This window comes from Sycon ciliatum, chromosome 1 (assembly GCF_964019385.1).
Source record: "Sycon ciliatum chromosome 1, ocSycCili1.1, whole genome shotgun sequence".
NCBI classification, from domain to species: domain Eukaryota; kingdom Metazoa; phylum Porifera; class Calcarea; order Leucosolenida; family Sycettidae; genus Sycon; species Sycon ciliatum.
This window is the reverse complement of record NC_088643.1, coordinates 89,453,420-89,580,038: the sequence shown is the minus strand read 5'-3', so window position 1 is coordinate 89,580,038 and position 126,619 is coordinate 89,453,420. Positions and strand designations below refer to the sequence as shown.

General features: G+C 47.2%; 7 protein-coding genes, 2 long non-coding RNA genes and 2 other non-coding genes across 13 annotated transcripts in view; 5 read left to right on the top strand and 6 right to left on the bottom strand.

Annotated features, from left to right (window-relative positions):
• The window catches only part of LOC135806316 (transmembrane protein 127-like), a 6,254-nt gene extending 1,084 nt beyond the window's left edge, over nucleotides 1-5,170 (top strand). The window contains exons 2-3 of the mRNA XM_065320485.1: nucleotides 1,966-2,130; nucleotides 4,158-5,170. Of these exons, the coding sequence (XP_065176557.1) occupies nucleotides 1,966-2,130; nucleotides 4,158-4,450 (458 nt within the window). The 3' untranslated portion in view covers nucleotides 4,451-5,170. The remainder of the gene's footprint in view (nucleotides 1-1,965; nucleotides 2,131-4,157) is intronic.
• Nucleotides 5,171-5,971: 801 nt separating this feature from the next.
• Nucleotides 5,972-9,187, top strand: LOC135806314 (cholinesterase-like). The gene is made up of 2 exons (XM_065320483.1): nucleotides 5,972-8,013; nucleotides 8,523-9,187. Exons 1-2 carry the CDS (start codon nucleotides 6,239-6,241, stop codon nucleotides 8,710-8,712), a joined length of 1,965 nt encoding a protein of 654 aa, XP_065176555.1. The 5' UTR covers nucleotides 5,972-6,238; the 3' UTR covers nucleotides 8,713-9,187.
• A 573-nt stretch (nucleotides 9,188-9,760) lies between these two features.
• On the bottom strand, nucleotides 9,761-19,016 carry LOC135806315 (aspartic and glutamic acid-rich protein-like). Its single transcript, XM_065320484.1, has 6 exons — nucleotides 18,304-19,016; nucleotides 16,316-17,694; nucleotides 15,530-15,680; nucleotides 12,318-12,419; nucleotides 11,576-11,719; nucleotides 9,761-10,897 (listed from the first exon to the last, which is right to left on the bottom strand). The coding sequence occupies exons 1-6, from the start codon at nucleotides 18,313-18,315 to the stop codon at nucleotides 10,805-10,807; spliced, it is 1,881 nt and encodes a 626-aa protein (XP_065176556.1). The 5' UTR covers nucleotides 18,316-19,016; the 3' UTR covers nucleotides 9,761-10,804.
• A 362-nt stretch (nucleotides 19,017-19,378) lies between these two features.
• Trnak-cuu (transfer RNA lysine (anticodon CUU)) lies at nucleotides 19,379-19,451 on the bottom strand. The gene has a single exon. It is a non-coding gene; the product is annotated as a tRNA-Lys (tRNA).
• Nucleotides 19,452-22,853: 3,402 nt separating this feature from the next.
• LOC135806313 (uncharacterized) lies at nucleotides 22,854-52,695 on the top strand. Its single transcript, XM_065320482.1, has 30 exons — nucleotides 22,854-23,197; nucleotides 24,056-24,217; nucleotides 25,828-25,983; nucleotides 26,933-27,055; nucleotides 27,551-27,718; nucleotides 27,941-28,498; nucleotides 28,768-28,914; nucleotides 29,411-29,484; nucleotides 29,809-29,974; nucleotides 30,753-30,876; nucleotides 31,072-31,281; nucleotides 31,964-32,161; nucleotides 32,684-33,216; nucleotides 33,619-33,804; nucleotides 35,372-35,478; nucleotides 41,150-41,417; nucleotides 42,264-42,480; nucleotides 42,650-42,872; nucleotides 45,176-45,371; nucleotides 46,209-46,308; nucleotides 46,700-46,900; nucleotides 47,288-47,410; nucleotides 47,942-47,996; nucleotides 48,321-48,371; nucleotides 48,643-48,715; nucleotides 48,956-49,120; nucleotides 49,424-49,558; nucleotides 49,891-50,106; nucleotides 51,268-51,354; nucleotides 51,991-52,695. Exons 1-30 carry the CDS (start codon nucleotides 23,132-23,134, stop codon nucleotides 52,183-52,185), a joined length of 5,283 nt encoding a protein of 1,760 aa, XP_065176554.1. The 5' UTR covers nucleotides 22,854-23,131; the 3' UTR covers nucleotides 52,186-52,695.
• LOC135807789 (U1 spliceosomal RNA) lies at nucleotides 44,014-44,176 on the top strand. The gene has a single exon (XR_010552046.1). It is a non-coding gene; the product is annotated as a U1 spliceosomal RNA (small nuclear RNA).
• A 6,848-nt stretch (nucleotides 52,696-59,543) lies between the features above and the next one.
• Nucleotides 59,544-103,056, bottom strand: LOC135806312 (uncharacterized). Of its 2 annotated transcripts, XM_065320481.1 has the most exons (21): nucleotides 102,811-103,056; nucleotides 102,240-102,573; nucleotides 101,496-101,757; nucleotides 101,042-101,080; nucleotides 100,130-100,647; nucleotides 99,350-99,545; nucleotides 98,610-98,837; nucleotides 97,767-97,886; nucleotides 97,180-97,271; nucleotides 87,472-87,549; nucleotides 67,606-67,717; nucleotides 66,856-66,932; nucleotides 66,200-66,274; nucleotides 65,356-65,426; nucleotides 65,010-65,080; nucleotides 64,130-64,250; nucleotides 63,780-63,834; nucleotides 63,165-63,260; nucleotides 62,415-62,460; nucleotides 61,281-61,383; nucleotides 59,544-60,336 (listed from the first exon to the last, which is right to left on the bottom strand). In XM_065320481.1, exons 2-21 carry the CDS (start codon nucleotides 102,384-102,386, stop codon nucleotides 60,237-60,239), a joined length of 2,607 nt encoding a protein of 868 aa, XP_065176553.1. In that variant the 5' UTR covers nucleotides 102,387-102,573; nucleotides 102,811-103,056; the 3' UTR covers nucleotides 59,544-60,236. The 2 variants fall into 2 exon arrangements, 1 of the variants encoding a protein (XP_065176553.1); XR_010551221.1 differs by lacking the exon at nucleotides 59,544-60,336 and having other exon boundaries at nucleotides 61,290-61,383; nucleotides 63,165-63,294.
• Nucleotides 80,297-86,527, bottom strand: LOC135806309 (uncharacterized). Of its 2 annotated transcripts, XM_065320477.1 has the most exons (5): nucleotides 83,814-86,527; nucleotides 83,070-83,606; nucleotides 82,569-82,871; nucleotides 81,726-82,373; nucleotides 80,297-81,272 (listed from the first exon to the last, which is right to left on the bottom strand). In XM_065320477.1, the coding sequence occupies exons 1-5, from the start codon at nucleotides 84,345-84,347 to the stop codon at nucleotides 80,484-80,486; spliced, it is 2,811 nt and encodes a 936-aa protein (XP_065176549.1). In that variant the 5' UTR covers nucleotides 84,348-86,527; the 3' UTR covers nucleotides 80,297-80,483. The 2 variants fall into 2 exon arrangements, with proteins under 2 accessions (XP_065176549.1, XP_065176548.1); XM_065320476.1 differs by having other exon boundaries at nucleotides 83,070-86,527.
• A 2,098-nt stretch (nucleotides 103,057-105,154) lies between the features above and the next one.
• On the top strand, nucleotides 105,155-113,468 carry LOC135806310 (uncharacterized). The gene is made up of 3 exons (XM_065320480.1): nucleotides 105,155-106,765; nucleotides 107,800-107,996; nucleotides 111,652-113,468. Exons 1-3 carry the CDS (start codon nucleotides 106,292-106,294, stop codon nucleotides 113,033-113,035), a joined length of 2,055 nt encoding a protein of 684 aa, XP_065176552.1. The 5' UTR covers nucleotides 105,155-106,291; the 3' UTR covers nucleotides 113,036-113,468.
• On the bottom strand, nucleotides 113,331-119,942 carry LOC135806311 (uncharacterized). The gene is made up of 2 exons (XR_010551220.1): nucleotides 119,114-119,942; nucleotides 113,331-113,693 (listed from the first exon to the last, which is right to left on the bottom strand). It is a non-coding gene; the product is annotated as an uncharacterized LOC135806311 (long non-coding RNA).
• A 752-nt stretch (nucleotides 119,943-120,694) lies between these two features.
• LOC135806308 (uncharacterized) lies at nucleotides 120,695-124,045 on the bottom strand. Its single transcript, XR_010551219.1, has 4 exons — nucleotides 123,882-124,045; nucleotides 123,027-123,149; nucleotides 121,984-122,084; nucleotides 120,695-121,106 (listed from the first exon to the last, which is right to left on the bottom strand). It is a non-coding gene; the product is annotated as an uncharacterized LOC135806308 (long non-coding RNA).
• Between the last annotated feature and the right edge of the window lie 2,574 nt (nucleotides 124,046-126,619).

Here is a 126,619-nt window from a genome sequence, read left to right as displayed (position 1 = left end):
ATTCACATGGCTTCGCCAGTTGTGTGGATTAGACAGTTATCTGGCGCTAGTCTTGATCTGTCTCATTCAGATCTTGTTCGCTATCGTTGCTATAAGAGAAAATCTGTGGGTGCACATCCAGTGCATTTGCAGATTTGCGTGCTTCTCTTGCGACGGGCGTATACATGGGACATGGTGTGTGTGTGAGAGAGAGAGAGAGAGTGTGTGCATATGTATGTGTGCACGTGTGTATGTGAATGCATGTGTGTGTGCGGGTGAGTGAGAGAATGTGTGTGTGTGTGTGTGTGTGTGAGGTGTGTGTGTGTGTGTGTGTGTGTGTGTGTGTGTGTGTGTGTGTGTGAGAGAGAGAGAGAGACAGAGAGAGAGAGTGTGTATGTGTGTGTGTGTGTGTGAGAGAGAGAGAGAGAGTGTGTGTGTGTGGACGTGTGTATGTGCACGTGTGCAGGCGTGTACGCAGGGTCACCTCTAGGGGGGTTTCCAACCGAATCGCAAACAATGACTCGTTTTAACCCTTTGTATTTTGTATTTGTATTTCTAAAGAGCCCTAGGAAATTTTCAAAATTATGCATTTTTTCGTGTTCTTTGGATCATAACTTCAGTTCTACTCACTCAATCTTCTTCATTATCTTAGGCTTCCTGGAAGTGGAAAGGTACCCTGGAGAGAATGAGGTCGACCATGATAGCCAGGACACAGTACAGCCATGTACATATCCAGCGCTATCTGCTATAGCTGTAGAGTGCAGCGACGGTGCGAAAAAATGCCCCAAACTGGGCCAAAGGCCCAAACGCGTCCTGCTCCAGCGATTTCGTTTTTCTTGATCGCAGAGTTTCGATTTTTTTGCTGTGTACTCTTGAAAATATCACAAGTGAAGCCTCTGCAAATTTGAGCAAGTCCGCGTACGCGTGACAACAAATCTCAAATTCTCGATACTCGAGTCGCACTGCGCGCTTTTGAAATTGCGAGATCGCGGCTCAACTCACGAACGATTTATCTCAAGAGACATTGCTCGCAGCGCGTCGCAAATTGTTTCAACCGACAGCTGAGAGTTTTCTATTCAACCTGGATATTTGGATCGTTGGATTTCAGCGAGATTTGACTGAGTTACGATCTGTTGAAGTTTTGCATTCTTGCCAGATCGATCGTGCCCTACCAAAATATGCCCAAAAGCGTTGCTCGTTTCGAACATTTGGGGGGTTTCCAGGCAACGGGAAACCCCCCTGCATACACGCCTGCGTGTGTGGGTGGGTGAGTGAGAGAATGTGTGTGTGTCTGTGTGTGTGTCTGTGTGTGTGTCCCATATGGTGCAGTGGTATGTGCAGCGATTTCCAATCGATAGGTTGCGGGTTCGATTCCCGACGATTATGGTCACACACGTCTTTCTTCTCTTTCTCAGACTCTTCCTGACTTTTCTTTCATTCTCCTGGGTGGTTACCAACAGCCAGTGTATGCCGGAGTATGTGGTGTGGTGTGTAGAAAAAGAAAAAAAGAAAAAAAGAAAAAATGGAAAAATGAAAAATAGGGATTCACTGGCCATAAAAAGTCACTTCAAACAGCTGTGTGGTGGATACCAGGCTAAAAATAGTGGCGGTCAATTCATCAGCCTTGCAAGCTGTTGAATGGTGTAATCCCAGCACAAGTTGCTATGTCTAAAAAAAACATAGCTGTTCGCTATCATCGCTCCCGCGATGGGCATGTCTGAGGTGTGTGTGTGTGTGTGTGTGTGTGTGCATCTCTGACAGTACCTCCCTTCGGGGAGCGGCGTGGCCATTTCTGGCAGCTGTCAGTAGTAGTAGTGTGTGGGGAGGGGGGAGAGAGAGAGAGAGAGAGAGAGAGAGAGAGAGAGAGAGAGAGAGAGCTGCACCCCACCCTCCTTTGGCTAGAACCCTGTATAATTTATCACCCTCAGCAGGATGTGTAATTCTGTGTGGTTATGCTTTTGCTTGTGTCACCTACTTTGCTTGTAGAACCGTTCAGCTCCAACACAGAGAACAAATACTTGGTGGCTGCGACCGTGTTCTGTTGTTTGCTGTCCTCGGTTTGGCTGCTAATGGCGTTCATCCTCAGCTCAGGCTATCCGCGCCAGCGATTGGCGTGTATGCGGCACAATGCGATTGGAAATATCCTGGGGGGTAAGTGTGAGCTGAGACAGTGGACTTTGCTGGTCAGGCTCAGTAGACAGTACACGTCTGATCTTATTCCCTTAGCGTCCAGGTGAAAAATGGTTATCAAGGCTTTCCTTGCAATTTCTGAGCAAGCATTTTACTTATACATAAAGCACCGAGAGTACTACTACATAGCGCGCATACTATCTACTCTCCATCAATTGCGCAATCTCCTGGGGACAAAGTGGCATAAGGGTTGGTTCACGCATCGCCGGTACGCGCCGAGAGTCACCGGCGGTGGGCTTCTTGCAACCACTCCCGGCGCATTGCGATGATATGAACGAGTGCAATCGTAACAAAATCATACGGTAAAAATCGCAAGGGATCGCCGGCAAAGTTGGGCAGTGCCCAACTCTTGCCATCTGCCCCAGCACCGATCCCGTACAAATTTGACCAAAAGTGGTTTGTGAACCGTTCGAACCAGTCATCGCCGGTGCCGGGACCCAGACTTTGTCAAAATGTCGTCCCAAATTGAAGCTAATGATGAGGACCGTTTGCCACTCTTGTAGTTGCTTCAACCCGTCCTTCTCGGATGATCTGCAATCTCCTGGGGACAAAGTGGCATAAGGGTTGGTTCACACATCGCCAAGAGTCACAGGCGGTGGGCTTCTTGCAACCACTCCCGGCGCATTGCGATGATATGAAAGAGTGCAATCGTAACGAAATCATGTGGTAAAAATCGCAAGGGATCGCCGGCAAAGTTGGGCAGTGCTCAACTCTTGCCATTTGCCCCAGCACCGATCCCGTACAAATTTGACCAAAAGTGGTTTGTGAACCGTTCGCACCAGTCATCGCCGGTGCCGGGACCCAGACTTTGTCAAAATTTCGTCCTAAATTGAAGCTAATGATGAGGACCGTTTGCCATTCTTGTAGTTACTTCAACCCGTCCTTGTCGGATGATCTGCTTGACTGTTGTGTAACTTATCAGACAAATACAATCGAAACCAATAAAAAAATACGGAAGATACATTGGCAAGTTCTAGTGACTTCATCAACGTTTGCACGCATAATTTCTACACCACCGCTTACTAGACTGTAATAATAGGTGTAGAAGTAGTTTCATGATCTCCAGTAAAAGGTAGCACCGAGTGGCCATCACCGAAAGACCTTGAACTACTGAAGAAACAAAGAATTCAAGCTTCAATTGGTAAACCTGTCGTAGCATTTGGGGCATTTTGGGCACATTCTGTACTACTTTGTAGTGGACTTGGTACTCGAACCGTATGTGGGACGAACCGGGAGCTGGCTCACCGCCGCTGCTTCCCGGCGCTGATTTTGCTTATGTGAACCAACCCTAACTTTTAAAAAATAGCACGGATGTGTAACTCGTGGATACAATGTACTGTGTGAGTGTACACAAATGCCCATACATGTATTACTCAAGCCTATCACGTATTACAAGTGTATGGGTTATAAGAAGTGTGACTCGCATCATGTGACAAACCAGTGCACCCGGGTATGATAGGTACGCAGAGTTGTACTCGAATCTGGGTTAGCTACAATTCTCTGCTTGTGTCTTTGCGCATCTTCTCTCGCGCAATCTACCGTATGTCCCCTTTTATAAGTCACAACCTATTTTTCAGGCCTGCGCCAAATTGTGTCAATACTTATATTTACGTGCCGGTATTGAACCATGCCAATTTATATTTGAGAATCTCTGTCATCGCAGCTCTGGAAAGGAATGTGCAGGCAGTTGGACGCTCTTGGGGGTTATGTCCTCTTGTTTGTGCTTACCTGGTAGCAATACCCATTCATGACAACATGGTTCCAGGCAGCTTCAATTGTATGTTTGTCATGTGTATTGCTGTGATGTATTTGGGTAACGGCAGGGCAGGGTCTCTGTTGGCCAGTTGCTCTTCCATCCATGCACGACTCCCACCTTGTCCGTCTCATTACAACTTGAAAAGGTGTTAAAGTGTTGAACTAGCATGTACAGTAGAAGTGATGGTGTTCCTTGCTGTCTTGTGTGATTCCTCTTGCGCTGGTGTTTGCAGTCCTGTGCAGTGTGATGGGCTGCAGCTTGTGGTTCTGGTGCACGAGCAACATCTCGCGGATCAGCGGGTACGAGGATCTGCGCTTCGATACCAGCTTCTACTTGGTGGTGTCCGCGGCTGCGTGTGCAGTGGTCGCAGGTGCTATAAATCTATTACGCTTCAAGCCCTACAGCCAAACCCATCGTAACCAAATGGCAAGTACGCTCAGTACCAGTGAAAACGCTATGCTAAATTTACTCGCTGAAGTCGAGGACAATACACAGAACAGCTCATTGCCATCTTATCAACCGTAAGCAAAGTGACTTTAAAATTAATAACCATGTTGGCAAAGGGCGAAATATGCCTCCCTCTTGAAGACTTTATTTAACAGATCTTCTACGTCTCTTCCTCGCTGCCGGATGGGTGTACTGTACCATCACCGGCTCCCTTTTATATCTGTTTTAGCTCAGCTGCTACTAGTGCTTAGTTTCTAGCTGTATTTGTGTGTTCATACTGTTTATAGTGTTTCTAGTGTGCTAGTGTGCATAGTACATGTGCCACCGCCGCTACTCACGTAGCGCACCGTACCTAGTACAGGGCCGCTGTGCGTGTTACAATGAGATTGAGTGGCCAGTCTGGCAGCATGCATGCAATGCGTACTGCGTAAGTTTGCCGCCACACATGCCCGCAGCGCGTACACAGGTGTGTGGTGTAAGAGTTTGCCTGGTTTAACACATGCCATTTTTCGGTGATGTCCACTTCCTTTTGGCGCTTTATGCGCCTCGATGCTATGCTATGTCCTTGGTGTACCTTTTGTGCCAATTTCGCCACGGCTTGACTCTTTGTGATTAGTATCATTTCTCCTAAGTTTCGTACACAAGACACATAGGATTACCAGTTTTATGCTAGTTTCTTTTGACCTATGGATTTTTTATATGTTTCTTCAGGCCCAGGCACTGAGCATATGTGATAGTTTCTGTGCAGCAGACATCTCATTCTGTACCTGATTTTCTACATGCAAAGCCTTTACTGCACTTCGCTTTGGTCTAGTTTGGAGTCAGTACCTTGGCTTAGGCTAGATCAGGGAGTACACTGTACTACATGTATATACGAAAATGTTGGCGCTGCACACTTTCGGCATTTCACGATTTTGGACATTTCGGCAGTGATGTATTTTCGGCACAGGATACTACATGTAATACATCACCAAAGCCGATGTGAAACATTTCATCAGCATTATCCAGGCGTTTTGGGCCGGTGCCGAATGACTGCTGATGAAATGTTTCACATCGGCTTTGGTGATGTACTAGTATCCTGTGCCGACAATAAATCACTGCCGAAATGTCCAAAATCGTGAAATGCCGAAAGTGTGCAGCGCCAACATTTTTGTATATACAGTCACGTCGTACTCCCTGATCTAGTAAGGGAGCATCTCATAAGTTCGCACTTTTTGACCCTTTGAGTCTTTTTGACACCCATCGCCGGAGGCGATTATAGCGATGCTACAGCAGAAGCCATAGCAGCGGTGTGCTGGGATTACACCATTCAACAGCTTGCAAGGCTGAAGAATTGACCGTCACTATTCCATCCACGCACATACACACACACACACACACACACGCGTCTTGGCTATGATTATTATTTATACTGCAAGACCAAGACTCAAATAAAAGAGTATACAAACCAGAGTGTGCAGCCAGCATCAGATTCTATGCTTCATTTTGGGGGGGAACTGTCACCAAATAATTAAATTTGCAAAATTGATTTTCTTTGCCTTGTGCATATGCCTTTACCATGCATGACCATATTTTGCCTTTTGGCTACTGATCACGATCGATGGTTTACACCAGGGAGTAGTAAAATACAACTCCCTGGTTTACACAGTCTGTACTTCGTTTTTCTCTGCGATAAGCGGATCCGCGGAAGGCTTGTGATGTTCAGCTACATAATTATTATTTTGAGTGACAAACGGTCGTTACCGCCCCCTAAATCCTAATGGTGTGTGGCTCACTGGGGCGGCTACACAGCTGGTGTTTGATGGGTAGAAAATACCTCTACCGCTAGCAACTACTGCATGCAAGAAAGCCTTTGAAGCGGTGAGTATGAATGGATATTTCGTGGCGTTCCTTGGCGTAGGGACAGCAGTCTTGGCTATCCTGTTTGTCGCCCTGGATGACCCTGGACACTCCCACGAGCCGGTGGCTGCCCACAGTACTAGGTGGAGCAAGCGAGTAGCTAATGCCCTGCTGGCTGATATGCAGGGGTCTTCCAAGGCGATACGGGCAAACTCCGTGGAGGTTCGGTGCCCGAGCGGTCTTGTATCTGGCGAGCGGGTGGGCGAAATGTTTGACTCATTCTACGACGTGCCATACGCCACAGCTGGAAGGTGGCAAGGTGCACGGGAGGTGCTGGCCTGGCACGAGCCTGTCGATGCAAGAAAGCCCAGTAAGTATTGTGTACAAGCATCCAACAGGGTGCATAAACCAATGGTGGACCGTGGATACACGCCACTGTCCACCGAGGATTGCTTGGTACTGAATATCCACCGCATGGCTCAGCATGCTCCCGAACACAGTGACGACTCATCCGGCGAGCTTGTTCCGGTTATGGTGTGGGTACATGGCGGTTCATTCAATCATGGAGTTGGATCTCTGTACGATGGAACTGCATTATCTGCAGGCAACGTTCTTGTCGTTACCGTCAACTATAGACTCGGTGTTCTTGGCTTCTTGAGACTGGATTCGAACACTGCACAGCAATCTAACAACAGTGATAATAGTGCGGGTCACAATGATTCACCAACATTGGCAAACTTTGCTCTGACGGATATCTCAGCAGCGTTGCACTGGATACAGCGTAACATTGCCGCGTTTGGCGGCGATCCAAAGAAGGTGACTTTGTTTGGTGAGTCAGCTGGCGGTGCACTCGTCGGCTGGATGTTGCTTGGCAAAGACCTGCTGCCCAGGGATATGATCAGGGGTGCAATCTTACAAAGTGGAACACCCAATGCACCGTGGGCTTGGAGATCCACGGAGAGGGCCGAATGGGACACTCAGCAACTGTCCGCTTTTCTCGACTGCAAACAGCAGACGCTCCAGAAGCGCAATGCTTGTTTGCGCAATAAAACAGCGAGTGAGGTCATGGAGGGACAAAACAGATTGCTGCAGAACTTGGACAAGGCATATGCACTACCAACCGCAGAAGTGGTTTTCGCATCTCCGATAATTGATAGATTAACAATTGAAAAGCCACCCGACGTTCTGATGGACTCACTCTCACATATGGACTTCCCAGTAGTCATCGGTCGCACCAAGCATGAAATGTCATTATTTGTTCTGAGACTGGCGGGGTTCGCAAAGCTCGTGGAACACGGCATGACTGCGTCAACGTGGTCTGAATTCATGGGTGACCGCCTGTCCTTGGCTCAGCCTCAACAGCACCCTTTCAGCATGCAGTTCCCCAAGCCAGTGTCTGCCGTGCTTCAAACCATTCTGAATGATGCTTACAGCCAGAGTGATGAGAATGATAATCTGTCTGACCAACAGCAGCAGCAGCAGCAGTTATCCAAGACTATATTAAGCCAGGTGATCACACTGTGGAGTGACACCATGTTCGCATGCCCTGCGTACGACATGGCACATGCATTGGACCAACGGCCTGGCAATGTTGTGTACAGCTACTGCTTCTCGTGGCAAGATGGCCGATTTCCAGCTTGGGCCGGTGCAGCACACACTGCTGAGCTCGACTTTGTGTTTGGAGCACCAATGATGCAGAAGACTGTATCGATCTACAACTACGATGACATTGATTTCGATAATGCCAGTATTGCCTTTAGCGAGCAGGTTATGGACCTGTGGACAGCCTTTACCAAGGACAGGTGAGACTTTTGTATTGTATTGTGTTGAGCAGTGTCCGCCGGACTAGTGGAGAGCACACACACACAGTGTAGTTGGTGTGCATTAGTTGTAAATGCCATGTAATGACCTGGGAATTCCTGCGAGTCTGAGCTGTTTGGCACCTCTTCCCCCCCCCCCCCCCCCCCCCATCCCAGTCCTACAGATGTTGTTTCTAAGTAGAATCCTGGTACACTGAGATACAAGTGGATACATACATGTCATGATGATTACATGTAGCTCGGTGTCACCTCAGATCAGCACAAGTAGTATTATCTCAGCGGGTTGAAGTAAAAATGATTCGCAGCCTTCGGCATTCCAGTCTAAGTGCATACATGCAGCATCAAGCTTACCAAGTCACCCCTTTCGCAGCCGCCAGATCGTTACCACATACTACGTTTCAGCCTAAGTGATATGAAATCATCTGATAATAAATAACTCGGCCTAACGATGTCTGTTTCTCTCTTTCTTTTCGTCTGCATCCAACCCGTAGCACATCATTCCAACAGAAGGTGGCATCCATCACTAAGCAAGAGTTGCCGGCACCAAGGAAAGAGCTAGACCTTGGTAATGATGGAGTGCGCCTTGTGACACCGACAGAGCTAGGGCGCCGGTGTAAGGTTTGGAAAGACATAGTTCATCCGCTGATAGGATTGCTGGATATAAAGCGCCCTGAGCCCTGACAGCTGCCTGCTTATGTCTTACACTGTGTATGATGCCGCAGTGGGCCTACTCTGAAGTCTAAACGATCAACATTAGTGACCTGTGACACAGTGCCCCTTTCCATCAGTGCCACTTCTGTTACGTCAGTTTTAGCCCCAAGTACATGACGTACATGTCAAAGACCCCCTTCAGTATGGAATTGACTGTGTGGCGAAATGTCCTTACATGGCAAAATTGCATACAAAAATATATAAATATATATTTTTATGGATGGCATCCGCGATCCGCACAATCAATTCAAGAATCTGTACCTGTTTCGAGTGCACGTACAGGTGCGCTCACCCGACCCAAAGTGCGAAACTGGCGCCCTGGACCAGTTCCGATTTCATCACTTTCATACATGCCATGCACCACGTGCCTGTTGTCAGGTCGTTGCCAGCATTTGGCCAATCAGAGCAGCACCGTACCCAGGTATTTTCAGTCGATTCTGCCCAGCTTGGTATGGTGTACCTGTGACCATCAGGAATGACCCCAGGCGTGCTACGTATTCTGATAGGAAGATACTACAATGGGAGCGTAATCTCAGCTGCATGTGTAATTAGTAAAGCAACACTGCTCCGAATAAGAAGACTTACTAGTACTTCAAAGTACTCCCCAAACCAGTAATGACTAGTAATTGATAACAATAATTGTTAGTCCCGACAGTACCGTACCGCCCACGATGCAACACTATCACAAAATACAATAACTGCAAGTAAATCAGATACAAAGTGTTCTATTATAACGTTAGTTCCTACTGATCTTGCTCCACCCTTCATTCATATGCAATGAAAATGAGTACTTTCCCCAGCGTAACACCATAGATTTTTTAGGCCGCTTCGCACTACGTACAAATCCACGATTTCGTGATGTTCCTGTACAAATCCCTATGGGAACCAGGGAGTAGTACAATGTACTACTCCCTGGTGGGAACGACGAAAAGCGTAAGTCCAGCACCCTATACACGACACGTTTTTACGGTTCTCGGCTGGGCGAGGATGCTACCCACGAAACTTAACAAGGAATGCATGAAAGCGCCACTGGGTTCAACAGCCTTATTCATGTACTTGTACCACCTTACGGTGCTGGCAATTACACTAGCCCACAACAAGAGTGGAAAATCAAATATCTTGAACAGCGTGAGCAAGCTGAACAACAGTGATTGGGCCACAGTATTGATCGTAGGTTCCCGTATCACAGTTAAAAAAAGAGCTTTGTTAGTTAAAAAAAATAGAAAACTAAAATCACCATAAAAATGAGCGGTGAGCAATGAAAGATCGCTAAAAATGAATGTGGTTTCAGAATAGGCCAGGTTTCAATCGTTATTGACTTATAGAAATAGGCCAGGTTTAAATCATCACGTGTTATAGAAATGATGCGGATAGTCGGCATGTGTTAAAAAAAGAGAATTAAAAAATAGATAGCCCCAAAAATATTCTTAAAAGTGGCACTGACTGATAAAACAGGTTTGACTACAGCCTCTAGGGGTGTGTGTGTGTGTGTGTGTGTGTGTGTGTGTGTGTGTGTGTATGTGTGTGTGTGTGTGTGTGTGTGTGTGTGTGTGTGTGTGTCCATGCAACATTAGGCAATGGTCAGAATCTTACCGTGTAGGTACACTGGCATTGTAGACATGATGTAGTACAGTGTAGTACAGTGTAGTACAGTGTAGTGCAGGTCTGTACGCCGGCATAGAATGTCTGTACGCCGGCATAGAATGTCTGTACGCCGGCATAGAATGATGCCCGCCCACTGAACTCCAGCAACCAGAACAGCGACAGCATACTGGTCCAGCCAGGTTCAACTTGAGACCAAGGATGAGTAAAACATGTTGCACAACACTCAGGTTAAACAGCCACCGAGGTTAAGGTAGTATTCAAACAGTTTCAGGGAGTAACAAAATAGCTGGGCGGCAAGCGCAACATTTAGTAAACTCGCCAATGACAACGCCACTCCACACCAGCGAGACAAACCCCATGCACCATGCACGGAGTGACCTGCCTTACTCTGGTGTGTATCAGTAGTACATCTCTCAGTCTCTCGCCAGTCTCTCTCTGTCTCTCACCAGTCTCTCTCTCAATTCACACCAGTAGATAGCTTGCTTAGAGATTGGCTGTACACCTGTACAGCATCAAGCTTTCTCTCCTCATCTTCCAGCGTATCAAGGAGCTGTGCAGAGAGCAGACACATGGGAAGCATGCCAGTTATAATAACAAAGAGATGTTATTTTGTTATCTAACTATGTGCGATGGTCTAGTAGATTTAGAACTTCTGTAAAGATTTAGATGATTGCTTGACCTTGTCCACCCCATACCCCATGGAGTCTATTACATTATTATATGCCACAGATTTAAATCGGAAAACCTGATTGCAGCCATGATGGCATCGCGCACAGCACATGCAATCGTATCACCTAGTTTCACACAGAAGCTGAGCTTGGCTCAACTTTCGCAATGCAAGGTGCGATAACGACCATGCCTTGAAGCAAAAGGTTTTTTTAGTTGATGAGATTTTTACAAGCAAGGGAACATAAACCCCGAGTCTGCAACTAATGAAGAAAGAGTCCATGCCCATGGCACATACAGTGTTTGTTGAGGTAATAGTGACCTTTCCTTCATCTCACACCAGGTTAATTGGCTATTTCACCGTATCACAAAGGTAATTCCTGTTGCGCATTGCCGCTTGTTGTACATGTACAAAAGGTGAACAGTTGAACATGCATGCAAATTTCCTATTATCACCTTGGTGATGCGGTGATTTGATCCATTCCTGTATTTTCGCAGGAGCGCACATACTGAGTAAATGGTGCAGAGATACTGAGCCTGTGAACTAGCAATGACAACCTACCTCCTCTGCCATCTTCTCATCGTGGTGGTGCGCCTGTGCTGCTTGGGTTGACGGTTTACTGGCTGCAAGGGTGTCCAGAGATGACTTGATAGTGTCGAGGAGAAATTGCCGACTAGACTGTAAAGATTTGACCTTGGCTGCGATCTGTATTGCAGCCAAGACGCAGGAACAGAAACACAGAGAGAAGAAGTAGAAGCGCTGGCCAAAAAAACATCGTAGCACGATGCACAACAATTCAGGTGCCTGCGTACCCACATACCCACACACACACACACCCATGCAAGGCCCACTTTGAAAGGTAGCACAAGTACAAGACGCATGCAGGGCTGGTTCATAATTATACAGAAACGTAAGAAAAATGATAGTGGAATTTTCTGATTTGGGGCCGGTCTTTTAACTACCACCTGTCACAAACAAACGCCACATCGTTTCAGGGCGTTTGCAGGGATTTTTTTCAAATTGGGTGAGAATTCAATTATTTAGGGCATGGCGCAAACTGGCTACTATGGGCCTCGGCCAGTATCGCCGAAAATATGCTATGCTCGTGCAAAGCCTGCTGTGTCTCTCGCAGCTAGAGCACTGGGACTTTGATGCTGTTTGCTGATATTTAAAAATAAGATTTGTTGTTCACTAGAGCACATTACGATCAGGTGGACCAGTGACTCTGAGCTCTGCTCATGACACCTAAACAAGGTCGAAACAGCTAGCTGTCAGGAGATAGAGTAGGACAAATGCTACATACCGCCTCAGGTGACATTGCAGCATCAGCAGCTAGGGTTCTAGACTTGGAAGTCCTAACTGCTATGGGACTATTTGACGGCGAAGGCGCTGCATGCCTTGTAACCTAGCAGGACGGACAAACAAACCAAATTTACACAGACACTGTAAGAGTTGAATCTCTATCGGGGCACAAAGTCTAACGATCTAACGAGAATAAAATCTAAGAAACGTTACTAGTATGCTATTTCTTAGTAGAGGAATATAAGATGGGCGTGTAATGGCAGGGTCGTTAAACTTTGTGCCCACTATTATTATTAAAAGTGTGACAAAATTGCAAATCGTTAAACTTTAGACTCGTTACACTTTCAATTCTTACAGCAACGAGAAAGTGACACACCAACTTGTGCAACAATAAAATGTCAGCTTGGTCCAATGGTCATGTGATACAGGACTATGTCATCCATCAAGGGGTGCACGATCATTCAAAACATGACTGCATTTCATCCAACAAGGGGTCCAGAGGCATGCTGCATGCCAACTAACGTTAGGTAGGGAGTGGAAGAAATACCGTATTTCCCCGAATATAAGTCGCACCTTTTTACACTAAAATTCAAGGGTAAAAAAGGGGTGCGACTTACAATTGAGTGTGACTTACTGCTGAAGTCAATATATCAAATCAATATTGCTCAAACCTGAAAATGGGTGTGCGACTTATGCCGTAAAGTACTGTTGATCCGCCCCCTGTCGATTTTCCACCTGTGAAGCGACTTCGGCGTATACAACGAAATACGATGTTTAACCGACGCATGCACTGCTGTACACCAATACGTGCCAATCCAGGATGAAAATGTGCACAATCCAGCACATCGAGTCTGATCCTCGACGTTGTTGTACATCGTACTGCACTTCACAGCCTTGATCTAATCCCCGCCCCCTGCCGAAAACCCAGCTGGGAAGCGACATGGCGTGGTGGGCGGATCAACGGTACTTTACGGTAATCGGGGAAATACAGTAGTAGCCACGGTAGAAAGAAGCACGGGGTCTTCCAGTCAATTATTTCATAGACCACAGAAAGAGGAGTACAATTTCAGTGCATGGTGTATGCAGGTGGAATCCTGATAATTCGAATTTGGCTTAATTCGAACATCCCGCTTAATTCGAAGTTTTTCCAGGACTCGTTTCTGTCAATACGATTCCCACATAAATTTTTCTGATAATTCGAACCTCGAACCAGACATATCCGGTTAATTCGAAGTTCCACGGATTCCACTTACATAGAAAATGTGTGCGATTTGTGCTGATAATTCGAAGTTAGCAAAGTGTAATTCGAAGTTCACTGTACACTGTACTGGTCAGTACAGTTTGCATGAGCAGGCTGTACCAGTCAGTTCAGTATCCGTGAAATCGGTGTCTAAGGTCCATAGCGCAACTCTGCGTGACCATGAGAGCATTTTGATATACATATTGTGTTGTGGGTTCATGTTTGGATAATTAGAATGTCCGGCTAAAGCGGGATTCACAGAAGCTTTTTTGCGATGCGACGCGATCTGCGACGGACGCGTGCGATGCGAACTCGCGAAATACCATTCACAGAAGAAGTCAGTGATGCGACAACATCTTGCTGATTTGGCTACGTCACCATGATATTCGCGCGGTTTGATACAACTTGTACAAATTTAAAGGCAACTCTTGAACCTTTGTACAACTTTGCTGTAGAAAAGGTCAAAATCGCTTGTCGCATCGCATCGCAAAAGTTGAGCCAAGCTCAACTTCTGCGATGGCTGAGTTGCGGCAGTTGCGTGGGGTGCGACAAGGCTGCGATTTGGGGTTTTCCCGGTTTCGCGCCTGTCGCATCGCGTGTCGCATCGCAAAAAAGCTTCTGTGAATCCCGCTTAATTAGAAGTTTTTTCCTGGCATTTCGAGGTTCGAATTATCAGGATTCCTCCTGTACCAGTAGCAATGCTCGGCCATTGTTGCTGGTACTGTACCATATCAATGTGCAGTACAAAGGTCATACACTAAACTGACCAATGTGTACCAGGGTGTACAGCAGGGCGTACTAAAAAGGTTTTTTAGTACTCCCTGGTGTACACATAGCGGTATACTAGTACCCTGGCCTACCCTGTGCAGATATGATCCCTTTTTTGGTTGGATAGATCCATACACATGGAAAAGGGAGTGCATTTCCTGAACCCAGGCTGTACTAGAATCTGTAATAGTGTGTAGCACATGCATACACATGGCTGCAAGGCCATGGTCAGTGCGCATATAGCCTAGCCTCCAGCTACGTACACATTCTTCCGGATTGCACACACAATAGTGAGGTTCTTCTCTACGTTTTGGGAACGCGACGCAAAGAATCACGCGAACTCTCTTCGCGTTCCCGCAGCGTAAAGAAATCCTGTTCTGCTCTACGTAACGTCGTTTCACGTAGAGAAGTCACGTGGAGTGTGTACTGGGATTTTCCCCTTCCATATTTGGCAGTCTCTGACTACTTTAGTCACCCAGATCCAGCAAGACTGCGTCCACAGACAAACGCCACTCAAGAGGAGCCCGCATCTGCAGAGCCTCCGGCAGAAGGCATCCGACAGGCAAGTGTGGAAGGCCGTCGTAAAAAACGCACAGTGAACACTGACGAAACAGAAGTTGCCCATCCTTCTCAGTGCTATTTGCTTATTGTCGATTTGTAAACCGTACCTTGCAGTCCATGTCTTCCCTTGTCATCATCATAATAGTATAGTTTTGTCTCTCTCCTTCTATTGCTCAGGAACACAGAGGCGGAAAGAGGCTGGTCCTCAAGTACGCGAAACTGTTCATAATAATAATAATAATATTTGGCAGTTTTCTGCCTGCACTCGAATGATACCCAGCAGATCCGTACGCAATTTTCTTTGCGTGAGCCACAACGTAGAGAACCTCATCTACGCGTAGAAATCTGGACCCAAAACACGCGAAGCCGTAGACTCTAACCCAGACACCTGCTCTCTACGTGATTTCTCTACGTTTCACGTATAGCAGAACCTCTCTACTTGTACATACATGAACCTGAACATGAACGAAAAAAGGCCACCGGTACTTGAAGTAAATTTTCATTAGTTTGAGGGAATTGCAAACAGGAAAATCTGAAGAAAGATTTGCTGTCACCACCAGGACTCGAACCAGGGATCCTCGCTTATGACCAGCGATGCTCTAATTTTGAATACGATAGTACATATAATTACATGTATGACTCACAAGCTGTCGTAACTGAAGCAGTAAGTCCTCCTTTTCTCGTCGCAATGTGAGTAAGACACCGGACTGCTGCTTGTTAGCCTTTGCAAGCGAGCGCTCCTCTTCAAAGATGGCCGAGTCCTTACTCAGTATAGACTCCAGCAGAGATGTTTGCCTGTTCAAGAAGCCAGACAGAAAGCAAATACATACAAGAACTCCATGGAAGAGACAGATAATAATTATAGTAATACAGTCAAACCTCGTTAGGACAAACTTCAAGGGATTGAACAAGTTTGTTTGTCTTATCCGGAGTTCTTCTTTTCCAGATGCGACAAAAAATTGATATCCACATCATATTTAATTATGGATTGTACTAATGGAAAGTTCGCCTTATCAGTGTTCGTCCTAATGAGGTTTGACTGTACTGTATTACTTTCTGCAAACGCAAGCACATGCATAACAAAGCTTGCGAAGCTGGGCCCAAAAAACTCCAGCCCCCCGGTGCGCTTAGAGAGATGGCACCTGGCGCTAAGCAGCCGCGAGACCAAACCAGAGCTCCTTCTTCGGCCATGATGCAGCGCCATCCCTGCGTACGTTGTTGACGGATCAGACTTCTTTCGTCCCAGCTATATTTCCACATGGCCAGACAGCAGCACAATAGCTGACACTGACTGACCAGACAGGATCTGATTCCAGGATTTTCCTTCCTGATCATCTTTGCAGCATGTTTTGCATGTTTTTCTTCTCCGTATTTTGCGCTCAGTTTTGACGATGGAGCTTGTAAAGCAATTACTTGGCAAATATACTTACTTTGTAGCAACGGTCTCCCCAGAGGCTGGCCTGTCACAATGAAATCCATTCTCTACTGCGGTTACTGTTACCAGTGCTTGCCGACATCGTACACATGGACTGGTGCTAGCTACTATAGGTGATACAGGGGGCGGAGGGGGCGGTGATGTTTGAAGTTTGGTAGCCAGATTGCAGTGTAGCTTAGCTATAAGCACTTCACACTCAGCACTGTCACCATCTTGCATCATTCGAAGAATGTCTGAAACAGCCTCGAAAGCTTGCGTCTGTTCAGTCACCAGCAGATGTCGACTATGATCACATTGGATGCATGCTGTCGGTTGGCATTGGGTCTCAGCATCACTGCTTCCCACCTTCGTCGGTAACCCACAGGCATCATCATGCACCGTCTGATGCTCGTTTGACGCAAGTCGGGCTTCTTGCTTCAGCCCCTCTAACTCAGCACACGCATCGTTTAATTTCCGCTCAAACTCCGCATTGGACGACTGCAGCTGCTGAATGCTGGCCGAGCTAGACTCTAAAGCGAGTTTCTGAAGCTGCAGTTTCAAACTCAACTGCTGCCTCTCTTGCTTCAAGGTAGAAAGGTCAATGCTACTGTCTGTTGGCTCACCACTGCTAGTGCATTCGGAGGCAACGTGCAGTAACTCATCATTGGTCGCTTGTTCTGTGTCACGCTCCATAGCACTGAGGCATGATAGAGATAGGCAAGAAGCTGATGGCGAAGACAGGGCGCTAGGTGATAAACTCTTCAACTTTCCCAGCTCTGATTTGAGATTGTCAACTTGTCGCTCAAGCCTCTTCTGGGAGAGAACTCGCTCTCCCAGAAGGCAGTCTTTCCGTTTTACTTGCTTTTCGACTTCCTCCAATCTTCTTTTCAGTTCACTGATGGTGAACTCCATATCTTCCTCTTTGTCTTTGACAGCTTCCGAAACGGCCCTCTCCTTCCAGAGGTGACAGTGGCTGTGCTCGCATTCACAAACCTCTTCTATCGTCTCGATGTAGCGCTCTCGCATAACACTTTCATCGAATCGGCTGAAGACGGGCGATCTTGACTGACGTGGCAGGCTGCTGGCATCATCATCGTCGTCACTCTCAGACGTGTCTGGGAAGCCTGTATTGCAGTCGTCGTCACTGGACGATGTATCATCATCGTCATCGTCATCATCATCATCATCATCACTGTCATCATCATCACTGTCATCATCATTGTCATCATCATTGTCATCATCATTGTCATACGACTCACTGTCCTCATTGTATTTAGCTTGTGAACTGCTAGCTTCAAACATGCAGGCTGCACTGTCAGAAGTTGCAAGAGACCCGCTCTCATCTCCTGGCGCAGCTGCTGTTGGAGCAGAATCCAACACCGATATTGTTGTTTCCTGCCGATAAGAACAGAGACAGCCATGTGACACACCAACAAGCACTGAGAAGAACATGTGTGCACATATGTCACCTTTCACCAACATCTAATACGAGTTTGTGAATCGGATGTCCAACTCAACACTGAGTAGCAATACCCTAAATATTACATGCCTCACATGTGTAGATCCACGGCACTACATTTCTATCCAAGCTGTCTCATAGGATATCGACGACTGATACCAGGTAACTAATTACATTACAGCAAAGAGTACAGGTATCTTCCATGATGTTATTACAGAGCTGATAGTGTACAGTCTACTTGAATAATTCTAGAGTTCGAAACTCAGAAAGGTATAGCTGTTTGTTACAATGGGTAACAAGTATGACAAATTTGGAATCATAATCACGTGTACATCGCCACGCCATGTAATCTACTGGTATAATCATCGCAAGTAACTGCTCAACCGGGGGTGTTGATGCACAACTGGTCCATGCTGCTCCTGGAGTCGATCATGTATTATTAATTTCAAATCCTTTACTCTCAAGCATACGAACCCTCACGGGCTCAGCTCAGACAAGCCAATCCAATCGGACGGAAATATAATAATTTTGGGTTACAAACTTACTGATTCTGCCATGACCTCCGCGGTTGAGAACAATCTTCACTGAGTGTCCATTCGTTGGTCGCTATCTATCAACTGTGTGAAGGGCAATGATATTCACCTCATCTGAAGGAAACAAGAGACCCTTCTTTGATCAATCCTTCGAACCTGTTGACAAGGACAGTCGTGTCCATTTACTAGTTTGTACAAGTTGGCATGCCGAAAATGTGGGACGTACGAGTACTGTGTAGTCTATTACAATCATGTACGATGAACCGTATACAAACTACATGACATTCAGTCTTCTCAAGTTCTGCTATCCTGCCTTTCAAATAATTGCAAAGCAAAGGAAACTATTACTTGAAACAGGGCAGTACTGCACTGCTGTGAACGCGATGGCGGTCAACTGATGCCCCGACTGGAGTTGGGATTGCCTGCATTACATGAGCAGGGGAGGCTTATACGACCCCCTGGCTGGAGTGACGGTGAGTGATTCGTGAACTAAAGAGTGTGGGTTGTTATTACGATCTGGAATTGACACCGCATATCTACAACCAACTAGACCTGGACTGGCTGGAGCTCGAGAATGATTATGATCAGACAGTAGTGGCAGTGGTGACCACTGGCACTGGCACTGGTGACAGCAGGCAGGTCCATCTGCCTGACAGTCAGGATGGCAAATCACTCACATCATTTTTCAAGCACAGATAGTACACACCAGGGAGTGCTACAAAGAAAAAAGTAAAAACCTCCCTGCCGCACACCACATAACCCACACATGCCCACACATACAGTCATACACACAGTCTAGTCTGGGCTTCCTCCTGCCGTCCTGGTCTGGCCCAGCAGGCCAGTGCCAGGCAGTACTAGTAGTAGTAGTAGTAGTGACATTGTACTGACTGCCGACATGACTGTCGTCTGCCCCAGATGCAGAGCCAGGCACACATAACAAGCCAGTTACCAGTGGTGTAGGATGGTGCAAGAAGAAAACAAAAGAAAAAAGACCTGAACTGGATGCAAGTGTTGTCAAACTGATTATCATCATTCTGGTGATCTGAGTACAGAGTAAGCTCGGGAAAAAGTTCAAAAAAAAAGAATGCGCCCAACGTGGGGCTCGAACCCACGACCCTGAGATTAAGAGTCTCATGCTCTACCGACTGAGCTAGCCGGGCTGCACACTAGCGACGCAGTCGAATGAACCAAAAAATGACGCATCACTGCATCAGTGTCCAGTGAATCAGATCTCACGTCGTGCACATGCACGTGCCACATACAGCACAGAGCATGCTATTGCGCTAGCTGTCATTGCTGCGCTGATAGTGTAATTATTACTATCACTATGACTTATGAGTATGAGTCACAGACTACGAGTATGAGCCTTTCATACTCATAGTCATACTGTCATAGTGATTATTACTTGTACACTAATAGTCTATCACTATCAGCATGCTCTGTGCTGTATGTGGCAAGTGCATGTGCACGTGTAGTTATGGTTATAATAATAATTAAAAAAATTTATTACTACAGTACATGACTGTACTGATGTAGTCATCATGGTCAGATCATGTACATGTACATCCGTCTCCGCCCCGTATGTTTAGCCTATTATAATACTTATTATGTATAGGCTACCTGTACCATGTGTGCGCAGCAGTACTAGAATGTACAGTCAACTTTGCGAATAGCGACACTCGGCGGGGCATGAGAAATAGGCCTTGACGGATTATGCTAGCATAATTTTTCGCATAATTCCTACCAAAATCGAATAATCGCATAATTCGAGGCAAATTGCATACAAATTGCATAAATAATGGAATAATCCGCCTGTTTGCATCAAATTCCATAGAGTTGTACATGTTCTACAAGTACAACTACGGTACAAGTAGATGCACCAGGAAGTCATACATGTAGGCTTACGACTCCCTTGATAACATGTCCAGTCCACTACAATCAGTGACGGTCGTAGCTACAATTGTAGGTCGGACGGTGCATAGACTCCGTTAAACTTTTGCTACTACAGTACAACGCCCTATACAAAAAAATCCCTGTTATTTTGCACAGAACCATCATTATACATGTACATGTACATTAGCAGCATATGTGAGCATAATGCGGCATAATATGATAACTTTTAGCATAAAAATAGCATAATTCTGCAATTTTTTCAGCAATGCGACAAGCATAATTTCACGAAAATATTAGCATAATCCGTCAAGGCCTAATGAGAAAGGTGTCCTTATTCGCGAAGTGTCATTATACCCGAAGTCTCATTATATGTGCTACAGTTAGATGGGACTTTGCTCTGGGCATCGAAATTCTGTCGTTATTCGCGAATTGTCATTATATCCGCAGTCGTTATTAGCGAAGTTGACTGTAGTAGAGTCATAATTTCAGCAATATTATTATGAGATGAAATAAAACAGGAAAGGGCACAGGTAATGCGTGCAAGGGATAACAATCAACCTTGCACATGAATTGAGCATAATTATAGACATGTGTTCTAAATACATGTCATCACCAGGACGCTATACGAATCTCCGGTTACCGCTGCCAGGCGAATTCCGAGACGTTTCAACACATCCCGGGCCTCGCCGCCAGCCCCCCCCCCCCCCCCGACAGAGGAGAACACCAATGGAGAGAAGCTGCCCCTCTCCACCCGCCGGATCCGCTCACCATAAGCCGCTTTCTTCTGCTCCTCGTGCCATCTGTAGATCGCAGAGAGGGACTTAGTCATGTAAGAGGACGCGCAGGGATAGAAAACTCTTATATCAAAAAATGCATCCTCTTGCCTGGACCAGAGGCCCCTCCCCTTGACATCCAGTCTGGCCTGAGGGCAGTGTTGGCGGCCCTTGGAAGAGCTTCACCAGCAAGGGGTTGAAGAACAGGCTCTGTCTCCACAGCATTGCACACTCTGCCAAGAAGGCCGGCAATGTAGTCCCGGACATGGTTGTGGCGGATGATGGGGAAGCCGTCACGTCTGCATATCATGGCATGGTCGGAGGTGAAAGGCACAGCATACAAGCAAGTGTCAGGGATACCAAGAACAGGCCATCCGTAGCGTGCAGCAAGAGCATCCTGGAATGACCTCCTGTCGAGGCTGAAGCCGTGTGCAGCGATGGGCAGGCACGACAGCCACGAGCTGGCACCACGCTCGCAACTGGCTTCAAAATCAGCTGCTTGTTCAAAATCGTCTGCAAAATTGGAATATTTTGGAAAATCGGCTAAAAGAATTGTTGGCATATTGGCTTCAAAATTGATGAGATGTTGGAAGATTTGGTAGATTGTCGGCGATTCTCAAAGGAACCCTCGAAAATCGGCAAAAAGCTTATCTACTGTAGCTTAGCAATCTTTCGATAAGTGTCGTTTTCGGCAAATTGTTCGGCCGGCCGGTTTGGGGATTTTACTAGTAACGATTTTCCCAGTGGCAAATGTTTGTTTGAGAGGAGGTCAAAGGACACGAGTCACACGACCTGAACGCACTAGTACTACAAGTACTGAAGTAGAGAGCTCGAGCGGTCATGCTTGCAGCAACACCATTCGTTCCTAAACGCACTTTGCAACAATATTTGGTAGATTTTCGGCGACTCTCCAAGGAACACTCCAAAATCTGCGAAAGGTTTAGCGATTTTTCGATAGTCTCGTTTTGGGCTTTTTCGGCCGGCCGATTTGGGGAAAGCCTAACCACGTGTCCCAGACTCCTATCAGGAGGGACAAACGAAAGGAGAAAGGTAAAACAGAGCAGAAAGGAAGATGCAACTGGAAGGAAAGAAAAACGGAGTAGTCGTGATACTCACTTCCACTCCACTCTCCAGATCTGCTCGGTATGGTCACCATGGTCACCAGTGCTAGTGCTGTAGCGTGTTGTACTTGTAGTGGCCAGGGAGTGGTATTTTACGACTCCCTGGTAGTGGCATCCTCATGTTCATTGTACGTAACCATGGTTATCACTTATCATGCATTGCATCTGGACGGTATGCAGATCTGAGATCTCCATGCATTATGTTCTCTTATCTCGTCTGGATCGAGGGCGGTGACCACAACTGCCATGGCACAAGCACAGAGTCGCGCATAGTAATACTGGCTACTACTACTACTAGTACTCAGTACTAGTACTCAGTACTAGTACTCAGTACTAGACTAGTACTTAGGGGTCGTCCACAATTATCGAACTTTTTTCACGAAACGAAATAATTTCGTTATGGGGTGGGAGGGGGTTGACCAATTTCGTTTCAGAAAAGTTCGATACATGTACATGTACATAGGAGCAGTTACACACTTGCGGGTTTTGTTGTATATGCATGTATATGTCAACAATTTTTACGTTCTGAGGGGGAGGGAGGGAGGGGTTGGGTCTAAACTAAAATAATTCGTTTGGTGAAAAAAGTTCGATATTTGCGGACGGCCGGCCCCTTAGTAGTACGTAGCACTGACGATTCTGAACCTAGCACTGAGTCTGTGTAAACTTACTTGTAACTTACTTCTAAGACTAAAGGCAGTAAAGCACAAAAAGGCCTACTACAACAAACCATAAAAATAATTATTCTACAGTTCATGCACCGGATCGCGGACCGCGGAACTAGTTCACTACTACTGACACTAGTCGCGATCGTCGCGCCAAGTCTGCAAAGACGGAGTAAATTTTACAAAACTGCCTGGAAAACAAATTGAAGCCGCGAACCAACATTGCCATCGCGCTGTAGGTAAGGCTGCAGCACTCTGCTTGTCCAGGCTGTAGCGGTCTGCTCAAACTCAAAGGTTGTCGCGCATACGTCCTCACACCACTGCACTGACCACTGTGACCAGTTGAGCAGCGAGGCGGAGGAGGGACTGAACTGAACCGCTATCACCATTGATGATGGAGGACGCGGAGGTAGAAACAAGAAGTGTTCAGTCCGTACTTCACACCATTGCTGTGCAGGTAAGGGCTCCACTCCAGCCTTTCAGGCAACAGCTGATCATAACGCTACATCAGACGCGCTCTATTTGCACACACATGATTTGGCAGAAAGGTGTGGTTCGTGAGAGAGGAATGATATTCATAATAATTATTATTTTTTCATTACTGAGCCACATTCAGACGGGAATGGTAGCCAATGTCAATGAGACATACTGTGACGCCACCACAGTCCAATGAAGATAGCCAGTTGACGATGGCTGGCATCTGAGGACATCTTCAATCATCAGTACATGTGTGTTGCATGCGAATGCCTTGGCACGCACAGAACAACAAGGGCACAAGGCTAGCTTGTTGCAACTCCAAGTTTGATGCTGTGCAATCATCAGGCAACATGAAGATGCTGTTGGCCATGCCACTATTTATGCAAAGAGGAATGTGTGTGTTAGGGGGGGGGGGGGGGGCAGTGGTTTTGTGGTGTGGTGCCATGCTTCGGGTGTTGGATTGATAGTACTATGGTAGGGGGCGGGTTAGGCGGCTCAACGCTAGCATTGTTATATTGGTGCAGAGTGCGTGGCCAGTACCCAGTGTGCCCGTCAGGAGGGCTGTTTTCCAGGTAACTTGCCACGCAGTCAGCCACCCGGTGTGAGTCCACTGGCCGGTAGGAGTGTAGGACATCACACTCTTGAAGAGCAATAGGCTGCATGTATGTGAGTGAGTGCCATCCAAGCACGAGCCGGCGTATTGCGTGGCACATCACAAGCCCTGAGTGAAGTACATGTACTGCACTATGGTTTGGCTCCACTATTCTTAGTCTTTCGTACATCTCGATGTACTATGTACTATGTACATGTGAATATACCGCTCCACTGCATTGTCTAGGTATCCCGACTGCTAGCAACATGTCAGCATGTAGAGCACCAACAACCCCAGGCAACACCACAGATACCGTCTTTACTGAGTGCAGCATCGCAAGGCTTGCAACAAGCAGTCTTGGCACTGAGCAATGCTGGCCGCACGCTTGCTGCAGAAGTCGAGGCACAGGTAAGATGCTAAGGATGCTGATCAGGTCACCGTGAGCAGGGGCCTGGGGGGGGGGGGGGGGGGCATTAGGTACAAACATTCCCATCACACTCTGGTAGCGAAGTCTCATAATATCAGAAGTACATGTATACTGTCATTTTCTGTGCATGTAGTCGTTCAATGGTCAGTAATTGTACTTGTACTCGTCACTGTGCCGCTAAGCTGGTTATGCAAGTGGTACACCAGTGTGCCGCTCACCATGCTAGTCCCAGTTGCAATCCATACAGTACGAGCGTCACAGTATGGTTAGTCTATTGGTTGCATTGTCCCATCAGATGTACACATTAGCATCCGGGAACCATATCATTAGTCATGGGACTGGTCTTGTTGAACAGAATGGCGCTCAGTACATCAGCACTACTCAGTCTCACACTACCATCAAATGCAACACTCTATCTGGCCTGCTGGCTCCAGTATACCCGGGCCTGTAGATGTTGGATGTTTCCAGAAGGTTACCACCTCCCAGTCCAGTATGCAGTCTGTAACTGTGTGACTAATGTCGGAATCAGCACATGAGTTATTATAGTGCGAGGTTTGTACACGTCACACCTACTGGGCAACTTGAAAGTCCGACGAGGCGGCCTTTCGCGGTTATTAGTCTGCATAATCAATACATCAATGTAGTACACGCATCTGCGCAATCCACACCAGTCCAAATCATGAACACTAGGAAATTTTAGAACCAAACGTGTTCGTTCCCTTCTCTTCATGGTCTCTTACAGGGAATGTAGCAAAAAATAACTAAGGCAGCAATACGTTGGGCAAAGAATTGAGAGAGATAAACATCAGCAAGTCAAAAAGTCAACAACAAAAAAAACATGAAAAGAGACATCGAGGAGACAACAATGTTATGACCGCAACCAATAGGCCAAGCGGGATCGACATGGAAACTTTATTCGTGCAATATCAAAATGTGGAACTAAGTGCAAAAACGGTGATGAAAGTAAGAAGGCCGGATGGTGAAGAGAACAATAAATGGATTCGAACAAGTTTTAGTACAACACTCATCAGGAATCTTCGTTGTACTACTGAACAAAACAAAGAAAAAATGAAATCTTATAAGAAAACCAAAGTAAGATAAAAGTAGAAAGGAAAAGGACATATGGTAACGAGTTAAGAGTAACTCTCCACCACTGTAACTAGATACTATATACAGTCAGAAAGTGCAACAACTAGGCACAAAACTGACAGAGTACTGAGACATTCGACGTCCTGACACCTAGCTTCAACACATTCCCGTAACGCTAACCGACAGCCTTCCAACTTGGAAGGTTCAAGGTTATGGAAAGACCAAAGAGGGGAAGGCAAGCGCAACGAAAACGAGCACAAGCTACAGTCCCAACGGAACAAAGAATGTCGATTGTCACTGGACGATATGTCCTTATGTTCTTTTCCTTTCTACTTTTATTATTGGCTCAATACCCGAGTTTCAAAGTAAGATAAATTACACCTAACAACAGCAATGAAAATACGGTATCATATGATCAGCTGCATGCCATGTGCTTGTTGGTGTGTTGTGCCACGGTGTGTTGTGCCACGGTGTACACGATGCCCTTGCCTATACTGTATAGGGTGCGTCCGCAGGTTTGCTGGAGACAGGCTGCAACGAGGCCGACACGGCAGTCAGCTTGCTGAAAGTGGCCACGGAGTCTTGCTTGAAGTCCTTGCCAGGCGGGCCCATGTCCCTGCATACCGCTGCTCAAGCTATTCTCGATGCTACAAAAGCTGTAAGTCTGCTTGACACATGTCGCAATACGCATGTACTGCCGGTAGTCTAACATCTCCTAGTTCACGTACATCTTGAAGTAACTCCTTTCTGGGCAGCGTGTCTGGTATCTGAGTCTGTCCAGTGTTTCATTCTAAGATGTTTCAGGATTACCCAAAGGCTAACACCTATTAGGGGACCTCCTTTTTGTGTATGTACTAAGAACATTGTAAATGGAAAAAGAGAACGTCCAAAGTGAGATACTTTCCAGTTTACACAGATTGAGAATACCAGCTGATATGTTGTGCATGCTGAGACCACACACGCACGCAAGCGCACACATGTCCATGTTCTATACTGTACTACATATTCTAATCTGCACTCTTTCCATGCACAGCAGCACCATTAATTCAAGTTTTTTTTACAAAGAACACAAACCCGGCTCGAGACAAAAAATAAGAACAAGAAAGATAACAAAGTTGGATGCAGGGAAAACGAAGAAACGACTAGAACACAGAAGTTGTGGGTTGACAGAACAAACAACTATTGAGTCGGGGCTGACTACTAGTGTCCACTAGCGCAAGTTCCTATGAAACGTCAAGTTGCCAGACAGGCTTTCCCATTCCTTCTCCTTCCTCATGTTCTCTGCCTCTTCATTCTCTTCCGGCCCAATCCTCCCCCTCCTCCCCCTCCTCCTCCTCCTCCTCTTCATCCTCCTCCCCCTCCTCCCCTCCCCCTCCTCCTCCTCTTCATCCTCCTCCCCCTCCTCCCCTCCTCCTCCTCCTCCTCCTCCTCCTCCTCCTCCTCCTCCTCTTCATCCTCGTCCTTCGCCTTCTCCTCCTCCTTGCCTCTCCACCTCTTCTTCTTCTTCCTCCTCCTCCTCCTCATTTTCACATCCCTTCTTCCTGTTAATTGCCTGATCGTGACTGCAACATGTTTTCTTTTGGCCTGTGTACATGGTGTATAATTAGATTCTGCATGCCAATGACCAGTGGGATGTGTTCAACATTGTGGAGTCAGCTCATGTCTTATCAGATCGACTTGAAGTTGTGACACAGATACCGACGGAGAGAGCATTGCTCGCTGCTTTCAAGGTGGGTCATGGTATTGTGATGTGTCATGGTATTGTGATGAGTCATGGTATTGTGATGTGTCATGCCAGTTAGCTGGCAAGTGCACCGGCAGTGAATGTGCTAGGAAAAGCTGGGTTTGTTTAACCATACTGGAGTACGAGGCATGTACATGTACATGCATTTTGCAGGGATGTGAAATTTTGCTTGCTGGTGCCCCTAGACCTTTTGATTACACTGAGCTGAAAATCTGATTTTCTCAAATATGGCGCTAATCGGGTTTTGCATCATCTCAGCTCTTCATCACGGTAGTACAGTCAGACCTCGCATAACCGCACACATCCGTTTTCCAGAAAAATATCCAGATAGGCGAGGGAACTGGATAATCGAACACACATGCTGTATGTAAGCATGGCATATGCTGTAAATTGGTAACCAGCGATTTTCTTCCGAATGGCGAGGGATCCGGATAAACGAGGTCTGACTGTAATACTCTTACGATCATTCTCTCCCATACAGAACTACACCGAGTCGCTGGTCACATTATGTCAACAGGCCGGCAAGAGAGATCTCATTGATGAGGAACGCAGCCAAATGATTGCCAATGCCATAGCTTCTCTCACATCTTCGCTGCCATTGCTTTCATCCAGCATGCTAACATATGTACACTCCCCAGATGATCAGAGTGTAAGTACCTGTACGAAAGCTTTAATAGAGTGTATGAACTTTAAGCTCATGATCTATGCCCTTGTTGTAAAATCACACTGGCTGGTGATGTCATCATACTGGCTGGTGATGTCATCATACTGGCTGTCTGTATTACGGTTCAAAAAATGGCACTGCTACCAATCTCCGATACGCGTAATTATTAGTTTTGCTTCTCCGTCCATGTGTTTCTTTTGCATGCAGGTCCACGATGTGGCAGAAGTTAAATTGAAGATCAGCCTGGCTATTAGTGACATTATACGAGCTACAGCAAGGCTACGCCTAGACCAGCAGCAGTGGCAACAACAACAACAACAACAACAACAACAACAACAACAACAACAACAACAACAGCAGCAGCAGCAGCAGCAGCAGCAGCAGCAGCAGCAGCAACAACAGCAGCAGCAGCAACAACAATGGCAGCAGAGGCAACCGCAACTACTGCTGCAGCAGCGGCATCAGCGACCTGACGATGGTAGCTTCCAGGCATCGGCATCACGATTGCAGCAACAGCAGCAGCAGCAGCAGCAGCAGCAGTTTGTTGATAGCGGCAGTCATCATTCAACCAGGGCTGTGTATCATCCAAGTGATGATGGCAACCAGCAAGAAGCCAGAGTACGTACGGAATACTCTGATGCTAGTCCGTACCATGTGGACAGTTCTCACACTCAACGAAGCGGCATGCCAGCGAGAGCTAACTTTGAGCCTGCACAGGCATCAGTACGATCGGAACAATCCTTCAGCCCCAGGGACTTTGAAATGGTAAAGCAGAGGACTCACTGTACATGCCCATTGTTATGGTGTTTAAGGTAGATTGATCGAGATACGTGCCATGCATGTTACGTTGTAGATCGTGACGTTATGCGCCACATCTGTGATGACTCCCATGTGTGTTTGTGTGCATGCGTGTGTGGGTGCATGCATACCCTGCAGATGCATAGTCACATGTAATGCCTTTCATCTCATTGCTTCTCTGTACTACCGGTATGTTTGTCTGTGCGCTGCGGGTATGGCTGTGTGACCATGCGCAGGCCGAGCGGCAACTTGCACCTCAAATGCGCCTGAACTCTGCCGTCAATCTTGATAAGTACATCGAGGCCATCATACGCGACAGCAATGCAGTAGCTGTGTCTTGTGGCGGAGCTGCGCAGTCACGCATAGCTGCTATGTGTGATGAAGTAAGTTGTTGTGATTGTCTTCTGTTATTTACAGTGCATATTTAGTGAAACGCTCCCCTCACCAACAGGCTAAACTGTAGTGAAGCATTCAGTGCATGCGTCTAGTATATTCTTGATCCTTCCTTTCACTGGTCTACTGGTGTTGCTGACTGATCAGGCCATCCGACAATAGCTGGAGATGGCCTGTGCAGGTTGTTAAGATTTACAAGTAGAGTTTGTTGCTGACAGTATTTGACTCCGAGAAAAGACTGGCCACTGCCATGCTTGTGTATTCGTGTGCAACTCTTATTGTATGGGATTATGTATGTATGTATGTGTGTGTGTGTGTGTGTGTGTGTGTGTGTGTGTGTGTGTGTGTGTGTGTGTGTGTGTGTGTGTGTGTGTGTGTGTGTGTGTGTGTGTGTGTGTGTGTGTGTGTGTGTGTGTGTGTGTGTGTGTGTGTGTATGTGTGGGTGTGGGTGTGGGTGTGGGTGTTTCCCCAATGCTGATGGCACAGGTTCTGCGGCTTCGTCAGCAGTTTCATCAACACTTGGAGATGGTTCATGCTCAGCCAAACAACGAGGACGCAAAGTACGTATTAGTCAGCAACAGCTGTTCCTCTTTCGGCTGCTCATCCTGAAGTGTGATCAACGTGGGGGATGATGCTTTTTATATCCCAAAAAAATAGATATTGTACTTCATGTAATATTAATACCATGGCAGCCAATGAAATCCTGACAGAGTGCCCAGATTTACATTGCAGCCAAATACATGTACTTGCTCCGTTAGGAAGTTCAACCATACATTAGTACTCACATCATGACTGGCGGAACATCTTGGTCTCATGTACATGTATCAAACTATGATGGTATGTAACTGTATGACTTTGTGCTTGTCCGTCACTGCAATGCTCAGAGCTCACTTTGATAGCATTGCCGAGCAGCTTGGCAAGCGCTTGAGGGAGCTGGATACCGTCGTTGAGCAGGGAGTGGTGGACCAAGTCTCATCCGTTCTGCCTGCAACCACACAGATACCTGGAGAGGACCTGATGGAGGCCGTAACACCCGACGTGCAGGTTCAGGTGAGGAATATGGACTCAGTTTCTGATACATATACAAGCATACGAAAGCAAATTGGCATGCTCTAAACTTTGACCTGATTGGGTGTGGATGACATTGGTTGTTCTTTCAGCTTCACGGATACAAGCATTCTAGCTCTCAGTGTAACAGTCCATTCACAAAAAGATGGGCCCTGGCTCTGGGGAGCTCCCGTATTTGGCGATTTTCAAGATTTTATCGTACACAGTGCAGTGCTGCGAAGTTTGAAATTTGAAAAAGGGTCCAAAAAGGGTACCTGAACTGGGGTTCAAACCCGTACAATGCACTGTTGCAGGCAGGATCAAACGGCCTGGATTTTGATGGTCTTTCCCAATTCAGTGCTCTTGGGGCAAAACCTGGCCGAAATACTATTCTTGTAACGGCTTGCTTTTTGGAGAAACAAACTTTAGAAACATAATTGGAAGCCGAGGATTCCATAGGGGATTGCAGAAAAAATTCTAAAAAAACTCAACGTTTGACCCATTTATGGCCAAAAGCTAGAAGTCCATCTTTTTCTGAATGGACTGTAATGTATAACCCAGTGTCGATCCAATCAGTGGCAGTCTGTGAAGTCATACCACACTCTATTGTTCTTGCACACATTGCGGCTGCACTACCTGCATCTACATCTAAGTTAGCAGTCCACTTCGCACACAGAGGCCCTTGTCATGATACCTCGTATGGCAGCTAGACTAGGGATCGAAGATTCGCGCACAAAATTGCATGATTGGCCTAAATTGTCCACTGTGACTTTCCATTCAGGGTCAACTCTTCTATCCAGAGAATGTGGTTGACATTACGCCACACATTGAGGAGTTCAGCCAGTATGCCCGGCGTCTATGTGAAGTGTCTAGGCAAGTGGCATCCAGATGGAAAACCACAAACAGTGAGTTTTCGGCCGCCCCTCTTCAATTTTAAGCTAGCAACAACCCTGCTAACACTCAGGCTGTCGTTGGGCATTCATTTAATAACTTAAAGATAGGAGACTTTACATGCGATACATGTACAACAGTAACTTAGTGTGGTGTATGCTTTATTGCGTTTTACCTACTTATCATATCTTCCATGGATTCTCTTGTAGCTGCCAAGACACTTTTGTCAGTCGTGGAAGAAACCGAGGCTCTTGTACCGGTGATCATCCGGAAAGCTGTGGAAATGCACGAGAATGCTGGCGACTACTCGGCTAGGCTGCAATTGGATGAGCTACGTGAGCAGTGGACGGCGAAAGTACAGCTGGTTAGCAAGATCATTGATGACCTGACTCACTCAAAGCAACTCATCGCCACTGCAGGTACCAAGATTAAACAAAAACACAACACATGGTTGTTCTGCGACACACAACACATAATATAACTACACCCCTAATAGCATGCCACATCCGATTGATTGCTTGTGTTATTGTGGTATTTATAGAAAAGAAAAAGGACCAAGGAACTACAAGTTATGCTATAATGTCCACTAGCACCACCAGTTACTGCGATAAAATTGCACGACATTGACCGACGGTACTGACGTTCTACAACTAACTGGCTAACAGCTCTAGCACATCTTGGATGCGCACTCCAACAACCTTCCAACTTGGAAGGTTCTAAGTTATATGATAACATAAGCTAGAGCTGTTAGGCAGTTCAAGTAGTTGTAGAACGTCAGTACCGTCGGTCAGTGTCGTGCAATTGTATCGCATCATGAGCTGGTTGTTTAGTAACTGGTGGTGTTAGTGGACATTATAGCATAACTTGTAGTTCCTTGGTCCTTTTTCTTTTCTATAAATTTATCCTTGACTCTCCATCCGAGTCTATTATGGTTTGAGTAATACATCTCCCCGTTGCACTAAGTCTTCTGCATGGGAACACGGGGCTATGGAATTGTTTGTGTTCTTCAGGCTGTTTGGTTGGTTTGCTGCTTTCGTGGTGAGTGCTTTCAGTAATTGTGTGGTACTACACGTATTTTGCAACGGTGTGCCTCGTTTACAGAGAGTCGTGTGCGAGAAGGTCTCCAGAAGTTCCGGAATGGCTTACGTGACAATGACAGCACCGCAGTCAATGCGGGCGCCGAGGAAGTTGTCAGTCAAGCCCGGAGACTAGTTGACTTTGTCCGCAAAGACCTACCACGCACCGGCGACAGACAAGCCCAACAACACGTGATGAATACCCTTTCAGCTGTTGAAGAAGGTGAGAAGTACTAGTGATGCAGTGCTGTGTGTGTGACACATTATCTGATCTGTGGTGATGTGAACTGTTATTGTTTGGACAGCAACGTCAGTCTTCTAATCATTTCCCTTCAAGAAGTGCTCTATTTCCAATTTCGCATTCACTAAGAGTACTGTGCAAGATATCGCTAAGGTTAAAACATCCCTATTTGAACATAGCGGTTAGTGTAGTTCAAGAGAGCAGGGTGTGATGCATACTTGCAATGATGTGTGTATCTACATACTTAGCTAGCATCGTAGCTACTTTGCATTGTGTCCCTTCTTCCCTCCCTCATACCAATTTATCCTATCACCTTTCCTTCGGTGCAAGACTAGGTTTGATAGGCATCCATTTGCTGTTGGAAATCTTGAAATATGTGTCTGATCAAAAACAAAATTAACAAAAAAAATAATGGCCGTTTACCTGGCCACCTTTCGCTGAACACAGAACATCAACTATCCCATGTTGAACAACCCTGTCTGCACATGCCTGCCTTCTTTGCAGCTATTCCTAAATTCATTGGAGCTGTGAAGCGAGCCCAACTTCACCCGCTGGACCAGCAAGCAGAGCGGGAAGTAGCCAGGTTTGCGCAGAGTATTCACCAGGGAGTGACTGACCTCAGTAGCGCGGTCCGCTCTGGGGTTGTATCAATGAACACAGCCAGCAAGGCGAAGGACAAGAGCAAATCCAAAGAAGTTCACGTGTCCGAGACTCAACCATCTACACCAGTAAGTGCGGATGTCAAGCCAGTGGCATCCCCTCGCAAAGTGTCCAGGAAATTACCCAGTACACCAACAGCAACAGCAACGCAGACACAGACACAGACACAGAGAAGGACTTCTACACCGGGTGCTGGGCATCTGTTGAAAAAGCGTACACCATCGTCAGCATCCATTCAAGAGCAACCATCCAGCTCCTCAGTGACTAGTACGGCACATGGTGGTCGTGGTGGTCAGCAACGCAAATTAAGTAAAGACCGCACACAACGAGTGCGATTCAGCGACACCACTGACAACAAAGATGAGTCACTTGGACCGGTAAGTGAGTCTTGTCGCAGCAGTAGAGCTTAGCAACAAAGAAGTTGAACTGCTGGCGTTTCTCCAATATGACTACATGGGAACTATTCGGTGACCCAGTTCTGCAACTCTACGCACAGTGTGCATGACAGATAGGACACAAGACCATGCTGCTTGGCTTTGTCTGTTTGTTTGTTTTTTTGCTTTCCTCAAAGGTTGTAAAAATATCTGTAAAGCTTGATTATGATTATCATTCGTGGGCATTGCACCAAGAATTGAGACGGGTTCTAGGCACCATTCATTGTGTGAAGCAAGTATGCAGTACACGACTGCACTGTTATAAAGCCACGGGGACTTGCTATGCATTCTCAATGTAGTGCCTATACCAGCCAATTGCTTTTCATTATTTTGTATGACTGTCAGGAAACGCTGCGTTCAAAGCGCCTGCATCGAATCGAGTCAACAAACCGCATCTACAGGCAGCCAATACATCGCCATGTCAACTGGGTAGACTATCTGGACAAGACTCAGAGAGATAAGTCCACTATAGGGCAGGTTGGAACAACGCTGGCTGCAGTCGCACTCAAACAAGAGCCGGAAATGGAGGAGGTATGTTAGAGCTGTGTCGGTGGTTGCCATGGTAATGTTTGTAGTGGTGTTAGAGATTGTGGACATGCGAATAGAATGAGCAAAACTACCCCGTAGTGGTGCAATGTGAATATCAACTGATCATAGTGTAGACACCTACACCGGGTTTAGTTCACCACCTTCTGCTCCAGACAAATCACTGCTAAGCCGGGTAGTACTGCTCGAAACCAATCACTGCTAAAGTAGTACTGTTCGAAACCAATCAATGCTAAGGTACAATTGTAGTACTGCTCCAGATAAATCGCTGCTAGGATAGTACGTGATGACGTGGGAAAATAGGACTTTCTTCAACTTACATGTTAGAGGGGAAGTATACCCTAAAATCAAATTTTCATCAGTTGTAGTCTTCGGGGTGCTGAGTCAAATGGTCTTGGTTCGAGGAAGCTGAGACGCTCCTTTCCTCCTTTATTCCCAATCGAACTCGCGCACTTCCACCGAAACTGGGTGACTGCGCCCTACTAGATGGGGATTTGTATGCAAAATGTCACTAAAAGCGCCATGTCGTTCTTATAAAAGCACGGATGACCGCGATTGGCCCATATGTTGTAGTCTTTTGGACGCCGAGTCGACTGGTTTTGGTCCGAAAAGGCTGCGATGCAGTGTTCCTCCTTTATTCCCAATCGAACATGGTTGAACAAGCGGTCACGTGCTCCTGCGTACACCAGTCACCTGGTCACCGTGCCTGCAGGGTACAACTTACTAGCCTGTTTGACCTTTTTTGGGTGCACTCCTGTCACTCGAGTTGAACTCGAGTTGAACCTTGGTGTGAGAGTTGTCGCCTGCTGGCGTGGTGACCAGGTGATTTGGGCACCCAGGAGCACGTGACCGCTTCTTCAACCATGTTCGCTTGGGAATAAAGGAGGAACGCTGCATCGCAGCCTTTTCGGACCAAAACCAGTCGACTCGGCGTCCAAAAGACTACAACATATGGGCCAATCGCGGTCATCCGTGCTTTTATAAGAACGACGTGGCGCTTTTAGTGACATTTTGCATACAAATCCCTATCTAGTAGGGCGCAGTCACCCAGTTTCGGTGGAAGTACGCGAGTTCGATTGGGAAAAAAGAAGGAAGGGAGCGTCGCAGCTTCCTCGGACCAAGACCATTCGACTCAGCACCCCAAAGACTACAACTGGTGAAAATTTGATTTTAAGGTATACTTCCCCTGGAGATCTGCAACTACAATCAGTTTCTACTTTGCAATATTAACGGATTAGTCCACTTTATCGATTGATGGATCAATCGGTACCAACGCATTCGCAACTCCGATTAGTAGCTTCGGCTCTGTTTTTCTTTTCTTTCTTTCTTGTTTTGAATTGTATGTTTAACTCATTGGATTTCTTTGTATTCTGTATCTCGTTATCGTTATCTTTTCCTCTAGCCCTCTCGCTTAGGATGAGCTTTCTTTTTTATGGCAGCTTAAGCGAAGGCTATATACCTGCTTTATGCAGGTTGATGCCAACGCGAACAAGCAAAATAATAATAACTTCCCCGGCCTTTAATGTGCTTTTGTCCTTTCAATTGTGTACAGGTGAAGTCTATGTGTCGCAGTGTTCAAGAACACACCGATCGTCTGGTTAAACTTGCACAGCTTGGGATTGATTGCTTTTCGAATGATGACAACCTTGATGAGATACGGTTAGTCCTAAGGGTATTCTTAGTATTCTACCCCCCCCCCCTCCCTCCCTCCCATCCCCATCCCCTCTGTGGGATGTTTATCGTTCTGGCCTGGCCTTTGTACCAGGTAATACAGCAGCAGATCAGACTGCAATTAAGTGATAGCTCCAAAGCCTGATGATTTCACTGGTGAATGAGGAAGTTGTTCAAGAATAGCAGCATGCAACCGGCAGTGTTTCCAGATTGCCCAGAAATCCCCTTCTCGGCACAGTCATCATACACATTGCAAGCAGTTTAAGAGTGCATGATACTCCAAGTGTACCTGCAAAGCGTGATGTGTTTGTGTTCCCAAGGATTTCCACTCTCCAAGCAGTGCATGTTCATATGTACCACATGCAGACTGTACCCAGTGCACTGCACTGAACTGCACGGGTACACGGGTTCATGGGTACACTGGTGCAGGGTGCATGGGTGCAAGAGTGCATGGGTCCATGGATTCATGGATTCATACGTGCGGAGTGCATGGGTGCATAAGTGCATGGACTGGAACACTACTCCATAAGGGCGCATTCAGACTACCGAGAACCCCGTCAAACCATGAATGGCGATCCATGGAGGACATCCGCGCTACCGGTAAACTAACGTTTACTTGTGCATCTCTCACCGCGGCACTGAGAAGGGAGTTCCCCTACTCCCATTCTGAGCACCTTGTTTTACTGCCGGAATACTGTTTCCGCAGCAGCAGCAGCCACAGCAGTAAAACATTTCCGCCTGCGAAGTGCCAGGAATGTCACGTGATCAAATCACCTTGGAGACTTTTCCATTCCGTCACTTATTATTATTATTATTATTATTATTATTATTATAGACAACACCTCATGGCATGAGAAGAAAATCAGCCAGTACGGGAGATGTGGGTGTTAACCAACCATGGTGAATAAAAGAAGAAAAGTAATGGTCAAGACGGAGAAGCATGGGAGGGACAGGTGATGGTGAATCTAGTGAGCAGATTTAAATGCGTCCAGGGTACTGGCATTGCGCGTAGTAGCGGGCAGCGCAAGCCAAGCAGAGTAAGCAACAAAGAGTGGAGAGCGTACAAGGGACGACGTTTTAGCCAAGGGGAGGGCAACAGAGCATCTTGTCTGGGAGCCATCTGTGATTCGGAACCAGTTATACACGTTAAGATGAGGAGGATGTAGAGCTAGTTTAAATTTGTGAGCAAAAGTGCAAATTAATTTTTTTGACGGTGGGTCGACAGTGGGCAAGCATTTGCAAGGACATACAGGGAAGCAGAAGAGTAGAGAGGGGGTAGACTAAACAGGATACGAAGAAGTTTTCTATGGTGGATTTCGAGATGCTCAGCGAGAACCGAGGACAAGCCACACCAGCTAACAGCAGCGTACATGAAAAGAGGCAGGATGTACAGTTTGTAAAACAAAATTTTACATTTGAAAGGAAGATGGAAACAATGGGGACGTATAACACCTAGGGCAGAGCTTGAACGGCTGCAAAGAGCATCAATATGGAAAGACCAAGAGAGACGATCATCAAGCATTATTCCCAGGTGTTCATGGTTGGAAACAACCTTTATGGGTTCTGGGAAATCAGGATGGTGTAAAAGTGACATGGATGAGATTGGGGGAAGGAACATTATTTCGGTTTTAGTCAGGTTGGGTCTAAGTCGCCATGTTTGCATCCAGCGTAGGACACTGCATATCTGAGCCGACACTCGAGGTACAAGAGCCGCTGAGGACGAGGATGCTGACAGTAGGGTTGTATCATCAGCAAATAATGAGACACCTGGGTCTATAGAGGGTAAATCATTTACGTATGCTACGAACAAAAGAGGTCCAAGTATGGAGCCTTGGGGAACTCCAGAAGACACTGGTAGAGGATCAGAGTTGATGGAGAGGGCAGAAACAAACTGTGATCGGCTACTCAGATAGGACTCCAGCCAGGACAGAGCAGGGCCAGACACACCAAAGACAATATGTAGCTTGGCAAGGAGGCCACGATGCCAGACAGTATCAAAGGCCTTTGCCAAGTCAAAGAAACAGAGAGCAATATGGTGTCGAGCATCACGAAGGGTGGCAATGTCTTGTACTAGACGAGCTAGTTGGTCAGAGGTTGAGTCGTTGCGCCGAAAGCCAGATTGGGAAGGGCTAAGGCATGGTGAAATGTGGCAATACAACTGGTCGTAAAATACCTTTTCACATACTTTTGAAAGGGAGCAGAGAAGAGATATTGGACGATAGTTTGAGGCTTGTGATCGGGAGCCTTTACACTTGTAGATGGGCGTGACCTTAGCGATCTTCCAACGATCAGGAAATACGCCGGAGGAGTAGGAAAGGTTGAATATAAGGCACAGTGGGTACGCCAGAGATGGAGCCAGAACTTTGAGAACTTCATTTGGTAGGGCATCAGGACCAGGGCTTTTGTTGCTTTTTAGTCTTTTTAGGTAGGTGCGAACAGATGATGTGGTGGTATGTATAGAGCGCAGATCAGAAGACACAGTCGCAGAACGTTGCAGAGGTGGTATTGGAGAGGAATGGTCGTCTGGAATACCAGCTGATGTGAATTGCGTGTTGAGAGTATTAGCTATAGACTTGGGGTCAGTCACCATCGAACCATTGGAAGCTAATAACGGTGGTATGTCTTGACGTGTACTAGTTGTCCTTTGAGTGCGAACAAAGGTATACAGGTTAGGCCTGGAAGAGGGGTGAGATAGGGTGGTAGTGAGCGAACGTAAATATGCTCGATACTTAGAACGTGACAATGACTTCACCAGATTGCGCTGTTTTTTGTATAAAGAAATATTAGCATAGGTGGAGTACTTCTTACTTAAGCTATAGTAGTCGTATTTGAGTTTAATTGCACCTTGGAGATCTTTGTCGAGCCAAGGGATCTTGGGGTTACGGCTGGACTGACGAGGGTGGTGGCTGCCATGTTTGGGTGTAGCGGGTCTTGCTCCGTATTGTGGCACATAGAAGGAGAGCACGTCATCAAGAACTGTGGTGAACTTCTCCACAGCTTCATCAACAGTAGTGGAGGTGAATAAAAGATGCCAGTCACAGGCAAAAAGTGCAGAGTTGATGATTGACCAAGTGGAGGGTGTAACCTTGCGGAAGGCATGTCGCGGAGGGGTAGGAGTCTGAGAGCAGTTGTAAGAGGTGTTAGCAGTGGCAATGTTGTAGGCTAGCGTTGTAATGACTTGCAAATGATCCGATGCAGCAAGCGGGGCAGCATCGTCAACAGAGCGTACAGAGAGGGGGCGGTTCGTAGCAAGCAAGTCCAGACAGGACAGTCTTCCATTCGGAGCGACACGGGTAGGGAAATTGACAAGCTGCTGGAGGCCAAAGCTAGAGAACACGTGTGATAGCTCCGTACCAGCACGCGATGTGGTGTCACCACTCCACCAGTCAGAATTGTGGGCATTGTAGTCACCGGTAAGAAAAACATCAAATAAAGAGAGGTCCAAGGAACACAGCGTGTCGGTAAGTATGTCGCAAAAGGAGGTGATATCAAGAAGGGATTGTGAAGGGGGGGCGGTAATGACAGCAAATGAGTAGCGGATTGGCCCGGAGACCTGCCGGTGCACCAAGCTCAAGCCATAAGGCCTCGCTTTGGGGAGAATCAAGGTCATGGCGACGGGTGCAATGTGGAAATGTCCCATCACGTATGAGAATGGCCACGCCACCATATCCACGTAGGTTTGATCTCAGGTTCTTATGTGTAGATCTGTCTTTACGGAAGCATGTGTAGCCTGGAACACTGAATGAAAGTGACGGGCTTAGCCAGGTTTCTGTTAAACATATTATGGTGGGCTTGTTGGCCTGACATATTGCGTACAATTCCGGAAGTTTGTTTGTTACAGAGCGACAGTTGATAGTTACAATGTTAATAGAATGTGCGTGGTCCGGGAGAAACGGGAAAGCATGAGCGCTCAACGGGGTGAAGACCGACATTAGTTTGTGGTAGGGGGCGTCGTGGAGCTGCTGTTGATTAGGAGTTTTAGTAGTTTGTCGTCCAGAATCAGGAAGGAATGGTGGTGCAAGTGGAATATGACCACTAGATATAGAAGAATATGTAACGCAATGAGGGGAAGGGTGTGATGAACTTGCGTGGGGCACAAAGGGTTGGGCAAGAGGATTTAGCTGTTGGCTAGGTGACCGAGGACCCATCACTTGCTAGCGGAGTCGGCATAGCGCCATTTGCGGACGGTGTGCGCAATGGTGTCGGGCCAGAATTCCTTGTCAAGCAGCGTTTGCTCAAACTCTTCCGCGACAGAAACGCGTGCATAGCAGGTACCAAAGTATTGGGTTTCGGCAATTGTGCATGCGTATACATCAACGCCCCTATCAGCGCACCAGGTGACAATGGACTGTGCCTTACTTCCAGGGCTAACATTCCCCACAAAGAAGGCACATCGCTTGGGAAGATGTGTGCCAGTGAGTGTGTTGGGGTTGGGGTTTTCTGTGGCCATTTTTCTGTAGACAGACACAACTTTGGATTTTGTTGCCCGGGCAATGGGATCGCTGTGGGCCGCTGATTTATTGCTCCTTCGCCGCTGTTCTTGCCAGTTGTTCTGATGGGGATCGCCTTCTGTGCTCCCAGCAGCACCCTGAGTACATGTGGGCTGTACTGGTGCACCACCGGCGCCTGCTGTTGTAAGTGCGCCCCCAGTTGTTGCATTTCTACCAGTGTGTACGGGTATGTTCCTGCGTTCCATGTGGTTGGTGTTAGGTACGGTGGCCCTGCTAGTGCTAGTTGACCTGCTGTGTAGAGTGCGTGCATCCTCTTCTGGCTGTGTGCTATTCGTACTCACTGTACGAGTACAACGGGATTGCATGTCTGGAGTGTCGCAGTGTACGGGCTTGGATGAACCATTGTACTGCTGCTGGTGAAGCTGTTGCACTTCCCCCTTCAGCTCCGAAATTTCCAGCTTCAAGGACAAAATTATGCTATCCCTGTCCTCCCTCATGGAGGCAATCTCCCCCGCCAAGGCCTGGATAGTGTTAGCAAGGCTATCTAGCTTAGAGTCATTAATCCACGACGTACCGGTGTCAGTGACGGGCTTCCCTCCAACGCCGTGCTTCCGCAGTGCCTGCACCAGCTCTGGCCGGGCGAGGCTCGAAGGGGAGTCCAGGGACTTGCGTTCAGCGATGGCGATTAGTTCCTGGTACCCGATCAGGGCAAGATCAAGGTTCTGGTCCAGGGACATTCTTAGTTTCAGCAAGGACAAAGGTAGAAGGGTAAAACTGCTGCGGGGGGCTCCCGGAAAGCTGTTCCGAGGAGCACCAAAAACGTCAACCACCCCCTGCGATTCGAAAAAATTCCTTTGTTATCGGTAGTCTGAATGCGCCCAAAGTATATCAATGTTACTGGTATCCCAGAACAGGATCAAAGGCAAAGAACAAGACTGACACTGTATGTCCTGTCAAAAGACCTACGCTATGAGTATGACAGTTACCCTGGTTACATGCATGAATCACGGCTCATGAGAATGTCCATATTTGGAAGCGGTCTGGCAGACATTGCAGCCTAGAACACTAACAGTACACGTCATGATGACATTGGAATAGCAATGGCCATGCTCCTACCTTCATTGTACCTGAGCGGGTCTAACTGACAGTCTCCCAATACTGTACCTGACTACCTGACTATGTCTACTTCCTTCCCTGTTTTTATCCAGTATGTTGAGAACATCTATGACCCAGTTGGCAAAGATATCTCCACAACTTCAATCAGCTGCTCTGATCGTCTGTGAAGAAGGAGGCATTGCCCTGTCTTCGCCGATTCAAACACCCAATGTTAATCAGTTACAGGTCGATTCCAAGGTCTGGGCACAACATGTTCAAATGATATCGACCACTATTGACGATTTCATCATGCCCTGGGCAGCCACTGCCATGAAGCTGGCAAAGAACTCATTGCATGAACGAGGAACTGTGGAAGCTAAGGTGAGACAAACCCCAGGATATCTGCTCAGTTTAGATGGTTTGAAACTTTGAATCCATGCCGTTCAAATCGTGATCTCCCCTTCCTCCAGTTCCTGCTTAGGGACCATCGCAAAAGTTCGCAGAAGCCCCTGAAACGAAGAGCATACGTTTGGGGGGGGGGGGGGGGGGGGGGGAGGGAGTCGTGTCGAAAATCGCAAACCGGGCTTCAATTCAAAAAAGTATTGACGACATGTAGGAGCTGATAGATTAGCATGCCATCACAGCCGGCGTAGATCGCTTGTCAGGACGCGTAGACCATTCTTGCAACTGCGCGTGTCGCGTAGCTGGCTGCCTGTACACTGTGTGTAGTCTAGTACCAAGAGTCCATAAAACGCGTGGTTTATGGACTCTTGCTAGTACTAGTACTAGCAGGGGTTCATAGGGTTTATGAACCCCTGCTGTGTAGTATATTATAATAATTATTATGTGTGCAGCATCCAAGTGAAATAATGAAGCCCATATTGTGACTGTCGTTTCGTTTGAGGGGGGAGGGAGGGGGGTCAGGCCCGAAACTCACGGTCTTCGTTTCGGGGGCTTCTGCGAACTTTTGCGATGGTCCCTTAGGCATGTTCGTTGCATGTAACGTTATTTCAACTTTTTTGGCTCTGTTCAACACTATCTGCTGCCGATGCCTGCTCTTTGGCTCATGTGTGTGTATGACTATCACTGTATTCATGGCTGTGTATACGTATGCGTTTATGTATTTACTCATTGGCCGAAATAGTCTGGCTGTCTGCATCATTGAGTATTTACTCATTTATATGTTCGTGTATGTACATGTGTGTGTGTGCCTGGTCAATGATCAAGGCTCCGGAGATACGGCGACTGACTGATCAAATCCAGGCCATGGCAAATGCTGCGCTGGAGGCAGGAGAGTATGACGCATCTTCACTCCAAGAGTTTGCGTCAGGTCCAGAGCAGAAGGAGGCTGCGCAATGTCACAAACTGGTCGCATCGATGGGTGAAGGTTTGGCCAACTGCACGGGGGAACTGATCCGCGCTGCCAAGTCTGCAGTCCAGTCAGGTAAGGACATATCAGTAGTTTGTTCTCTCTTTATAGTTCACACATCACTGATGGAATTCCGAAGGGAAGGTGCATAACATTAGTTGAGTAGGAGGATATATGCCCCCCTGCCCCTCCATCCCGCATTTCTAAGAGCTGCTCACTGGTGTTCCTCTGCTCGGGTGTACAGGAACAGCTCTGACAGCGGAGCACTTGCACTTAGTATGCCGTGAGTGGGGTGTGCATGCGTGTCGCTTGTCACGGCTCGTGGATGATGTCACCGTGTCTGCCACGCAGCACACACCAGCGCTTAGGACAGCGGTGCACAATCGGCAGGACCTAGAGCAGTGTCTACACGACCTGCACGACTTCTCTAATACTCTGCAGGACATGGCCACAAGCGTGATTGCTGGGTAAGTGAAGTGCTGGTGGGTAAGTGAAGTGCTGGTGGGTACTGGACATATTGACATTGTACTACACTGTGACTATAGTGTCATGTATTGTGTAAAGGAGACACAACGACAAGGATAATATCCCTTCTGGATTGTTGTCTGTTAGCCGAAAGAGAGAGAGAGTGTGTTGTTTTGTGTGTGTGTGTCGTGCTCACAATGTGTCATCCTGATGTGGAGAAAGCTGCCCCAAACGTGTATGCGCCCATACATAACTGGACCACTGTAAGAGACTCCAAAGGTCAACGCTCTGGCCTGGCTGTGATGGAGCACCCTCGAGCCCTATTAGAAGTCGTAACTTGAACTTGTTGGAAGGTCTGAGTGAGCTGAACATGGAAGACAATTTGATATCGGTTCCGATGGTATACCTCTCGCCTCCGTACAATATTGCAAACTTGCCATATTGCCGATTTTCTGATTGCGTTTCCATGGCGACTACAGGTGATGACGCACATTCTGCTTAGCTCTGTGAGAGAGAAAGTCGAACACTGCAGAATGTTGTCATTTTCAGTTGTCTTATTGTATTCATGAAGTGAAAGAAGTGCTGTGTTCAATGCTGTTAGTGCCGCGATTCCCGTGAACTGTTTATCAGTACGAGTAGTCCTCTCCGTTGTGTACTGGGACGTGACACCAACAGGGGAAAGTTGGAGTGCAGAGAAGTTAGCTGGCAAGCGAAAAATCGTGACGAACGCTTTTGCAGAACAAGTCACAAGCTGCTCATTCTAGGTTTCATGTGCTCTTGCCAATATTCACCTGTTTCCATGGAAACACAAACTTGTTATAAGCTGAACGAGTGCATCGCATTGGTGGGTCATGGTCCAACACCTTAAAATGAAGAACAATGGTTGTATGGTTTTTCTAAGCATGCTATTAAAGATGAACCAGTTTCTTGTTCGTTGTCAATGCCGACGTTGCCATAGCAACTCTACGCACGGTAGCACATGTCTAAGAACTAGCGTTACAAAAGGCGTATGTACGATGTACATGTATATAGTGGTGAATGTTTCCGTGTTTAGCCCAATTTCCCTCGCCCTGCGAAGTTTGTAGCTAGTGCCACTGAGGGCCGGATATGCCCATATATGTGCACAACTACTTGACTCACTTCATACTTACCTTGCACGGGGGACGCCGTGATCAAGAAGGCGGCTCCCTCAGGATGAGGCCCCTCCATTGCACTCAGTTGGGGCTGAGGCCTGCGGATTCCCCAAACGTGGGAAAGCCGGGTGCACAATTTCTTGTAGAGGGGGTATGCGTTCGCGCAGCCCCTGATCCTCAATGAAGGAAAGTTGTGAAACTTGATGCTGCATGTGTGCATATGTTTTGTTTGCATGAAGCATTACGAATCTTTCAGTACTGATACCCGGTCAATTTTCTACTTCAGCATGTGGTGGACCGACACGTACAACTGCTGTACGCTGATATCAAGACTACATAAAGCACCACACTCGGTTGCCCGACTGTCTTTATTTACTTTAACCTTGTCCCATGACATCAGGTTTTCTTATGCGTCATGTGAATCCCCTACTAGGATTGACAACTGCTCATGACTGTGTTGGCTGGAATACATGTATGTCAACTACTGGTAATCTGACTATGGCTGTGTTTACATGAGAAATTTCAACCCGGGTCGAGTTCAGCCCGGGTCGAAAGTCTGTACGATAGACAAAATAGGTGAGCGTTTACATGAAGACAGTTGACCCGGGTCAAATACTGATATGCCGCCAAAAGTCCACTTCTAGAGTCCTGTATGGTCACGTGAATCCGTTCGCGCGAAATTTGCATGTGCAGTGCTGTTCAAACCTGGCGCGAGATACGCACAGAAGTACGTTTGTACGATTTTCTTGACCCGGGTTGATTTCAACCCTCCCCTGGGGGGGGGGGGGAGGGTTGAAATCAACCCCGGGCGAAATTTCAACCCGGGTCAAGCGCAATGCGTCATGTAAACGCGCCATTCATTTTGTGTACATGGCGGGTTGAAATCTGACCCGGGTCGAACCCAACCCGGGTTGAAACGCCTCATGTAAACACAGCCTATCACCCCGGTAGTGAGCAAAGGAAGTAAACTGTCTAAGCAAGGGGCTTCAATAGGGCGATGCTGGAGGCGCATCGGCTGTGCTCTTTGTCGATAACAGTTCATATCCCAATCTCTTTCACATACACGAACCCACGGTAGCACTATCTGGTGTTTGGCGTCCAGCTCGACGCTTTTAAATTGAAGCTTTGCCCAACAACATTACTACTTTCCCTCGGCTTGCTCTTTGCAACAGTGGGGTGGGAACACAAGAGGATGTGGAGCACCTAAAGGCCTCAGCTGTGCTATTGAAGTCGATCAGCCTCTCCTTGCAAAACACAGCTCAAGATGCCGTGAAGGAGAGGCCAAGGATGGAGACTGGTGAAGCGAATGACAAGCACCTGATCAGCTTGGAGCTGCTGGAAGTCAAGGCCAGAGAGTGGAATGCGAAGGTCTGGATTGTTGTAACTAACATGGTGGCAATTAATAACCTGTTGTCAGTGTTGATGGAGCTTACTTGCAAGACATTACATACATCATTAACTGAGTAGCTTAATGTTGCCAGCTGTAGGGTGTGCGCTGCTATAAACACACACACGCACGCACACACACACACACACACACACACACACACACACACACACACACACACACACACACATACACACACACACACACACACACACACACACACACACACACATATATATATATATATAATATACTCAATCTATATATATAATATATATATTATGTGACCATCATGTACCATGTACATGTATGCCCGTCGCAAGATAATCATGCAAAACTGCATATGCACTGGATGTACACCCACCGATTTTCTCTTATAGCAATGCTAGTGGACAGGATCTGAATGAAACAGATCAAGACTAGTGCCAGATAACTGCCTAATCCACACATCTCGTGAAGCCATGTGGATCGATCCCCAATCCACACCCGGTCTACACCACGAAGAGTACATCAGAATGGGACAGCCAATACAGTTACCTATGCACACCCTACATTAGATGAGCCAGTATAGACAGCACACTGCTTTGATAGAAGCAGACACTAGATGCACTGGTACCTTGAGGTGAAATTGGAGTAACTTTGCCAACACACACACACACACACAGGCACACAGGCACACAACTGCATAGGATTGGTTTTCATTTCAGAAGTCAGCCAACTTCTACAAGTGGTTTCAGAGCTAAACGATGCTGCCAACACCTTCTAAAGCAGTTTCATTGAGCTCCAAACCAAGCGGATTCCTCCTTCTGATGTTTCAGATTCACATGATATCGATATTAGTGGATGAGATGACATCGGAACTGGGCACACCAATGGATCGCCTTGCTGGTGCAGCCCTCGCTGTCAGCAAATGTACAGGTAAGCCATCATCTACTCCACTGCTGGTCCGGCACAATCCTGTACTACTTATATAGGAGCTATGAGGTAACATTGGTGTTTGTACAGGTTACGAGCAGGCTATTGTAGTCTGTTTATTGTAGTCTGTTTGCCGTTTCTCCAAGGTGGCCTGCTAGACTCAGCAGTGGTAACGCAGTACAGTGTACAATCAAAGTACACCAGGCGCAGCTATAGTGTATGTGTGTGCCGGAACAGTGAAAAAGCAGTACCGGATGTCTATTTCCGTGTCCACATTAGCAGGTGCATACACAGCACGAGGGCCACGCCCAAGTACACGGTATTCATGTCATGCTTTAACGTTATTTCAAGTTCCATGTTTGTTGTCTTTTCTCCCCCCCCCCCCTCCCCCCAGCTGAGGAGAGAGTTCAGCGTATCAAGGTTCTCCGCTTCCAGGAAGAAGACATCAAGCAGAGAGCAAAGCGAGTGCTGACCAAGGTGAAGAAGTTTGCCTCGGTGTCCAAGGACCGAGTGCGAAGCCATGAGGCCAATTCCTGTGCCCAGAGCTTGTCTCAGACCGTCCCACTGCTTGTCAAGGCTGCTCATTGCATTGCAGGTATGTTTTGAAATCCACCTTGCGGATGTCCCTATGTGTTCATGCATGTAGCTGGGTAAGATTGTCACTCGTCCCTCTTGATATTTGTACTTTGTACTGTTGAGGCAACGAACTGAAATAATAAAAACCAAAGCAAACGTGTACGAGTACAGCTTACTTTTAACAGTTTTAACAGTTCTTCAGTGGTGGCTCTATGTGTGGTGGCTCTATGTGTGGTGGCTCTATGTGCCCATCTGCTGCTGCAGCAAAAGACAGCACTACTGTATGTGTAGCCGAGGAGCTGAGGAGGGCAGCATGCTGTACATGTATGACTGCCACATTCACGGCTGAGGAACATCATCAGACCAGAGTGACCTCTTTGCCAATCTTTTGTTGTGTTGATTTCAGACCAGCCCGATCGACTTGCTGTTCAGCAATTTCAACACGCTCGCCGCTGTTGGGTGGCGAAGACCGCTCATCTCAGTGCTCTGTTGAAGAACATGGCCGATTCTGATCCAGAGTTAGCCGCAGGTAGGACAGGGGGTCTTTAAGATTTGACTATGGGTCACATATGGCAATATGCACTACACTGTGACATCATTGCTGTACAGTGCCTGTCACTGGGTGGTAATGCCGGTAACGCTAATCACGGTGCAAAGTGCAAGGCCGTACTGTGTACATTATCATCAAGCTTCAACAGTGACAGGAAACGCCCAATGAAGTCATCCCATGGTTTGATATCATACCATCATCTGCAGCACATCACCATCCATAGCCGCTGGTGCACTACTAGTAGTAATTCCAACAAAGGCATCCAGCTACTTTTTTTTTAAGGAAAATACTGTGAAACTGTGCTGATGGGCCAGGCTGAAAATGTTGGTGAATTTAAAAGATACTTGCAGTGAAGACAATGTTTTGTGTCTGCGTTGGAGTTTACGGACAATTAAACAGTACTGTTCCTGAGAGGGTGCAGTTGCTTTACTGACTTCATCACCACTAAGCCTGTGATTAGGTCCCCAGTCACAGATATCAATCTGTGTACGCGTGTACTGTTGATTGCAGATATTCAAGATGATGTTCTTGGTGTGAGTGATGTCAGTGAAGAAGAGGCTGAGCTGTAAGTACAACACACATGCACTGTCCGCCGTCTGTGTAGCATCAGTGCTTAGATTCCATGCACTGTAGCTATCAGTTGTTGTCCTTATACTAGCCATGTGTTACTGGGAGATGATAAGCCTTGTCCTGAACTAGAGATCTGTGGAATAGTGTTGTAGAGGATGCATGGACATTCCGAATGCGGTGTGCTGTCAACTTTGTTGCAACATGCACCGGCATGCATGGTACCCTGTGTGCGGCATGTGCGGCATGGTGCTCTTTCAACCCACATCAGTATCTGATATGTGTGTGGGCTGATTGTGCTCTGTTGTGTTCTATACTGCAGAGCTGAAGAACAACAGCTAGACCTGAACAATGAGTTTGGAGATGACAGCATGTAAGTGGTACTTCAGTACTACCAGGTTTGGACTCTGGCTTTAGAAGTCCAGACACATACAATGATTGCATAGGTTGTGCAGTCGCAACACAAAGAAAATAGTATTACAGAGTATCTGATGTTAGTTAGCATTTCGGAAATGTACCTACTGGACTCGGCTACATGCACTCCTGTATTGTGCTCATCTGTGTTCATGTGTGTTCATGTGTGTTCATGTGTGTGTTCATGTGTGTTCATGTGTGTTCATGTGTGTTCATGTGTGTGTGTGTAGGTTATCACCTATTCCAGGTGATCGGCAGCAAAGAAATGAATCCGGGGTGTTCAGTCCTCCACGAATGGACCAAGTAAGGTTTTAAATAGAAAGTTGAAGGATAATGTTGTCAGGTGTTATGGTGCGGCCTGATGATGGCTGCTTGCTTGCACAGTTGTATGGCATCATGTCATACAGGTAGCGAGCAAGTGTTCACCCACAACTACTGTCTTCTTTGTTGCATGCAAGGCCCTTTCTTCAGTTGTCGGTGTGCACCAAGATGAGAGCCGGCCACGGCGTGATGCTACTTGTATGCTGGTGATTGTGCTTGCAGATAACTAGCACGCCACATCACAAATCCAAACAGCACACGCTACCAGACATCGATGAAGATGCATCTCTGGATATGACTCAACAATCGGAGAACTACTCAGTTGCTTCGGCGAGTACATGGCTAGATGACCAAGCTGATCAGCCACCTACGTCGCGATCCATCATTGTAAGTGATACCGCAAGTATCTCAACTTGCAAATACTGTGGCTCCAACAGGATCTCAAGTCCTCGGTGCATGAGGCAATGATATGACTTTGCATCCGTGCTTCCCCACTGTTCATTCTTGTTTCAACAGAGTTACGAAAATTGTTGTGTTGACATACCATCTGAAACACAATGAAGTGCTTGTCCAAGCTTATGTATGTACCCGTTCTTCATTTGCAAGCCTTAATATCCGGCAGTGTCTGTTGATGCCAGACAAACACAAAGTTGTTTATACCCGTATTGCTCCACATACATACGCACACAGATTGCAGCTCGCACACTGCATGATGAAGCCAGCAAGTTTGATGAGGAGAGCAACTCGCTCGTACGCCTAGCCAAGAACATGTCACAGCAGATGTACCAGATGGCTCAGTTCACACGCCGCAAGGGCCCCATACAGGTGAGAAAACCTGATAATTCAGTGTACGGTCACACTTCACAATTAGAGATACTACTGTCCCGACGTTAGACATAGCATTAGGACATTTGTGATTGAACTGCACATGCAACCAGCCTGGGGCCACTATCTGTAAATTGTTTCTTGCTTGTGTGCGTTAGGATCCTTCTTTCTGCTGACAAACGGGATGTAAAAACTAATTTAATTTTAAAATGGTTATCAGTCATAACAGTTAGCCAAGTAGAGGTGTGAGTAGGTGGAGGATACAACTGTTACTTCATCGTACTCACGTTTCTCTGTGTTGTTTTGTTTGGACTGCTGCTCTGCTTTATCAGTCAAAGAGCGAGATGATAGACATGGCCCGCAAGATTGCAATGGATAGTGGTGCCGTAGTGCGCTATGCACAGCACATGGCCGAACAGACAACCGACTGGAGAATGAGGGCTGAGCTGCTGGACTGTGCCGAGGTCATACCGACATTCAGTACCCAGCTTAGCATCCTGGCATCAGTCAAGTCTGCGGCTTCATCACCACGCGATCGCGACACGTCTGTAAGTTGCTGTGACTAGTGTACAGTGCAGCACTCACTACAGCAGGACTGTACTACAGTAGTACTGTGTGACTACAGTACTACAGTACTACAGCAGTACTGTAGTACTGTGTGACTACTGTAGTACTGTAGTACTGTAGTACTGTAGTACTGTGTGACTACTGTAGTACTGTAGTACTGTGTGACTACTGTAGTACTGTAGTACCGCGAAAAATATTTTTTATTAAACTCTCAAAATAGAAATGAAAAACGTAAAATGTTTGGCACCTATGAAGTCAGGGGATGGCCCACGCCTGGTAAAAAAACAATGAGGAGTTAAATACAAAGAAAACGAACTGAAAATACAAAAGTAAATGAAACACCATTACCAAAGAAACTGTGTAGTACTGTGTGACTACTGTGATCATGAACACATGTTTGCGCAAGCGGGCCCCGAGTCGAGGGACCTTCAAAATGTGATACTTGTGGACACGCAGTGTCCTTATCCAGAGTCACTTGCCTGGAAAAAGCACCCCTTGGTTAAAGTTGTAGTGCCACTGGTCATCTGTGGGACAGGTGGCAGCAGCCTTATCAGAGTGGTCACATTGACTGTCTGGTTTTTACTACGTATGTCGGTTTTGCGCAATTCATGCACACATGCACACATGCACACATCGGTTACGTTGGTACCTACATTGTACAGTGTACATGATATGAGTAGGTGCGCTCAGACTGTACAAAGCCATTGCGTGTATTTGAAATGTCTACCTATGACTGACTATGCACTGGGCCGGTGTGCTGAGTACCCAGTCGGCTGCTTTGCAGTGAGATACGCACATTCACTGTTGCTAGCAATGCTGTCGCAACAGACTTGACAGCAGGCAAGGTCACCCCCCCCCCCTGCCATGGTAACAGTTACACATAAAACATGATTGTACACTATGGTACCTACTGAACTGGCTAATTTTCATAGCTGTCAGCATATGTACGGTATATAGTGTTGTGACCATTCTCATTGCATGCCGCCAGTGCCGATGCCATGGTGATCATGATGCCATGGTGATCATGATGCCATGGTGATCATGATGCCATGGTGATCATGATGCCATGGTGATCATGATGCCATGGTGATCATGATGCTGTGTGCGTGTGTATCGTTGTCTGTTTCTTTTCACACTGTTAGGCTGATGCTATGCTGGTGAAGAATGCACAGAATCTCATGCAGACAGTCATGAGGGCGATGAGAGCATCGCAGGCAGCCTGCATGAAGGTAATTTTGAAGTACCGGCGCAGTAACGAATTGAGTCTCTACCTGTACACCTCTGCAGTCCACTACTGACTAGGGTGCAGGGATTACTTACTTTGGGATAATGTGAATGCTCTGAGCCTAACATACACCTAGAAACTAAGCGATTGCACTCTCAGACACAAAACTGATATTGTATAACAGGGAGAATTTGGAACCTATGGTAAACTCTCTGCATTATAAACGGTCAAGGACTGCTGACATCAAATACAGCCCAGGCCACCAATGGTCTGCAACACATATGCAAACAGCCCTGCCTCAAGGGTTATTGCAGTGGGTAGCCCGACTAGACCGGGCCGCTGGGCATCGGTTAGGTTCCACCAACCTATGTCATGTCGCAGGATATTACAAATCCCTAATGTACAGCTATCGGTGTTACATAGATGAATGGCAAAGTGTCATTCTCACTTGGGTGGTGATGAACTTTGAATCAGTGCTGTTTTGTACTTGAGTCATCATGCATTGTGCCTTGCCCTGGTTGGTATCATGCATTGTGCCTTGCCCTGGTTCATGCATTGTGTCTTGCCCTGGTTCATGCATTGTGTCTTGCCCTGGTTCATGCATTGTGTCTTGCCCTGGTTGGTCTGCTCTCTACTATAGGGACTGCAAGAACCAGGAGAGACGGATGACACAATGTCTGCGGAGACCAGAGAGATGGCACTATTGTGGAAACGACAGCTCAAGCAACGCCGTAGCCTGGAGAAGGATATTGCACCGATTGGCTCACGGGGACTGCGCCGCTTCAGCCGTAATCCAAATGTGTCATCCCTTGCTGAACTAAGCCTAACGCATTGAAATGCAGCAAGTAACTGAATCTTTATCAGAAAGAGGCTATTTCTCCTCGATTTAGCTAGGGCATGTACGTACATTTACTTCAAACTCACAATAGAATACCTATCCCTTCAACGTATGATAAACTATATTCATTGCTGTGAATGACATCAATAGTGCAAGAGTGGCAGCATACTCAATTTACCTATGAATGAAATAGGAGATGCTAGAATATTATTCTAGAATGAGTATATGGATTATCAAGAGTTTTTTTTGCTACATTTGTCAACGGTTTAACATTTCGTTGCTTTGCTTTTTCTACTTTGGAAGTACTTGCTTGAAGTGCATTACTAGAATGTAGAATATCGTTTCAAAAGCATATGGCAAGTATGCTCAGGTGCGCGTTATAATACTCCAGCAAATATATACATGTAGGTGGGGTGTTAACGTTACATGAATGATCATGAAGAGAGTTGACCCGGGTCTGCCACTATTCTAAACTGTTACTTGTCAAAACAAAACATGAAAAATCTAGAGTCCTGTCACGTGAATGCTTTCGCGCGAAATTTGCATGACATTGTGCGGTGCTACAAAAAGTACGCATGCTGTGCAAACCTGGCACGATGTGGAGGTGGAGCCACCATTGCAGCCCCTAACTGGCGAAACCCTTCACCATCGGTCAGCCAACACTGATCCTGATGCCCGTCCCGGCCTGCAGGTGAAGGGATTCTAGACCGATAGCCGCTACGCATTCTTCGACACTAGGGTGTTTTATCCCCACGCATCAAGCTATATCGTGCCAAATCCCTCCCCTCCCTCTACCGAAGGTTTGCAGGCGAGAAGAAGCGTGTCAACGGCGAACGTGTCAATGAAGTCGAGCATGGCTCTTTCACACCGTTATATTATTATTCTTTATTTCCACGATGGCCCATGGCCAATAAGGAAGATAATATGATTCAAATCAGTCCAGAATCATATAAAATCAGTCTAGCAAGTAAGGAAACCAACACATTGCAGGGGGATGGGGTTACGATGGGGTACAGTGTGAGCTACTACAGGAGCATATGGATGATAGAATGAGGCTAGACGCCATTGATTTAAACGCATGCTTGCTATTAAATTTTGTTTCACGCAGGTCGGGGGGTAGTTGGTTGAAATTGTGAAGGGACAGGTTGATGGGTGAGTTGGTGTGTCGGTATGTGTGTGATGTTCTCAATGTGTATGTTCTCATGTGTCGTAGTGCATATGGCTGCTCTGTGATTGGTCGTGCACGATGAGGCTGTTGCAGGTGGTTGGTTAGTTGGTTGGTTTTTATTTCACTTCGCACATTCAAACGGGATGACGACCCAATAAAATGACGGGGAGGTGAAGGGGAGCGCGGATGTACTTGATGTTGTGGGCAAGAGTAACCTGTCGTAAGAGTTGCCGGGAGACTAATGTGGGGAGTTGGAGATGATGAAGAAGTGAGCTGTGATGGACTGGTGCAAAAAGGGGATCCGCAAGCAGATACGGGTTGCTCGTCGCTGAACGCGTTCTAATTGGTCCTTCTGTTGTGGTTTGGCTGCGGTGCTGCTTGGCATTTCCTCTCGCCAGGTCTGCCATCCGTGGCGTTCGCGGATCACGCTCTGTTCGCAGTTGTCACTTCGACCTCGCGCCTGTCGTCGTGTCGACCTCGTCCAGGCCGAGGCTCGTCTGGCTCGACATTAGACTGTATTCACAGCCATCTCCTTTCTTCCTGTTGTAGAATTACTATCCGGCGTGTACTTACTGTTTACCGCCCTATTGCCAGGTGTATGTTTACCACCATAAGTAGAGGATACTAGTATTACCCAAGTACGAGGGTGTTACGTAGAGGATATTACCCAAGTACGAGGGTGTTACCTCCCTAATACCATCCCGACTGCGTAGCAGGCCTGCAGGAGGCATGATATGAGGATACGGTAACACCCGAGTACGTGGGTCAATACAATGAATAATAATACAAGCGCAATGCGTCATGTACGAGATACGTGCGAAGCTACTTGACAGTTGAAGAGTAGATCTACAGATTTGGCATGCAATAAGCGCCACAGACTGATGTAAAGAATATCTCATGAGTACGAGGGTGATACCGGTGATTATCACATATCAGGTGACCGTTTCCTAGGAATGGGCCAATCACTGGATTCACTGCCCTTCCTTGGCGGGTGATATAGGCCGATATCACCCCTGCTGCTCCATATCACCCCTGCTGCTCCATATCACCCCTGCTGCTCCATATCACACCCGGCTGCGTACCTACAAAAAAAAAAGTACAGTACCATTGGTACTCGCATACTCGAATGCGTACTGTAGCTGAAACTGCATATTTAGGATTTCACTGCCGTCTCCCCCCCCCCCCCCCCCCCCCCCAGGCCCTCCTTCGGCCAGCTGGCTTGGGATTGTGGGAGGGGGTCTATGTGGACTGTGGAGGGGCTACTACAGTACTGACAAGCAAAGAATATCTCATGAGTACGAGGGTGATACCATGCCTTCACAACTCTCTCGCCTCCGGAAGTACAGCTCGAGCTAACCCACTCGATTCGTCTCAACTGAGTGAAGAGGACCCATACCTTGTAGAATGTAGTTGCTATCGCTCGACTTCACTGCTTTCTACTGAGTTCTGCTATTGTTGGCGCCTTACTGGTGGTACTATCCACACACATCCCCGGCTCAACCGTATCACGGGCCTCAGTTTATTATGACCTAACGTCAGCAGTTCCGGCCCGGCAAACCAAGGTTACTTCTTACTCTGACTTAGGTATCGGAGTTCTCTTTGCGGTGGAGGTGCTCAAGAAACTTCTCAAAGACACGGCGGTTTCTGGTGCTCTGTGAGCTCTGTCCTGTGAGCTGTGACAGCCTTGCACGCCAGGGAATATCATCAAGATGACGAGCAATGCAGCGGTACATGTAGTCGATTCTGAGGACAAAAGAAGCGAAGAGTGGGGACTCGTACCGACTACAAAAGATCTCTCGTGCCCAAAGCCAGTGCGCGGACCTACCCCTTGGCTGGAAAACTTGAGTTTCACGCTATGTATCGAGACAACGAATACAGCGCCACAGACAGGCTCACTGCTCAACAGATTCGAAAAGCCAGACTCTAAGATTGTGAGTGTCACAACGTCCGCTCCGTCCAGATATAACGACGACGACGACGCTGGTCTTACGGAGCTCACAAGAGAAGAAATGCAAGCGCCGGGATTCGGTGGCAACAAGCTGGTTTTGCATAGTGACAGCTGTGACTTACCGTTAGACCAGTGTACCTTCACCAACGAACGTGGCTACTTCACCATTGAGGAGATGCTACAGAACATAGCCGCATTTGAAAAACTCAACCGCGCTCATCCTTCCAACTTTTGGTTTGGCGGTATTGACGCTCACCATGTTTTCTATGAAGGCATCAGCTATGCGGGTGAGACTAAGGATGGTGACACTAGGTATACTCCCAATTGGGGCAGTTAGCTGGTCACTGTCTCAGTGTGTGCGTGCAGGACAGCAGTACAGCGGCAGACATGTTTCATTTGTTCTCTGTTCGCCTTCTCCGCTACATGTATTTCCATATCCAGTGTCAATGTTCGTCCATTGAATGTAGTAATCGGTTGGCGGCACAATTCATCCTATGCATCTCCACTTAAAGTTATTGTGGTCATAAGGATTGTTTTGCGTTTAACTTATTTAACAAAATTGCTGCTTCAAGCCTTGTAACTGAACTTGTGTTCGGTTTTCCATTACTTTGCTGACTACAGCATAGCTAAGTTAACCATGCAGCTAGCACACTGCTTCATTTCATGAAGCCTCGTCAGATCTTCAGTATGTACACACTCTTGATGTCTCTCTCGAACTGTCTTGTGTCTGTGTGTGTGTGTCTGTGTGTGTGTGTCTGTGTCTGTGTGTCTGTGTGTGTCTGTGTGTCTGTGTGTCTGTGTGTGTGTGTGTGTTTCGAAGTGTTTCGAAGCAAGGGTGGTCTAGCTGTTCACCGCTGTTCCGCACCTCCGCCTCACTGCGGCCTCCCGAGCCCCGGCAAGTCTATGTGCAGGATGCCTGCTGTGCTGCGCACTGTGCTGTGTGTGCCCGCTGCTTTCGGACTGTGCAAGGCCGCGGTCGTTACCGGTGCTCGAGGACTGGCCAGCGCCCGACTGCCCAGCAGCGTAATTCGTTCAGTCATGTATGCGTGTGTTCTCGCCGGTTCCGTTTGCTCCACCATCTCCGGCGTCATCAGGCTGCGTGCTCCATCTTATATTCTTCCTCTGTGATGCCCCCCCCCCCCCCAGGGCCCACGTGACCCCTGTGGCAGTGGCTCTACAGGACAGGACAAGACAGGTGTGTGTGTGTGTGTGTGTGTGTGTGTGTGTGTATGTGTGTGTGTGTGTATGTGTGTGTGTGTGTCGGCTAGTTCGGTTGGTGCGTACACTTATGCCAGACAGTGTTGGGTCTGTTGCCAACAGGCTCGGCTGTTTGAAGGTGTATTGTTGTACCTGCCACCTTTGGTTTCAGGGTTCATATACTTTCTATTTGAAGTATACATACCTGTTAACCATGGACTGCTTCTGGCTAGATTAACTCTTGTGTAATCAATGGTGCTAGTGAAGCTTATATCAGATCCACTCTGATTTAACCACCCACACTAGTAGTAGTAGTAGTAGTAGCAAGTATTACCTTCACTGGGGCAGGGGTAACTGCAGTTGGATCCCGGGACGGATACCCTAATGCCGTCAATCCTTTTTCTGCACCTTGTCCTCACCGACTTACTGTGGTGTGGTGAGCCCATAAGTGGGATCTTTTTCCAAGTCCACCCAAACTTTTGGGGATTTCAGGGTGTGTCGGCCGTTGGGCGGCTCAATAGCCAATTGAGTCATCTTTCCAAGATTCCCTTTTGAATCTCTCTCCCCTCTCCGGCCCGGGGAGACCCACGTGACCAGTTTGGGCAGTGAGCAAGTACGTGTGTGTGTGTGTGTGTGTGTGTGTGTGTATGTGTGTATGTTTGTGTGTGCTAGTAAAGCCTATAATTATCAGGTCAACTCTCGTTTAGCCACCCACACTAGTAGAACCCAAGTATTACTCACTGGCGGTAGGAGTAAATGCAGTTGGAGCCCGAGCGGATACTCTGATGCTACCAATACCTTTTCTGCACCTTGTCCTCGCCCACTAACTATGGTGTAGGGAGCCCACAAGTGCGATCATTTACAAGTCCACGCAGACGTTGGGGATTCCATGGGGTATTGGCCGTCGGGCAGGAGTCATTTTTCCAAGATTCCTTTTTTAAGTTGAGGTGATTTTCTGTTTCAGTTTCGCCATGAAAGCACTCTTGGCAGATTTGAGACAGGCAATCGTTGAGAGCCGTGCATCTTGGTAAGCTGACTGCCGATCGTCGTCAGTCATGAGGGTGATGAGAGCACCGCAGGCAGCCTGCATGAAGGTGAGTTTGAAGTACCCGCTGTAACAGATAATGATTGAGTCACTGTGTGTACACCTCTGCGGTCCACTATGGGATGCACACAATCAGTCATGCCGGTGAAAGCTCAGAGCATAACTTTATATTACTAATGACTAAGCGATCTCTATCCACTTCATTCTATTTACCTGGTAGTGTGGAACAGGTAGACTTTGGAAGTACTGTAATTTCACAAATTTTCGGTGTACTTTTATTTTCGGTACTTTCGGTGCGTCCGTTTCATACCTAAAATTGCAATACACCGAACAAACACTAACACACATAACACAATAGGGAACTGCTTCTCTGTACCGAAAATTTCTGTTCACCTAACCTAGCCTGTTGCCCTCATACCGAAAATATTGAGCACCAAAAATTTCTGAAATTAGAGTACTCTAAAGAGGGAAGTAAATTCTAAAATCATACATGGTCCGTGCAACATGCGGGTAGAGGGGACGGTTTCAAATAGGACACCGGTTGCAAACCGGAACGGACTCAATATTCACTTTCTCTCTTGGTATTTTGATTAGAAAACATATGTCACAGTGAGACTACTATGTGTTATACTCCGAGCCAAAATTTCATGGCTCTGCGATGACCAGAAGCGCCATATCAAGCAGGTGAGTTTTTGACGTGTTGCTTCGCACTGCGACTTGAGTTTTACGACTTTCGAAAAATCAACTTCTTGTCGCAGGTAAACAGCGGCTCGCCTCTCGCCAATAAAGCACCGCATACCAATCAAAACTAATGGAAGCACACACAAGGCTTATTGTTACTCTATACTGGCCGTCGTGGAGCGATAGCAATTACCTAATTTCAGACCCAGAGTGAATTTGACGTGCACTCTAAAACGTGTCCGGTTTGGAGCCACCTCTGATTTGAACTTTTTTGAAGCGAAAAATTGGGCAACTTGGAGGCAATGGGTCAACACAAAGGAGTGGCTCAGTTCGATTGACTCTGGCCCCAGAGCAAACTTCAACATGCCAGTTTCCTTCCACAAACATATTTCGAGTGAAAAATCAACGCTGATGATCGGTTTGGGTCTATACAAATTTGGCTGTCAAAACGTCCCGGTATCGAGCCGTCTCCTCTACTGTTGTGATCTGCTATTGAGACTGCTAACATTACGTACATGTCCAGCCCAGAACACCAGTGCCAGAGGTCTGAAACACACGTGCAAACAGCCCTACCCCGCTGCCCGGGGGTGACTTGAGTGCCGGGATAGCCCAGCTACAGGTAGATACGCATCTTCTAGGTTCCACCAGCCCATGCCCATGCAATGTCCCAGGATACATGTATTACAACTCCCTCATGCACAATTACTGGTGTTGCATAGATCTGAAGTGTCATCCCAAGGTTAAGGCTTAGGTTGTGATGAACTTTGAATTGCTGTTTTGTGCTTGACCTCATGCATTGTGTCTTGCCCTGGTTCATGCATTGTGTCTTGCCCTGGTTCATGCATTGTGTCTTGCCCTGGTTCATGCATTGTGTCTTGCCCTGGTTCATGCATTGTGTCTTGCCCTGGTTCATGCATTGTGTCTTGCCCTGGTTCATGCATTGTGTCTTGCCCTGGTTCATGCATTGTGTCTTGCCCTGGTTGGCTCTCTGCTCTCTACTGTAGGGACTGCAAGAACCAGGAGAGACGGATGACACAATGTCTGCGGAGACCAGAGAGATGGCACTATTGTGGAAGCGGCAACTCAAGCAACGTCGCAGTCTGGAGAAGGATATTGCACCTATTGTCTCTGGTGGGGGGGGGGGGGGGGGGAGGGGACTGCGTCGTTTCAGCCGTAATCCCAACATGTCATCCCTTGCTGAACTAAGCCTAACGCATTGAAAAGCAGCAAGTAACTAAATCCTCATCAGAAAGCGGCTTTTCTCTTCTATTCAGTTAGAGAATGCATGGCTTCTCTAACAATAGAGCACCTATCACTTCAACGTATGATTTAATATTCGTTCCTGTGAATGACATCAATAGTGCAAGAATGGCAGCGAACTCAGTTTACCTATGAATGGAATGGGAGATGCTATAATAATATAGAATGCTATAGAATGAGGATATGGATTATCAAGAGATTCTTACTACATTTCTCAAGTTTAACATGTCGTTGCTTTGCTTTTGCTACTTGCTTTTAAGAAGCACGTTACTAGAATGTAGAATATTGTTTCGAAAGCATATGATTGGCACGTGACATCGTGCCAGTCTGTGTATTGCAAATTGCTAGATTGAGCCAGCAGGAACTAATCAAGTCAAAATCAACCTATGGATAGAGTCATCATGGCAGAAGAAACGAATATGTGTGCACATATGGGCAATGGCAATGTGTTGACATATCACTGGTCAGTTGGAATACATGGATGAGGATGAATACTGATGTGGCATTGGTGGTAGCTTGGCTGTGATCATGTGATGATGTGAGGATGTCATTGCCTGACTAGTGGATGAAGATGGCTGAGTCACTCTGCAACTAAGAGACAAACCGGGACCATCAATCAGCTTAGTGAAGTAAGTTGGTGCAGTACATCCAGGTGTCGCTTGGCTTCACCGGGATCATGATGCAGACCAAATCGAGTGATGCCGCGGTACTTCGACTGAGCACTCAGTACGTATAGTAGCATCAACAAACTAACCTTCTCCTGCCGCAGTCTTCATCTGGATCAAGCAGCGCAGTCCTTGCAGCCAGCATTGGAAATCATCCGCATTGCTTGACACTACGTCCAGAGACCTATCAAGAACAATAGCATTCTATGGTACCTGAGACTCATGATGTGGTCCGCCAACAGCAGCTCAGGTTCACCACATACAACCTTACCAATCACTTCTTCGACATACCGTATATAGCTAGTTGTTATGAGATAGAAGCTAGTTGTTATGAGATAGAAGCTAGTTGTTATGAGATAGAAGCTAGTTGCCACCTACCTAGAATATCAAACTGTGGAGCAGCAACGGTTACCAGTGCAAACAAGCTACAACACAACAGCTTACCAGTGCAAACAAGCTACAACACAACAGCTTACCAGTGCAAACAAGCTACAACACAACAGCTTACCAGTGCAAACAAGCTACAACACAACAGCTTACCAGTGCAAACAAGCTACAACACAACAGCTTACCAGTGCAAACAAACTACAACACAACAGCTTACCAGTGCAAACAAGCTACAACACAACAGCTTACCAGTGCAAACAAGCTACAACACAACAGCTTACCAGTGCAAACAAGCTACAACACAACAGCTTACCAGTGCAAACAAGCTACAACACAACAGCTTACCAGTGCAAACAAGCTACAACACAACAGCTTACCAGTGACTACTAATCATGTTGTTCAAGTTCCATATCACAATGCAGTGACAGTGTGGAGAAGAGCACTGCTATGAAGTGTGAAAGGCCAGGGCTAGTTTGCTATCACCTCTTCCCCCCCCCCCTATATACACAGTGTCTGCACGTGTACAAAGGAAACAGGTACTAGTGAGCCAGCACTGCAACTTTGTAGTGTTCAGTAACTAGTGGTAATTAGGATGCAGCTACAGCTACATCCATGGTTACAGCTATGACTACATCCATTACTGCATCCATGGTTACAGCTATGACTACATCCATGACTGCATCCATGGTTACAGCTATGACTACAGCTATGGCTATGGCTATGCGGCTATGGTGCACTGACCTGTCGGTTGTGAGTACAGTGAAGTGATGTCTTTTCCTGTCGCTGTAGTCTGCACGGGCCAAGACAGCTTCACTTGCGCCAGGTACTATATCAATAACTTTGGCTGTTGGGCAAACAGGACGACATAGCACATACCTGAGGGTTCATGCAGTTCAGTTTGGCCTGCTCCAAAGTTTGCGACTGCTCAATGCCAGGCATTGCATTCATTCCAAGAAACCAACCACTGTTTCCCTTTCAAATTCAAGTGATTGGCCTCTCAACTTGATCCAGTAGTGCCAGTGTAGACGGGTTATGCGATTACATCACCAGTTGAAATCCATTACATCATCAGTTGAGATTCCTTGGCAAGGCTGCGAAGAAGCGATGCATTGAAGCTGCTCAAGTGAATTCTCTAACTCAACTGAGCTGTGTGCTTAGTGCCCATATAGATAAGCGAATCTGCCAACTCACCAGCATGACCTCAGTTGCATAGCCTCTACTACAGTATAAGACTCATGAAGGCCCAGTCGGACTCCAGAGTACGCTCGGACGTCTCTTATCCGGGCACCTTGGGACCCGGGGCACTGCCCGTATCTCAGATTTGCCCGTATCTAAGGACAACTCATCTATCACGTACCATAATTAATATTAATTATCAGTTTATGAGGAAGTTTATTTGGCACGTATTGCACATGCTCAGGATAAAAAAGAATCCATTAATGAAAATGTGTGGATTACACAAGTTGGCAGTGACAAAATAAGCAATTGTGCTTACGAAAAAAGGTTCAAAATCCCCAAATTCGAAGCATTTTGCCTGAAACTCAAGCTGAAGGTGCCCGGCAGAGAGACGTGCCCGTATCTGAGGCGTCCGGATAAGAGACGTTTGAGTGTACTAGCGTTACCAGGGTAAATTGGCAGGGAGGAGTTACTCCTTAAGGTCAACTGCATGTCACTATAATGTTAGTACTAATCGGCACAAAGCGACTCAGAGCTGATCATGACATAGGACAAGCTACAGTGGACTGGTGCTCGAATATCATAGTGTTGTCGCCTCCACACTGGTCAAGACGATGTACATCTGCTTTGTAGTACATGTACTGCAGTGCCTAGCTGTTCTGCTCAGTACACCACAGCAGAAACTCAGTGACAACTTACCAGATGAATACTCTTTCAGTTTCTTCTTGTCCTTGGACCAGCAGATCTGTGCAAGCATGTCAGAGCATTCCAACAGCACACGGTCATAATGTCCGCTGAACTCAGCTCAGCATGTCACTAAAATACACTACAATGATTGACATAGTTGTGGGGTAGGCACCTGGACAGACAACTGGGCTACAATTTGTAGAGTAATGGTTCTAAAAGTCACAGACAATAAGGGGCCGTCCGGGGTTACCGATTGTTTTTACAAAACGAAAAGTTTTAGTATTTTTCAGCCCCCACCCACCCACCCACCTTTTCTACAGGTAAAACGAATTCCAATAAAATATTGATGTCAATTTTCGACACCCAGAAGTAACTGGGCATTCTCCATCAGGATTCGATGATTATTTTCAAAACGAAACTCCATCAAACCCACCCACCCACAAACGAAAACATTTCGTTTAAAAAATATTATTGGTAACCTTGGACGGCCCCTAACCTACTTCATATGACGGGCATCTATAAAACAAGAGGTGTTGTCAGGATATCAGCACACCCCACCGGGGTGGCTTCTTGCAGTTATTGCCGACATGCATGGAATGAGCTGATGTTCTGCATGCACCCACCAGAATGCAGTGAGCATACACTGTAGAGATGGAGGTAGAGAATGGCTGGCGACTGTCACAAATGTTATTACAGTGTAGTAGTTATACGCTACTGGAGGCAATGCCAGGGATAATCGGCTTAGTCACCTATTGTGCTTACCTCATTGTGAGATATATCCACCCAAAAGAATCTCTTGTGAAGAGGACCCCGTCCATCATGTGTGTACTTTCCTAGAACACAACCATCGGATAACCACTGCACCACACAGAGCACAACCATCGGATAACCACTGCACCATACAGAGAACAACCCGCATTGGATAGCCGCTGGGTCATCATAATAAGGATACTTCGAAGCAGTATTACCACTGCACCACACAGAGCACAACCGTCAGCCTAACCACCACACCATACAGTACAGCAGGCAGCAGCAGCAGCACTGAGTCATGTACATAGTAGTCAGTACAGCATGCAGGCCTCACGTGCCGTGACAAGTAATAACAGTTCCTGCTACATTGTAAATTAGGCCTATTGTAAATGCATAATGTACTGGTGTACTGGTGTACTGGCATACTGCAGAAATACCAGTCCATAATGTCCTGGAAGATAACATCCAACATGTGCAACTTATGCCGGAGTCACCTGAATGAACGCAATTGACCATTCCCCACCAAAGCCAGGGTGGGAATACATACATATACATGTACTGTATTTCAAAGCATATGACATGATTTCAGAGAATAATGATTGCCATAGTCACACTCAGATACCGTACCTGTGACCAACGTTCGTTGAATTCTCCCGTTATACTTGCGTCAAGCTGTGCCATGCTATTGCAAGCAATGCAACAGAAAACAAGGATTGGTTAAGTTGGACGCAACACAGAGATTGAAAGGTGTGAAGGAAGCTTGAAGTGTTGCTTTTCACAACCATGGATGAGCGGAGGGGCGTTCGCTTCGGACCGACAATGCCTTGGTTGCTAAATATGGGTCGTGTAGCCTACAGGAGGACATTCAATGTGTATATTCAAGTCTAACGTGAGGCCTCACTGCCCAGCGTCAACATATCTATATCCTGATGACCGCAAACTAGTGCCTTAGAAGTGACATCACCGGATTGTGTTACCTCATTTCATGACTCGCAGCAAACTTAGGTCGACTCAGCAAGATCTGGCAGTAGCGTAGTTTCTTGATTGCAGCGTAGTCTCGAGCCGATCGTCCCAGCCTGTCTGGTGCACTAGGGTCAGCTACCAGTGTACAGTGCATGCATGTCCGCACATACGCACACACAAATACACACATGCGCACGTATGCATGCACACAAACACATACAGACACAGACACACAAACGCACATGCGAGGAAACATTTAGATTTTACAAAATTATCGAAGACTACTACTGTAGTGTCTTGTTTACTTAAAAGCCTGTTTTGAATACAAGCCTGATTTTAAGATACATTGTCGGCACATAAGCCTGGTTTAGTGTTGACATACATAGAGATACGTGGTTTGAATAGTAGCCTGACTTGAATAGAAGCTTAGCATTGATATCGACCTATACGGCCGTAAGCACCTGCTTTTATACGCGACATTACTATGTCTTAGTTGCTATTCTTTGGATGCGTCCTGTAAGTATTGTTGTTTCTTGTTTCATCATCAAATTATTTCACAACTCACAACAGTCTAAACATCATACAGTCAACTTCGCTAATAACTACTGTGTATATAACGACAATTCGCGAATAACGAAAGAATTTCCATGCCCAGAGCAAAGTCCCATCCCACTGTAATACATATAACGAGACTTCGGGTATAACGACACTTCGCGAATAAGGACACCATTTTGATGCCCCGCCGAGTGTCGTTATAAGCGAAGTTGACTGTATATTAACATATCCTGGAAAGATAGATACACCACATCCATGAAAATAACACAGACATTTGTGTTAGTACTTCGCCAATCACCATGCATCATAGCCGCACAAGGCAGCAGCAGCCTGACATACCTCCAGCAACCAACAAGAGGCGGATAATGTTAGGTTGTTCGCACACGGTGGCCCAGTGAAGCGGGGTGCGCCTGGACGTGATGTAAAATGGAGACAAAGGCATGACAGGCACAAACAGCAGAGGACACAGGCGAGTATTTCTATACATGCAGCATCACATTGTCACATCTTGCAGAGTGTTGCATACAACTTGCATGTAGCAGGGGCATTGGAAGGTACTTCAGGGTGGTACGGTCAAGGAGCAGTTTGCCACTTGCTGCTGCATTCGAAGCATTACATCATCATGATGTCATTCACATAATCTCTATGCATCTAAACTGCTCGTAACATGCTGCCATGCACTTACCCATTATCATCACATTGATGAATGCTTTGTGGCCAATTGGACAGCACAAGCTTCATGCACTCGACAGCACCCTGAACCGGGGACAACACGTACACACATATACACCTCAGACCTCAGACATGCCCATCGCGGAAGCGATGATAGCGAACAGCTATGTTAGACATAGCAACTTGTGCTGGGATTACACCATTCAACAGCTTGCAAGGCTGATGAATTGACCGCCACTATTTTTAGCCTGGTATCCACCACACAGCTGTTTTAAGTGACTTTTTCTGGCCAGTGAATCCCTATTTTTCATGTTTTCCATTTTTTCATTTTTTTTCTTTTTTCTTTTTTTCTACACACACACACCACACCACATACTCTGGCATACACTGGCTGTTGGTAACCACCCAGGAGAATGAAAGAAAAGTCAGGAAGAGTCCGAGAAAGAGAAGAAAGACGTGTGCGACCATAATCGTCGGGAATTGAAACCGCAACCTCTCGATTGGAAATCGACTGCACATACCACGTACACACACACACACACACACACACACACACACACACACACACACACACACACACACACACAAACACACACACACACACACACAGGGAACCGCAGCACAACGAGAATCAATAATCAAAGTACATGTACACGGCACTTTAATGGATACTGCGGACAACACTAGCTACATGAGCATGGGGCAGTGGTAACTACCAAACCAGCATGATTGTACAGTGACTTCTTCATCCAGCCTTCATTCAGATCTACTGCTCAAGGATTCAAGTCTCCAACAGCAAACAGATGAGTTATTGGAGATCACGGTTTCCTGGAGGGTTGGATTGGAGCGGCTCTTACATGCTCTGCAGACATGTGTGCGAGGGTCTTGCCACGGGCATCACGTGTCCGAACAGAGTTCGTGTCGAGTAGAATCTGAAGTGCGGCATAGAAATGTCAGAGACAGGAACATTACCAATAGGCTGCACACAAAGTACTTCCTCACAGCACATCACTTCATCACAGCACATCACTTCATCACAGCACATCACCAACAGGCCATACATACAGTATGCTGTCAGTCATCATACACTTTTGATGGAAAAATGGGTCTCTGATATCCCAGTGGATGCATTGGATATGACATATACATTCTACAACATCCTCTTTGACCACACATTCTACAACATCCTCTTTGACCACACATTCTACAACATCCTCTTTGACCACACATTCTACAACATCCTCTTTGACCACACATTCTACAACATCCTCTTTGACCACACATTCTACAACATCCTCTTTGACCACACATTCTACAACATCCTCTTTGACCACACATTCTACAACATCCTCAGCGGCATAATATGAAGACAAAAGTTCTAGCAAACTGGATGGTGTATCAAAGCCTGATCAAGTTCTCAAAGGATGAGAGCGCTCACTGTCACGAGGAAAGTCTCACAGGGAAAGTGGCACAAGGAGAGTATTCTAAGGAGAGTGTTGCAAGGAGAAAATACCTTCAGTGCGTGATCATGCTGTGGGTGTACTGCCCAATGACAGGCTGACATTCCGTCTTCATCTTGCAATGTACGATCTGCAATCAGACACAACAGCAGGAAGGTCACAATGCATGTGAAAATGAATGTACATAGAAGTTAGCTTTAATGGGAGAAGAGAACAGAGACAACCGGCTAGGTCATTGTTGTAACGCTACGTTACAACGATGACCTAGCCGGCTGTCTCTGTTCTCTTCTGCCTTTGTGGTGTTGCTCTATCCTTATGGTGTTGAGCACTCTAGGCAATCTGGAGATCAGTCTCACTATTGTTATAAGTCAGCTTCACATGCAGTAACAAGTTTCCAGCATTAACCAGCTATGACCCAGGCTGTGTCACAATAACAGGGCTTGAAGTGATGATGTCAGAAGTATGTTATAGCATAATAACGCACAGGTCAAATAATCTCAAATTGGATCCACTCCGGCTGACCACTGCAAAACACGTCATCTGTTGCCATGCCCCTCCCCCCCCCCCCCCCCGATGTCGTATGCTCGTGTGACTTCTGTCTGCCTGTGCCACTGAGCAGTAAGTCCCTGGCCAAGATAGCCCACTGCCAGTCAAGTCACTAACGGCAGACTGCACACAGTCACCCTATCATGAAGGACACTGGTCTAAACGTGTATGGATCCATGCCAAAACTGTAGTCAAGTTGATCCATGTCGTGAAGACAGTTGCACACCAGTCTTACACGTACACTCTATCCAGCTTACCAGCACCGTGCTGTAGAAGTTCCTCCATGACATCAGGGCTATCATGATACGCAGCCCACATGAGTGGTGTCATGCTGCTTGCATCCAAGGCATTCACGTTCATCTCAGGAGCCTGAGCATAGGCCAGTCAACCATACATATGGTGGGTCAACAGTGAGTGACTGGATCAACACACACACAGTGGACCGTGCAGTGGGTCATACAGTGGACCATGCAGTGGGTCATACAGTGGACCATGCAGTGGGTCATACAGTGGACCATGCAGTGGGTCATACAGTGGACCGTGCAGTGGGCCATACAGTGGACCATGCAGTGGGTCATACAGTGGACCGTGCAGTGGGCCATACAGTGGACCATGCAGTGGGTCATACAGTGGACCGTGCAGTGGGCCATACAGTGGACCATGCAGTGGGTCATACAGTGGGTCATACAGTGGGTCATACACATAGTGGCCTATACAGTGAGTGCATCAGACATCATACAGTTGGTTGTACGTAGTGGGTCGTACAGTGGGTCATACACATACATGTAGTGGGCCATACACTAACCGTCATACTTAAGTCATTTAAGTTGTGGGTCATACAAACAGCCGGGATTGTCTAAAATAAGTACTATCACCTGTACAAATGGAAAAAGGGTCCTGCAATCACTGGTTACGCAATCACTGGTTACGCAATCACTGGTTACGCAATCACTGGTTACGCAATCACTGGTTACGCAATCATTGGTTACGTAATCACTGGTTACGCAATCATTGGTTACATAATCACTGGTTACGTAATCACTGGTTACGTAATCACTGGTTACGTAATCACTGGTTACGTAATCACTGGTTACGCAATCACTGGTTACGTAATCACTGGTTACGCAATCACTGGTTACGTAATCACTGGTTACGTAATCACTGGTTACGTAATCACTGGTTACGCAATCACTGGTTACGTAATCACTGGTTACGCAATCACTGGTTACGTAATCACTGGTTACGTAATCACTGGTTAGGCAATCACTGGTTACGTAATCACTGGTTACGTAATCACTGGTTACGTAATCACTGGTTACGCAATCACTGGTTACGTAATCACTGGTTACGCAATCACTGGTTACGCAATCACTGGTTACGCAATCACTGGTTACGTAATCACTGGGTACGTAATCACTGGTTACGTAATCACTGGTTACGCAATCACAGTAGGAATGTACGAGCGGGTTCTGGGCCAGGGGGCGCCCGGGTCCCAAAAAATGGGGTATTATTGAAAAATGGGGTACTAATAGTACCCCATTTTTGCGGTGAAAATTATTTTTGGCCCGGTTTTTTTGCGGATAAAAATATGTGCCAGGGGGTGCCCCTACCTCAAAAAATGGGGTATTATTGAAAATATGTATTGGGGTGTTATGCTCTACCCTAAACAATAAAGTAATATGGTGTCATCATTATGTAAGTATAAAAGGTGTGTTCTTGAATGATGATCCAGTCAGTTTCAAGTTGTTGTGGTGCAGTGAAAATGGATTCTGAATTTGAGATCCTGTATGCTTATGTACGTTCAAAGAAGCAATGTGTGCTGGAGGAAAAGAAGAAGAAGAAGAAGAAGAAGGAGATAGAGGAAAGTGAAGAAGTGTGTTATCATCGTGAAGAACAAGTTGAGCATGCTGGTCATAGAGTTTGTTCTCAGTGTGGATTGGTAATGGCTGACATTTACATGCCCGAGGTAAAGTGGAGAGAGCGTTGTACTAGCATAAAGACCTACACGGATTCCGATCGCATTCAAGGTGTGAATCGTCATCTTGTACATTTTCTCAACAAGATCGACTTCACTTTACCGCATGCACAGTTTCACCCTGTTCAAGAGGCACTGCAAGCAATGAAGAAGTCCAGCAGCTATAAAAGCATGAACTATGCAATAGCATTATCGTGTATACTTCATGAGGATCATGATGCAGTGCGCACACTGCGATCTTCTTTACCGCGCAGTAATGTATCATGGTTGAGAAGCAGCCGCATTACACAACCTCTTCCATCATGTTTTCCACTGATGTTTCTTCTACATCTCATGGAACACATCAAGGGTCCTCTGTCCGCTAGACAGCTGAACACTCTGAAAGTTAATTTGTCCTTGATGTCACCTGCAGACCTGTCCATGATGCATCTTCTAATAGATGCCTATTGTTGGCATGACTACAGTCTGGATTATTTAGTAGATCACGTGACCTCTCTCCCACCTGATCTTGCCAACATACTCTATCAATTTACCAAGACTGCAGTACGTCATCGATGTTAGCAATGCGTTGGAGATTTACACTCTCGGGAACCTGTTCTGAGACATGGTCGAGACACGTTCAGTCATGACCGAGACATGTTCCGACAGGTCAAGTGCAAGTCGTGCTGTGATTGGTTAAATCTTATCATCTGCTCACCGTGTCCTCTGATTGGTTGATTCTTGAACAATTTCACCGTGTTCTCCAAGGTCGTCACCTCCCATAGGATGTTATTTCAAACTCGGCGGCGGTCAAAAGGGTATATATGTGCAAGCACAGTCCTCCATTCACTCACAACTGCCTTTGTTGTTTCGTTGCTCAAGCCTTCTCTCTCTCTCTCTCTCCCTCTGGATCTCACTGGATCTCTCGTGACTGATATCATGATGGCCACTGATGCTGTTGTTGCTGGTGAAGATGTTGTGGACTGTTTGGGTATTGACCCGTTCGCTATCAAGACGATAAAGAAACCCGGTCTCTACAAGCGACGTGCTAGCCGTAATCCGAATCTGGAGCCTCTGCCTAAGATCAAGATGCCATCTCCTCGTCCTACCATACTACCAGGTGTCGCCACCATTATTACGGATGGGGCAGCAGAGTGTGTTCAAGCAATGTACAGCAAGACCGCCCACGACTATCATGTTGCTCCTGGCACCGATTTCTACTATACGCGCGGTGATTTACCGGGCATGCTTGTCAATGGCACGGTATGTGAAGGACGCTTTGGTCAACTTAAGCTGTACGTCCAGGCTTCACAAGACGATCTCATTCAATTCTTCCTGAAGACCTCAACACCTTTGAGACGTGCCGTGAGATCTCCACATATCAACAGGATACGGAGTAACATCTTCCCTGCAATGTACCAAGGGAAGAGTGTGACTGCTTTGTATCTCAAGCCAACCAAGGGTATACCCAACTTCCCGATGAACGAAGAGTGTCAGCTCTATCTGCATCCTTCCACTATATCTTTCAACAGGGAGAAGTGCGAATTCAAGGCATGGCTTTCGGCAATCCCTCTGATGTTTGTAGACTCACGGCTTTGTGAAAGGGATCACGACACCGTGCAAGACCTTCCCGAGGCTGAATTGACTCGACTGGTGATTGCATTCCTCAAGAAGTGGAGCACTGCTGACAACGTGACTGCTGACATTGCGTTTGACACAACGGTGGCGGCGGCAGCGTCTCTCCCTGACACCCTACCGGACAATTCACTGGACTTGAATCTGCTAAATGCTTAGTCATCTTACCACATTGATTGATCAGAAAGACTTTATATCCTAACCTTTTTTTTTTTTTTTTTTTTTTTTTCATGCTCTCTCACTCTCTCTCTCTCTCTCTCTCTCTCTCTCTTGCTAACATATCATCGCTTCATTAGATTACCACTAGCACACATGAGTATCATAATGATTTATTTGAGAAAGAAAATATTTCCTATCATAATTAGAACAGTGTGTGTGTGTGTGTGTGTGTGTGTGTGAAGATGGCGTACTGGGCTACGCATTTCCATAGGAGTGATGAGGAGGAGACTTCCCTCAAGCACATGCAAAGCATGCGGAATGATATTACCGAAATACAATCAGTTGTGGGGAACGATGATACCGAAAACACCTTGGTTCATGATGTTGAGAAACTGAAAGAGGTGAAAGCCGATGAGAGCAAAGTGGAAGATGTGGAAAACAGATCTACGCGCTACACAGATCAAGCCATAGCAGCTGATGAGCTGCACGTGAAAACAGATGGATCCGTGTCCATGGATGCTAACCTCAACATGAACGAGCATTCCATCTGTAATTTGGCGTACGATGATAGTTCTTTGACATGTGCTGTCCCTGCCGGTTGGGTCAAGAATGAAATCCAACAAGCATCATCGAGATTGCAAACTGGTATGGACACTGTGCGCAAGATGAAAGGACCTCGTGGTGATCGGGGATTGGGATGGCTTAGCGGAGGTGGCATGCCACTGAACTCTGTAGGGAGAAATGGTGACTTCTATCTCGATGCAACCACGCTCATCGTGTACAAGAAATTCAGCTCGAAATGGAAGGCGTTTGGTCGGCTTCATGGATCAAGAGGTGAAGCTGGTCCACGTGGAGAACGTGGATTGATCGGTCCTGAAGGTGAGACTGGATCTAGAGGAGCTGATGGGCAAGGCGGTGAACGCGGTCAAAAAGGTGATCAAGGAATACCTGGTCCAGAAGGTCCCAGAGGTGAAGTTGGATCACGTGGAGAACGTGGATTTGTCGGGCCTGAAGGTGAGATTGGACCTAGAGGAGAAGATGGACAAGACGGCCCACAAGGTGAACGTGGTGTGCAAGGTGATCAAGGAACCACAGGTCCCATGGGTCCCCAAGGAACCATCGGTCCAACCGGTCCTCCAGGAAACAGAGGTCCCGTGGGTCTCCAAGGAATCATCGGCCCCATAGGTCCTCAAGGAACCAGAGGCCCCATGGGTCCGCAATCAAATCAGAACCTATCCGATCCGTTTCATCTACTACCTCTCATTCGAAGAAACGCCTACCTCTACATATACTCTCATCCTAGCAGATTTGAATCCGTCACCAGGGTGAGCAGAAACAGATACAGAGGGATAAATCTCGTTGACATGAAGGACAAGAGAATCAACGTGAACAGCATCGACATGTTCCGAGACGATCACTTCTACCTCAACATTACACAACCCAGCGAAGTTTCCATTAGAGAACGATTCGTCAATCTGTTTCACGACAACATGTCTTTTGCAATGTTCCAAGTAATTCAAGTGGACGCACCTGACCCTAGAAACATGGCATTGAAGGCATTCGATATCGATACTGTCGGAAATTTCAGCTTGGATAGTTTGTACGTGTTGTTCACTGCCACCCACATAAGCGGCAACTACTTCACGCGTCCCGGCCATTCATCATTCAACATACCCGTTTCGTCTGTAGTCAGCCAATTATCGGCGGCTTTGGATAAACCTGTGTCGAGTATGACGGATCTCTTGGGTACAAAGTGTGTCATAAGTTACGCTCGGAATTCAGAAGGCCTATTCACTCTATACGTAAACTCCATTTTGATACATTCCAACTTAGACACTGTCCCATTTTCCAGGACCAATGGAATCGAAGATTGCAATTATAGTATTGGTGGTACTCAATTCTTCAACGGCACTTCATCAAAGTTGTTCTGTCATTTGCACTTTGCAGAGAGTTTATCTTCTCACACAGTCCAGCGCATCCACACAGAACTCATGGCACACTACGATATATGAAAGTGCTACTTTGATTGTACATAATATATAGCACACATGCTACACTACATTCTTGAGATGAAAATGAAAAATAAAACCTATCTATAGTGAGTGTCATCACAACACCAGAATGTCTGTGATATTGACAGTGGCGAACAACACGTCGGGCGTGAGCAGGGGATTGCACAAACCGAACTTTACTCTAAATGTGAAGGAGCTCGATACGCGTGATAAAGTCCTGCATGTTGAATCGGCTCAGTTTGAAGTACACTTTGAGAACATAGACGAGGCAACGAACAAACTCTATGTGGTACATGGTGTAGAAGAAGAAGAAGAAGAGGATAGACTTTCCATCAAGACGGGAACATACAGCGATGTAGACGATTTGGTGTCTATTATCAATGCCACTCTGAAACGAGCAGGACACGGAGACATTGTGTTTTCCTACTCTCGTCACACCAGCCGCATAAGTGTCTCGGTACCCAGGAATAAACGGTGCTTGTTGAAGAAGGACTCACCCGCATTGGTGCTGGGTGTGGGCACTATTCTCAAGCCATACACGATCGAGGGATCTCACACGTTCCCGTTCGCTGTGGATCTGACGAAAGGTAGAAGACTTGTCCTGCTCTACACCGACCTCATTGGACCTGCTGTGGAGTACGAAGACAATACTGATTCGAGGGTGCTGAAGACTTTTCTTATTCAAACCCTCAACGGTTTGAATAACTACGTGTTCGGGAAAGAAGACAAACGACTGCTGCTTCCACACGAAAACGTGACTAGCATTTCGTTCTGGTTGAAATTCAACACCGGTGAACACATTACTTCCGGATATCCCGTCTACCTTGATCTTCGGATCACCAACACAACTACTTAGATGGATCTTCCAGATGTTCGTGTCCGTCACGTGCGTGACATGGTGGAGGATATAGCAAAACGAAAGAAATTGGAGAGCGAAAAGGTGCGTTGCCGGGAGAAGTACGTGATTTACAACACTGCAATCTTGTCCTTTCTCATACTCATTCAAACCATTCTCAACATTCTTCAAGGGAGTGGTGCCGTATCTGGAGAACATCGCATTCGAATCATCGCCATCAGTAGCACGATTATCGGCGTGATCATGGCATGCATTGGTAAACACGTTCTCGACACCAAACGTCAACTTATCACGTGTATCGAACAACTGCAGCAGATGGAGAGAGCTGAAGACTCGTTCATGTTGGAATTGGGCATTACTCTTGAAGATGGGAAGCTCACTAACGAGGAGCATCAACGATTGATATCGATGATGAACGACTTTCGCAAGACACTGGATATTGGATCTTTGAAAAAAATTCACCCCTATTATAATGTGACTCGCAAGAATGGCACAGGAGATATACTCACCACAAGCTCCGGAGTCCTTCACGGGACTCCTGACCAACACGAAGATCGTTCAGAAGAACATCCTCGACAGGACGGAGAAGAAACTCTCGTTGCTTGAGGGTAGACGCGGAGTACGACTCTTTTCCACAGCAGATCGATCACCACCATCCCTGAACAATGAACTAGACATCTCGTCGCCGAATTTCATTGCTCTGGGGGAGAGCTATTTCATCGTGAAAATGCGCTATAGTGTCAAAAACAATCTCAATAACCAGCCTGGAGACTACACGCGATGGGTGTGCACCACGTCGCCAGCCTTTTCGTGGTTCAAGAACATTCGAGTGGAGATCAACGGAACAGAGGTCACGCAATCGAGTAAAGTTGCCGACATGCAAATGGTTCAGCATATCCTCAGTCTAATGGAAAGCAGCAGCGAACGCCTTCAGTACGTGGACTCGGATCTCTACGGTCTACAGAAACTGGATCCGCAAAGAGCATTGAGAGGTGTGGATTTATCGCCCTATCAACTTGGTGTGAAGCGTAAGCATGGCTATGCCTTCGAAACAAACGCTGCAAACGCTAATGCAGCACAAGCACCGGATTTCGTCGATGATTTCACACTCAGGCGTGCACCCACCGTCGAGCTTGTCACCAACGAAGGCTTCTCCAACACGGTTCAGGAAAATGCACTTCGTGCAGCTGTTGGACGGTTTCAGTACAAGCTGAGACCCTTCCTACCGTTTTTCAATCAGGACGATGCTTGGTTACCCCCGGGTACACAGGTGAAGCTTCGCTTTGATCTGCCACAATCCGAGCTTTCCAGATACATCATGCTTAGCGATCAAGGCGGTGGTGCCAACAGTGCTCTGAGCGTCGGTGATATTGAGATCGATCTACTCCAATTGGACTTTGTGTACACTACCTATCGCATGGAACCCAATCTCACCGATCGTGTACGCCTTCCCAAACAACTCTATTTCCACACGTGGTGCCCTCGTCTCATACAAAAGAGCATTTCAGATGATGCTGGTACACTGGAACTGCTTCACAATGCGGACATTCCACGCAGGATGATCCTGTTCTTCACAGATTTGACGCATGGTACACAGCCAGCATTGGCTGGAGTTCAAGCATCGCATTCTTCGAACAGACTGGCCATGATTCATGCAAATCTCAGTCAACTTCGTGTCACTGTCAACGACCAGACGCTCTTTGACAACCCGCTCAAGTTCCAGTGGGATGTGAGTCGTAATACTGAAGGGCAATACTTCTACGATTACAACAAATCCTCCTACCTGCGTGGCTACAATCTGGTTCAAGACTTTTTCGGCAAGACGTATGGAACGCAAATCCCCATCACCGCTGCAGATTACTGCAATCACTACTTTATGGTGCCTATCAACTTGAATCTGGATCGGACCACAGACAATCCAAGATCGAGAGGAAATCTGTCCATCGACTATCAATTTAGCGACGTGACAAACGCCCCCGTGAGGAGACCTAGCGAAAATGGCGCCTCGATCAAAGTCAACCTTCTCTGCATGGACAAGTACTTGTACACCATGAGCAAAGATGAAGGTATCAAAGCCGAAGTTGTATGAATTAATTCCGACCTAGTAGTAAAAGGGCATCATGGAAGGTGGTGACCTGGAGACCAGACATCGTGTCTACGGTGGTGATTTGAAAACATCGAGTCGACAACACGGTGGATTCTTCTGGAAAAAGAGCTTCTGGAAAAACCTAATCGGTGCTGGACCGGATGAGATGGAAAAGCAGATGGCGGAACCCACGACAAAACAAGATGCAATGCAACGCGGTGGACTTGGACCCCTGGCTGCCATGGCAGGAATGACACTTCTTCCCATGCTTTTGGGGAGAGGAGAGTCCGGAGACATTGTGGAAGCGCAAATGAAAACAGCTTACAACCCTGCCATGCACCGAGGAGGTCTAGCCATTCCACCAGGATTAGCCGCCAAGGCCATACCACTCCTGACGAACCTGGCTGCTCCCTTGGCCATGGGTACCATGGCATCACTGGGTGACAACGTAATGGATAAAATATTCGGCAGAGGAGTAAGGAAGGGAAGCTCAGCAGGTGCCATGAAGCGCACTAAAAGTCGTCGTCGGCGGCATGCACCGAAGAAGATTCGTCAACGAGCATCTCGAAAAACCAAGAAACCAGCTCGTCAAGTTCGCTCCAAAGGCCGCAGGGCACGAGGAATAAAGAAACAAGGAAGGGCCTTGTTCAAAAAACTAGGACATCGTGCCCTCGACGAAGCTTCATCGTTCCTGTCTGCACCTCGTAGATCCCTAACCCGTCCTGAAACTCCATTTGCTCAAAAAATTCGACAGAACATTAACAGTGCAGGACCGTCTTCTATGAGTTCCGCTCACATCGGTCCATCCTACAACATCTGATCATGGACTTTATCTCGCTCCTTGGACAGGAAATCGGGAGGAAGAAAAAGACTAGTCCCGTAAGGAACGACGATGTTCCGACCACGGCCACTGCTCGACACGGGCTGCACATTCCTGGTCTTCAGTTCGAGTCTAAGGATTGGTTCACGGAAATCATTCCTGCTCTGAAATCCTGGGGTCAAAACGTATTGTTTCTGGGACAGAGCAACATGGGTAAATCCTACTTTCTCATCAAGCTCCTGAAACGTGTGCAACCTGAGCGTATAGTTGTCATCTCCAACACGCCGGCCGATCAGTATCGTCTCCCAAGCCTCAAATCCTTCAAGCATTACAGCACCATGCCCGAGTGTATCGAAGACATGGATCTCCAGCCTAACACCTATGTGATCATTGATGACATCAGAGTGATGGGTTTGAAGCACGGCAGCCAAAGAGAGTGTCTCTACAAGTTCTTCACCATGTACAGTCATCATCATAAGTTGAACGTGTTCTTTCTCTCTCAGAGCTTTGATAACATTAAGGACATGAAGATCAATGCAAACTTTATGTATCTATTTCGCTTCACTGATAAAAGCAATATCAAGCGTTATCTCAATACTCTGTTTGGTGGTCTGTGCACGAAGTCATCCATTATCTTTAGATTGTATGAGAAGTTATTGGCGGTGTGTCGCAGACCTATCCTAACCATTGATTGCTCTTCTAATCAGTACTACACGTATTGCGAAGACACTGCATTAAAGGTGACTTTTGAATAAAAACCTCGTTGATGTGCGTGTTTAGCCGAAAAGTTAGCCGAAAAGTTAGCCGAAAAGTTAGCCGAAAAGTTAGCCGAAAAGTTAGCCGAAAAGTTAGCCGAAAAGTTAGCCGAAACATTGAAAAAAAAATTCCAATCATGAATAAGAATGGAGCATCTTACGGTGAAATTCTCAAATGGGCTACCGAGCAGTATACAGAGGGTGGGGTCCAGAAAGGGATCCTTCTCGATACCCAAGCGTAAAAGGTTGCAAACCTTGCAGTTTATGTCGAAACATCCTCAACACATCCTCAAGAAGAGAGTAAATTCGTGGGAAGTTCTCGGTATACCACCACTCATGCGGCAAAAAGGAGGTAATAACTACAATACCTACTTGAAAAGCGTCAAGAAAGTTCTTTCCCAAGTGCCAGATCACAGTTTGAGCACCTCCACCCTGTTGGAACTGCAAGCTGATCCGCGAGTAAAGCGTCTATATGACACCCACTTCAAAAACAATCCCGATCACATCAGTTACCCGTCTGTGAGAAATGTGATTGCATCCAACATACTCAACTATGATTCCACTACCGATCAAGTTCGCGATTCCGTTGCAGATGTCAGGAAGAAGAGAAAGGCACCTTTAACATCAGTGCCTTTCAATCTATTACAAGACCACGAATTTGACCGATGGATCCTACAAATCCTGGACAGTTTCCTCCGACATACAAATATACCGGCAACCTTTTTGAAGAGCAACTATTTCACAAGCCGATCACAACTGCTGCAACTCTACGATGAAGATCGACTGAGGTTCAGGAGTCGGGTGGAAGCGGCTGCGGATGCCCTGAAGACGCAGACGATGAACGACTACACTACTCTGGTCAACGAGACGAATCGCATCTACATGTCCAGGTACCCGTTTGCAACCATAGCGGGTGCGGTGGGAATCCACAAACATGTCGATGGATTCCTTCGATCAGAACGAAAGATTCATGAACTAGCCACCCTAGTGCTAGCTGTACCGGGATCGCAGCTCAAGTTTCAAGATCTCAACGATATGACTTCTACGTATGGTAGAACAACTGAAGCAAAATTGATCCATCCCGAGCATTTCATGATCAGAGCACAAAAGGTGATGGTGGACGATGCATCATTCATTCAAGAGGTTCTGAAGGATAAAAGCAGGATCACTCGTATCATCAAGGATATCCTGAGTGGACGTTCAATGTGATCACGTGCGCGAAAATTTTCAGGCTATGATCAAGAATGGACTACCCTCTCAGCAGTGCCGACATCAAAGGAAGATTGAATGGTGTCGGAGGGTTCGTGGGGTGTACAAGTTACGATCTCTTACCACCCTTGAACAATGGAGACTTTTGTATCGTCAACACCGACAACGTTCTACCGGTGTACGATGCACCGGAAGGTGGACATCATTGGTTGACCGTGTGTCGCGAGCAAAACGTGATCCTGGTTTTTGACAGTTTCGGACGCAGTCTATACACTATGGAGCAAGATTACACTGAACCTGCACTGTGCGATTTCTTTAAAGAAGCCTATGTAGACTGTAAGATCATCACCAACACCCAAGCCGTTCAAGACAGAAGCACAGCAGTATGTGGATGGTATGCCATATTGATGGGAAAGCTATTTTCCAAATATGGTCTGGATGAAGCACTTCGAATTTTCCGAAGAGTCTTCGATGAGGATGAAAAGCTGGAAAACGATCAACTGGTTCTCAGTTTAGGTGTCTTGCGAGGTGGTGGAGCCTTGTGGGATACGAAAGTGCAAAAAGCACTTCATGATGGAAGACAGAAGAAGAAGTCGCAGTCCACACCATTCCACACGCAACTGGCTAACGAATTGCACAAACCCAGACGAGTGCATTTCAAAAGACGCAAGGTGAAGAGCAGGTCTGTGGATCACATCTGGAGTGCCGATCTAGTGGATATGCAACGGTTTGCCCGAAGCAACAAGAACTACAAATTCCTGCTGACCGTCATCGATCTGTACAGTCGCTATGCCTGGGCAGTACCCCTGAAAACCAAAACTGGCTCTGCTGTCAGGGATGCATTCGACCTGATCCTGAAAACATCGAACAGGGTACCACAAAAACTATGGGTAGACGAAGGCAAGGAGTTCTACAATGCAACAATGAAGCAATGGGTCAAGGATCACAACATCATCATGTACAGCACCCACAACGAAGGAAAAGCCGTGGTGGTGGAACGCTTCAATAGAACACTGAAAGGCAGAATGTGGCGCCATTTCACGGAGAAAGCTACGACACAGTATCTTGACGTCCTTCCTCAGCTTATGGTCAAGTACAACAGCTCGAAACATCGCAGTATCGGCATGAGTCCCACGAAAGCTTCTCTTGATGGAAAACCAAAAGATGCAGACGTACACTCGAAGCAATCACCAGCTAAATTCAAAGTGGGTGATGATGTGCGTTTGGCTGTGGCTAAACGTCATTTCGAGAAAGGGTACACGCCCAACTGGACAGAGGAAGTGTTCGTGGTAAACGATGTCCTACCCACTGTACCTCACACCTATCGTGTTCAAGACCTGATGGGAGAAGTCATTCAAGGACAGTTCTATGGAGCTGAGCTACAACATGCCAGACACACAGGATTGAGATTCGATAAGGTGTTGAAATACAACAAGAACAGTCGGCTCGTCAAATGGAAGGGTTATCAAGACGAAAAATTCCATACCTGGTTAACAAAGAAGGATGTGAATGATCTCAAAAAGTATTAGCATTTCATATGTACAATGTAGCTCATGCTTTGGATTAACGTGAATATTATGAATCGCATAGTATTTACAATGTATTTCATGAGAAGATATGACATATGCTCTAGTATGTGTGGAAATCCCTCAGTGCTTTGGAATATCCTTGTGTCCGAATGCCAGGGTGTTGATACCATCCTCCAGAATGTAACGCTTACTGTCGAATCCACAGAGGGCAATCTTGCGTAGCTCCTCTCCGTGAATGCAATGTCGTCGACTTCGAAGAACATTCATTGTTCTCTTCAGCTGAGACTCCTCGACGAGACATGTTCGATAATCATCGACGGTTATGGTGTTTTTCAACACGCTTCTCTGCACACCTTTGGCACGCTTGCCATTGTCGTCGTTGTCTTCACAGCGGTATGCGTACATCTTGCTCCGCAAACCAATGAACTCCTTGATGGGTTTGCCACCTAGTTCGTCCTTGAACTTCCCTACCACCTTCTTGTTGACCGTGCTGTACAGGTGGTGGGATGGTGAATAGTTGGATGTGTCATAGGCTGTTATGTTGTTTGACATATCGGTGTACAGATCATCCGTTTGAATATGTACGATCAGACTATCAGTATCAGTGTAGAGCAAACGTACATTTTGTCCATAGCGGGGTAGGAGAACTTCATAGTAAAAGGAATACATCAAGTGCTTCGACAGATCGAGGATGGCTGTACCCACATAAATGGGTTTATTGAGAGTCACCTTTGTCTTGGCAAACTCGATTGCTATCAGATCGTTCTCAAAGGCTACACTGCGGATGTACGAAGGTTTGTTGATGCTTTTCTGGAGACGTGGTTTTTCATCCTGTTCACGAATGAGCTTGATGTTTACTCTGTTTCGAACGTTTTCCATGGTCTTGCCATATACAGCATTGTTCATCAACTACGATAAACAGGCATACAAAGAAAAGACAAGAAAAACAACAATAAGAAAACTGTTATCTTCAGGTCATTCACACTTCCAGTACATACTAGATCCCACACTATCGCTAAATACACACACACACACACACACATGATGTGGAGTACCCACCTTATAGAAGTCTTTCTCGAAATCAGAAGTTGATAGCTTTCTCAGGTCAGTATTAGTGTCGATGTATGGCTTCATCCATGGATGTTGTGTGAAGGAGAGCACACGATGCACATCTGTAATCTCCACACCCAAGGACACATACTGCTGCAAGTTTCTGTAGTGCAGAACATAGTGCTCTTTCGGTAGTAGATTTGGTACCAGTTTCTTCGCTTCCAAACCGGTCACCTACAAGAGTACAGTATAGATATACACAAACCTTAGAAGATTAATACAAGCATATCCACCAGATAGACCATGACTTACCATTAGTTTCTCTGCCATGTGGGTCTGATATGGAGAAAGCATATCTCGTGTCACCTTCATCTGCTCAGGAGCCAACGGATAGTCATTCATCATGTCATGCACACCATCTGGAATCCTTAAATCGCACTCCACCATGTATCCCGTCGAAGAGTCCATTGGATGATCCAGTACCGTCTCCAGAAGATCATCCGTCACTGCTTCAAAGCAGAAGTCCGACACGGGCAAGGGTTGAGACATGGCCCATCCATATAGATTGTTCGCATCTAAATATTGGATGAAGCTTGACGGCTCGTCTGGATTGTATTCCGATAGATATCTGTTGTTGGCGGTGGCGTGTCTAGCGGACACCATGCTTATGCCACCTCTTTTGCCATGCTCAATGAAGTTGAACATGTCAATGTCGGAAATGAGATGAAGGGACACCTTCGTCATTTTCAGCAGCGAATCCCAGGCAAATCCCGGTAAGGTGAGGTAATTAGCGGGATCCAATCCATAGGTTGCGTGAGCAGTTCTTCTGAAGTTTTCGAAAACGTCAGCCAACAGCAGCACATCAGTCTCCAGGTAGAGGTCGTGATAGTCTCCTAGATCTTCACAGTCAAACGCAGTCCATACTGTTTGTGCATAGGCATAGTCTTCATCACTGATACCCTAGGGAATAGAAAATGTACACCAAAAAGAAAAACAAATCAACGAACTTATTTTAGTAGTTCGCCCACACAATCAATTATTTAGTATGAAGCTGCAGGAAGCGTTCAAACACATTTTGGCTTATTTTAGTACTTCGAAGTAAGATGGTGAAAAAAGAAAGAGAGAAAGATCTACTATATCTATCACACTACTCACCGTGTTCGTTAGCGTTGAGTGGAATGCATCCTTGGGTGGTAGACGCGTTTCTTCGAATTGGTCGTACGACCCCATATATTCATACGGGTAGACACCCTTTCGTGTCAACAGTTTGCGTTCATCCTCGTCTGGAAATCGTGCGGATAGAAGGGCGAATGCATCTGGTGGTGTGGCCGAAACCAACCGGTCTAGGGAGGTGTTCAAGAATGCCAGGCTGTCGATGAACTGGAACTGTCTCCATCCGAATGTGACATATTTTTCACTGTTGATGGGAATCACTTTGATAGCACCGAGACGCTTGGTCTGAGAAGAAAGAAAAAGAGGAGACACAGTTTTAAGGTGCATCTGTAAAGATGAATATCAATCATATAAACGTGAATATGAGTACCAACATAGTAATGATCTTCCTTCTTAGAAAAACATCATGATCCACGCACACACACACACACACACACACACACACACACACACACACACACACACCACGCATATGTAACGTACCCGTTCTTGTCCTTTCTCGTTCACATACGTAATCTCATCAATGGACGTTCTCCCAATGGCAGATATGATGTGATGAGAATCGTATCCCTTCAAGTTATGAAAGATCACAGGAATCTTGATCTTGAACGGCTCAATCCGCATGTTCAGGTTACAATGGTTGTGTGCTGCACCACGGTAAGCACCGGTGATGTGACAGTGGTCACGTACACGATCGCTACCCAACGCTTCACCACAGATCCAACAGGAGACTACCGTTTCAAATTCACGTTGCTGACTTTCTGAAATGATCATTTGACCAGCATTACATGCTAGAAGCTCATCACGGATAGTCTCCTCCTCTTGCTCAAGTGACAGCAGAAAACAGAACATAGAATCTTCTCCACGGTAGAAGAAACGGTTCGTGACGACGCCATCAGATCGTACTACAATGTACGAACAGGAACAGGCTACATGCTTGTTCTTTTGGAATGTCGAATGACCGATTTTCTTGTCAGCGGACAGAGGTTCTATGAAGGCCTCACAATCGGCATAGATCACCTGCATTTGAGAGAGAGAGAGAGAGAGAGAAGTAGGAATAGCAGCAGGGACAACATCGAGTAAAACAGCGGAAAAGACAGATAGAGAATTAGGAATAGCTGCAGAGACAACACCGAGTAAAACAGCAGAAAGGTGAACAATCAGAGTCAAGAAACATGTGCAGGAAAGAAAAGAAATGTGTTCACCTTGATTAAATGTTCTACTTACAAATGGGGCTTGAAGCTGCTTGTTCACATTCCTGAACATCACTCTATCGCCAGCCTTTGGCATCTTCACCGTGGCTTCAGGATGTTCACTGCAGTACATCATATGATTATTCAATGCCTTCTCCGTGACGTGTGTTGAGAGACATCTGAAGCAGACGAAATGTGCTCGACGTGCTCCAGTAGCAACAAGACGACTGAATGATTTTATCCACACCCAGTGCTGCACCTCCACGTCATTGCGTTCGTCTTGGATGAGCAATACATTGATGGCGGATTGCGGATGCTGAGAAATTCTTAACGGATATATGACTTTCTCTTCATATCCGAAGACGTTGATGTAAAGACCGTCGTTCAGTCTTTCGATGACTGGTATGTCTTCCAGTTTTGCTGGAAACTCGATGCCGCTCACATCCACAGTATCCGCATGTTCTGCGTACGACGATTGACGACATGGATGAGACTTGTCTGCCGAAAATTTAGCAGCCAGTATTGACCATCTAAAGTACGGATGACATAAGACATGGACAGGCGTCATACAGTTCAATCCATACACCGTATCACCACACTGAAACCCCACTGCTATACTTACAGTAAACACTTGTTGTCAGTGTTCTGCACGTTAACAATGGCCTTCTTCGACTTCAACTCCGGTGGCAAGGGGATGTACGAACTTCCTCCAAGTACACAGTAGCGTGACATTTCGATGTGTAAACAGGAAATCCGTTCAACTACCCAACCTGATCCATGACGAACGAAATCATCAAGACGAGCGTTGATCTGAGCAATCATCCTACTGAGAAGGTCCCTCAGCTCCATGGTGTTGAGCACCAGCGTTGTACTCGATCGGAAGAAGAATGTGTTGGAAACCATTTGTCCTGTAGCAGGATTCAGCTTCTGCATCACCACCTGAACTATCAAAGAACACTTGTACTGACCCCATTGCTCAATATTCTCTTCAAGAAGCAGCTCCAGCGACGGTAGAACATGAGAGAAAAACTTTAGTACATCTGCAAACTCTTGATCAGGACAATAACTAAAGAATTGCAACAGATCAGATGATCTCACTACATCAAAAGACTGACGAGGTTTCTTCCGAATGGGTTCCATCCTGAGCAGGGGTGGTGGCGGACAACCACACAATGGCTTGACAAGGTACCGAGGATCTATTTTTATAGGGTTTTCGTAATAGTTGAATTCGGAATAACTGGTTGTTTTTCAATTAACCAATCCACTCATCTCCCGCTGGAAACAATTAACCACTTACCGCACTTCCCGCTGAAAACATGTGACCAATTAGCGCACTTCCCGCTGAAATCACATTCATCCTTTTATCGCGCATTGACCCATGTTCCACACTTCACAGTGAAATCAGTGCTGCAATGATGTACTGTGACGTCAATGCATGGATGCATGATCTGTGCATCTGAGGTCAAGATGAATCCGGTATTCCAGCAGCTAAAAGTTCGAGAAAGAATTGTTGTATGTCGAAAAGAATTATACGAGAGGAAAGCTAGAAAAATTCTACACCTCATGGACCTTTCGATTACGGACATAGATGGAAAACTAATTGACTTATGTCAATGGAAAGATTCCAAGCCCGAACCAAAAAAGACACGACATGTCGCGAGCAACGTTTTGGTTTTTGGCGCGCACCGTGTTCACCGTGTTCTCCAAGGTCGTCACCTTCCCGGAGGCGGGACCCGGCGGGACGGGACTTGGCGGGACCTATAAAACCTGATATAATTTCATTTTTGGTTCACAATTCATTTTTGAGTCCATTGGATGATCGAGTACCGTCTCCAGAATTTCTCTCTCTACCAGATCAAAGATGTCGGCCTGGTCAACATCCGAACCGTATGTAGAGAAGTTTTATTTATTTTCTTGTAGTAATAAAGATGAATTAACCGTTCGGTTACTCACCGATCTGGGTACAGCTTACGAGCTAAGACCCATGCTTCTTCACCCGGATCGGACGGACTTGACTCCCATGGAGATTGCACAGTATCTGTGCAGGGTGTCGACGCGCGTTCTCGTGAGCGGTGAGAAACACCAGCGTCTACCGAAGATCGTTGTTGATGGTGTAGAAGATTATGGATCATCATCATGGAGAGATACGGGCAGACTGCTCCGCTGCTGGGACGACGGACGAAGATCGATGTACAACGTGATGAAGGTTGCAGGTGTTCTGGATATTGTCGAAGAGACGTTTGCAAATGGAGAGCAGATTGAAGTTCAGGAACTCATCCGTGTCATCAAGGATCTCAACGATCGCAAGGTCTTTCGAAAAGACGGGGATTCACAAGCGACGACGAAATCTGTCCGCCTCTCAGTGATGTCGACGAGGATAACCCGTGTTGTTGCGCGTGTCGGCACGATCGACATCGACGATGAAGGATATCCTAAGAAGATGCCGGAAGTCTCGTGTGATTATGTTGTAAGCCGGAAGCGTAAGGCCGATGATGACCTGGATGAAGCAATTGTGACGATTCAGGCTTCGAATACAGCTCCAATCATCGAAGTTTCCAGGAAGCGCTCCTGGGTAGTACCTTCTCAAGATATCTTTGATTGCTAGACTCTCTCTCTCTCTCTCTCTCTCTCTCTCTCTCTCTCTCTCTCTTCCTACCAGGCGTGAGCCATCCCCTGGGTGAACAAAATGGGTGCTATCTTCTCTCTCTCTCTCTCTCTCTCTCTCTCTCTCTCTCTCTCTCTCTCTCTCTCTCTCTCTCTTCCTACCAGGCGTGAGCCATCCCCTGGGTGAACAAAATGGGTGCTATCTTCTCTCTCTCTCTCTCTCTCTCTCTCTCTCTCTCTCTCTCTCTCTCTCTCTCTCTCTCTCTCTTCCTACCAGGCGTGAGCCATCCCCTGGGTGAACAAAATGGGTGCTATCTTCTCTCTCTCTCTCTCTCTCTCTCTCTCTCTCTCTCTCTCTCTCTCTCTCTCTCTCTCTCTCTCTCTTCCTACCGGAAAATGATCCGAAAAATTGAAATTACAAGTCAAAATACTGCAAAACTATGAGTTCTGATTAATATAAAATTGGAAAAAGTGAGATAACATTGACATTTGAAATAGTAATATTTTAGACATCGGAATGCAATATTATGATGTAGGGTAGGACATATTACCCACACCCTAAAAATCAAAATTAATGATACATGTAGAATTCCAAATCATGACACCATATTACCTTATTGTTTAGGGTAGAGCATAACACCCCAATACATATTTTCAATAATACCCCATTTTTTTTTTGAGGTAGGGGCACCCCCTGGCACATATTTTTATCCGCAAAAAAACCGGGCCAAAAATAATTTTCACCGCAAAAATGGGGTACTATTAGTACCCCATTTTTCAATAATACCCCATTTTTTGGGACCCGGGCGCCCCCTGGCCCAGAACCCGCTCGTACATTCCTACTAATCACTGGTTACGTAATCACTGGTTACGCAATCACTGGTTACGTAATCACTGGTTACGTAATCACTGGTTAGGCAATCACTGGTTACGTAATCACTGGTTACGTAATCACTGGTTACGTAATCACTGGTTACGCAATCACTGGTTACGTAATCACTGGTTACGCAATCACTGGTTACGTAATCACTGGTTACAGTAACTGCCTACACTGTGGGCCGCGGAGTCCTCTACTTTCCAACGCTGACCTTTTTCATCAAGACGTGCACACACACCCTGCCATAGGGTGCTGTTGCCCAGTGTAATGGCAGCCTGCCAGCTGTGTCCTGTGCAGAAGAAGAACATACAGCAACAAAACAAAACAGTCAGCCAGCCAGCCAGCCAGCTACAGCAACCTTTTTTGCATTTGAAAATACTACACTCAAACTACACTCCCGGAAACAAGGCTTGAAACACACAGAACTACTACAATGTAGTGCTACATGTAGTGTCGTTATCATGTTATCATGTTATCATGTGATTATGTTATCATGTTGATCGGATTTGCCACAGCAGCTTTTAATTGCCTACACGGTGCACCTGACAGTTTGCATCATACCCACATTGACTGTTCTGTGACGTGCAAGCTGCTAACCATCATCATGCCGACCGATACGATGGATCATCATTACTGTCTGTTGACTTGCCTACGTAAACCATTGAGTGGATGAGCCAGGCAACTAACTATTTCTTATCCTTATTCTCACGACTCGGGCCGTAACCAATTATTAGGGAGCTAGGCATACAAGTATACGTTAGCAAGCAGGTTGTATTGGGCATGATGTGTGGTGTATTGGGCATGATGTGTGTTGTATTGGGCATGATGTGTGGTGTATTGGGCATGATGTGTGTTGTATTGGGCATGATGTGTGGTGTATTGGGCATGATGTGTGGTGTATTGGGCATGATGTGTGGTGTATTGGGCATGATGTGTGGTGTATTGGGCATGATGTGTGGTGTATTGGGCATGATGTGTGGTGTATTGGGCATGTGTGGTGTATTGGGCATGATGTGTGGTGTATTGGGCATGATGTGTGGTGTATTGGGCATGATGTGTGGTGTATTGGGCATGATGTGTGGTGTATTGGGCATGATGTGTGTTGTATTGGGCATGATGTGTGGTGTATTGGGCATGATGTGTGGTGTATTGGGCATGATGTGTGGTGTATTGGGCATGATGTGTGGTGTATTGGGCATGATGTGTGGTGTATTGGGCATGATGTGTGGTGTATTGGGCATGATGTGTGGTGTATTGGGCATGATGTGTGGTGTATTGGGCATGATGTGTGGTGTATTGGGCATGATGTGTGGTGTATTGGGCATGATGTGTGGTGTATTGGGCATGATGTGTGGTGTATTGGGCATGATGTGTGGTGTATTGGGCATGATGTGTGGTGTATTGGGCATGATGTGTGGTGTATTGGGCATGATGTGTGGTGTATTGGGCATGATGTGTGGTGTATTGGGCATGATGTGTGGTGTATTGGGCATGATGTGTGTTGTATTGGGCATGATGTGTGGTGTATTGGGCATGATGTGTGGTGTATTGGGCATGATGTGTGGTGTATTGGGCATGATGTGTGGTGTATTGGGCATGATGTGTGGTGTATTGGGCATGATGTGTGGTGTATTGGGCATGATGTGTGGTGTATTGGGCATGATGTGTGGTGTATTGGGCATGATGTGTGGTGTATTGGGCATGATGTGTGGTGTATTGGGCATGATGTGTGGTGTATTGGGCATGATGTGTGGTGTATTGGGCATGATGTGTGTTGTATTGGGCATGATGTGTGGTGTATTGGGCATGATGTGTGGTGTATTGGGCATGATGTGTGGTGTATTGGGCATGATGTGTGGTGTATTGGGCATGATGTGTGTTGTATTGGGCATGATGTGTGGTGTATTGGGCATGATGTGTGGTGTATTGGGCATGATGTGTGGTGTATTGGGCATGATATGTGGTGTACTAGTAATTTTTTTTGTAATTTTTATTGTTTAAGGATTCCCCAAAGGCTTTCGCCTATCGAGGGGGTTTCCAATCTTTCCATAATAATAATAACAAATCTGTAAAATAGTAATAGAGCATCATGACACTGTCTGTTAGCCTGAACTGCTGAAGATACGTCACGCTTACCCTAGTTACCATGGTTACAGTTAGCAGCTTACGGCCGGCTACGTAAGAATTAGTTGGTTTCGGATATCCGGAACTGTTATGACATAATACATAATGCATGTCTACAGCAGGGATTAGAGCATGATTGTGCAGATTGATGATAACACGAGTGCCCGGTCTTCTTCTTTGAACGCGCGAGGTTCCTGCTCGGCATGGCAGCTCAAGTTTCCGGTACTTGTGAGAGGTGGAGCGAGCCTAGCCGTGTGGGCAGGATGGCGGGGGTGGCACTGGGTGAATCAAGACTTCAAGTGGAGACTCCATACTCCCGGCTGGGTTCACACTAATCGCAGAGCCTCGCACAGCCTCACAGAGTCACAGAGCACTGATCCTAGTATAGTGCCAATAAAACCTGCTGTGGCAGGAGACCGGCACTCGAAACGGAAACATCGATCATGGAAGACGCGTAACCGCGGAGGACATCACGCCTTCACTCAACGTTATAATAATTCTAGACTCGGCAAACACAAACTAAACGTCGCGCCAGATGTGCAGAACTAGAAACCTCGTAGTCGTAGGAACTTGAGAAGTGGTGAGAAACCCCTGCTGGCCTGGGTGTCAAAGCAACACAACGATTATGGCAAGTCAAAAGAGGTCTTGGCAGATAATGCGCTTCGCTGGTTCTAGCACAGCTGCAAGACTGATGACGAGGCGCACCATCTCTTTCTACCAGAATCGCTGGAACAGTGGAAGGGAGACCGAAACCACCTCCAACCGATGCTTTTCGGCAACTCCAACTATACTACGTGTAGCAAGTACATGTAGTTTGAGTGTACTTGGCACTACATCAACAACGCCAACGGTACGAGTGCCACCACGCACGGCACCAGGTAGTCTACCACCGACCCTAGCAGCTGCCAACGTCGTGACATGTCGCTAGCTACAGACTTCAGGAAGATACGTGCGAAACTTGACAGTTGAAGAGAAGATCTACAGATGTGGCATGCAATACGCGCCACAGACTGATCATGCCTTCATAACTCTCTCGCCACAGGAAGTACAGCTCGAGCTAACCCACTCGATTCGTCTCAACTGAGTGAAGAGGACCCATACCTTGTAGATGATATCGCTCGACTTCACTGCTTTCTACTGAGTTCTGCTATTGTTGGCGCCTTACTGGTGGTACTGTCCACACACATCCCCGGCTCAACCGTATCACGGGCCTCAGTTTATTATGACCTAACGTCAGCAGTTCCGGCCCGGCAAACCAAGGTTACTTCTTACTCTTAGGTATCCGACTTCTCTTTGCGGTGGAGGTGCCCAAGAAACTTCTCAAAGAGACGGCGGTTTCTGGTGCTCTGTGAGCTCTGTCCTGTGAGCTGTGACAGCCTTGCACGCCAGGGAACATCATCAAGATGGCGACCAATGCAGCAGTACATGTAGTCGATGCTGAGGACAAAAGCAGCGAAGAGTGGGAACTCTTACCGACTACAAAAGATCTCTCGAGTACAATGCCGGTGCGCGGACCTACCCCTTGGCTGGAGAACTTGCGTTTCAAGCTATCTATCGAGACGACGGATACTACTACAGCGCCACAGACAGGCTCACCGCTCCACAAATTCGAAAAGCCAGACTCTAAGATTGTGAGTATCACAACGTCCGCTCCGTCCAGATATAACGACGACGACGACGCTGGTGTTACGGAGCTCACAAGTGAAGAAATGCAAGCGCCGGGATTCGTTGGCAACAAGCTGGTTTTGCATAGTGACAGCTGTGACTTACCGTTAGACCAGTGTGCCTTCACCAACGAACGTGGCTACTTCACCATTGAGGAGATGCTACGGAACATTGCGGCATTTGAAAAACTCGACCGCGCTCATCCTTCCAACATGTGGTTTGGCGGTATTGACCCCCACCATTATTTCTATAAAGGCATCAGCTATGCGGGTGAGACTAAGGATGGTGACAGTAGGTATACTCTCAATTGGCGCAGTTAGCTGGTCACTGACTGTCTCAGTGTGTGCGTGCAGGACAGCAGTACAGCGGCAGACACGTTTCATTTGTTCTCTGTTCGCCTTCTCCGCTACATGTATTTCCATATCCAGTGTCAATGTTAGTCCATCGACTCCAGTAATCGGTTGGCAACACAATTCATCTTTTGCATCTCCGCTTTAAGTTGTTGTCCTCACTGGTCATAACGATTGTGTTGCGTTTAACCATTACTTTGCTAACTACAGCATAGCTAAGTTAGCCATGCAGCTAGCACACTGCTTCATTGCATGAAGTCTCATCAGATCTTCATTATGTACACACTCTTGCAGTCTTGGTGTCTCTCTCGAACTGTCTTGTGTGTGTGTGTGCGTGTGTGTGTGTGTGTGTGTGTGTGTGTGTTGTGTGTGTGTGTGTATGTGTGTTGTGTTGTGTGTGTGTGTGTTGTGTTGTGTTGTGTTGTGTGTGTGTGTATGTGTGTGTGTGTGTTGTGTTGTGTGTGTGTGTTGTGTTGTGTTGTGTTGTGTTGTGTTGTGTTGTGTTGTGTTGTGTGTGTGTGTGTGTGTGTGTGTGTGTGTGTGTGTGTGTGTGTGTGTGTGTGTGTGCCAGCTAGTGTGTGTGTGTGTGTGTTGTGTTGTGTTGTGTGTGTGTGTATGTGTGTGTGTTGTGTGTGTGTGTGTGTGTTGTGTTGTGTGTGTGTGTGTTGTGTTGTGTTGTGTTGTGTTGTGTTGTGTTGTGTGTGTGTGTGTGTGTGTGTGTGTGTGTGTGTGTGTGTGTGTGTGCCAGCTAGTTTGGTTGGTGGGTACACCTCTACCTGATTGTGTTGGGTCTGTTGCCAATGGGCTAGGCTGCTTGAAGGTGTAATGTAGTACCTGCCACCTTTGTTGGTTTCAGGATTCATATACTTTCTATTTGAATTATACATACCTCTTAGCATACACTTCTTCTGGCTAGATTAAATCTTATGTAATCAATGGTGCTAGTCAAGCTTATATCAGATCCACTCTGATTTAGCCACCCACACTAGTAGCAAGTATTACCTTCACTGGGGGCAGGGGTAACTGCAGTTGGATCCCGAGACGGATACCCTGATGCCGTCAATCCTTTTTCTGCACCTTGTCCTCACCTACTTTCTGAGCTGTGGTGAGCCCATAAGTGGGATCATTTTCCAAGTCCACCCGAAGTTTGGGGATTTCAGGGTGTGTCGGCCATTGGGCGGTTCAATAGCCAATTGAGTCATTTTCCAAGATTCCCTTTTGAATCTCTCTCCCCTCTCCCAGGGAGACCCACGGGACCAGTTTTGGCAGTGAGCAAGTACAAGTGTGTATGCGTGCGTGTGTGTGTGTGTGTGTGTGTGTGTGTGTGTGTGTGTGTGTGTGTGTGTGTGTGTGTGTGTCATGCCCAATTATGTTGACTTTGCGATTTCTCTCTCTTCTCTTCTCTCTTCTTGTCGTTGTCTCCCGCTTCTGGGAGCAGCGTGGCCCGATAGGGTAGCTGTACATCGTAGTAGTAGTAGTAGTAGTGTGTGTGTGTGTGTGTTTTCTTTCATTCTCCTGGGTGGTTACCAACAGCCAGTATATGCCGGAGTATGTGGTGTGGTGTGTGTGTGTAGAAAAAAATAAAAAATAAAAAAATGGAAAAAATGGAAAAAATGAAAAATAGGGATTCACTGGCCAGAAAAAGTCACTTCAATCAGCTGTGTGGTGGATACCAGGCTAAAAAATTTTTTTAATTTAATAGTGGCGGTCAATTCATCAGCCTTGCAAGCTGTTGAATGGTGTAATGCCAGCACAAGTTGCTATGTCTAACATAGCTGTTCGCTATCATCGCTTCCGCGATGGGCAGGTCTGAGGTCTGAGGTGTGTGTGTGTGTGTGTGTGTGTGTGTGTGTGTGTGTGTGTGTGTGTGTGTATGTTTGCTTGTGTGTGCTGGTAAAGCCTGTATCAGGTCAACTCTGGTTAGCCACCCACACTAGTAGTACCCAAGTATTATTTTCACTGGCGGTAGGAGTAAATGCAGTTGGCCCCTGATGATCCCGAGCGGATACTCTGATGCTGTCAATACCTTTTCTGCACCTTGTCCCCACCCACTATGGTGTGGGGAGCCCACAAGTGGGATCATTTACAAGTCCACGCAGACGTTGGGGATTCTATGGGGCGTTGGCCGTCGGGCAGGAGTCATTTTTCCAAGATTCCTTCTGAATCTCTCCCCCGGTCTTCAGGGAATTTGGCAGTAAACAAGTAATGTACTGGGAAGTCAAGTGACCACGGGGTGCTGGCCATGCAGCCCGGCGTGAGCACTGCTAGTCCATTTTACAGTGTTACCAGGCCGGTATGCGTAAGCAAGTAAGGGCGCCGGCCCCGGTCATTCCAACGGATTTCAATGTCCACAACAGCACAAGTGTGTGTATATGTGTATGTGTGTGTTTGTGTGTGGGTATTTGTGTGTGTGTGTGTGTGTGTGTGTGTGTGTGTGTGTGTGTGTGTGTGTGTGTGTGTGTGTGTGTATGCTATGTTGCCAGGCGCGTGCGCCAGTGTCTTTCAAGGGGGGTTCCGTCTCCCCCAGAAATATTTTTTTAAATGAAGCAAAATCCTGCATTTTGAGCAAAAAAAGGGGGGTTCCGGGCACCCAGGAACCCTTACGGGGCACGCGCCTGATGTTGCTATGTCTAACATAGCTGTTCGCTATCATCGCTTCTGCGATGGGCAGGTCTGAGGTGTGCGTGTGTGTGTGTGTGTGTGCGTGTGTGTGTGTGTGTACAGACACACAAAGGGAAACAGACGCTGTATTGCTGTTACTCAGAGTTTCATATAATGGCGATCGTCAGCGATGTGATGGCCGCGAACACGTGAAACTCTGAGCCACAGCATTAAAGTGCTAGCTTCCCTTCTCTGTTCCTGTTTAAATGTTTAAAGGCTTTGCACACTTGACAGTAAGTACACACTGTGCAAATGATGTAATGGTGGTGAGCCTGCGGAACTGCTGGTGGGCGCTATCAAGACTGCACAACCGCAACTGTATGCAACTCTGCATATGGGGTCAGTCTCGGTGCGCTGCCCACATTACGTAGCCACGAGCTGTGGGCCATTGTGTCATTGTTGATCTGTTACGGTTTCCTGCTTCCAAATCCGCTTTCCTCGGAGGCTTCGGATGGTTTTGTACGTGATGCGTCATGCACAGCAATTGCCTTTGAACTTACCGTATTGCACGTGAAGTCGTTGAGGCTAAACCGTAGGAAAACTCAAATCCAGGTAGCTGGATCGTCATCCAGTTCACAACGTAATGAAGGCAGTGTGGCGCGCATGGGTACCCATAGCAGGGAAATCAGGAGTTGCACAATCTTGGGGTTATGTACTCTTGACGCTATGTGCACAGAGTGAGTCGCTAGTGCATCGCTGTGTCGCTACTTTGCAAGAATATCTTAACTGATGATGTAATCACCAAAGCATCTCAACTGATGATGTAATCATCTCAACTGATGGATGGGCAAATCCCCCAGAGCTGATAGGATCACCAATGAGATCCTCAGGAAACTGAGCTACTCAATTGCCCGCCACTCTCTATTCTTTTTAACCTTTCCCTCTCTTCCGGCACATTCCTGTCACGATGGAACTCAGCCACTGTCATTCCAGTGTACAAAAATAAAGGCGACAAGAACAACCCGTCTAATTACCGACCAATCTCCCTCCTGTCCTGCGTCTCCAAACTGCTAGAGAGAATAGTGTACGACCGCTTGTACGACCATATCTCCCCTCTTCTTCACCCCGCACAATCTGGCTTCCGTCGTAAGGACAACACATCCCTGCAATTGTCCCGCATAATCCAAGACCTCTGCTCCCTAAAAGACCAGCGGCAGGTCTCCTGCATCTGTTTCTTCGACCTCTCCAAGGCCTTCGACACCGTGTGGCACAAGGGCCTGATCGCCAAACTTCGTGCCCATGGTGTCTCCGGCTCCCTACTCGCCTGGATAACTAGCTACCTCTTGGACCGAAATCAGTGCGTCACAGTAAATGGAACCTTATCTGACCCCGAGTCTGTGACATCCGGAGTGCCCCAGGGCTCCATTTTAGGTCCCCTGCTCTTCCTCACATACGTTAATGACCTCCCCAGTATTCAATTCCCAATACTTCTTTGTTTGCAGATGATACCACTGTCCTTGCTTCCTCCCCATCTCACGCCACCCTGTACCCCAAAGTTCAGACCTGTATCAACGACATTGTTCACTGTATGAGCACTTGGTACCTTAAGCCAAATGTGACCAAAACCGAGCTCCTCCTTTTTCCCCCTCCCACAGATCCAGTGCCCATCTTCCACTTTCCCCATGATCCCGATCACCCTATCTCTGTAGCGCCCCACCATAAACACCTTGGCATTGTCATGGATTCCGCCCTCTCCTGGTCTCACCATGCTGATCATGTGTCACGTCCAAAGTATGCCGATCTGTCGGCATAATGTCAAGTCACTTGTCCCATTTGCCCCAAAATTGCCGGATTAATTTTTATAAATCATACATTCTTCCCCTCTTCACGTACGGCTTCCCTGCCTGGTCCACCATTAACAAAACCCACATAGGTAAATTAGAAGTTCTCCATCGCCGTATACTGCGCATCATATTTCGTACTGATCGTTATATCACAAATCTAGACTTGTATGCTGCTGCATCCGCTACCACTCTGCAACATTACCTTGATGCTTCCAAGTGCACCCTGGCACATTCAATTTTTCTTGACCAGCACCCTGCTCATTTACAGTCCCTTAATTGGTTCAATTCAAGTGGCACCACCCGAAGCTGCGGTCGTCTCCCCCTAGCTAGGTCTACCCTATTCGTAAATTCCCCTTTCTTTTCCTCCTACTCCACGTGGCTCCAACTGCCTCCCAGTGTTAGACAAGCTCCAGATATGCCCAAATTTCGTACCCTCGTCAGACAGCACTTCAGTATCTCCCAGTAAACAAAGTCACAGTCCCCACTTCCGCTGCATAGCTCGCTGAGCATCCCATTGCTTTGTAAGTTGCTAATCCCTTCCCACTTTGTGTACGTGCTCTTCATTTTCTTTTTTTCTCTTCTTCCGTGGTTGGTCTCACCCTCTCCTCAATTCAATTGGCTGTCTTGACATGCCACGAGGTGCAGAAATAAATAAAATAAAATAAAAAATAAAAAATGACGTAATCATATCAACTGATGACGTAATCACCAAAGCATCTCAACTGATGATGTAATCATTTCAACTGATGATGTAAGCACATAACCTCTTTAACAACAGAGCACAAACTGTTACTTTTACTTGTACAAGTAAAAACTACAAGCAGCACACACTGTGTTGGAGCCCACTTTCTTTTACAGCACGACTCCATGCGCTCTTCGCAGTCTTCGGTGATGCTTGTGTAGGCTCAATTGGACTGGCGCACAGGCTCGTTTGCCATTGATCTAAGTGCCGCTGGCAGCGAGTGCTGCATTGAAACAGTGGCAGGGTAGTGTACATGAACTATAGGGCAATGGTATTGGAACACGATCACTCCAGCAGTCCAGCACTTCAGGTCACCATGCAACGTTCCATTTAAAGCTCTTATTGGCGATGGTGCCATCGTGAGAATACAGAATTCAAATTCAAAAAGCTGCAAGAAAACGTGCTGAACATCCCAGGCACACTCGACCATCGATGTGACTTTCCCTGGAAGTAAACCAAGATGCTGCACTCTCGCCACACTTTACAGTAATATGGCGTATCGTACCCAGTGGATTAGTAATGGCCGCCGGAGGTTGCATGCGAATCACAGCCTACCAGATGATCTGTATCGTTACCCGTAGCATTGAACTCACCATAAGACAGGGGTCAGCGCCATGATGCAAGAGCAGTGAGGCCATGCTAGCGTCGCCATCAAAACAGGAAACATGTAGTGCAGTGCTGCCATCTGTCATTCATATCAACACACACACGCACATACACACACACACACACACACACACACACACACACACACATATGTATGCACACACACACAAACATGTGTGCAATCGCATGCAGACATGCACACATGCAGACATACGTTATCTTTATCCCGGATGCTATACAGAATACGCATCGTAGCAGCATCTTGCGCAAGCCAGGGTCATCCACACTTTGTTTTCGTATGTGTATGTGCATTTGGTCAGGTAGACGGGCAGGCCAAACCATGTGACAGGCGTGCAAAGGGTAGGGGTGCGCTAAGCACGGTCGCTCACCCGTGACATGTGACTGAGCAGCAGCTTGGCTAGCTCAGCAAATTGATCATGATGTAACGTAGGGCAGGGGGGGGGGGGGGGGTTCTGAGCTGAGCTCACTAGTTCCATTGTTGATATCCCTCTTTTTGAAAAGCGGGGTCATGAAAAGCATAACACCACTTTCACTATGACCTTCCATTACTAACCGTTAGACCTTGCATCAACGCTAGCACCTTCATGAAGCAGTAGACGCACACAGTCCATGTGACCGCCATGGACAGCATGCATCAACGCAGTCCTCTGATGCCCATCATAACAATCCATGTCTGCCAGGTAACAAAGGACAGTGAGAAGACACACCAACTCATATGCATGATGCATGCATGTGCACTTCTAGTAGTTCATATGCATGATGCATGCATGTGCACTTAGTTCATATGCATGATGCATGCATGTGCACTTAGTTCATATGCATGATGCATGCATGTGCACTTAGTTCATATGCATGATGCATGCATGTGCACTTAGTTCATATGCATGATGCATGCATGTGCACTTCCAGTGCGTCGCCCCTGTGCACCCATCCAGTGCGTAGACATGCCCCTGTACACCCAGTGTTGTTCAGCAATGTCAAATCTCACGAACAAGACTTAGTTCGCACCCCCTGCATCAGAACACAGTGCACAGTTCAGTGTTTGGCAAGTCTTGCATTGCACACGATGCATAGCTCCTGGCATGACATTGACGCACAGAAATTCATCCTGAGCAGCAACACACACAGTGCCACAGTAATGCAGATGTATTTCATTTCCACATGATTTGTACAGTATTTGTAGATTGTGACTCTCACTGCACTGCGACACATCATACATGTGCGTGTGATCGCAAAATCAGAGAAATATTTATAGCAAACCAGTTAAGCCAGAGTGCCTGATTTTCAACGGCACCAAAAGTCACATCGCAAAGGTGGATGGACGTGTTACACAATTTGTATTTGTATTGATGGATTCTCCACAGGCCGTAGCCCAAATCGAGGGAGTCTCCGTTACCTGTCATCATAGAGGCGTTGGTCGTTCGCATCATCGTCGTCTCCTGCATATCATCCAGACGAGCTAGAGTACGCTCGCCTATGACACCACGCTTCAACTGCTTCAAGAGCAGGGTTAGGTAGCGGCGTTTGCCCAGCGCTGCAGCATAGTGTAATGGTGTTAGGTGTGTGGGATCCTCAATCCAGTCACCAGCAGAGTTATCCAGTAAGTCTCCATCAGTAGCAGTCGCTGAAGGAATTAGAGGAAAAGAGGAAAAGTGTTACCGAGTAGCCTTCTAAGAAAGCTGGAAAATCAGCACCCCGTAAAGTTCTGCAGCAAACGACAGACTGACACCAATTGGAACAGGTATCTGCTCCCCTGACAAATTGACTGGCTCAAGCACACTATAACCACTCACTGTCCTATGCTAGTTCTTGAGACGCATATTGAATATCCACAAACTGCCATGTTCATCACTTCATGGACTGTGAAGTATGAATACTTGACGCCTTGCCAGAAGCAAGCATGAGCACTAGTGATGGCAGTAACCTTGGAAACCCTGGCAGTAACCTTGATCACCATGCAAGTAACCTTGGTCACCATGCAAGTAACCTTGGTAGCCGTGCAAGTAACCTTGGTGACCATAGCAGTAACCGTAGCAACCCTGGCAGTAACCCTGGTAACTATGATAGTAACCTTGGTAACCATGCTAGTAGCCTTGGTAACCATAGTAGTAACCTAGGTAACCATGGCTCACTGACCTTGGTTAGTAGCAGCATCAGCAGCCAGTAGATAGTCGTTACCGGTTACCTGTCGGAACGTCACACTCTTGGCGGTAGTAGGTACAGGCATTGACTCACGACGTGTTGGAGGTGTACATGGCATGTGGGCACCTGGTTTGACCGCATGTGTGCCATCGTGCTGAATGGCATAATTCTGATACTGAACTTCGGCATACTGCATGCATGCAACCACAGACGCACACATGCGCACATGTACGAGAAAACCGATTATACACACTGACAATGGAAACTTACAGGGTTCCGCACTGCCAGCTGCACCAAAATTCAATACTGGGATATGCATAGCTGTGCACATACAGATAGAGAGCATGCAGTGAACTGCAAGTCAGTATCATAGTTGGGAGTTGCAATGATCGGCACCTACGTGGCAACACATTGTCAGTAGCTTTAGACAAAGCAAGTGCCCCCCCCCCCCCCCCCGGAATAGTTAGAATTCGGAGTGAAAAATCTATCCTTTGGGTCATAAACGGTGTATGCTATGCCGGGGTAATACTATGATGACTGTAGCAATTCTGACTTCCCTGGCTGTCGAGGTCTCTTGGAAACTCATGGTGCATTCTAAACACTTTAAAAAGGTGCATGCACACTACCTTAGAACCGGGCTTGTGCGGTATTGTTCAAAGGAAAATAATGTGTTACTGTATCTCTCGGACTGGACTCACTGGAGCGGGGAATCAATGGTCTACATGTAGGACGATGCAAGGGTGTGAGCTGTTTAAGATAGGCTGATCAACTTACCGGTGAGGTCTCATTCATCTGTTCAGAGCTGTCAGTAGAAGCAGTGCGGTCTCTGGCGTCACCACCAACACTGGGATGCCGACGCGCATTGAGTGGTGGTGAGCTGCATGGTGGGGCAATACCAGCCAGAGTCTCCTCTAGCACTTTACTGCTGGATGTCTTCCTGGGCAGTGATGGTGAAATGGCATCAGTGTCATCCATGCCTTGTGCTGCTGCTGGTGTTGCATTGCTATCGGGTTTGCTCTGTCGGTGAACCTGGGAGTACAATGGCCTTTCCTTGCCAGTGTCAAGATCTTCTTGGCCAGCCATACCTTCACCAGCACCGGCATTCTCCATAACGAGTGGACTCGGTGACATGGGCGCTACTCTAGCTCTGCGCTTGCTCAGCATGCCACGCAGAGAACCTGGCTTGGGTCTGCCAGGGGAAATGCCCTTCAGAGGTGTACTGGTTGCAAAGAAGTTCGGCGATGAAGACCTTAGCTTAGCCATGAAGTCAGGTGATCCTTCCCGTGAACTACCTGTATGAATGTACCGGCAATGTACGTCAACAAGATGCGTTTTTTTATGGCAAAACGTGAGTTCTAAATCCATAATTGTAAATGATTTCCCATAATCGCATCTACTACCAAGAGTACATACCCCCCCCCCCCCAGGGGGGGGGGGGGGTATGTACTCTTGCTACAACTTATTAAACGTTTGGTAGAAGTGCACGAATGACTAGGCGGGCCCCACAGAATTTGGCGTACAAGGAGTTGTAGCAAAGGCTGTTTAAATGCCCATTGCTAATAGGGAACAGACACATGTAGGTTAGATAGCAGTGTGTTACTGCACACGATTGAAATCCATAGTGGAGCATACTACCGAGCACGAAGTGTATAATAATTATACTCAACTTTCCCATAATGAGCTTACCAACATCGTCGAGTCCTTCAACGATAACTACATCTCCATCTACACACAGAACATAAGGGACAGCATCGAAAAGACAGCGTAAGGGTGGCACTCATCAATATCAGTAAATGTGGCAATGTTTGCCATTGTACATAGAAAAGTCATAGAGAGATAGAATAGGATGCTCTATGTGAATGCGCAGTGTTAAATTGCAGATCATAAACCCAGTCCTGCACAAAACGAACTTGATGCTAGGACCCGCTGGCTCAACTAAACCACATAGGCCCTGAAACATAGCACCCGGACACTTAGGGCTTGGACCGTCATTGCTGCGTGCAATCGGACGAAAAGTTCTACAGAACGGCCAGGCTGCATACAATGCAGTTGTGCTACATAGCACTGTGTGAAATAGACATGGTAACAAGTAACAAGAGAAATAGTAATTGGTGGCCATGAATTGACAAAACACACTTACCACCACTCTCTTTAACAGCCCAGGCTGGTACAGGCGGGGTAGAAGATCTCCGAAGTGGTAACGTGCTGTACGTTTCTTTATTTGACTGTTGCTGCTGCTGCTGCTCTTGCTGTTCTTGTGCAGGCTGATCACCAGGGGAAGGAGTAGCAAGTCGACTGTCGTACGGATCCCATTGTAAAGTCGCCGCTGATGCAGCACCGCTCCGCATCACCGGCGTGACCGGGGGAGACTCGTCAAAATCCTCAATGTCCACGACTGGAGACTATGTGTGAATAGAATGGGACATTACTGGTCAATGTCACAAGCATATCCCTGAGCACAGTATGGTTTCAACTTTACCTCACACCCTATTCAAACTGTGTACCAACCTAGCACCATACACTTCATATACATGACTTTGTACACAATCTATGTGTATGGCCAAGCAGTGTATGGCCAAGCAGTGTATGGCCAAGCCAAATGCATTCATTGAACGGTGTCCTTCTTTCATGAACATGTGGGGCAGACGGATTCTATTTTCCAATTTTGAAAGGTGTATAAAATATGTCCCTGGAAGTCAGCTGCAAGAATCTGATGGCTGGCATAACTAATGTATATGTGTAGGAGTATCCTTGAGGCCAGTGGTTCGGGTTGATTGTTTTAAATCTATAACCTAGAGGCCTGTATTTATAGCAGCGAGATGATGAATGCCACACTGCTACATGGCCACACTACCACAGTCCACACTACAGCCTCGGATCTCACCTTGGACCTGTGCTCAAGCTCCTTCCTAGCATCTTCATTACTCATGATCTGGAACGACTCGATGTTGTCCTGTGTGTGAGGCATATCCGGCGGCAGCGCCATACCAGGCAGCACATGCTCCACTTTGTCACTGTCCGTAGCGGCCATCTTGTCTCTGCTGAGCCAGTATTAGTTTAGCAACCCTCGACCTGTCCGTGTACGTAGTATGCGATCGTACTGGATGGTCAGCCCTACCCTGGCCTTGGCAGTGGCAACAAAGCACACCAGGCTGCAGTAGATGCTAGCTTTACTACGTCCTGTATTCCAACGGTGCTCGATCAGTCACGTTCTCAGTCTGAAAATGAAGATTCACACAGCCGCAAATGAACAACTTTCTTTTACAAGTCCGCAGAGCGTAACAGCGTTATGTGCACGCATCGCTAAAATAACGTGCTGAACTTCAGTTCGACTATACTTGAGCAAACAAGGCTACACCAAACTCCAAAGCCAGGTGCCAGTTAGATGCTGACGGTTTGTATCACTTTCCCCCATTCATATCACTCTCAGTCATCACTCCCCACACTGCGCTTACCGTAAAGAGTCAGTGGGTGTGAACCGGCGTACTGCCGTCGTCTCTACGGATCGGAGTCGGACCGTAGTTTTGGGTCAGGCCAGTGTCGCCCCGAGCGTCACAGCCTAGCCTACGAAATGTTGCAATGCCTAATAGTAATAAGAGTAAGAGCTTGTTTTGGACGATTTGGACCCGATCGGCTGGATAAACTGGTATTGAATCAGAAGCGCCATTGAAAAGAAAGACAAGTCTTCTGCCACTGTTTTGTGTCAAAATGTGTTCACTCAAAGTGTCTTTCGTCGCGCGCTAGCTGGCTGCCCCGTGAAATGCAGCCTTGGCCCGTGCCACTGCCATGGTGATACGCTGATGATCATGTCTGTGGCTGTAGTGTAGGCTGTAGACTCTTAGTCTTATTATTAATTTTTTGCAGCCTAACCTCGGCCAATCGCGCCTTACTCTTATTAGTCTTACTTATTTTAGTTATAGCTTAGGTCTTTCCATACGTACTGGACGAGGGTTTGAGGATTCGTAAGATTAGAACTCAGCAAAGGGGTCGGTTTACTTTGCGGTTTGTCTGAGTTCTCTTTACTCGCTGCATGTCTGCTGCTCTGAGTGGAGTACCAGTGTGGCGCATAGAGTCGACGGCTGGCCTAGCCCCTATTAGTATTACAGGATTTCGTTTACCATCTCGTAATGGCTCCAAAATTCTGCCTTGACACGACTAACTGTCGATGACGACAATAGACCAATTTCTTGATTCTTGACTTTCAACTCTGACTCTGAGTTAGGTTGAGAGTGAGAGACGTGACTGTGATGTTGCAGACTGATGTTGTTCAACAGCACCCCACCTGTGACCTGTGATCTCATGTATGGTCAGGTTGATCAACATGTCCACTCTAGCCGCATTCTCACAAAGGCAAGTAGGCAAGTATCAGCTCATCTAACGCTTCTCACTCCTACAATTTTGTTGCCAGTACGCACACATTATCATCCTCGCCAAACCAAAGGTGATGGCTTCCTCGCTTATTATTCTCCTTTTTCCTTACAAGTACTTATGTCTGGGCCCGCCACTACCACAGAACGCCATGCAGTAGTTACATTGTATCTGATTGCTACTGAAGATCGTCCCGCAGAGGCAGAGGGCCGCGCCGTGAAACTCCGAGCTGTAACTACTACTACTAGTAACTGTTACTTGACTCAGTTTCCTAGGCTCTCCCGGCTACTGACTGTGCACTGCGTGCCAGTGAAATTGATCCACATCTTCTTGTGGAGTCAAGTCTGGCGAAAGTCAAGACCATGCATTGCGTTGACTATGGGTTTAATTAAGTAAGCAGATGATGCCGCTCTTCAGTCAGAGTCAGAAGTATCCGTGGTTGCCTGAAGATTTTATAAAACTCTGAGCAGCAACTGCATGTAACTCCAAGTGAGTGATTTCGTGCTTGCAGCGTGAACTGGATGCTCGCAGCTTCCCAAAGTTTAGCACACAATTATGTACTACCATGGTCTACATACCAGACCCAGTACAGTGCACGATCTTCAGACTGCAGTCAAACACAAAGGATGTAATAATGTACTTCGAAGTGGTATGAACAGAATCTTCGCATGTGGAACCGCGTGTCGCATTGAGCAGGGCTCCCTGCGTTGTGTTCTAGTCCTTCATGATGGCACATTGAATTGTATTTTGTTTCGGATGGAAAGCCAAGGAAGAATTTAAAGGAAAGACAAGGACCAAGGAACTACAGTACAAGTTACCGGTACGCTATTCTGTCCACTAGCAGTAACGCTGTATTTTGTTTGCCCGTAAAACTAAAAGAGGCTATGCTCCCAAGTAATCCCTGGCACATGCACAGTGGCAGCGTGGGAAGGACTGGTAGTGTGACGTACACCTGTGTCTTGGCATTACCCAGATTATCAGTGATGTCTACACAGCCCGGCGATTGCGGTGACTCCTGCGAGATGTCATTATGATCGGCTTGTCAAGCATCGCTATTACCTACCGTACATGAACATGTAGATCTACGGACAGAGGGAGAAAGAGATCACCCTACAAGGTATTATTACACTGTAGCAATACGGATTTCCCTGCCCTGTCTGCTCGTAACGTTAGTACAGCGTTCATGAACAGCATGATGACTGTATCGCTACACGAGCGCGTGTCATCCACATCATTGGATCCATTGGCTGGTCGACATTTCAAGCCAGATGAAAACGGTGCCAAACGGCCAAGGGCAATGCTCATGTATTGTACTTCTCTAGTAGTAGACTCTACTCAAGTAGTATGGGGGTCGCCCGTCCAACTGCAACGTTGTCTACAGGACATAAGCTACACGTACACGTAGTTCGGCAGACCTAGGCCTAGGCTAGGGTTCTACGAAGACGCAGGATCAAGGAGTGAGTATCATGCCACGCCTAGACTGCAACAGTGCTACTGACTGCCCCACTCAGCAGTGTCTGCACTGCCGGGTCTGGTGCATGATTGATGCAAAGACCTCCCGTGAATGCAAATGCATGGTGCTACTGTCATTAGTCGACACTGATGTAGAGAGCTACGTGGGAAAAACGGCATGAAAGAAGATATTGGCAAAATGCAACACTCTAAAGTCTTGGACGTACAATAGCACTAGAAGATAACTTGGTTGGCGAGAAGCCGTATCGGACGTTCCTCACCTCTAGCTCTTCTCAGTGCTTGTGGTGTATTCCACGCGAGGCTATGCAACAAGCAAGAGCTGTTTCTCCCACAACCTAAGGCTAAGCGCCTTTGCCCGTCGCCTGGCAGCATGTGAATGATAGCTGACTTGGACGACGCCAGAAAACGCTCAGTGGCTGACGTTATCGATTGAGCGACGATCTGACCTATTCACGGCGACCGTGAGTTATGCAGAGTTTGTAGTGTTTGTGCCAGCGTCAGTTATCTGAAGACTACAGGCTACGGTGTAATCCGCAAATCCGAGGTAACAACTAACGAATCCAACCACCAAGAGTTGGTTGGTCGCCACCACACAGCGACATAAAAGTAGCTAGAGAGGTTCGAGGGTTGCCCGGCGGGTCGTCGGAGGTGTCGGACTGTGTGTCTGTTACTCAGAGGTCCTGAGAACAGCCCTCAATACGCCGCATGACCGGCCGTCGGACGGATGAAGTCCCAGCCAGGCAAGATACGACCAACATAGTCATTGGCAGCACAACGCCACGACCATGAATGAGCGGTTGACTGAGCCATATTCAACCCGGTACGTGTCATTGTATGCACTCGATCGAGCTGCCAGCCTCCATCCATGAGCGACGAAGACTGGGGAACTTGAAAATAGCGTGAGACATCTCGCAAGGCTCGGTTCATACAGAGCAGAGAGCTCGGCGAAAACGCAGCCAGCCTGTCCACTGACGCAGCCCAAGATTGGTTGGGCGAAGGAACGTCAGTCTGGGTGATTGACCGTGAGCAACAGAATCAGTTACAGGGCAGACAAGGTCGATAGTCTCAGGACTGATCTGCCGCTGTGAAGACAACATGCTTCGTATGTCAGCATGCGAAGATCTCAGCACGGCTGGCCTACAAGCTGCACCAGTCAACCCTGGTGCAAGCAGCAGCAGCAATAACAGCAGCTATAAGCCAGCCAAGCGATCAGCAACCGCCATCTCCATTGGCATTGGTGGAGGTGCACCAGGGACAGGAGGCCGCCATCATCCAGCCTCCTCCTCTCAGCAACGACGCAGATCTGTAAGGTTCACTGCCTCCCCTGGACGCAGTCAAGAGCAAAACGCGTCACTGTCAGAGGATGAGACACAGACTAGGAAACCTTCAACACGGCAACAGACTGGTAGCTCAGGATGGTTGGTCACCATGGGACCATCAGCACGTCAGTTATTCAAGTCCAAGCCTCCAAGCAGTATTCTGATGGCATGCTCCAGTGGGGATGCTCGCTGGCTCAAACACTGTCTGAGCAGTAGTGCGGAGGACGAAGTCAATCAATTAGGTCCTGAGGTGAGTCCTACTTTTCACATACGTGTGCACATGCAGGCACATGCACACATGTCCAATACGAACACACACACACACACACGCACCTCCTCCTCACCTCAGACATGCCCATCGCGGAAGCGATGATAGCGAACAGCTATGTTAGACATAGCAACTTGTGCTGGGATTACACCATTCAACAGCTTGCAAGGCTGATGAATTGACCGCCACTATTTTTAGCCTGGTATCCACCACACAACTGTTTGAAGTCAACACACACGCACACACACACACACACACACACACACACACACACACACACACACGTACTTGCTCATTGCCAATAGCTGGTCACATAAGTCTCCCATTGGGAGAGAGAAGAGAGATTCAGAAAGAGATCTTGGAGAGATGACTCAATTGGGGGGGGGGGGGGGGGGGGCAACTCCTGACCGCTACCGCCAAATACCCAACTTACGGGTGTTCTTGGAAAATATGACGCCACTTATGGGCTCACTGCGCTGCAGTACGTGGTTGAGGGCGTGGTTGGCTTTCACCTCCTCCTCTTTGATTGGCAATTACGTGCTATGGGATGTGGAATAAAAAGATATTAAAAGGAAAAATTAAAAAAAACAAGGTGTAGCAAAAGGATTGATGGCAAGCGCACGTACTCTCTCTCTCTCTCTCTCACCCACACTCACACAGACATACACACGCACACACGCACACACACACACTCACACACACACACACGCTACCGTATTCCGAGTCAAAGTTTCAAATGCCAACACCTCCAGCAGCACCAGCAACTTGTCAGCGTTGAAGCGTATACAATTATAACTAATACATGTGCTAAAGCTTCGATCATTATCTACACATTCAGGCTCAGGGCTTGCCGAGATATGCTAAGGCATAAGCAGAGACGCGATCACACACAGTATAACAAGTGACTTGGTGCCGGCGAAATCTTGCTTCTATTGTACTGAAGTGTACGTGTGCAGACAATACATGCATATGTATGTTCTTGTATGTTCATTTGTGTGCACATTTGTTTCATGCAGGGCTTATCACCCCTGCACATGGCTGCAAGGCATGGACACCTGAGTTGCATCGAGACTCTACTCTCGTGGAAAGCCACCATTGTCACCGTGACAACCCTGCCCGACAGCAGGACAGCATTACATCTAGCAATAGATGCAAAGCGACAGCGGGTGCAGTGCTTGCGCAGATTAGTGCAAGCCGGGATACCCATAGACCAGTAAGAGACAAACACTTCAAGCACACACACACACACACACACACACACACACACACACACACACACACACACACTACTACTACTACTACTATAGCATGACTGCCCATTGGGCAATGTCACCCCCGGAGGGGGCCAGAGTTTGGAGTGCACCGTCATTGGCAGGACTTCTGGTGCCTCGTCAAATCTTGCTGTCGTCGGAAACGTTTCGGGCAATGCATGCAGATCAGCGGCAGTGATTCCCTATCGGCTGCAGCAAGACGTTTTCCACGGTTGCAGTTATGGCGGTTAAAACCAGCCCGGGACTTGAAGCAGCGATTGCAGCGTTGACAATGCTGGAAGCAGCAACTAGCGAGAGACGCCGTCAATGCCGTATCTGCATGTTCAGGGAGTGCAGGCTGGCAGCGATGAACTGCAAGCCCACCCTTACTACGGAACCATCGGCAGCAACTGACGCACTGTGCTGAACCACGCTGTTGGTGGACGGGAAGTTGGCGCTCAGCCAAACACTTGTGCCGTGCCTTGTCTTGAGGACGAGAGAAAGCCCGGTTGCAAGATGAGCAGAGTACGGATTTCTCTACTGCCCGAGGAGGCTGAAAAACCAGAACCTGCTCTCGCCAAGCTGACCGGTCTTGTGCGCAATCAAACCAGTTTGGAATGGACTTCGTGTCAGTAGCCACAACGTCTCTCCACCTACGCCTGGGACCGCAGAAGGGGCGCGCAGCCAACAAACGACCAAACAACAGCTGCAATGGGACACGGTCCTCCGACATCCGAGCCACATGACCAAGCCACTCTAAACGACGATGGCGCATCTTAACAGAGAGTGGCACTGGGTCACCCCAGTGACGACGTAACTGCGCAGACGTGATGCGATCGGATTGCTGCTGACTGCGAGGGATGGCTAATATTGTGCGGATGCAGCGATGATGAAAGGCATCCAAACGTCTACTATCAGCTTTCAAGGGCGTCCAGCACTCACTGCCGTACAGCAAAATGGACAAGACACAGGCCACGTATAGCTTTCGCTTACTGACTAATGACAGCGAGCGATCCGACAAGACTGGAAGAAGAGCTCCAAAGGCTTTGGAAGCCTCAGCTATGCGGCGACTGACGTCAGTAGAGGAGCGGGCATCCGGTGTCACGACGGACCCCAGATAAATGAAGGATGGAACGTGCTCCACAGTATCACCGTTGACGTTCATATCGGCTCTATCAGGCATGTTGACTTGGCTACCTGCCACGAGAAATTTCGTTTTAGCAGCGTTGACGCAGAGGCCAAAGGAAGAGGCAACCGTGCAGAATGTTTCAAGGCACTTCTCAGCACCAGGGCGGTCTTCAGCGAGCAAGACCGCGTCATCTGCGTACTCAATGTCGTTGATGATTGCGGCAGTAGACTGGCGAGCGGGCTTTGAGAAAAGGTTGCCATTGATGCTAAATTGGATGGGGATGCCAGGTGGATGGTCGTTGTCCTGCATCACTTGTGCCCACCGCTCAAGCACAACACCGAAGTACAGATTAAAAAGTACTGGGGCCATCACACAGCCTTGACGGAGGCCATTGTTGACCGCAAACGGCTCGGTAGTGCTGGCACCGACGCGCACAGCTGCCTGCATGCTCTCGTGGAACGATTGGATTAGATTGAGGAGCCCTTCAGGAATGCCTAGCCTCCCCAATGCTAGCCAGAGTGCTTGGCGTGGTACGGAATCATATGCTTTCTTCAGGTCTACGAAGACACAGAACAGCTTCTGACGGTGCTCGTACGATTTCTCGATGAGCTGGCGAATGGAAAAGATGGCATCAGCGCAGCCGCGACCAGGGCGAAAGCCACACTGGGATTCTGGAAGTTCTTGTTCCGCGACAAGTTGGAGACGGTCCTGAATGAGACGGCCACAAACCTTGCCAGCGACATCTAGGAGGGCAATGCCGCGCCAGTTGTTGCAGTTGGTCAAGTCACCCTTTTTGGGAATCGGGACGAGTTGGGCATCCCGCCAATCCTGGGGAACCGTTCCGTTGGTCCATGCAGTGTGAATAACATCAAGCAGAGCCTCAAGCAATGGTGTACCACCAGCTTTAAGCAGTTCAGGTGCAATTCCAGATGAGCCAGGAGCCTTGCAATTAGCCAGCTGGCGTATAGCCATAGTGAGGTCCTCTAGCGAGGGAAGTTGGCCGAGTGACTCATCAACTTCACGCTGCTCAATGTGGTCAAAGATGGTAGCATCGAAGGTGCTGCGAACGTTCAATAGACGGGCAAAATGCTGCAGCCAGCATTTCTCTTGCCCCTCCTGGGAGCTACAGATAACTCCGTCACTGTCTCGGATGGATGGGATGGAGATAGGTGATAATCCCGAATAGCACTTCTGTATATCACGGATTGCAGACCATGCGTGCTTGCCACTAAACCGACTTGACTCAACCACATTAGCTTTACGTCCAATCCACTCACTCTTTGCGTTACGCACGGCAGTTCTGCACTTGCCACGAGCCTCGACAAAGCGACGCCTGTCAGCGTCAGAACCAGAGGCGAGCCATTTGCGATGTAAGGCATTGCGGCTATCCAGCATAGGTGCAAGAACATCAGCACACGCTTCAAACCAATCAGGCTGGCGACGACGTGGACGGCCAAGATGCTTCTCAGCGCTGGTGACGATAGCAGATTTGACGGCAGACCATTTGTCCTCAACGCAGCCATCATGATTCCAGGATCGTAACTCTGACGCAACAGACGTCGCATATTGCTCACGAGTTTTACAGGTTGCAGCTCTCTGCGCTTCCGTCATGCAGGAGTGTTTGACAAGTTGTTGCACATCAAACTTGACAGGTCTTTTTGCACGCTTGTGGCAAGCAGATGAGCGGATGCGGTATGTGAGACACACAAGGTTGTGATCTGTACTACACTCAGCTCCCCTGATGACATGGCAATCCGTGCAGTTGGACAGGTCTTGTTCCCGGACCATTGCATAGTCGATGCAGTGCCACCGCTTCGAGCGGGGATGTTGCCAGGTACACTTGTGGATGTTACGTTTCATGAACCAGGTGTTGCACACAGTAAGGCTGTTGCACGCTAAAAACTGGAGAAGCTCAGCGCCAGCCTCATTGACAGTGCCAACACCATGTGGGCCACGTGTTCCATACCAGCCATCGTCACAGATTTCAGCTCCAACTCTAGCGTTGAAGTCTCCCAAGATTATCAAGGAGTCCTGGGTGGGTACGGACAGAATAACTTCCTGAAGAGAGTCAAAGAAATCGTTCTTTGCATCGCGACTGGACCGGAAAGTCGGTGCGTAGCACACCACGACGTGGACCCAAATGCACACACACACATACAAACACACACACACACACACACAGACAAACACACACACACACACACACACACATACACACACACACACACACACACACACACACACACACACACACACACACACACACACCATTGACTGTAATACAGCACACAGATATTTGAATGTGAAGAACTCTCTTGACCCATAGATGTTGCTGACGATGTGTGTGCACGTGTGCGCGCGTGTGTGTGTGTGTGTGTATGCGTGTATGCGTGTGTGTGTGTGTGTGTGTGTGTGTGTGTGTGTGTGTGTGTGTGCATGCATGTGTCTGGGTGTGCTTGTTTGTTTTCTCCCGGTGTGTGCAAGTACAGGGGAGATTGGAATATGAGCACACCATTACACACAGCAGCACAGCTCGGTCGAGTAGCATGCATGATGGTACTGTTAGAGTCCGGTGCTAACAACCAGGCCCTGGACAAACTCAAGCGACAGCCTGTGGATGTAGCCAAGTGGTCAGGCAAGGGAGAGTGTGTACGCCGACTGACAGCGGTTGCTTGGGCAGCTGAGAAAACGCACGCGGAAGAGACTAAGCGCCTACATGCATATAGCAGTGACATTGAGCGTGTGCATCGAACAAGGCAGCAGAAACTTGAGCAGGCACTGCGTGGCGAGGAGGCATTCGGTGACTGGCTTGCTGCTAAGGGCCTGGCATCTACGTCAAGTGCATCCTTATCCCATCAGCATACAACAAGCTCGCTGCACCATATATCAGGAACAGCAGATGTCGACGACAGAAGCAGCAGAGCCAGCAGTCGAAGCGGAACGACGTCAATGGCTGCGTCGCGTGTCAGCTCAAGGCTCTCCAGCAAATTCAATAGCATGTGGAGTGTGTATAGTGCTCCACCGCTACTGCCCGCCAGCATGGCTGATGGCGGACGAAGTACTCTCTCACGTCTTGCCTCACCATCACTGCCGTTCATCACAACTCCGGACGAGTTCCCTCCACCACCTGCGGCCAGCAAGCCAATCAAGATCTCCTTTCAGCATCGGCATCAACATGGCCACCTGTTGAAAGCCAGCAAATCCCAGCATTCTGGGGTGTCACCGAAAAGCAAGGCAAAGCGAACCAGACACTCGGGAGCTGCACGCACTGGGCACACTGGGCACATTGCTGCTAGCCGACGGAAGGAATCCAAGCAGCGGCCCCTGCCTCGAGCTAGCACACCACATCCGTCACGTGACATGAGTAGTGTGGGTATGCCACCGCCACCGCCATCACCACCGGTTGAAGAATCCATGGTTGAAATTGACGACGAGGAGAGACCCGACCTGCTGCTGCCGTCAGTACGCATAGAAGAGTTGCTGATGAAGGACAGGCACCAGCTACCCACACTAAAGCCGCTCGCCTGGGGCTCTGGTCATCAGCTACTAGATCCCATGGCAACTAGTGATGACCAACAGGGAAACGAGAGTGCAAAGCAGAGACCGCAAGCCATGCCGGTGTTCCGACCACTGCGAGCTAATTCCCTTCGCCTGGCCGCACTGCGTAGCACAAATCTTGAGGCCGTGGATGAAGAAGGAGAGAGCGCTAGCAGCAGTGTGTCTGATATTGATGCATACCTGGGACCGACACATTCATGCTTACAGCTGCAAAGTTCAGACGGAATAGACACTCCAGTATCTGGTGGCACAGGCAGTGACATATCACTTTGCAGCACAGACATGCTCGACAGGATGAGTTTATCGGATGATTGACAGACTGACTACAGCTTTTTGGAAGCAATCATCGATACCGATATTCACACACACGCACACACACGCACACAAACACCCCCCCCCCCCCTCCCCTCACCGATACACAAGTAACAGCACTGTACTTGATTTTGACGGTGATAACAGGAATTAATCTTGTCCATCCATAAACTCTTATTCATTCCGTGACCATTGCTTGCAATTGGCAGCAATGCAGACCTAAACGGGGACATGACTAACTTTCTGCTAAGAACCGGAACATTTCATCCCATCAACACCCAAACACGCCAACAGCAGATCATATTGACCCGAAGTATATTTATTGAATTTCCTATTACAGAGCAGGTTTCGAAGCATATGATTTTCTATGTCAGTATTCATCATCGATAAATAATTGATGGCTAATATAAAAGAATTCTTGGCTACTAGTATATAATTCAAATGCTATTCCATTGATCTTGGAGTTTGCGGAGTGAAGACAAAATCGATGAGCAAAATGGTCATGAAGTGACGGAGCCTGTTTGTAAAAATTAGTTAATTTTAAGAAAAATGATGAAGGCAGGAGGCCACTCCGCAGGCGCGATTGGATGGCGGCGCTGGTGACGCATATCCGATAATGTTCATTGCTCGCTGAACGGCTAGGCCATTAGGCACAGCAACACTACAGATTGGTACAGCCATACACACACACGCACACACACACACACGCACACACACACACACACACACACACACACACACAGCCACACAAACACACACACACACACGCACAAAGATAGACATACAACGTTTTATTTTTTGAATCATTTGGCTGGATCTGTGCTGGTACAATGTTTTGATAAGATACACGGACAGACACACAGAGGACACACCAACACCATGCATACAAAGACAGTTGCTTTGATGCATCGGTTTAGCAAATAGAGCAGCAAATAACCTCAAGATTCATAAGGCAAAGTACATTAACAAAAGCCACCAACAAAATTTAATATGTAGTACAGTACGTATCACCTACTGTACAGGCAGAAAATTTCGTCGTCAATAATTTCGTCCAACTCAAAGAAAGGGAGTTCGTCCGGTTGTAAATTCCGTCCATGGATCATAAGAGTGTATTGAAAAGCTGGACAAATCGACATTAGTCCGGCCTTTTATTTAGTCCAAAAGCCGCGAATCCTTGGACGAAAAAGACGGAATTAAATTCCAGACGAATATTTCTGCTTACACAGTATAAGGTTGGCGGCTATAGTAATATACCGGATATAGTGATCAATTTATCAATTTCATTTTCATTTGCCATAACTAAGTATACACAGTTATCGCGTATAGTAATATATCGCCTATAGTGATCAAGTTCACATTTCAAAAGACCTTTAGGCGAGACCAAAAAAAATAGAGATTCCCGGGCCCTCCCGCACCAAAATCGAGCCAAAGCCAATTTTTTTTTTTTTGAACAGTTCATACATGTACAGACCAGTGTAGTACAGTACTGATCGTGTGAGTAGATCTGTGACGTGGAGTCACACAAACCCGAGCTTGTACGACTCCCTGATGTACAGATCAGGGCCATCGTTGGCCGAAATATAGAAAACTTGAACGGGTAAACCGCGTACCTGTTGTCTGCAAAACAAATTAAATAAAAATTTACTGGAAAATGCTGGAAAAAAGTTCAACATGGCATGCACACATATAGTCATGTACACACACGGGGAAAAATAAAAAATAAAATTCGCCCGCCCGCACCAATTTCACATGGGTCCTGCCCGGGAATCTCGATTTTATTTTGGTCTCGCCTTATTACATTATTTTTGCATCGATTCTAGTGATTGATGTAAAATCAAGTGGTGTCAGAGGAGAACAGGGTGTTACTTCTCGCACAGCGATAAGCCACACTCGCTACACACCAAACAACAGCACATTTGTATTGCGGTTAGGAGGGCCAGAAGTGTGACACCACGTTCTTTTACATGGAAGGATGCGGAATTGTAGAATAGCGGAAGAAGGGACAGAGCACATGGATATTCTATGAAAGCAACGCAATGGCAGCAACTGAGAGAGCAATGACCGAAAACCAGAAGCACCACTTGGGACCGTCAGATTAATTTGTCTGGGCCGAGCCAGCCGGAAAAAAACCCTCGCGCCGACGGACGCATTATTATTTTTTTTGAGGGAAAAAACCGGGTGTAAAACCCTAAGTGGCTAATCTGACAAGTACAAAAAGCAGGGAGGGAGGGTGGGTACCTCAAGACGACTGGCCAGTCGTGCTCATGCGCAGCGGTTTAGAGAACATGTGAAGATGTACGAGTAAAAAGAAATTGATCAGATGACTGCTCACTTGTGAGAAAAAAACACAAGAAAAAACCGCTGTGACGAGAAAATACTTCTCACCTCTGTCGCTGCGCTCTGCCGTCGAGAAGATACCATTCTTCGTGAAGAACTAACTTGTCGAGTGTTGTTTGGTGAGTTCTGCGTGTACAAGTTGCCAAATATGCCTCCATCGTGAGGAAATGCTGATGTTGTGTGACATGAGCTGTAGCCAGCTATGCAGTGCGTATGTGCACGGCGCCCTGAGTCGCTTGACACCCCACTCGCATACATTGCATGCAGTATCGGCCATAGTGATATATCGCAATATAGTGATAAAATGCTCAAAATCAAACACCAACGCTATAGGCGATACTGACTGTACATGTACACCTGGGTGAGTGACAGTCAATGTTTGCTGAGCTAAAACTAATACTGGTGATAATCTCGTAGCAGAAACCTTGTGGATGGAAGCGAGCTTTTCAACATTTGCTTTAAGGTCAACTAGACTTGATTGAGCCAATATTGTGCCATCTGATCTGTGACAAGTGCCTTGATTGTTCATGTCAAATTACTGGTGCCGCAGAGGTCCCCTCGTTCAAGACAGTCTGGAGTTGACTCAAAACTCATCCTTCTTTATCTTTATGTCAACTGCCGACTGCTAGTCCTAAATCACAAAGAATGCACCAAAGTGATATTATGTTTTGTGCATACCTCTGCCAACTTTCTTTGCCAAAAGGTGCTTATTGGGGACACTGAGCTGCTTTAGTCCCCTCTGAGTCCCCTCTGAGTCCCCTCTGAGTCCAGTCCTCTGAGTCCAGTCCTCTGAGTCCCCTCTGAGAAGCAGCTGCACTGTGAACACTGAACATCACGGGAAAGTGGTGGAGATGCCAGGCTGAGAGTCTGTCTTCCACCAATGGTCGGTGTTTCTTTGTAACTCCTGCTCGTGTGGCTATTCTCAGCACTTAGCTGGCTATTTATGCATGGGTGAAGGTTCTGCCCCTCAATATCAGTTTTCCACAACCGATTATCATATGAAGTGTAACCCAATGTGAATGTTGTAACGGCTCTTCAAAACCTGCTTGTATGTGTATGGCATGGCACCCTTAAGTTTATGGAAGACACCTGAATGTTGGACTATTAGAAAAATTCTAGTCTCTCCTCAGCAAAGAGTATAACACAATTACAGAATATGAAATTGTGGGTGATTTGAGTTCTATCAGCATGGGTGGATAGTGAGCACCCGGGTATAATAATAAAACGCATGCTGTTCACTTTTACTTGTGTACAAAATACTTCCAGTACCAAGTACCAGTTTAGCAGCAAGAAAAAAAACTACAAAGTACAAGCTCAGAATCACCAACATTAGGATGACAGGTGAGACACCAAAATACACAGTGCAAAGACAAACACCCAAAGAACACTGTGTGTGTTTGCCCCCCCCCCCCTCTCTCCGTCTGTCTGTTTCTCTCCGTCTGTCTGTCTCTCTCTCTGTGTCTGTCTGTCTGTCTGCCTGTCTGTCTGTCTGTCTCTATCTATCTATCTATCTATCTATCTACCTCTCTCTATCTCCCTCTCTCTGTCTGTCTGTCTGTCTGTCTGTCTGTCTGTCTGTCTGTCTGTCTGTCTATCTGTCTGTCTATCTGTCTGCCTATCTGTCTGCCTATCTGTCTCTTTCTCTCTCAGTCTGCCTGCCTGCCTGTCTGTCTGTCTGTCTGTATGTCTATCGGTCTCTCTCTCACTGTGCTGTTCTGCACCTCGCTGCGGACCGGAACTATTCCCTCTGCATTTCAGTTGGCGTCTGTTGTGCCACTGTGCAGAAGGCCGGTGACCCATCAGTCCCCACCAACTATAGACCTGTATACCTTCTCCCAATACTGTCCAAGCTGCTTGAGAGGGAAGAGCAACAGCAGTAAATTCACCATTTATCAACGCACTACCTGATACACAATTTGCCTTCCACAAGCAATGTTCGACCGAAGACACCCTCTGATGATACTGATGGATAATCTCCAGAATGTCCAGAAGGAATGTCACAGGGTTATCTCTAGAATGTCCAGTAGCAAGGTCACAGGACTGTGCTGTGCTTATCAGACATGTTGAAGGCTTTTCGATAAAGTGTGCCACGGCATGTTAATCCGAGACCTCCTTGCCGTTGGAACTTCGGGAAATGCGCCCAGTTGGTTCACAGCCTACTTGTCCGGCCACATTCAGCAGATTCTGATCTGGTCTTAAACCATCCCCACTCTGGCTTGCACCTGTGGGATACCCCAAGGCTCAGTTCTTGGCCTAGCCCGCCCTGTTTAGTACCTACACACGAGACATCCCTTTGGTTTCCTCACCTGTGCCAAGTATACAATTATTTGCAGATGACATGGCCCTGTATGATTCCCAGGCCTTAGTAGCAGAAGCATCCATAAACCTCTCCACAGGAGCAACTGCAGTGGCCGATTGGCTGAAGTCTCGAGACCTCATCTTGAACACAGCCAAGAGCCAGGTTCGGACCATCTCTCGCCAGCAGCATCAACAACACTAGTACCGGTAGTCAAAAGCGGAAATACTATCCACCCTTCATCGTCTTCTGCACGCTACATCGGTGTTCACTTGGACAATCACCTAGCTTGGGATATCCAGGTAGGATATGTGGTCACCAAGGTTGCCAAGAAAATTGGCGCCCTGTGGCGCACCATCTGATGCCTATCAAGACGTTCTCATCTGCTTTACGTTAAGGTGATCACAATGCCCGATCTATTCTATGGCTCCTTCTGCTTTTCAGCCACGCGGTGAGAGGGTCAACTGAAATGACTGCAAACCACGCAGAGCAGACCCATTCGCTGTATCGATGGCAACTCGCCCTGTATAGCCTTGCAGCCACTGCTCACTCTGTGTGCTATGTCGGCAAACTATACAGGCAGAAAACATCGCCATCTGGCGGTGAATCAACGGCCGCACCAGCCCTGTACCCACCCAGCTGCTAATCCTGGCACCAGGCACCTCTACCCGCCATCAGCTGTCAAATGGCCTACTCAGCCAGGCAAACTATAGCCACTGCAGTCAGCGGAGATTTTCTGTTGCTGGTGCTCTGCTGTGGAACGCCCTCCCTGGTGAGGTCCCACAGCATGTCCCGGCTACCCGAGTCTAAACATACATGTGTGCCATACGCCTGTAAGGAGTAGCTTGAATTACTGTTGGTCGTTCTGCTCACCCTCCCCACATAGTTCAGCAATCATCACGGTGCATTACCGGTATATCGTATTCATTCCGCCCAGTTTATTCTCAACTTGTTATTATCATTTTTATCTTATTACGTGCTTCCATATCCACTTCTAGGCTAAACCGTCGCCGCCATTTTTATTGCGTCAACTTCCCGTTTGAATATGAAAAGTAAAAATAATAGTAACCAACCAACCTCTCATCTCACCTCCCACCTCTTCCTTTTTTCCTTTTTGCATCCTATTTCTTTTGCTACAGTTTTCATTTAGTTGTGATGGCCACCGCTGTTGTTGTTACACCATTAATGTCTGATCACTGGTTCTACAGTTGCTTGTACTTCCCTTGATGAGAAAGCACCGACTGAAACTGGTTTGTTTCAATCCCCGAATGCTAATGCTGGTAGTTAAAGAGCTTGAGAGTACAGTTTCTTTCCTTTTGGGTCTACGCATGATAGGGAGCAATGTCAAGCATAAAAGGGCTACAGCTTTTCTAAAATTAAATGCTTTCCACCCTCAAAGAGGTTTGAGCTACGTGTACCTTCAAAAATAAGCTTTCATTTGCACTTACCAGTCTATTGTCCATCCTCGTTACGGGACACAGATGTAGTTGGTGGTTCAATTGTTGTTGGCACACGAGTAGCTCTGGTTCTTCGCCTTCGCCGTCTACGCCGTCGTCGCCGTGTCACTTCTGAAGTTTGTGGCGGTGTAGTAGTTGGCAGAGTCGTTGGCATGCTACTAGTAGTTGGTGGAAGAGTAGACGGTTTGGGCGTTGGGGTAGTTGGCGTTGGCATTGGAATACAAAGCTGGTATCCTAACCTATCCATGTCTGGTGTAGGGATATAGCCAGCCACACATCGGCACTCATACCATGTTTTCCTTGCAGGACTGGGCTGGCACACAGAATGAACCTGGCACAAGTTCCCAGTGAGGCCAGTACCTAGTATAGTACAAATATCGCTACCCTTGATGGGTGCAGCTTCAGTGCACAGGGCAGCAGCCATGGCAAGCAAAACAAGCCTGATCCAGTGGCCAGAAACTGACTGAGCTGGCATTGTGCTTCTCAACACTGGCAGAAAGGTAGCCACGACTTATGTCACCGTGTCCTGTCAGTTTCAGTCCAACTAAAATAGTTACTTCCACAGCGTCAAAATCATAACTGCAAACAAACAAACAAATATCTGGAAACTGCACTGGTTATCACCGGTACATGACTGTACACCAAAATGTGATGAAGGCGTCAGCACTACGCCATGTGGCGAGGATCAGGGATGATTACGGAAAGAATCTCCGTAAACGACCATCAGTGCTTGCCCGCGCTCAGTAGGAGAACAAAGGCAGTCGACCGAGTTCGTTTCTTGAGCTTGAGAGGCAAATCATTTGTCGAAGATTATGAGTAGATCTACAATCGAATCTGCTGTCTTATCTGGCCAGTGGCCACGCGTGCACGGCCACGTGTGCAAGCTTGGTGGCGGGACAGGCGATGCGCCGTTTTGCGAAAAGTCGACGTTTAGCGGTAGTTTTATTATCCCAAATGCCAAAGCGCGGGAAAATTCAAATGCAAACAGCTGCATTTTGGAGACGTATTTTTTATCGACAGTCGGGCAGTCAATGCCAATTTTCTCAAGAAGAAGAGTATTCAGAGGCATTGTTGTGCATTTTCCGTTGATACTATACGTGTGCCCTAGTGTTTGCATGAGCGAGGGTGGTGGTTTTGCAAAACCGTTCGCATGGCGGGCGGGTTTGTAAGAAGAAAGGCTTCAGCCATTGACGAGCGACGAGAAGCCTGTCATTTCGTGCCATTTGAGTTAGCAGTAGCACCGGACAATACTGACACATGTCTGCGGCAGCAAACATAGTGTACTAACGGATCAAAAACAGCCACAATGTGTGTCACTGCGGAAACGGGCTGTAGAGGTGCATTTGCAAAGCTGCTGATTTTCATCGTCTTTCCATGCACAGGGTACGTATCATGCCCTTGGCATAGGCCAAAGCACGAAAGCTTTAGCTGGACACCACCCACAATCTCCACGTGGGTCCCAGTGTACCTGCTGCTGCCGATGAGAACCGCCCTATAAGCGGTTTACCCACCCATGTGTCCTCAATACGACTGAGAATACATCAGAAGTACGCCATAAGCATTGGAAACCTGTACAGTTGAATCCAATTTCGACCAGAATGACTGTATTGGTTGGAAATGCATTGCACCATTCCACTGAAACGTTAACACACAAGAACAGGAAAAGGATGTAACAGAAAACGAAAGAATGTAACACAAAAGATAATCCCAAACCAGCGGAAAAAAAGAACGTGGGAAGAAAAGCACTGTGGCTGGTGTAGGAAGCAAATACTGCAAATACTAGGCTAAACGGGAAGTACCAAATTATGTGGTTGTTGAGCATCTCAGAGTCGACAAAGGGATAACGGAATGAGAGAGACCGACTATTTTTTGTCAAAACTGTCACAAGCCAGCAGCTGGTGATTGTTGAGGAAGGTAGTTACACCACACTGACCGACACCACTGCTGTGGGTAATGATTACGTGCATCGATCATTGTGCAGCACCTGGCAGCAATAAACCAGACAAAGCAGTACAATACCATGCAGAAGATGAAATGCTTGACGGAGTATAAGTAGTAGCAGACAAACTGTTACACAATGGAGCAACATTATTTGCTATTAAAATGGCATAAATATATTATTACTTTGACGAATACCCGACACATAACATTCCCGCTACAAGCATTACTAACTCTACCGTCCCTGATGCAGGAGGGACTAGTAGCACACATTCCTACTGCATACCCCAAAGCTAAGAAAGGTGGCATCATGCTCATGTGAGCCGTTTGGGTACCACCCAAGCTCTGCACCAGGCTCTGTCCAGGTGCAGACACACAACCCTGGAGGACGAATGCAACCCCAAAACACGATGTAGTAAAGGGCAAGTCTATGGCCACAGCTGTCAAAGTTATCCACCAAATTGACCTACAGCAGGCCAATGTACAGTGGAGGAGAGTACCGAGAAACTAAGAATAAAGGACTTATTGCCTGTTTGTCAGACTATCCACCCCAAGCTATGGTCATGAGGGTGGACAATATTGGATGGTGACAATTCCACCTCGCTCTCGATTTCTCCCCTGGAATGAAGCTTCACACACATACCTGTAGTACCTGTGGTGTCTACAAGTAGTATAAACAGTCCTTCACTTACTCCACTGCTTTCTATAAAAGCCTGTCTTATGCAGAAGCCTGTTCTGAACACAAGCCTGAGTTCCAAGATAGGCAATTAGCACAATAGTGTGGATTTTGCATCGGCAACCATAAAAAGTTTGGTTTGACTACAAACATAATGCAACATAATGTAAATAGAGGCCTAGCCACCACACCGGCTTCTACAGAAATACGCCTGGCTTTCATAAACGACATTACAGTAAGCACTCACCCACTTCAGTTGGTGCTTGCAGACGTGTTAGACACATACAGCCAGTCAAGTACACTTGCAGGGATCTTTTCTCAATGGGGAGTAACGGCTGGCCATAATACCTACAATACATACAGAATGACAATGGTGAACATAGCAAAAGGGAAAGGCATTCAAGACCTGCAGCTCCATGTATACATGCCGAGTGTAAGCGTGGTGTCTGTGGACAAAATCGACAAAGAGGTACCCTGGCAACAAAATGTAGTGCCAGGATGCCAGCAGAAGGCTACGTGGCACACCAGTCCAACATGTAAATCAACTACCATCCAGTTGTCACATTAGAGCCCAATTGTTGAAGTTCCACGGCCATTTGCCTGCCACATGCCAATCACAAGCACTGAGGAAGAAACTGAGACAAAGCGACGTCGAAGCAAAACACTAACACAGACAGGCGGGTTCCCCACACAGTGAAACTTCAGTATAAAGTACTAGTAGTACCAAGAGTCCATGACGTCAAGAGTATGCGACTGCACGTGGGTTCTGGCACTGCGCTCGGCCCACATTACGTATCCACGAACTGGGGAATCAGCCCATAGTCCGCAAATCAGAGTTGCACGCTTGTGGGTTGTGGGGTTGGGTTATGCAGACACCTGACAGTATGGATATACATGTAACATACTACGGGATATAAAGTACTTGTACTATTATGCAGAACCTTGCACCATGCAATACGCTATATCGGTACAGACCAATTATTTGAAAGGTATTGGAGGTTTGCTATACAGTGTACTGAAGTATCACTGCGATGCTGAATTGCCAATACATGTACATACATGTAGTGGAACATGAAGCTGTACAACCAGTTGACGTGTATTTGTGACGAAATCACACTACGACTGCAAGACTCAAAATGTGAACAAACATGTAATTTGATGGGGATCTTTCACCGAGGAGTCAGGTGATGGCGGTGCCGTAAAACCTACACGTGGAATTCAGCTGAACTGGAATTGTTGTCTCTGGAGTATTGCTTAATATAAGCAACAAATCTACTATCAACTACCCACCTCTTCAAGGTAGGGATGGTGAAGAACCAATGACCTAGTCATGGTGTGGGGCTCTGACAAACATCTTGCAGCAGTCAGACAGCCTGTCACAGGCCTGACAAAAGGCTGTGGGTGCAAGTCCTGCTGCAGGATCATACAATGCGAGTGCAAAAAAGCAAATCTGTTATGCAGGCCAGGGCTAAAATGCCACACTTTCAACAACACCTCCGCGAGGGAAGAATCCAACAGTTCCAGTAAGCAAAAAGTTGTTTAATTTGAGGAGACTGAAAAGCAAGAAACCAGCAACGAATTGGACCAAGATTGAGTCAATGTGCACACAGGTGATGCGTGCGTGTTATTGTTTACTGGAATTATGGCGTATATGCTAGAAACATGGAATGCACTACGAATTCTGACCTGAAATACACAAATATACACATTTGCCTGAGTTTCAATGAGCATGGATAGATGTGGAACACAATACTTCCACTGGAAATGGTGATATACCGGGAACACAATCCATCTGCTGCTAGATGGGCGAGAAACTATTGTAACCTGGGATATATTGAAACTTAGGTGTGATGAAATGTCACTTTCGTGGATTTTACACGTATTACAAAAAAATTCTTTCATTTCGTGCCATTTGAGTTAGCAGTAGGTCTGGACATAGACATGACCAAATCTTTACACAGGTTGGTTGGGACTATCTTTCTGCTATCTCGGATATTGTGTAAGATTTGATGGAGTCCATTACTGGCTGAATACCAAAGAAGGGAGGAAATTTCTACGACTGTACTGTAAGAAAACGACGACACGAAACTTCCCAATGGCTCAATAGCCGACCACAAAAATATTACGGATTACTTTAGTACTTACTCAAGTCACATCGAATTCCTTATCGGCGGGCTCCAGGCTGTGAAACGCCTCCAGTGGGTCTGAAAGTTCGACAACGTCAGCCATTACTTCTTCACGGAATCGTCATCTTCACCTCTGCACAAAATGAGCTGACCGGGATAATAAAAAACGGCTTTTTTTCGCTCTGGCGCATCGACTGGGGACTCGAGGCGGCCCGAGGCCATGCGCCGAGCTGCGCGAGGCATGCAGATCGCATGATAAAAATTAGGGCCAGCTAGGGCGCGTAGGGGGAAGTCCGGATCGGAACCGGAAGCGATCGCCTTCTTTTAAAATTTTGTACCAGGGAGTCGTAAAATACCGGTATTTACGACTCCCTGTTTTGTACGATTGGTGTGTTTGTAGATCTACCATACGATTACGAGCATGTACTTGTGTAGTCAGCAGCAGGGAGTAGTACAATACCTATTGTATATACACAGAAGCCTTGCTTGGTAGTTTAACATGTTTTTTCGATTTTGACAGCATGTTACAAGGCATAATGTACTACTCCCTGGTCAGCAGTACCGGAGGCACAGGCCATCCCGGAAATCTCCCTTGGTCAGGGTGAAACCATGGCGGTTGAGGGGTCGGCAGGTCAGCCAGCTGGATGCACCCTTTTCTGAGGCCAGGTCGAGAACATGGGCCAGCTCCCGGTGATCCGAGCGAAGGGCGTCAGCCATAGACTTGGACGCGCTCCGCTTCTCAGCACGAACCGTCGCCTGGACCGTCCGGAGCTGAGTCAGAGAGTCGCCAAGAGACGGCTCCTGCTCCAGCAGGCGAGACACTAGGGCGAGGCTAGCCGTGATCCTTCTGGATGAGCCAATCCGCTGGTTAGCACGGGAAGCTAAGGAGCGGAGGTGGAAGGAGTCAGGGTGTCGTCGAAGGTGACTCCCAGGAGTTTCAGCCGACTCTCTTCACTGACCGGTGTGCCATTAAAATAATGTTGCTCGAGGGAGCTCCCAGGGCTGGCGATGGTGGCCTATAGACATAGCCTGCGTCTTGGAGGGCTCAAATTTGATCCTCCACTTACGTCCCCAACGGGAAAACGCATCAATGCCCTGCTGGAGGAGCTCGGAGCCACAATCGATGTCAGCTCTTGATGTGAGGCAGTGGAAGAGAGTGGTGTCGTCAGCATAGGCCACGCGGGTAGGGTGACTGTCTACAAAGGATTCGTCCGACCAATGCTGGAATATGCCCCCCCCCCCCCTTGCGTGGATGGGATCAGCTCCCTCACACCTGGCCATGCTGGATGCTGTCCAGCTCCGCGCCCTAAATGTCATTGGCCCTGGTACCATCCTTCCCAGGCTCCTTGTTCGGCGAAAAGGTCTCTGCCCTCCGCCTACTGTACAAACGGATGTGTGGCCATGGTCTGCCTCAAGTAAGTTGCAGCCATGTGCCCCCGGCCGGCCATACCGCCACATCATCGCCGCACACGAGCAGCCCAAGCACAGCACCATCCCCACCAGCTTGAGCTGAATCTCTCGCCACGAGCTCCTGACTACTCAGTACCTTCTGCGCTCTTTCCCATACTGCATCGTGCCAGTGTGGAATAGACTGCCACAGGCAGTTCTGGACAAGCAGCCAGCCTGGAAACACCTGCAGAGCTTCAGGATTGCTGCATCACCTGCAACAGAGTGACTGGTGCTCTGCTCATGACTGGTGCTAGCCATGCACATGTATCACACTGGCCTGCCATCAGTGGACGCAAATCATTCTGTTGACCCTCTTCTGAAAGTAGCATTATAGTCACGGAGAGAGAGAGAGAGAGAGAGAGAGAGAGAGAGAGAGAGAGATAGAGAGAGAGAGAGAGAGAGAGAGAGAGAGAGAGAGAGAGAGAGAGAGAGAGAGAGAGAGAGAGAGAGAGAGAGAGAGAGAGAGAGAGAGAGAGAGAGAGAGAAAGAGAGAGTGCACAAGAGAGAAGATAGAAGAGAGAAAGAGAGAGAGAGAGAGAGAGAGAGAGAGAGAGAGAGAGAGAGAGAGAGAGAGAGAGAGAGAGAGAGAGAGAGAGAGAGAGAGAGAGAGAGAGAGAGAGAGAGAGAGAGAAAGAGAGAGTGCACAAGAGAGAAGATAGAAGAGAGAGAGAGAGAGAGAGAGAGAGAGAGAGAGAGAGAGAGAGAGAGAGAGAGAGAGATGGATAAGTGAGGGAAAGAGAGAGAAAGAGGTGGAGAGATATAAGTATAGAGAGAGAAAGACTTCTGCGGCATATCGTCGCTATGCCTCTCTCTCTCTCTCTCTCTCTCTCTTTCTTTCTCTCTTTCTCTCTCTCTCTCTCTCACTCAGTCACTCAGTCACTCTCTCTCTCTCTCTCTCTCTCTCTCTCTCTCTCTCTCTCTCTCTCTCTCTCTTTCTCTCTCACTCAGTCACTCTCTCTCTCTCTCTCTCTCTCTCTCTCTCTCTCTCTCTCTCTCTCTCTCTCTCTCTCTCCGCCATTCCTCTCGCCCCCCCCCCCCCTCCCCCATGGTGCTTGCTGTGTACGCCGATCCCGAGACCCTTGGTCGGGGGAGTCCACTGCATCTCACCAGCGCAGCTCATGTAGCGCCTACACACCCATTGTTGTCTTTTTGTTTTGTCTTCGTTTTGTCTCCCCTTCTTCCGTAGGCATGTGCAATGTGATAAAAATAAAATAAAAAGGCTGCTAGCTCCATACCTGGTAGGAGGTGGTCCTCGCCATCATTGGTGTAGAGGATGAACAGGGTGGGACCAAGGATACTGCCCTGCGG

Bases quoted from the DNA above. Each gene is read 5' to 3' on its own strand.
- LOC135806314 (XM_065320483.1), top strand. From the start codon at position 6,239: ATGAATGGATATTTCGTGGCGTTCCTTGGCGTAGGGACAGCAGTCTTG. The intron at 8,014-8,522 runs GTGAGACTTTTG...TCCAACCCGTAG, and splicing joins ACAGCCTTTACCAAGGACAG to CACATCATTCCAACAGAAGG.
- LOC135806315 (XM_065320484.1), bottom strand. The intron at 12,420-15,529 runs GTGAGTCATACA...CCGTCCTGCTAG, and splicing joins TGCTTCAGTTACGACAGCTT to GTTACAAGGCATGCAGCGCC. The intron at 10,898-11,575 runs GTAGGTTGTCAT...CTCTCTGCACAG, and splicing joins ATGAGAAGATGGCAGAGGAG to CTCCTTGATACGCTGGAAGA.
- LOC135806313 (XM_065320482.1), top strand. From the start codon at position 23,132: ATGATGGAGGACGCGGAGGTAGAAACAAGAAGTGTTCAGTCCGTACTT. The intron at 27,056-27,550 runs GTGGGTCATGGT...TCTCCCATACAG, and splicing joins CATTGCTCGCTGCTTTCAAG to AACTACACCGAGTCGCTGGT. The intron at 33,805-35,371 runs GTATGTTAGAGC...AATTGTGTACAG, and splicing joins AAGAGCCGGAAATGGAGGAG to GTGAAGTCTATGTGTCGCAG.
- LOC135806309 (XM_065320476.1), bottom strand. From the start codon at position 84,347: ATGACGCCTGTCCATGTCTTATGTCATCCGTACTTTAGATGGTCAATA. The intron at 82,872-83,069 runs GTACGTTACATA...CTTTCTTCTCAG, and splicing joins ACGAGAAAGGACAAGAACGG to ACCAAGCGTCTCGGTGCTAT. The intron at 82,374-82,568 runs GTGAGTAGTGTG...TCTATTCCCTAG, and splicing joins ACTCAACGCTAACGAACACG to GGTATCAGTGATGAAGACTA.
- LOC135806312 (XM_065320481.1), bottom strand. From the start codon at position 102,386: ATGGCCGCTACGGACAGTGACAAAGTGGAGCATGTGCTGCCTGGTATG. The intron at 97,887-98,609 runs GTAACGGAGACT...GTTACCTGGCAG, and splicing joins CAACGCCTCTATGATGACAG to ACATGGATTGTTATGATGGG. The intron at 67,718-87,471 runs GTCAGCGTTGGA...GCCTATGCTCAG, and splicing joins TGCACGTCTTGATGAAAAAG to GCTCCTGAGATGAACGTGAA.
- LOC135806310 (XM_065320480.1), top strand. From the start codon at position 106,292: ATGCTTCGTATGTCAGCATGCGAAGATCTCAGCACGGCTGGCCTACAA. The intron at 106,766-107,799 runs GTGAGTCCTACT...TGTTTCATGCAG, and splicing joins TCAATCAATTAGGTCCTGAG to GGCTTATCACCCCTGCACAT. The intron at 107,997-111,651 runs GTAAGAGACAAA...GTGCAAGTACAG, and splicing joins GCCGGGATACCCATAGACCA to GGGAGATTGGAATATGAGCA.